Source organism: Homalodisca vitripennis, chromosome 7 (assembly GCF_021130785.1).
Source record: "Homalodisca vitripennis isolate AUS2020 chromosome 7, UT_GWSS_2.1, whole genome shotgun sequence".
In the NCBI taxonomy this organism is placed as follows: domain Eukaryota; kingdom Metazoa; phylum Arthropoda; class Insecta; order Hemiptera; family Cicadellidae; genus Homalodisca; species Homalodisca vitripennis.
In genome coordinates, this window is record NC_060213.1 from 97,511,434 (window position 1) to 97,626,909 (window position 115,476).

The 115,476-nt window shown below is 32.5% G+C and overlaps 3 protein-coding genes across 3 annotated transcripts; 1 reads left to right on the top strand and 2 right to left on the bottom strand.

The window, feature by feature from the left end:
- Positions 1-18,480: 18,480 nt before the first annotated feature.
- LOC124366083 (protein melted) lies at positions 18,481-77,404 on the bottom strand. Its single transcript, XM_046822314.1, has 18 exons — positions 77,187-77,404; positions 71,362-71,476; positions 66,787-66,947; positions 66,058-66,202; positions 62,703-62,877; positions 62,119-62,282; positions 60,648-60,857; positions 59,194-59,360; positions 57,184-57,357; positions 56,008-56,144; positions 51,814-51,985; positions 50,146-50,216; positions 48,786-48,887; positions 47,104-47,237; positions 45,362-45,497; positions 43,146-43,414; positions 30,529-30,798; positions 18,481-27,555 (listed from the first exon to the last, which is right to left on the bottom strand). Exons 2-18 carry the CDS (start codon positions 71,407-71,409, stop codon positions 27,313-27,315), a joined length of 2,778 nt encoding a protein of 925 aa, XP_046678270.1. The 5' UTR covers positions 71,410-71,476; positions 77,187-77,404; the 3' UTR covers positions 18,481-27,312.
- Positions 77,405-77,860: 456 nt separating this feature from the next.
- Positions 77,861-91,687, top strand: LOC124366084 (NECAP-like protein CG9132). Its single transcript, XM_046822315.1, has 4 exons — positions 77,861-78,272; positions 86,661-86,851; positions 87,966-88,157; positions 90,547-91,687. The coding sequence occupies exons 1-4, from the start codon at positions 77,978-77,980 to the stop codon at positions 90,616-90,618; spliced, it is 750 nt and encodes a 249-aa protein (XP_046678271.1). The 5' UTR covers positions 77,861-77,977; the 3' UTR covers positions 90,619-91,687.
- A 7,148-nt stretch (positions 91,688-98,835) lies between these two features.
- Positions 98,836-114,978, bottom strand: LOC124366085 (dolichyl-diphosphooligosaccharide--protein glycosyltransferase 48 kDa subunit). The gene is made up of 8 exons (XM_046822316.1): positions 114,673-114,978; positions 110,946-111,110; positions 110,619-110,755; positions 109,053-109,241; positions 105,225-105,359; positions 103,576-103,734; positions 101,188-101,418; positions 98,836-99,066 (listed from the first exon to the last, which is right to left on the bottom strand). Exons 1-8 carry the CDS (start codon positions 114,824-114,826, stop codon positions 98,911-98,913), a joined length of 1,326 nt encoding a protein of 441 aa, XP_046678272.1. The 5' UTR covers positions 114,827-114,978; the 3' UTR covers positions 98,836-98,910.
- Between the last annotated feature and the right edge of the window lie 498 nt (positions 114,979-115,476).

The following is a 115,476-nucleotide window of genomic DNA, read 5'->3' on the forward strand; positions in this document are numbered from 1 at the left end:
GAGATTATAATTATATAAGATATTTTCAGAACACTTAAAATGATAGTAGATAGATTTTTGTTACAACTATTGTAAGGATAAATTTTAACTTTGTAACTTTAGTTTATAATTAATAATTTCTTTAATTAAATTGTCAAAATTTAGAACAGATGTTGAACTACCATAAGTGTAATCATTAACTTATTACTATTATTACACTTTAAATAATAATGGTTAAACTTAATTTGTATTCTGATGATTATAGCTAGAAATAACAATAATCTAACTCAGTAATGATAATAAATGTAAACTTTAATGATGATAAATTAATTGAACAGTACAAGTTTGAATTTTGAAACAAGATGGAGGATAACAAATAATGGTAAATTTTTTAAATACAATTTTTTAAATTTTTAGGGCCAGGGTGGTCCTCACTTTTTTTCGATGTGGCTTCTCATTTCCGTGTTTTTCTGATGGATTTATTGTTTCGTCTCTTCGTTAGTTCACTTTGTTTTTCGTGCTGGCATTTAATGAAATAGGAAATATTGGTTTTTATTTTTTTATTATAAAAGATATTTATTGTAAGTTTTTGAAAAATAATTGTTGTTTGTTATAATTTTTAATTATTTTATAATTTTGAATTATTAAGCCAAATCGAACTGTTCCCTGGGTTGTTATGTTTTCCTTCCAATGAATACACTAGAAAGACTTTAAAAGGAATTTTCTCACCCAATGTCCTGTCTTCTGCAATCTTTGTACATTCAGTGATAATAAGAATTTAATAAAGTAACCTTATCAATTATACTGCTGAATAAATGTAACCAGTTTCTTTATAATAATAATCATTGCTTCACTTCTTATCCGAGATCCCCTCTCTCCTCTTCACCTGTTCAAATATCTGCTCTCCTCACTCTTCAACAATCATCCCTTGCACACTGTCATCACTGACATTAGTTTTGTAATCACTTTATAAACTTTTGAGTTTTATATGTAATAAGGGGGATTTTGATTAATTTTTGATTTTCGTAATTTATTATTGTATTGTAGTTAAATTTGAGACAATTTAATAAATAATTTATTCCTTAATTATTATTTACTTAATAACAATTTCTAAATTAAATTAGGCCTAAGATATTGAATATTGAATGTGAGATGGGTGGTATGAAATGAGTCCATTTACCAATATCCCCTCAGAAATCATGTGAAAATAAATGAACATGGTTTCGGATACAATGACGAAATGTAACTAGCAAATGATACATATAGATGTGTGATACTGTAAAGAGAAGGATGTTGAACCAACATTAAAATGAGTGAATTAATTGATGAATCATACATACTATTTAATAAATTTAATTAACAAATACAAACAATAGGGGAAAAAGAGTAACAAAAATTAAACATTTAGGGTTAGGTAGTATTGTAAGCTAAGCCAACGAACTCAAAGTATACAAGTTTTCTGTAGTATAACCAATAAAACAAAACAATAGAGAGAGAAACATTAGATCAATGGCAACATATTTTACTCAAATGTCAAAGGACATAGTTTTATTTTTTGGAAATACACTAATGAATTGTGTACCGAATCAGCGGTAATACTTTCCACTACACAAATGTATAAAATCCCCTCGCTGATAGGAAAAATGTTTATATTATAGTATTGATTAAAAGTGTCATATGTCCACTGGGGTGTATAGTATGCACTGTGTTATCTTGGGGAAATAGTATTAATTTCTACACAGACAGGTCCCAACGCGTCAACTTCAGTATTCTCTCTGTATCGTTTGTTGACCGAGTTTTGATAAATGGACTTCAAAGAGGGAATTAATATGATAAGGTCCATATACATGCTCTTGGAGATAAAATAAATACACGAAATCTTGGTAGGTTTTCGATTTCCCGAGGATTTCTTGAATTATGAATGGTACCCCTTCGGTACACTTTCAAATAATTTTGATGTTTTCACCAGACTATAGCTTAAGAAAGGATGATGGGAGCTTTACCAATACTTTGGTCATTAATTGGAGAGAATACTGGTTTTTCCCCCTCTTTTCTATTTTTATCTTATCAGATCTCTTCTTTCTACTTTCTTCAAGGTTTTACACGCCTTTGCAATTCCAGTAGTTTGTGTTCGATTGGTACTTCTTCAGCTAGAGTGGTTTGGATACATATTTTTCCTCAAAAATCTGATATTTCTTGTTCCAAAACTGTAGTTCCGGTTTGGTGCTGAATCCTGTTGATTCCATGGTAAATTTCATTAAGACATTCATTTATAACAGGTACATATTTCACCCATCTCTTATGATTCTGTGAACAATTATGTTTCTGAGACAGCGCTTTATTTCTCTAATTGGTCCGTTCTGCCAAATTAAAACTGGGGTGATTACCACTGGACTGCTATTATTAATTGTATGCCGTGGGAATTCAAATTTTCCTGATTATCCATTCGTTACTTCTTTTTAAATTTGGTGGTTCCGTTTATCTGATTGAATTCGTTTAGGGAAAAACCAGTAATTTATGGAAAGTGGATGGTGAAATAATTATATGTAATATACTTACTGCTGGTTTGTTTGCTCTTTATGCAGTGGATAAAGTTTAAAAACGAATTTGAGTAAATATGTCAATCAATAATTAACATGTTTATTTTGTATTTCCTACACTAGTCGGTAAGGGACCTATGATGTCAACTTGCTAACTGGTGTCATCTCCTTCTCTCTGGCATTTAACTCCTTTGGCTTGGACTGTTGAGTGGCATGGTTGTTGAATTTGCAGCGACTGACATTTATCACATGATGAATAACACGTTGCGCTGATTGTTCGATGCATATATTCTTGAAAATAAAATTTTTCACCCGAAGCAGTAACAGGAAAAACATTTCTTTTACTTTTTCTCGCCACCGACAGTGTAGATACTCTAGAGATGGCATTCTAGTATTTAGTGGTTTTTAATTACTTGATACTTCTGGGATGAACTATAAGCCCAGTTTGCCCTTAAATTTTTGTAGTAAAGTGTTTTGTGTCATCTAAACGATTAATTAGATATATAATTGCTTGAAAATTCATTTTATTTTCCATAGGTGACTGTAAGATTTCTATAAGTGGTTGTAGTATTAGGGTGCTTGTTGTTGAAGCTGAGGTAAGATTTCGGAGTTGATCTTGTTAGATTGGTTGGTGGGGAATTCTCTCGATGTAATGAATAGATAACTCCAGTGATGGTTGTTTGCAGTCGCTTGACATGTGTTGTGGGGATATACGACTGAGAGTGTCAGCAGTAATGTTAGTCCGTCACCCTTTGCAATGGATAATTTTAAAGTCGTACTCTTGTATAGCCAAAATATCCATCTTGCTAATCTATTGTTTTAGCAAACGGCAGGTTTTCAAAAAGGTTTAAGGCGTGGTTCTATCTGTAATTACTGGTTAACTTAACGCCCATAAACAATGTATCGACACTCAATCCTTGTAGGCAGTGGGATTATAGCCAATAATTCCTTTTTCCGGTTGTGGTGAAACGCTGTTCTAGCTCGGTTGTAATGTTGCGGTGTGATAAGAACATAATTTGCATGCTTTTTCGTTATTGTCTTTTTATTTTGATAATAGATGTCCGCCAATTGGCAAAATTCGGACAGCATCGGGTCCTGTAAGTAGAATTCCTTTGGATGGATCGGGGTGGTGTGTTAGAGTGTTAGTTAGTTTATATGGGAACAGCTGTTTAAATTTTGTGTTGAAATGTTTGTGATCAGCATCTCTAGTCCCAATTAAATTTAACCTTCTTTGACCGTTAGTTCGTTAATAGTGGCTTGGGAACTGGGTTCAGAGAATTTATGAATAAAATTTATTGTAATAATTGATACATCCGTAGGAATGCTTTTAATTGTGGTACGACTTCTGGGAGTTGGGGTGAAGTTTAGAATTGGATCCAATCTTACTGTTATTCCATACGAAAGGACCTTCATTGTTGTTAGAGTAAAACCTAGGAATGGTACAGAATCTTTACAGAATTGAGATTCTTTCAAAGTTTTATTGTTCATATTGGCTTCAGCTTTGCTTTTTGAATATGTATTTCTAGGTGTTGTAGATGTGTATTTGATAATCGGGGGAAATGATTACATATGTCACTCAACGTAAATCTGCTGTGAATGAAAAGCTTCTATCTCCATCATCAAAACACGTTATTCAAGAGCTCTTTACTAGTGCAGCTTGGGATGTAGAAATTTCCAAAATGGTTGTGACTTTGTACATGGTAGGTCTTGCCTCTAAATTTGGAATGCGGTGTAATTGACGCGAAGTTTTAGTAAGTGGTGGATTTGCCAATATGAAGCCGTTAAGTCGATACACTGCTTATGAATTTTTTGCGTTTCTTCATTTACTCCAGAATTTGCGCTTAACACTTGCGGGTTACATTTTTATTTTCGAAATCTTGGTTTAATTATTGCGTTTTATTTTGCGGGCCATCTAAACACAATCGAATTTCTCCAGAACTTTTTAATTACTTGGGGAGGATGATAGCAGTATTACGTAGGTTACTTTTGCTTCTCTCGGATTATGTTAAGGTTCTCCGATGCGTTTGAATCTCAGCTTGTACAAGCGTCTTTGGTACGCTTGAGGTACTGGATAGGTTAATTGGATTTAAAATTTTTAGGATTTTCTAATATTTAACTTCGTTGTTCATATTTAGTGCAACATTCCGGGTTTGTTTTGAAGGAAAACGTCCCTAATATCGGTGTATTAGTAGATTGATCAAACAGTTGTTTTTGTTTACTTCATTCTTATGTAGTTATTAGGGCTTAGAGTTTTCATTATATCTTCCACCGACATATTATCTTTGGATGATATATTGTGGTTTGTGCATCAATGTAATTCAATTATTCCCTCATTATTAATTCAGATTATTTGTTATCTCTCCCATTGTTTTATAGTGCCATTACCTCATTAAACTGTTGACATTGAGTCATTAAAATCTTCCACATAAGCATAAACGCCTTGTTTGAGTGTGTGATTTTCACGTAAGTGCTCTTCATTATATTGCCATTACAAACTTCAATTACTAACATTGTGTATTGAGTTTATTTTCATATTTATTGTATATATTATTAAAGTTTAGCTCTGACTTTCCATAATAACTAGCATATCCCATTTCCTAAAATCCACTCGGTTTGACAAGATGCGGGTTACATATAGAGGGAAATTGTTATGTGAGTATAGTCTCGGTCAGCCTACTGTCCACAGGTACATTTGTATACTTCTGTTGATTCGTTTGAAAATGTTATCCGAATAGCAGTTTTAATGGTCAGTATTGGCTAGAGGCAGTTTCTTCAAATGGCTTTAATGATTGTTGTGTTTATTCCTAATATAAACTCAAGACTCCTGGACAAACAAGTAATAGATGATCCAGGAATCACTTAAGGCATTAAGTTTATACATTATTAATATTTAGTGATGTTAATTTCTGTGGACATCTTATTTGTAATAGGATTAGTTATAACAAATATTATGGTATAGTGGGATGTTTCTAATTTTTCATCGATCAAAAAAGGAAATCTTATATCACATATTATGTTGTTAACTTGAAATTCACTTCACTCAACTAGGGTTATAGTTTGAAGAATAATTTCTGATTTAAATATCCGAGGTCTGTTATTTTTCTAGCGCTTGTAGTTTCGTTTATTTTATTTCTGGTGCCGATGTTTCACTCGATTCCGATTTTTCCCGTTCTACAGCGCGCAGCCGTTTCCCGCCGCTTGGAACGTCCTTCGCTGCGGTCGTTGCCGGCGGTACTAGAAGGTTAGATTTTCGAGCATTTTTCTCCCTGCCGCAACCCCGATTAGATGGCATACTTGTGCCTGTTACTTGTTGGTGGGGTAATGTCCTATCGGTTTCCCTGGGTGAGTAGATTGGAGTATTCTGTCGATTTTGGTAGTGGTCTTTGTATGGTTTTGTGTCCTTACTCTTGGAATTCATTATCATTACGACTGTTTTGTGTATGGGTGGGTAATAAGTTTTTGTTATGTTGGTTTCGATCATTATAATGTTGATTTTGTTCCGTGTGATTATTGATTTCCTTGGTCTGATTATGCTCTTTTGTTTTCAAATGTTTATTATGTGGTGTGACTGGGGATTGGTGAGGTTTCGTGGTGTTATTGGCTTAATAACCAGATGAATTGTTGATTTTTGGGGATGAAAATTTATTTTGTTCCGTTTTGGGCCACGTCTCGGATGTCTTCTCCGTTGTAGGTAATCGTTTCAAACTCTTTAATGGTGTTAATGTTTTTGATAAACGCCTCCGTGCCTTGTCCTGATAATAATTTGTTCAAAACACCGTTGTTCCTGATTAAAATAACGGTGAACGATATTCTTCTTACGGATTATCGGTGGAGGGTAATCGGATTGTTAGAGTGATGATAACACGGCTCGGTGAAGTATTTCAGCACGAGTCAATGTCTCCATTATTCTTGTGAATTGTTCTGCATTCTAATTTTTGCACCGTATGCCGCGTTGCACATCAACGACTCCAATATTTGTAGTTAAATTCTTGTTGCAAAATCACTCCCAGTTTTTTAATATCGTGTTTTTATTAATTGGAACCATCGTGAGCGAACGCGCGTGGACCTTCGAGACTACTTTCCTAATATGTTCATATGAGAAGATGTTCAGTGTTAGAATGTGTAGTGTGAAGTTGCCACACGACCTATATTTTTTTTTTGTTAATACCCTTCTAATTTTTTGTAAAAATTCCCAAAAAAAGACAATTGGAACTGGTAAGAACGTCCGTTTTTGAATTTTGGCACTTGTCTGTACTACCTGATAATCTCCTTCCGGTACAAATGACTTGCTAATGGTTCACATGGTTTCGTCTTCAATTTTGATGATTTAGATTTTATTATTTTTCTAATTTCACATTCATTTATTTAATTAATACACTCCGGCTTAGATTGTTATATTTCTATCATGATTGTTTTTGGATTTTGTGGTTGAATTTCAATTTATAATGGTTTTAGATTTGTAATTTTTATTTGTTTCGGCGTTTTCATTGTCGTTACTTGGTCTATAGCATTTTTTATTTCAAAAGCAATTTTATTTTCTAGTAGTTTGATTTTGTGTTATTGTACCGATTCTAATATTCTTGAACTGTTGGTTATTCATCTGTTGGTTTAACAAATGCCTTATGTTCATTCAAAACTATGATTTAAATTTCTCCCTCTAATGCTGTCAGTGGATTCCTTTTAATATTTCAGAGTCTATTTTTTCCACGGGAATTGATTCTTGGGATTGTCCCCTTATAGCGGTTCAATTCATTTCGGAATTCAGTTTGATTATCCCGCAGTTCATTAATATTGTGTCTCGAGTGTCTCCCTATCAAGATTTTGATTTCATAGCCTAAGTTTTCGATTTTTAGTTTTAGAGAATACAATCAACACTTATTTCGTTTAATTGTTTGTGTCGTTTAGGTTGATTTCGTTTAACTCAGATTTTAGTTGTATAAAGTCAAATTTTTCATTAAGTTTGTTTTTAAACCGTTCAATGATAGCATGAAGAGCTGGTCGATTGGGATTCTGTTCCAGCGGTTTGTTTATTTTGACGGACTGTCACTGCGCAAGTGCAGCCATCAAACTGAAGTTGAGTAATAATTGAGAAGTGTTCAAACTACGTGTTAATGTGTGGGAGGCGCAAGTAGCTCCATCATTCACGTACTCTGCAGGGAATATCAGGGGGAAATTTGCCGCGTAGGGTGTTGTGTAGCACTGTTTTTTCATTCATCACGAGTGATTTCGTTGTTGAACTCGCTGAGTGAGTAATGTGTGACTTTGTTTAGCGCGCGCAGGTAATTGTGGTGGGGAGTTTGGTTTCTGCTTCTTCTCTGCTGTTCGCTTTTCCGTTCCTTCGATACCGGGATTAATGGCGTCTTTGTTTACGTTTAGCACATACGAAACCTTGTGGTTGATTTTTCCATCTATTATCTGTTGGGGAAATGGGTACCGTTTTTAGGGTATCTTAAATTAAAATCAACGGGACCATTAATTGGCGATAAAAGATTTTAGAAATAATATTACAGGACTAATGTATTGTTTTAATTAAATGTTTATATAGTGAGTTATTAATATAAACCTATAGCCTATTGACAGACAATATGAAGTATATGAACAATCTAAACTACGTACAGTACTTATGTCTAGGCTATTGTTACGATCTAGAAAATTTGTCTCAAAATCAAAGATTATAAATATTTCATTAAGCCACTACGTTGGACGTCCAATTTTGTAATATACTATTACTATTATACACTTTATAATAAATGGTTTAACACTTAATTTGTATTCTGATGATTATAGCTAGACAAAACACAAATAACTCAAGTATGATATAAATGTTTAAACTTTTAATGATGATAAAATTTAATTGACATAGACAAGTTTTGAATTTTGAAAACAAGATGGAAGTGATTACAATTAATGGTGAAATTTTTTTAGAAAGTACATATTTATTTAATTTGTTAGGGCAGGGGGTTGGGTCGTTGCTGTTGCTTATATGAAATAGAAATATTGGTTTTTTTTTTTTTTATAAAAGATATTGTAATGTTTTGAAAAATAATTGTTGTTTAAATTTTAAATTATTTTAAATTTATTGAATGAATATTAGCCAAGATCGAATGTTCCTGGGGTTTTATGTTTGTCCTTCCAATGAATCACTAGTAAACTTAAAAGGAATTTTCCTCACCCAATGTGATCTGTCTTCTGCTTCTTTGTACTTCAGTGATAATAAGAAATTTATAATAAAGTAACCTTTCAAATAACTGCCTTGAAATAAATGTAACCAGGTTGTCTTTATAAATAATAATCATTGCTTCACTTCTTCCTAGATCCCTCTCTCCTCTTCACCTTTTCAAATATCTGCTCTCCTCACTCTTCAACGAATCAAGTCAGTGCCTGCACGACTGTAGTCACATGACTTTAGGATTTTCACTTTGTAATAACTTTTGAGTTTTATATGTAATTAAGGGGGAAGTTATTGATTAATTCATGATTTCGTGATTTAATTATTGTTTGTAGTTAAATTTGAGACAATTTATAAATATTTATTCCTTAATTATTAATTTCTAATAAATTTCTAAATTAAATGAGGCCTATGTATTGAATTGAATGTGAGATGGGTGTATGAAATGAGGTCATTACACTTAAAAATAGTCTGAAACTGTTGTTTATTTTCAGATTTGGGCAAGAGTTTTTCCAAATAATAAACATATTATGTATTAAAAAATTTTCCTAAATATGAGATAAACATTATTTTTTTACTGTAGGTAATAATTAATATGGACAAAATATGTTTTATAAAATAACATTTACTTATTCAAAATTTAAGTACATATAAAGTCACTCATCTTTTCTTCTTTTTGTCTGGACTGCTTTCGCTCTGTCTCTGACTTTTTGCTCCGGAAAGACTGCCATAATAAGACTAATTTCAAAGGCCCAAACAACAAAATGCGAAACTCCGTTTGAATCTTAGAAAAAGAATAGAATTAAATTAATCATAACCAATTTAACTACTTTCAAAAGTGTCATAGAAATTAAGCTGTTTATCTTTTAAGTTTGCTATCAAAGCAATTTTTAATTATAATCCCACTCTGTTCTGTCCCCGTCAAGTTAGACTAGCAAGTGTTTATTCGCCACACACTTTTGATTAGTTTTTAATTTTTTTCTGTATGGCATTGAACTTAAATCTTTAGGTTTTTAACACTAAAAAGAAGAGGATAGTTTCCCCAATCCTTGGATCATATGTGTTATTTTTTGGTTGTAACATATTAACAACGGCTAATGTCGCGAAATTTTATGTTGTCATTTTAAAGGGAATAAATTTTAGTAAAGTTTCCACACAAAAACCATACCATCCCTCCTATAGGAACTCCAAAGCTTTTACAGATTTTATTTCTAAAGCCTTACTCTATAAAAAAATGTGTATTTCATAGGTGTTTAAGCACCATTAAATAATTAACATGTCACTATGGATTAAGGAACTACATACATTTAATTTATTTTTCGATCACCTTTTGGAAAGTAACCTAAATATATAGTCCTTCCAATAATATCAATTAAGAAAAAGAATTTCTTCAATTGGAGTTCATATATCTATAATACTTTGTTGTAAGTAAATCGTTAAATTACAAAAATACTTGGTTTCCTACGCATAATATAGGGTATGGTGGTCGGGAGGGGTGGTTGATTCGATATGCATTGATTCGATTATATGTTATGTTTAGCTCGATTTCAAGCTCCAATTCCTTTGACAAGCATCAAATTTCAGATGTCTGCACTATAGCAGAAGGTGAAAAGGAGCTGAAACTCAAACATTAGTATACGTGGTCCTACACATAACGTAGCTGATGGTGGAGGAAGGTTTAGATTCAATGAATTATTGAGTTCTAATTCAGTTCATCTTCCTTTAGTGCATGCATCTGGAAATATGACGATGTCAAATCCAGAACTTGTCCACCATGGAGTCCTGGAGTCCATTTTCGTTCTGAGGAGATCCATAAAAGGGAGATTGCTACGAAGAAGCTCACAAATGGAAAGCTCCTTTTACATAATTTTGGACAGTCGGAGACACCCTAGGACTTACGAAATTGATAGTGGTAATCTATATGAATATGTTTTCATTCAGTAGAGACCAAACCCAATATTGTGAATCAAAACACCTTCCCACCATAGCTGCATAAATATAAGTAGAAAAAACTTGGATTGCTCCACCATGCTTAGAGGTTATAGGTCTAAAAACATTGTAAGGAGGGCTAGGGTGAAGATGTTTTTCATTCACTAGGAGCACAAACCCAAGTATTGTGGAATCAAACCTTACCCAGCCGATAGCTGCCATTATATAAGTAGAAAACTTGGTTGCTCCACCATGCTTATGAGATTATGTTCTAAAATACATTGTAGGGCTCTCAAAATGTTGCAATTTTTTCATGAACAACTCCAATCAAACAATCAAAACAATAATTGGTTTACTTTTCAACTACGTAATGTCCTTTTTCCAAATCTGCTTTATATTCCTCAAAAATTGATTAAAGATGAATTGTCAAATTAAAGCTCCAATTAAAATAGTGTTCTTATATGCCATTATACGACCTAAAACGTCGAAACACAAATTTTGTATTCATTGCTACTACTTATATACAGTTTAATTAGTTATCTAACCTCTAATTTAACATTAGTAAATTACTATTCAAATTTGAAATGAGAAAGTTTTACAAGAGATGGGAAAAATACAATGTTGTTTTACCCTGAAGTATTGGTTTTGTCTTATTGCCACATCCCAATTATACATGTCCAAAAATCCAGTCAACAAACATTGCAGCTCACAATAATTTTGGAAACGGCAAATTTTTATGGGTGCTCTTTGGTCTGTGATTGCCTGATTTCTTGAAAAAATTGTTTTTTTAAATATATATATATATTATAGTATTATAAATATATACACCAAATAATACATAAATATTTTTAATATACTTATATTAAAACTTTAATCAAATGTATTCAATTAAACCTTTTGGAAATAATTGAGTAGATAAATATTTAAGACACATGTTTGTTTTATTATGTGGACTTACAAATCGGGGTAGAAGTGATACAGCATCATGCCATATGGTGGAAGCGAGCTAGTGGCAATATTTGCAAATCGTGAAGATTCCACCAGAGTTCTTGTCTTCATAGAGTGCAAAATAAGCTTGTAAAATAGGAGCCCAACACTAGCGAGGGACCACCTCAAAAATACATTTCTTGGCAATGCACCCTAAAAAGAATCTAACATAAAACAATTTTCTATTGTATAAGGAAAATTTTGTATCAACAATTCTCAAAGTAATAAAAACTACTGGAAAAAATTAGTAATCACATCAGTATTTAAATATTACAATTTTAAAACTCTTAAATATCTAAATTTCTTAGTTCCAGAACATTCATTATAGTTTAAGAATGCTAAAATTGGTAAAACATTTTAAAAAATATATAAATGTTTTACTTTTATGAATTATTTGTTTAAAGTTTGTTTGTGATGATGGAAGGATTGTGAAGGAAACAGGATTTTTCCGGACATTTGCCATTGTCCAGTGATTTAAAAAAATCAGTCACACTACCTTTCGAGATCTGAAATAGACATAATTACAAACTAGGTTTAAAATAAACAAATCATACCACAGTGTTGTGACACGCTTAAGTTAGGAATCACAACTACCATATTATGTGTCAACTTCACTAACTACAGAATACAGATCACAATAGGTCCTGCATCCGTCGACCAACCACCTACTACTAACCAGAGGCTAATAGCAAGTGGCGATTGTCACGGTAGTAACAAGACAGCAGAAAAAAAGGAAAGGGACAGGAGTAGGCTCCGTTTATGAATTCACCATTGTAATGAATTTTCTTTTAGTTTTAATTTTCAGTCTTTAAATGTTTTGTAACTTTTGTGGCTTTACATTTCAATATGTTGAGATGAGTTAATAATTATTATTGCTTAGCATATGAAAATCATTAAAAGGTTTAACAAAGAAGTCCCTCGAGCCCTAATGTTCGGGCTACAAAACCATATTTTTTCTGGAAAAATGAACTTGGGTCACCAACTGATAACCTCTCAGATAAAGGGAACTAGGACTTACATTGTCTTCTGTGGCAGGGTAATTTAAAATCTTGAGTAACAGAGTTCTAATGTAGAGCTAACACATTCACAATCCAATTCAAAGGAATATGGACACATTAGATGGATTAGGAATGCAGATAAAATACTTAAGAGTGTGGAAAAGAGACAAGAAGATTAATCTGAATGCATTTGAAAATTACCTGATGATTGGAAGAATGTAGAAGGGGGGGAGGTACAGGGACAGTTGGAGGTATGGATAGATGAGATGACACAAGTTTTGTGATGAGACTTGAGTATATAGTACTATCATGAACAAATGATATAGTACATAGACGAATGATGTTTTGCAGCCAGCATAGGATCAAGAAAATCAGTGTCCGAACTGTGGAAGACGACAGACTTTGAATCAGAGAGCGCAGGATCAAAATCCGTCTTTGACAATACTTTTTATCAGTACTGCCAACCTTGTATTGTAGCGGCTCTTCCCCTTGTTCTGTTTTTGTAAGTCCTCCAAAAGGCTAGCCGCCAATGAAGATGGACAGAATAAGGCTAAAATAATGAGGGGGCAGAGATATACCCTGTGTTAGAAATTTGATGATTTGGAAAGGTAATAGAATTTCAGGCATTTTCCATTGTTACATGGTACAAAAATAGAAAATCATATTTCGAGGATTGGAATCTACCCTCTTAATCAGGTGTCCGAAACCTGAAGGCATAAGGTTAAGTATGCTCAAAAAATAAAAATGTCTTGTAAAATGGGATGAAGAACTCATCAAAGCCATGTAAAATAACCGAAAAAGTTTTATGTAAAAAACTGAAGCATACATGAGTCACTACACAGAACAAGTGCGCTGAATACCATATCCATAAATTAACACTTCCCTAAGCCATCAGTAGCATTTTCGGTGAGTTCACCACCACATATTTACTAGATTTTGCAAGTTTTTATGCTTGCTTATTCTTCTTATGCTTCAAAGATTTTGATACCTGATGAAGAAAATAGAGATACATTGTTGAGATGTAAAAATTGGTTTATAGGACAGCCTCGAATTGTCTGTATTGCTGTGTGGAAAAGAAACGGTACAAAGAGAGAGGACTAAATTATGAGATGAGGTTACTGAGGAAGAGCAGAGGAAAAAGGTTGATGAAGTCACTTGAAGATGAAACTTAGTAGAACCAACATTAGAAAATATTCAAACAGAACAGCTTGAGGTATTTTTGGGTGTGTAAACAAAAAACGCAGTGTTGCCACAACAAGAATGGAAGGAGGATAAAAATTGACAGAGCATAAAGAAATTTGGTTGAAGGGGGTATTTATAAGAAAAGAGGTGAGAGACGAAGGACCACCAGCTGTTTGCATCATGGGTGTGGGCTGGTTCAAAAAGGGGTACTAAAAGAGGAAAATATTGGAGATAAGAAAGAGTTGATAAGGACACTTTCCCTCAAAAAGACTTGGTGATTTTGGAATCTTCTTAGGATGGTGGTGGATTAGTAACTTGTGACCTTGATTAGGAACACAAAGTTTGATAGAATGTGGTTATTAATAAGAAAAGATGACAGGGAAAAACAAACCAGAAAAAAAAGAGATTCCCCTGTATTTTTGCTTCTTCATTCTGCTTAACTTGTCCATTCCTTCTTCAGCAATTAAGCCTTCTGTTTCATAGTTAACTTTTATTTGAACTACCACCATTTACAGGCAAAGCTTTTTGCCACCATACAGTGTTGCTACAAGCACACCTTGTGCAACTAACTAAACAAAATTAACATTATAATATAAGCTATTGTTTGATATGGAAAAAACTGACTTTAAATCTGTATAAACTCCTACTACATAAAAGATATTTAAATATGCAAAATTGTTTTTTTTTTGAGTATATATTTTTTACAAATACATACTTGAATAATTTGGACAGATTTGGATTCTACTCTAAGGTTTATTTTAAATATTGTTATTATAGTATCAGTTATGTAACGATAGTTGAACTTGGCTTTTTAAAGGGTAATGATCATTTGATTGAAAGAGTCTTTCAACAACACTTGGGTGGTGATGAAATAAACATTCATTATTATTCAAATCTGTTTTAAATTAAATATAAGTTTTTAATACAGGCCTGGTTCTAAGTACAACATTTAACTACTGTATTTAAAACAAATAGGATAGCTATTATACATATTTTTTAAGGCTTTCAGGGTTGTTGTATCCCTCTCAACCCCTCTTAGTTACACCACTGATTTTAAGAATTTCTCAGCTAGATTACCTTGTCCTCAGTAAACATCAGATATATCGTGATATAAGTGAGATTGAGAACAACGCCAATAGAGTGAGTGATGATCATCGGCCAAATAGTCATTATGATTCCTTGTTGTACCAACAGAACACTCCTGAAAAATATTTAGTTTATAGTTCACATTTTAAACTTCAGGTTAGTATCCACAAAAAAGCATGGAAAATATCTATAAATTATTGTTTCCTTACTTTTAGGATTACAATCCACATTTTGTGATGATCCGAAACAGAACAGAAGGATTTAATGGGCATTATGTCCAATCACCTGGTCTAAGATTCAGATTATAAGAAACTTGAGTTGAGTTGACTCTTGTTTTTAATTAATCTTCAAATTTTGGAGTTTGAACCTAAAAACAAGGAATGGGCTATAAAACAAACAGAACTTTATCATTGTTATTTATGACATTAGAAGTTTTCAATAACTTATGCTCATTGTACGATTGTGCTGAAATCTATTGCAAAGTGAAAAAAATAAAAATTGTACAAGCCAATATACAAACTATTTATACAGGATTAAAAGTGAAACTGAAAGGTACAAAATGATTTTCCTTGTGCTGTTCATGAAAATTACAATGTTTAATTCAAGTTTCTCATAATATATACGAGATATTTAATCAAAACATCTTTGAAAGCATAATACTTGAAACCACACGATTTTTAATGTTTGTATGTATGTAATTCCCGGTTGAAAAGTTTGGTTTTTTACTTGATATGTGATTTTGTGGTATATAATACTGCTTAAACCACCCAAATTATTTTCCTCAACGTAAAAAATAAATTATTTACTGTTAAAACATAATGTGAGGGAAAATAATTTAAACAAAGCACACCTCTTCATACTTCAAAAATATTTTCGTTAAAAAACTGTACTATAACCAGTGGCATAACAAGAACTTGGCTATTGGGAAGGGGAGGTATTGAGTGTCGATTGTGAATGTAATTTAAACACATGAACACCGTAGATGGAATAAAATCTTAAGTTATAAATAAATTATTTAGGCGTAAATTCAAATTAAAACATTTACCTGCTATATTTCAAACAATTTTGATTGCTGTTATATGAATATTAAAAAACAATGTTTAGAGCTCTTTAGGGGCTCTTTCTATCCCTCTCATACCCCCATAGTTATGCCACTGAGTGTAATAGTCCAAGAACTGAGAGCCAATTCCCCCCCCCCCCCACCCCCCCCCCCCCCCACCCCCCCCCCCCCCCACCCCCCCCCCCCCCCACCCCCCCCCCCCCCCACCCCCCCCCCCCCCCACCCCCATAAATTGCACTCACTTGAAAATTAGAAACCTCTAGAGTCGTATTGCCATTTTTGAATCATTGTAACCTCTTTTCTGCCACCTTAGTATGTCTGCAATTTCTCCCAACTCCAATGATCACTCATGCCTTGAACACACATGGCCAGGTGAATGGTTTTCTTCTCTCTTTTATGGAAAATGTATCCTGTTCCCTTCCACTACAATAAAGAGCGAATGGAAGGAATAACTTTATATTCCATAGCAATTACTATCCTGTTTCAATAATATTAACTAACTAAACAACACTGACCATAACGTTTACCTGCAGACATCCAACATGGTCAAACAAAATCAAGCCCTTGCTTGGGAAGGGCTGGGAAGATCCTTCCCCAGAAGATTTGAAAGGTTTGAAGTGGTTCACTGTTTCCGCGCGCACTACCTGAAGTGAAAACTTCCCTCTAACTAGTTGATCAAGGTATTGAAACTTCAAAGGTAGAGACTACCTTAGTACCCATGGAAAGGTTAGAAGCCAGAAAGAGGGTTGCTAAGAGGAGGCTGTCTATACATTCTTCCTTAAAACAAATATCAGCTTTCAAGAGATCAATAAGAACTAGTATGATCTCTGTTAAGGGCTCTCTGCAGTCTGGATTTTTTGGAGTCAATTCTATCCTACTGCAGAAGTCTTTCCATATTCTATGTTTAGACTCACAGAGTTATTTATTGTAATCAGTCAGAGCAGCTTTATATTCTGCCCACTAACACAGCCTCTTGGCTTTGTTAAGAAGCGTTCTGGCTCTCAATCTCAAAGCCTCAAAATTACCATTCCACAAAGGCACATTTTGCTTGGTCATTTGATGATCTGGAGGGTGGCTTCTATCATAAGCTTTGAGGACAGCACAGAGCTGCCAAGGCTGATGTTCCAATCTTGCATGTAGGACTTCATGGAACAGCGTAGGTGTTCACTATCACGCTTAGCCCTGTTGTTTTAATATCAAACAATATACGATTGTGATCAGAGAAAGATCACTAAGCCCCCCGTCTGTCCTTTGGTTATCCTCTCTCCCTCTTCTGGCAGGGAGCCAAAGAGATCCTGGTGGTGATGGAAGATGGGATGAACAGGAATAGAAAAAGGTCACAGGTTGTGAAGACTGTGCTGGAGCACAATCTTCACAATGTGTTGATACTGGTAGATTGGTCGGTATCAAAGTACCAACTACTATCAGATAGGACTGTGTGAAAATAGATGACACCATCCATCCTCTAGTTAGGTAGTTGAATAATGGGGGATGATATGTTCACATCACCAAATCTCTTCTTCGGGCCTTAGAGGCCTTGTATTTCAACACCGTCAGCCTGAGACAGTAAACATACATGGACATGGTTGTTGTTGACAAAGTAAAACCACCCTTCTGGTTAGTCAACAATTTTGATTATGTATCAAATCACTATTGTAACATCACTTCTAGGTCAAACCCACATTTATAATAGGCCCTGTTACTCTCCAGTCCATATTGTTGCGAACATGTTAAAACATTGTAGTCTAGACAAATATTGTTTTGGGTTAGTTTAGTTTATTTGCTATTTTAAGGATTTTTACAAAAATTCATAAACTATGAAGTTTTATTTAATCCCATCATAAGAGCAGAATAAAAAAATGAAATATAACTGTTAATGAAAATGTATTAAAAAAATTATTTGTAAAAACGTAACTTTAAAATGTCTTTCTGTACATTTGAAACTATTTACTTACATGCATTTATTTACTTGCATGTTTGTAAGATACAATGATAATAATTAAACTGTTAAAACAAAACTCCAATTCCGCAGAGACCTAAGGCACTTTTGGACGACCCGCCCTAGGCAATATCACTACCCAAACATCACTGACCCAACAATTGCCCATCCCACCTGACTATGCTTCTTATTGAACTCCTTTTTCTAAGCAAATGTTCATAATTAGTCTTCCTCAGCTGCCCTACGACACAAAAGCTCCTCTGTGAGCTAGGAACATTATCTGTCCTGCAGCCATTTGGATTATTGGTTGAATCCCTGTCAACCAGCTTGGATAAATTTAAAAAGAAATAAATAATGTTTGCTTAAAAATACGGTACAGTCAACAATCCCATCAAAACTAAAATCGTTACAAGCTCAAAACAGTTTATTTTTCAACTTCATAGCTCACAATAATTGGACATATAAATTTAAATGATAAAAGACAACAGAAGGTTCAAAAATCCCAACATAATACTGGATGCGAATTATATGGGATTAAATATGATGATCCGACCTATTCCCTTCATATTTAATGTTAAATTTCATCAGGATAAGAATAAAAAACACTCATAATTCTTAAAAAAATAATGTATTTTATAATTTTTTTAAAACAATATGATGAAAGATACAAACTATTGGTAGTAAGCAATCTAGAAAAACAAGTATGACAGGACATCGTGTTGTGATATTTTTTTAATTGAAATTTTAATATTTTTGGATCAGGCTAACTTATATTGTATCTAAACTAAAGTGAATAAGTAAAATATTAATTTTGAAATGTTTGTATACAGAACTACAGGTTATTTTATTGTAAAAGATAAATAAACTGCCCTAAAACCTTAAATGGCATACTGTACTAGTAGGTACTGTAGGTAATGAAATAGTTAAAAACAAAACAGTCAAGGACATCATCCAAAACCCCTGTTTTCTTAATATTTAAACATTTTCTATTAATATACTTGTATTGTTGAATAATTGAGGAGTGAATTAATTTTTCTTAAAACTTGAGTATATTTATTTTTCTTGAATTTTTAAAGGAGTGTATTTATGGTCAAAAATACAATTTCTTAGGCAAAAAAAAATAATACTTGAATGTGTTCAGTAATTTTATATTTCTGTACCATTACATCTATGGTTTTAATGCTACCACACAAAATCTTAGGCTATTCTAATCTTAGGTAAAGCAAATTTTGTAAATATTCACAAATTAACAAAAAACATCCGTGATGTTATTTAAACCCTTAAATTACTTGCACAAAAGGAAAATTATGTGCAGAATTGCTAGACAAATAATTGACATTTTACACTACTAAAAAAAATACAAAAGGTTAAATATTAATATTAACTTGGTGGACATTTTTAATTTCCTTGTCATGAACTAATTTTACATCGCAAACCTTCAGGGGTGTAATGGATGATTTTGGAATCTTTAATCTACTAAACATTACAACACATAATTAATACAAAAATTCTATTTATTAAAAATGTATGGATTATTTAAGTTATTCCTTAAAAACAAATATATAATGTAAATTTCTCGCATATTGTTTTTCAATCCGATAAAAGGTAAAACTGTATAAGCATTTTATAATAACTTCCACCATAAGCAACACAAAGCAACCTAATAATTCAATATGTAATACTCAATCCTAATTATTATTACATTGAAATCTGAAACACTCGATTCATTCCAAAGATATGCTGGTTGAAACAGTTGTACATTTTATTAACTTCAGACAATTCTTAGTAGCCAAGCTACTGTTGTTGTTGGCCAGTTTAAAAACAACAGCATAATGTTTAACATTCCAGAAGTGATAACCTAATAGAAATATTTATTAATAACAAACTACCTTAAAAGTGTCACCAAGTTTAGTAGGATAGACAGATAACAGTGAGAAAATTTACTAGGTTCCTTTAAACCACCAAAATAAAATACGTAGATAATGAATAAAAAAAGGTACAAAATATATAAAACTATATACATATAAAATACAGGGATTAAAATTATTGAGCTTCTATCGGTATACGATCAACAGATCAGATATGTACAAAATACATGATGATTTCTATAGCATAATTATATATATATTATTCTACAACCACGGTTAGAGACCAATGAGTTTATTGTTAATAAAACCACCAGCTTACCCAGATGTTTAATATTGTTATAAAATATGTATTTACAATAATTAATTATTTGTAGTTTTTCTTGTACTCAATTAAAATTTAATAACTGTGAACCACTTTCGTACATAAACTTCAACCATTAATTTTAAATTGTCAGGAAAAAATAATTTACCACATGACTTTTAATGACTGGACATTCCGTAAAAAAAAAAACACTTCATTCACCTCAAAAGAACAATTTTTAGGTGCAACAATTTTTGTTTTTAGACAACCATCAAACAGATTTTTAATTTTCATGGAGCTAAAGCTTTGTGAATTTACCAACTACACCACCAGAGCTGACCAAAACTCAGATTGGAAAAATAGATCAATATTAGTTTTATCAATTATTTTAGATGGGTAAGCACTGGCTTTTCTAATATATAATGTGTTTATATACTTTCTCACCAAATTATTTGAAATTTAATGATGGTTTATGTTGGTCTGAATCCTTAATTAAGTTTCAAACTTGACCAACATTCAATGCCTATATGAATCTAAATCAGAGTTCTGTTGCAATGGTGACTGTAAAATCTTCTACCACTAAATAACTAATATGTCTATAGTACAGATGTAATGTTCTATTGTATTTTTTTTTCTTTTTTTTTTGTACACTATGTCATATTATAAATTTTTCATATTCTCAAGTTTGATCAATGAAACTCTTATTGCTTTTCAAAAGTTACTTTATAATTACATCCATGTATTAAGTATTGTTTTAAAATTAAAAATAATATAACATCTTATTGAAAACAAATTTAAAATAACTAAAATATCCAAAACTTAGAAAATAATGTTTTGTAGAACTGAGAACTTTTTAAACTATTAGTGAATGATAGAAACTACACACTAATTTAAATCCATTAACCCTAGAAGTGGCAGACATAGCATATGCAGCACATTAAGCCGCTGCGGAAGTGACATCAATATGACGCATTTAAATACTTTCACATTAAATAACTTTGGAAGAAGTTAATAGTATTCAATTGCTGTAAAATTCATATTGTTGCAAAAAAGAAGAATCATATTTCCCAAATGTCGGATGTTTTTAAAGTTTTCCTGCACTCTGGTGGTGAGAATATAATGAATGCAAACTCAATACATAATCGCAAAGTTTGTTTATTTGTGTTCAGGGGAAATGATTGTATAATACTATTGAATTATTGTTTGAATTAAATCCATTTATAAGAACACAAAAAGAAACGATGGAGTTAGGAGTTTGTGTTAGACATACATAGTACAAAAGTAAAAGTTCTAAATTCGTTATTTTAATTGCAAAAAATATTACATTTTAAAATTATTGGTCTCAATAATTAAAACTGGACTCTGGACATTACGATAGGGCAATAATCTATCATTTTAACAAAAAAAAAAGAATTTTCAATTTTTTTCAAATTTGTATGAGATAACATAGTTCTAGAATTAGTATATATACAATAATAAATTCTTTCCTCTTTTATATTTCTCACAGTATATTTACACTAACAATAATGACAGCTAAATACATTACTGAATAAGCCAATAAACAATGATTAATTATTTATTTAATTCCCAGAAACTAAAGGATTCATACATACTTCAAAATATTGCTATACTCAGCCTTGTGATTTATACAAAACACTGATTCAATTATTTTATAAATTTATTTTTTTTAATTTTATGAGTAAATAATTTAAATGTTTTAAGCAGAAAACAAAATTTGTACTATATATTTATATTTAACTTTTACACTGCATTTAAGGCTGGTGTAAATTATATAGTGAAGTTTAGATTTTAATATTTTTAAACTAAATATTGCAAACACAGAATATCATAATTTGCTTATTTAAATGTTTTAACTCCTTAATTTTTATGAAAAATATAGGACCACAAATAATTGTTAATAAATTGTTTTGCAAAATGTAAATTGAGGATTAAAACTAAATATTAATTGTTCTTTATCTGTATTTTTAGACCTGCATATACCAATAATTGTAAGTAAAAGGCAAGATAATGTCATGTGCAAAAATACTTCACAGAAAATATAACAATCAGTAAAAATAGATATGTAATTAAAGTTAAGTAATAAACAATTATTCAGCAATTAACAAATTAATAAAAAATTCTGAGTACCATGATTATAAAAAATATCACGGCAAGTAAAACAAAAAACAATAAACTTTATTATTTACATACACCTATCAATATTAATGTTTTGCCTGAATATATATAAAAATATCACATTTCATTCTAGTTTATAAGAAATCTACAATCTAAACGTGGTTTCTAAAAGATGTGTACAAAATATTACAAGGTATTTATATTTTAATACCAAATTATCATAATAGTATATTCAGTCAAATTTACAAACAAATTATAAACCATTAATTTGAACTGGGTGTAAAAATACTTTGGCCTATGCTCTTTGGATACTTTTAAAAATAAACCCCAAATCTTTTGGAAACATGGTAATCGTTGTATTGTACTGGATTGCTCAGCACTGATAAACTTATCCGAATAATTTAAAATTCAATTATTGTCACACATATTATAATATTCTACATATATATTTTTAAAAAGTCCACTCGTGTATTTCTAACAGCATTTTACTTAAGTTTGTAAACCATCGGTGGTAAACACTAAATACATGTTTGTAATAGAACATTTTTTATTCTTAAACATATTTCATTGAATTATTGTATATATAAAATAGTTTCTTATTCAAAAGTATATTACAATAATTTGGTGGTACTATAAAGGAAGCGCTCATGCATTACCAGTCCATTACAATTTAGAATTCTCTTTTTTCAGAACTACTTACACGTAATCACAAAGAACCTAAATCTATTGAAGATTTTTGTTCTATGAAACAAAATTTTACATACTACAATAAACTATAACATTATTCTAATCGTGTTATAGAAAATTCAAAGTGGGCTTCTAAGTTAACATTTCAGACTTAAACTTTTTAACTTCTACATTAGCGGGCAGTTCGGAAAGTAACCCAAGGTTCTGTGAGCATTTTGAGTTAACTCAGTGGAAATATATTTTTTGTTGCTTTGTAAAAAGAGTAATTAGTTCAAAATCACTTCACTCAAAATTAATTCTGTTGGGAATATTTGTGTTGTTTTCAGTATTCAATATTTGCTAGCAAAAATTTTATGAATAATAATTTCATAAATCGTGAAACTAAATCTCATTTATCGTACATATGCAACCACTATCCTTCAATAACCATTTAAAAATCTCCTTTGGGAAGAAAGCTCCTATTTAAATAGCTGCCATCTTAAAATGTTAGCTTATACTGATAAATTAGTAATTTTTAGAGTTTTGTAAGTATATATAATCAAAGTGATACACAGACTTTATATGAACAGACAGTGGAACTTTCCTAGAGGCTTAATTGGATGTGCAATTAATACTACACCTCTTTGTACAAAAATTAGCCCTTGTTCTTTCTACAAACTGTCACAAAACTCATTTGTTACTCTCCAAATTGTCCTTGTATTTATTAATCCAATACATAAACCTTAAACTAAAAACATATCTATATACATACAATATTTCATCCTAAAACATAAAATTATCAACTTTACATAAAATTTATTTCTTACAAAAACTCTATAATGTATAACATTCAACAATCAATTCTTTTAGGGCATATTGTTTTCAATTTTATAAGATATAGTTCTAAAGAAAGGGGGAATTTTCATGTTTTATATTTTCTGAATAAAATATTACGTTCTCAGAAAGTTAAAGTTTTATAAAATACTTATATAACTTATAATAAAATATACAGTTGTATTTGTTAATGTGCCTATTTGCTTCTTAACTTTTAAAATGACACCAAACAATACAAATATTTCTACTGTATTTACTAAAATGTTTTGGAATAATAACCTGATATATTTATGAAACCTACATGTACTGTTAGATTTATACTACATAATATGCTGTACCCTGCAGTAATGATCAATGTATGAATTTGTCTCTTCAATGGTAAAAAATGTAATTTTCAATAACAATTTGTAACATTTTACAAAATTTAATATTTACTACTGGATGTTCATCAGACATTTAGACAAGTACCTCACACAAATATACAAATTTTAAAAGTTGTAGCTGTTTTACAATATGTCTAAAAATATGCTTGATGACAAAAAAGGAGAACCTAAAAAAAGTACAAACAAAATACATGTTTAAAATGTACTGAAATAACGGTTTGAATTGCTACGTTACTGTCACTTTTAAGTGACATTTTTCTACTTGTGGGCAAACCATGAATGATCACATAAAAACTGCACTAAAAAGTCTCTAAAACTATACAAAATACTTTCATATACATAACAATGAATATAAGAAAATTAAAACACTCCTTTATCACATTAAGTTGTACCAAGTTTCAAAAACCACTCGCGGTGACCTAAAAAGACGGCATTTAATTGTTCAGGTGAAGACTTAACAAACAATTATTATTCCACACAGTTAACTTGTTTTATTTACTTAACAACTTTAATTTCTTACGCTGAAAAATCTATACTAGTAAGAATAAATGGCATACACACCTGTGGTATACAGTATACAAGTATACCTAAGAAGATAGTTCACAGCTAATGGATGGGATTTGGTTCAACATGTAATGAGTGTGAAATGAAAAAGCCCTCTTTGGTTGTGTCCATGTGAAATGCAGAATATATAAAGTATACAAATCCACGTTATAGCATAACCTTGTCACAGATTCCCAACATGATTACATCAGAGGGCGGTCTACAAGCTCAGTTATCATTGATCTAATAGAGACAATTGCTGACAACCTAGAAGCTAGAGAATTAACAACTGGTGTACCCTTTGACTGTTTAGGCCATAACCTTAGAGAAGTTCGATGCATTAGATGTAACAAACTTCGCAAAAAAAATGGTTTAAGAGCTATTTGGAAGGTTCTCAGTCACTTGGTGGAACTGAAATGTGTAGAGAATCGGGTATGAAAATCAATACAATCTAATCTTTCTCAGTACTTTGTGGAGTACCCCTAAGTTCTGTCTTGGGACCCGTCCTACTCATTCTTTTCACTAATGATATGCCTCAGTATTTACAGGACACTTGCAAAACGTTGATGTTTCCTGATGATACCACTTTGCTGCTTAGTGAAGTTTGCATCACACTATAAACATGATATTCTGCTACTGTTACGGAAAGGACCTGGTGGTAAATCCTTCAAAGATCACACAAATAACATTTAGAAGGTGAGCAGAACAAATACCCTGCCTTATCGATATTGACTTTGTAAATGAAACCAATTTTTTGGGTATCACGCTTGACTCCAACCTCTCATGGCCTCCTTCAGTAAGAAGCTTAACACCAGCCTCTACGCATTAAGGTGCATAAAGACTACCTGCTACTCAAACACTACACTAGTGGGATATTGCAGTTTTTTAATTCCATGTAAGATATGGATGGCCTGGCTGTCTGGGGTGTTACATCAATGTCAAATCTACAAAGAATCCTTGTACTGCCAAAAGAAGTGGTCAGAACCATAGCAGGGCTCCAGAATACGGACAGTTGTAGAAAATCGTTTAAAACCCTCAAGATCCTAACTGTTGTTGGACTTTACATCCACGAAAAGATCATGTAGGCCTATGTCTATGGGAAGAACTTATCAAGGAGCGCATGTACATCAGCACAACACCAGGAATGCATCATGTATACCCTTCCGATTCACCACCTTACCACATTTGAAAAGAAGCTGACATACATGAAACTGATGACAGAACTTCATAAATGTCTGGTGAAACGACCATTCTATTCAGTACAAGAGTTTCTTCAGCAAATGTTTTAAGGTAACTTTGAACTTGTTTTAATTTAAAAAACTTTTTTACTACTTAAGTGAATTATCTTCTGTTGGTTTCACAAGCCCCTTTTAACAATACTTGGGTGAACATGATTTTATAGCTGTATGAACATTTTATGTAATCAAGACTCAAACTACTAACTAACAACTCACTACAACTATGCAAGTCTCAAGGCTTAGATTGTAACTATTTATGTAAAATGTCTAACAATTATTACTGTTCTTAATGAATATATAAAATAAAGAAGTTTATCTATTTGGTATACAGAAGTATATAAGTTTTGTCACTAATTTCAATCACAACTCAAGATCATCTTAAATAATTGAAAATTGAGTTTTTCATCCAAGACCTCACTAGGTAAAGTATACATTTTCCATGTAAGTCAGAAGGGAATAAAGTCTTGTTTACCAACCCCAACAATCACTCACCTATTCATTCATTAGTGATTAACAAAGTAAGCTAATCACATTTTTTTTAAATCAGTCTAGATAACTAGAAGACAATCTTAAAGAATTTTAAACAAAAAATTAGGCTAGAGACAAAGGGCTACCCTGCTTCCTGTGTGAACTTGGACTTGAGGTGTATTTTAGTTTTACCCTCTAACGGATCTGAGCTTCTTCCCAAACGTTATTCTTACGCATCTGCTTGTTAATATAGATATTTTATAAATACAATTGGTAAATTTTCATTGCAAACCAAATACAAAAACACTGAAAATTCATTTACCTTGGGGAAAATGCGATGCGAACCATGAGGACTAACAAGATTGAAGAAATATTTACTACATGATGACTGTTGTATGTTTCCATATCAAAGATGATGAGCCATTTTCCATGCATAAGAAATCTTATTTTTAATATTGAACACGTACTAAGTGTGAGAAATTGAGTTTTAATATCCAATCAGTATTTACCATATAATCACAGACCAAAAATACTGACTCAATGATACATATATTCTCTGTCAGTATTACTAAATTTATTAATTCCAGTTAGACAACACTACATATAAATGAAACCATCTCCATTAATTGAGGAAAAGTTGTCTCACTATATTTGGCCCACAATGCTTGAGATGTTATTGCCTTTTTAGTTTTTTGACTATGACAATGAATTTGTGACGTATCTGATACACTTCTGCATAATGTGGATTTTATAGTTTTTGTATAAATCGTAATTTATAATTTCACTTTCATCTTTTTTTACAAAAACAACTTGTAACAAATAGTTTCATGCCAATTATGTTACACTGTGTGGATTTGTTGTATACAAAAGAAAATTAAACGATTTACTTACATAATCAGCAATAAAATTCACTCAATAGAAATATATGAAATTTCGTTTTACTCATTTACAAAATTCGTTCAAGAAAAGACCCGTGGTATGGGAACTTCCTGTCGTAATTCGTTTGTCAGACAGACGTTCGCACTAGACTGGAGCCTCTGGTCGGGGCATCTTTAGCCTGGGAGTGGGCAACAACCACGGACAGACACTGCACCCATTCTTCTGCGTTTTTACCTCCCTTCGGCTTCAAGATCAGAGAGTGGTCACCGGTGAAGATCTCAAATGCTTTCGGGATATTTCGTGCTCCTCTACTGACCTTCACACTTCGTATCTGGTGCACGTCGATCGGAGTCACCTCTTTGTCATCCTTCTGTAAGCATTCAAGTTTTAAGTACTTTTTCTAGTCTGATAGTGTTCTGAAACTCATTTTCACATCACATACATCAAATAAATCTGCTTTCCTGTTTTGCTGATCACTTCAGCTCATGTATTTTTAACACTCATTTAAGTTACTAAAAAAAGGACTAAAATTTATCCGTTTGATATAAAAAATACTCTCTTTAAAAACGTTTAAAGTATTTAAGTTTTAACAAAACATGCAGATCTTTTAAAATAAAATCAAATGAACACACTTAAAAGCTGAAAATATGGCAGCACAAATTTTAAAGCACTAAATATGTACACTTAACTGAGACATACTACACATTTAAAATCATAGATTGCAATTTAAGAATAAGTTTTGCAGAGCATAGAGGTCCAGAAGAGGAAAAAAACTAAAACGTATACAAAACTTTCAAAGAAAATAATTGTAATATATCAAATAAAAAATAAGTACCAACACCACCCTAGTAACAAAGGCATTTTTAAATTACAAATTAGCATTCTAGTGAGTAACAGAAGGATTTGAATGAGGGTCACAATATAAGAGAAAATAAGGTGCTGACAAGCCCTCAGCTCCAGAATACTGCTGAGCAATGCGTGCATCACTGCCAGCTATAATACTAGTACGTATAGTCACATGATCTTGCAGTATACAATTAATTCAAGTGCTAGTGCTGTACAAACATTGGGTACTTTGTTTCGAGTTCAGCTGAATCTGGTATAATTATCTGTTATGCTAGACTGCAAGAAAAAAATACTTGCCAGTTCCTTACAGGACTTGTTTCATAAATCACATAAAGATGGAGCTTCTAAAGGTCTCATTAAGCACCTGGTGATTTTCACCTAATTCTAAGATGAAAATGTCTGAGATCACAACAGTTTTGAAGGAGATGATAAAAACAAGTAACATAGCTATGGTAGGAAGGGTTGATTCAATTTGAATGTAGAATTTAGCTCCAGTTCACATTTCTTTTATTGCAGCAACTGGTATCTGCTAGTCTGAGGTACAACCTAATGATACATTAAAGTATTAGATCTTTATTTGAGAATTATCCAAGACTCAAAAATAGCAGCAATGTTGCATTTTGGCAATGTAAAATGGGCATAGACCTATACATGGAACAGCTTTTAGCAAACCCCATAAATACATGATGTATTAGGTTAGTTCTTTACCTGAAGAAGAGATCAGATTGCAGATCTCGAAACGTAGTGTTACTGATTTCTTGTTTCACTGAACGATGGCAAATGTCTGGAAAAATCCTGTTTCCTTCCCATAAATACACTGTAAACTATACCCTAATCAACAAATCCAAGACCATGATTCTGGTTTTCAAAACATTTTTCATGCATGTGACACGTATAAAGTAAAAATATTGCAAAAGATAACAGAAAAGATGTTCAAAGGCCAAATCTTACAAGAAACCCGTGGAGGAGATAGAGTAAGTAATAAATCCATTGCTAAGAAAAACTCTGTCCGAGCCTTTGTAAAAAATCTGAAAGTACGTGAGTCACTATAACAGAAATAAATCAAAACATATATTTACACAATGACTGTAATATGAGCAAGTTGAGGAAACTTTAAAGTGACACAGTAGACTTTTAGTTCAGAGCGAAGAAGTCAATGTTTCAGATAATTTTTTTAAAATTTAACATAGGGTTCTGATCATCAGCATCAGACATTTGCAGTTTCTACATTTGATTAAGTATACAGACTAATAAAATAAAAGCTTCCTCGGAAAAGGATGCTAGCAAACTAATTAGCTAATTCTCAAGAAAAGAGTACACAAATTAAGGGCAACATTTTTTATGACTTCATGAGGGAAAAAAGCGATATTGAAGTTACACTTTGCTTCGATATACAACATGTGCAGCCATTGCTCATAACTCCGATCCAGGTAGCATCGACAAATTATATGCAACAATTGAGTTTCTATGCTCTACGTGTTACTGATGTGTCAACGACAAATGCTTTGTTTTATACATGGACTGAAGACATGGCTGGTCGTGGGTCTACAGAAATTTCTTCGGCCCTGTTTCACTACCTAGAATCAACAAATCTCAATTCAGTTAAGTGATTACACCTTTTTTGTGTTGGTTGCGATTCCCAGAACAAAAATAATATTGTTGTACATCCTCTTATGTGCTATCTGGGTACTGCGAATTCAGATTTGACTGAAATAATAATCACTTTTCTGTGAGAGGCCATAAGTTCTTTACCAGCCAATCAACAGAGTGGGAAGAAGACAGCAACAGAAGCTAACAATAGTAATTAAGGAAGAATATTATTGTAAATATGAAGCTTTGGGTTAATTTCGAAAATTATGAGATGACTGGACACTAAAAAAATACAAAATCACTATCACAAAACATTAAAAATGATGATTTCATTAGCAATCAAAATAGAATATTCGTTAAAAAAAGGAGAGAAATGAAAATAACAGGACAAGACCAGCTCCGCAAAGAAAAGCATATTGTCACTATTTTTTGCCCAAGAACTTAAGATATTGGATATTAGGTATTAGTCTGATGTTAGTTTTTAGTTTCATTATTAAATTACTTCATGTTTAGTTCTATCAAATAAAAACCTTTTACCGCTAAGGCTTTTTCTAACAAAATTTTTGGTTTTTTATCAAAATACCTTAAAAACATCTAAACAAATCTATCTTGTAATATTTGCAAAAAAAGATACACGTCCAAACTGTTTGAACAAAAGTAAGAACTAATAATCAAATATTGCCAGTAAAGTCCCACCCTTGGACCAACATTACAGTACTTTACCACATATAATAAACCCAGTTATATAGGCTGTCCCTAGACAGACAGATGGAAAAATAAAATAGCCCATCCACTACATTTCTGGGCAGCAGGAAAATAATTGCTCACTTTAACAACACTTGCTGACCAATAAAGATACAAACACTGACTTTAAAAATAGGTTAGGTAAAGACAAAAATCCACTCACAGATCCCTTGTAGGAAAGATGGGCCCCGCTGAGAGTGAAGTACCGAGTCCGCCACCGCCGGAAGATCTTCCAACGCCCTTTCTTCTCCTTCAGTTGACCCTCAATGACCGGCTGGCTATCCTGTAGGAAACCCACAGCTCGCTCTGGGTGGTTACACAAGAAGCATCCCCAGACGTTGGTGGATTCACCCTTGGCATTGGTCTGGACCACATGCGAAAATACATCACAGAATCCTGTATGTCGTAACTCATTCAAAACTGCCTCTTGGTCCTAAACAAACATGAATAAAATGACAATTAATTAAATTCAAGAGTAATGGAAAAATTCCACTATTTTAAGTTAATATAAATTATTAAGTCCTTAAGAACTATCTTCTTTTTAATTTAGAGTACACCAATTACTACGAATTTAAATCTCAAGGGCCTATTATGCAATCCAAAAATATGAAACAAAGCTTTAGCAGTTTACAACTGTACCAGCTCTAAAAAATACCATTTAGATACTAATGCCCGGGTATCGGACCATTTGAAAAATGCAGAGAAACACTAACGTCTTGTTAATCGAACGCCCCTGTAACTGTCGAGAAACACTGACAATTGCATAACAGTTATTTGTTTTATGCTGAAGAATATTTTTTTAAATGTTTTCCTAATACAAAATGGAAAAACATTCTTCTTTTGTGACAAGTCCATTATAAGTACATGACTTTTGTGACAAGTACATGTTACTGGGATGTCAAGTGGAGGGGGTGTTTTAATAGCAGTAAAAGCTAATTTCATTTGTAAAAGAATTTATAGCCTTGAAGTCGACTTACCAGACTGTGAAAATATATGGATAAAGTTGTCAAGTATTGCAGGAAAATCAATATATTTATGTGTTGTTTATATAAGGCCTAGAGCATCTGTACTAACATACCAAACTTTTTATGATAGATTACAGAATAACAATATCATTAATAATTCGTGTGTAAAAATATTAGGAGATTTTAATTTACCGATATTTGGAAGACATTATAACTTAACAATGGGGGATAGATTATGTAGAGAACTATTAATATTTCTAAATACTCATAATTTACAACTGAAAAATAACATTTTGAACTTTCAAAATAAAACCTTAGATTTAGTTATTTCAAACATAGAGAATACCGAGGTGAGTCGATGTTTGGACCCGCTGGTGGTGGAGGATCCTTATCATCCTGCGATAGAGGTGGAGTGTGTTATCGCGGTACAACAAACGTGTGGGTCAAGGTCGATTGACGAGCCAGGCTATTGTTATCGCCGGGCAGATTTCCTTGAGTTGTCTCGTGGTTTGGCAACAATTGACTGGTCTCAGTTGTATCTGTTATATGATGTTAATGTTGCTCTAGATTATTTTTACAAAGAAGTATATAAGGTTATTAATAACACTTGTCCTTGTAAAAAATCAAAAGTGTGTAAGTTTCCTGTTTGGTTTACTAAGGAAATTATTTTAGATCTAAAATTAAAAGAAAAGTTTCGAAAAAAGTATAAACGCTCTGGTAGGCAGGATTATTATGTTAGATTTTCAAATTTAAGGTCAAAAATTAAAAAAGATATTAAAGTTGCCTACGAAAATTTCGCTATAGAGGCTGAAAATAACATAGTTGCGGACAATAAACAATTTTGGAAGTTTGTAAACAATAAAAAATCGGCAAGAAAAAATTTGCTAGTAATGGAGTATAATGGTTTGCAACTTGATAATGGTAATTTGATATCTAATGGCTTTAAAGATTATTTTAGTTCTGTTTATAATAAATATACAGTAGAGCCTACAGTAGAGTTGGCAATGGAAGGGGCGACCATGGTGGGTGCGGGCCATTTAGCTCTGGACCGGGTTACAGAGCAAGATGTCACTTTAGCTATTGAAAAGTTGAAATCTAAGAGCACTGCGGGTCCTGATCTGTTGCCTCAGTATATATTTAAAGGGTGTGCAGATGTTTTTACTCAACCACTGATTTATTTATACAATTTAGTTTTAAAATCTAATACATTTCCTGATCAATGGAAGTTGACAAAAATAACTCCAATTTTTAAGAGCGGGAAGGAATCACAGATTGTGAACCACCGACCAGTAGCAGTGTTATCGGCACCAGCTAAGATATTTGAAAGTATAGTTCACAAATATTTGTATAACTATTTTAAATCAATATTATCACCTGGTCAACATGGGTTTTTGCCTGGCCGCTCTATTAACACTAACTTATTAAATTTTACAAACTATGTCTCTTCAAGGTTGGACTCATCGGTTCAGACTGATGCAATATATCTTGACCTGGCTAAGGCTTTTGGTAAGGTGGATCATTTGATTTTATTAAAAAAATTGCATTTTTATGGTTTATCGAATAATCTAATTAAGTTTTTTCATACCTATTTAATAAATCGAAAACAGTTTGTCTATTATAAAGGTTATTTGTCTTCCACTTTTCTAGTACAATCTGGGGTACCACAAGGGTCAAATTTAGGCCCATGTTTATTTACAATAATGATCAATGATCTGTGTGACTTTGTAAAATCTGTAAATGCTCTGTTATTTGCGGACGATTTGAAACTGTTTTATCATATATCCTCAGTAAATGATACGGAAATATTACAATCTGACCTAGATAATGTTAATAACTGGAGCGTTCTTAATAAATTGAGATTTAATGTCTCTAAATGTCATGTGATGTCATTTACCAGGTCAAAAAACTGTATAATAAAAAATTATAACTTAAATGGCGAAGTAATTGCAAGAGTTGATTCAATAAAAGATTTAGGTGTTGTAATTAGTAGTGATTTATCATTTTCCAGTCACATAGAAAATTGTGTCAATTCAGCTAGTCGTATGTTGGAGTTTATAATAAGACAGGGGGTCAATTTTAAAAACATCAGGTCTTTTATCACATTGTACACATCTTTAGTCAGGTCAAGACTTGAGAACGCCGTCATTGTATGGAATCCAATGCATTTAATTCACGAAGAACTGATTGTACAATACAATACAATACAAATGATCTTTATTGACATAAACATGGAGTACAGTCATGGCGTCAAGATTGAACAAGTTCAAAAAAGATTTTTGAGATATTTATATTATAAATGCTTTAATATATATACATATTTAGTGCCATACATTGAGTTATTAGAAATGTTTGGGCTGGAGAGTCTGAGTAGGAGGAGACGCGTCCTGGCGCAGGTGTATCTCTGGGGCCTGGTCCGGGGTCGGGTGGACGACGCGAACTGTTTGGGAGTCCTCAGTTATCGAGTGCCAAACTTCAACAGCAGGAACAAATGTTTGTTTCATTTGCCCTATTCACGCACTGCGACGCGTGCATTCTTTCCTCTGTTGAGGATGATGAGGTCTTATAATACAATACTCTTGGGTGGGTCCGACATTGACATTCACCATGACAGCTTGAATGTTTTCAAAAAAAAGATTAAGCCATTGTTGTCATGAGATCCGTAGGTCAACGTTCTCCATAGGTTTCTCCCCGGGCTGTTTTGTTCTCTATGTGGGTTGGTGTTTAGTTATTTATTTATTACTATTATATTATATTTATTGCATTGTTATTATATTATATTTATTGCATTGTTATTACATTATATTTATTACATTGTTATTATATTATATTTATTGCACTGTTATTATATTATATTTATTACATTGTTATTATAGTATATTTATGATATTACACTAGTTACTGTAAGAAATGTAAAGTAAAGCCAAACGTGAAGAATTGTGCTATGGACTGAGCTATAACTCAAACCACTGATGTCTGTTTTGTAATTTTTCTTGAACTGCTATAATGTTATTAGGGTAAATCCTGTTTTATAGCATGTAAATAAAATAAAATAAAATAAAAATTATGTATTATAACTTTTTAGTTTTATTTTTTTCATGTAATTATTATTATTTGTGGTGCTAAAGAATTTCCTCTTGAACAATTTTTTTTTAATCATGAATTTTTACCAAATAATAAGGAACTTACAGGTGCAAAATGGCCTAGAATGGCTCCAGTATTCCTCGGTAGTTCCCAAGTAGATATCACTGGTATTCCTCAGAAAATAAATTAAAATTTTCCAGGTAACCAAAGGATTAAACAACGGGTTAGGTATTCTTGAGATAACTCACCATCCTTGTCCAAAGTTTCATACATATGATAAAATAATCTTCAGCTAACACAGGACAGTAAAATAACTACATTCTGTAGATTAGTAGAAACTACCCATCCCCAAAAACATATATTTGGAAGCACTTTGAAACTTTGGACAAGGATGGTGAGTTATCTCAAGAACACCTAATCCGTTGTTTAACCCATTGCGGATCACTGACGAGCTGGGCTCGTCACGCAGCGGCCGGGCCTAACGATGATGACGAGCTCAGGTCGCAAAAGCGATCTGCTTTTAAGTTTCCCTCCAAATAGTTCTATTAGTGTCTGATAGATCGGGCGATCGTCTTCACTTGTCAACTAAGAGTCTTTAACAACGGTCTATGTTTAGAGTTTTCAAAAGTTTTATAAATATCCTACAGATCGCAGTTGTATGTCGAAGTTGAAAAATCATTCATATAAGTGTACTCTCTGCTTTTTAGCGCTTCTGATTGGGTGTTTTCCTCAGTTGTTATTATAATACTTTTGAGGTTAGTGACACAGCTAATCGATGCAGACGTACATGTTGGCGGGTTTAGTCTAGACAATGGCCCGGATGTTGTAATCGCTTCGCCCGAGCCGCTTTATTTAGACTATGATTCAGACATCATCCCTGCCACCCCGGAATCTTGCTCGCGTGTTATGGTTCCTACATCATGAATACCCCAGTAGGCCCATGTTCCACCTGAACGAATACCTTCACAGCTAAATTTTCTAGTATACAATAGCGAGCGATACAATGTGGCGCACCATTGCAGTTTCCAGCTCAGGCAGCCGCGCAGTCCAACAGCTCTGTTGCCTCGCTCGTCAATACAGTCATTTCTATATACTGCAATTGATAGTTTTGTTCACTAATATCGTTTTATTACGTGAGTTAAAGTGGATAATAACTGTAAATAAGATAAAAATGTCATCAATTCTGGTGGCGTCTGTATAGGATTCAACTATCAAAAGATGGATAGTGTGAGGTTATATGCTCCGGTGGTTGTGAGGTTAGTTTCCATATAAAGTTGCATTAAGGACTGATCTAGAGGGCAGAAAGGACAAGGTCTTACAAGGACTGGAAGTGTAAAATCTGGCAGATCATCTCAACCTGACCAACCTAAAGTGAGTATTGATCCTAAACATTGATACTGATTGCCTAATTAAGATCTTCTCTGAGGAACTTTTGCCAACCTAAGAAAGGAGATGAAGGTGAATACTCCGTGCATCAGTTGAGTTTATGTCTGATAAAACAGACTCTACAATTACCAATCATGAAAGAAATTAAAAATGAACTAGCCTTGTAAGGAAAGAAAATGAGCAATTGAAAGTAATATAAACAAAAGCCTAACCTCTGATGTAGACGAGCTTTTTTGGCACAAGACCGAGTGAGATCTCTTGAGCAGTATACTAGGAAAAATAATATAGAGATCAGCGGATTACCATCATCGCCTAATGAAAACATACTCGACATACTGAAGGATGTGAGCCAAACGATAGGCGTAGAGCTGGAAGATAGTCATATCTCGGCTTCCTCCCACCGCACCGCATACCGTCCATACCAGCAGGCAGCGAACACCATCCATAATAGTCCAGTTCCAAAGGAAGGCATTAAAGGACACTTTGGGATTACCAACAATACAGAGAAAAGAGAAATTTAAGTGCTAAACAGGTAAATCAAAACTTTTCCCGATCAAAGGGTCTTCATCAGTGATCATACTGTCCCCCGGAAAACAAAAGGTTCTTATCAAAGCTAAAGATAAAATGTAAGGACATAGGCTACAAGTTCGCCTGGATTTGTAGAGATGGAAAATTTTTTTTTTGTTAGGAATAAAATGAAGGGGAGGAAAAATGCCAGAAGATTGTTGGGGACCAATGATGACATTGAAAAAACTCAAGTAAGCTTAAATGTTATGTTGTGTGTTATCTAATAAGTAGAATTTAGACTTATAAATTACTTCTGGGGTTTTGCTCTTTATTTTTTTGTTTTAACCTGGAATATTGTTACTACTTATTAAGTTCCACTAATATTTACACTAACTGTTGATGTTTGGATACAAACAATCAGGATTATAATATGGTCTCTTAAAGACTTCTTGGTGCCAATAAAAAAAATCAGGCTTCAATATAATATACAACGCCCCAAAACATAAGAAGCCTTAGAAAAAACTTTAATACTCTACTTGCAGAAATTAGCCAAATTCAGAACAAATTAGATTTTATTATTTTGAGTGGAAGTCTGGATCCCCCGGAAGTGACGAAACTCCATCTCTATAATATTACCAGGGTTAAACCAATTTTTTGCTTCATGTAACAACACATATATGATCCTGGGTGGAGTAGTGTGCTATGTTGAAAAAAAAAAAAAAAAATGGTTTTTGGTAGTTGATAAGGTTGAAATGGATATGGTTACTGCTGACTTTTGTTGTCTCTAAATGTAAGCTGTTTAGAGTTATTTTTTTAGATTATTATGTTATAATAGATTACAGAAGTACTCAGAAAGTGAATTCATTGATGACTTAGCAAATATCTTGCCTCTTCTGAATAATGATACAATATATATAGGCGATATATATAATCTAAATATACTGGATAATAACGGGAAATACACAAGATTATTTGAGCCTAATGGACAGTTTTTGGATTTTTTTCGAATGGTTAATTCACCTACACGAATATCAAGTATTTCCAGCTCTTGTATTTGACCACAATTTTTATTTAAGAAACAGAAGTTTAGATATATTTAGTAAGTAATGTGTTTGATAATGGTATACACCGATCACTGTATGTTAGGTCTTAGTTTAGTAGAAAATTGTACTTTAAGTAATATGCATGAAAAACAAAACAAAAATAAATTTTTTTAGGAGATTAATATAGACTATAATATGGTTAAAAACATAAGTTAATGAATACAAAAATTGGGGTGATTGTTTGTCGATCCAGGGATGTAGATTCAAGCTACGATACTTTTATATAGGTATTTATTATTATATTTTTATCTGATGTTATCAGTAGCAGCAGTGCATGCAGTAATGGAAATAGTAAATTAAGTAAAGCAAAACTTACCAGTCCTTGGATCACACTTCAGTTAATTAATAAAATAGAAACAAGAAGGAAAGTTACATAGAACATTTAGAATAGGGACCTTATGACAGTGCTTTTTTAAAAAATATTAAATATACAGATTTTGCATAATAATTTTAAAAAATGAAACAGACTTTCGTAATGAAAATGCAACATTTTACACTAACAAAATTAGCGCATGTAGTGGAGATTCTGCTCAACAATGGAAAATTATAAATAGCCTTGACAGGAAGGAATATAAACAAAACTGTTGATAAGGTTATGGTTAGATAAATGGAATGGCACTGTTGTGACCTGGATGTGAGAGCTGTAGTAGCCCCGAGATTATAAATAAACACTTTATCGAATTCAGCTGATTATCGAAAGGTCAGACAAAACCAGTGTCACTTTTTACAGTATACAGCTTTTCTTGCGACAGTCCACCTACATTCGAGCTATCGTATTCATTCTTTATGACCAACCTGCAATGGAGACGGTTGTTATGTCTGTTATAAAACACTTGAAAAAACAAAACGTTCAATGGACACGACTCATTTTCTGTTTGTATCAAGTAAAAATCCTATTACTTTCAATAAATAATATAAAATAATATTGCCCCGATTTTAACCATTCATGACAATTGGACGGGCAGTTTACCGTCCTGAATCACTTCGCGCGGCACAACGGACTAAAGACGGGCAGCGCCCCGTCCGAAGGAACACGGGACACGAACGTAGTTGAATATATTGCCTAGATAGATCGCTGAGGCATTCACATTTGCTGCATATTTTGTTCTCAATATTCTCAGTCTATTGTTTATCTTTCTTCTTCGTTGACTGGAAAAAATCAGATTATTGCCTCGAAATCTTCATCTTGGCACAAAATAGCTTTCTTTTCGTTTGTAAAACAGTCAAGGATGGCGTCTCCGCGACCGGAAGGATGTGTTTCCTATAAATTCGATGATTTTTGCGGCTTACGTTGCTAATGTTTTAGAATGAAAGTGGTGTATATGAGGGAAAAGTGACAGTGAAAACAGATGACTTGATACAATGAAAAATAATGAATGTCTGATGGTACAAACGATGACAGCAGTGATAATGAAAGTGACGATATAAACGCCACCGGTTAGGCTTTGTGATTTTACGTGGATTGTTGGACGAAATAATGGTTAATACAATGCGTTTTACCAGCAAATCCATCGGATAAATCCTATAATTTTGAGGCAGTGTAGAAGAAAACTGCACTGGAATCACATTGTGTTTTCAATTCAGCCCTGAGACGAAACCTTTAGGGTTTAAGGTACCCCTTTGGTAGGCGCTCCTCCGGCTTGTGGGAGAAACACCACCTCCCCCCTTCAAGGAAAGTTTTGGGGGCACTTTTATTGATAAAGATTACCCTCCAACAACCAAGCCAGGCCCCCCCCCCCAAAGAAAATGTAAAGTTTGTGCCTTTACAGGGGAAAAGAAGTGAAACAGTTGTACCAATGTAAACATTTTCATGTTCCAACTTCATCTGGGGAAACATTCATGTTTTGATAGTATTTCAGGACCCAAACCAGCTTCTAAAGAACGTATAAATTAAACATTTGTAAATAAGTTGTAAATATGTAATGCTATATTAAAAAAAAACGTAGTAATTGTGTGTTTCATTCAATAACAATGAATATACTAAGGTACATTTATAATATTTCATAGCATGTTATTACAGTAAGTGTTATGCAAAGTGCACTGTTCTTACACGGAAGCATTGGGAAAAATATCCAGTCCTTGTGAGTTCCAAAAAATTTTAGTATAATTTATTCGAAGTCACGAAATGGTTAACAAACCTAATTTAATTTATGTTTTGTACACTGGTATATATTTACCATTCAAAATTGAGAAACAAAGTATTGTCGTTCCCTTATTCAAAAAAAGAAAAATCTATTAAATTGGATTAAATCCAGGCCTATCAGTCTGTCTTTCTGTATTTTCGCAAGGATCCATTTGAAAAAAATAGTTTATTGTTAGGGACTGTTAAAATTACCTAAATAGAAATATTGTTTTAAATACCATCATTTATTATGGATTTCATAAAGGGGTAAAATCCATTGTTAGACGCTATCATTATTAACGTTAACAAAAACAGAATTTACAGTAGCCTAAATGAAAACAAAAAAGTGACTGGTTTGTTCATTGATTTGTCGAAAAAGCGTTCGATTCTGTTAATCACAACGTGCTAAAAAAATAAACTGGGAATCAATTGGCATTAGAGGCGTTCCCCTGAACTTGGTTTTATAAGAGTTTCCTTACGAATAGATACCAACAGGTGAGAGTTACAAATAATTTAAGTCCACCTTTGCTTATTAAGGACCAGGTGTCCCTCAAGGCTATCTGTAATGTCTGCAACGTTATTCTTAGTTAGTTTTTATAAACGACCTTCTTGAATCAGCCCTTTGCTGGTGCTGGTTCGGTTAATGCCGTTTGCAGTACTGATATCGCACTTTTTCTATTCAGACGAAGGACTCACAATCCCCTTGTACCGTTTAAAAATAAATCACTGGATTTTAGATTTAGTACAGAACTGGTGTATGTTACATCCTCTAATTTTTTGATAATTAACGTAAAAAAAAAAAAAATAAAAAAAAAAAAAAAAAAAAAAAAAAAAAAAAACGAAGTACATATAAATTTTGGGCTATAGAGAATTTTATTTTGCTTTTCAAATATCCGATTACCAAACAAAATACCACTCGACTCTTAAATAGAAATAATAAAAATGGCACTAAGGTTAACTGGGGACTGTTTGAATATTGAGAGGGTAGATAATTTTATTTTTGACTTAAATTCGCTAGGATTAATTTTGGATGGACAAATTAAACTGGAGGCGGCGATACATACTCCCTTAATACTCTTACTCTTCATCGAAAAATTTCGCATACGCTAAGAACTTTCTACTTTTTGAGACGCCTATGTGATCCAAATTTATTAAGAACACTCTACTTTTCTTTAATTCAATCTAGGTTGCAATACGGGTTAATTTGTTGGGGAGGTTCGTATAAAAACATTAATGGCTAGGGTTAAGAGTTTTTTCAAAAATCATATAATACGTATAATTTTAAATAAAAAACCACGGGGAGGACAGTTCTTTTTCCATTATATTGCCAACTACAAATCTTACCTATACAACACCTTTATGTGTTTAAGGTTCTAAAATTATTCTACCATGAGAAGTGGAAATGACGGAACACATTCTTTGAGGTATGACACAAGGAAATGTAAGTCGTAAAATCTTTAGAATTCCTAAAGTCAACAAAGAATTTTTTTAGACAGTGTTTCCTCTATTCTGGACCAAAAATTTTTTAACATTTTACCTACAGAAATAAAAGATCATAAACAATTTAAAATTATTTCTTCGTAAGTTAAAACAATGGCTTTTTGGCAAACAACAATACAATTTTGTTTAATTTTGTTACCTAAAGTAAATGCTCCTGTTGTGTGTTGTACGTATTCCTCTTATCTATTTTTTTGAGAAGTTAAAAAATTTAATCTTTTTGTTTCTTTGGTTAGTTTTATTTACTATTTTTTGTTCTTATGTTGTGTATGTCGGCCTACTTGATCCTACTCGTTTTACCTTTTTTATTTTAGGTTGTTGTGATACTATTACGTTTTTATTCTGTCAGTGATATTGTGTATGATATTCTGCATCTCTGTATTGTATAGTATTATAGGTATTTATATTAGGCGCCCAGAGAGTGGCATTCTGGCTGTTTTTTATTAAAATTGTTTATTGTGGAACTGAACTCACAACAAGTTGTATTATTACTTTGAATTTAATTTACATGGCAGCTAACCCACATTACTGGCAGCGTAGTGGTACTAGCTTTATTCTTAAGAAACTTTATGTATATTTTTGTATTTGAAATTTTATGGAAGAATAAATCATTATTTCATTATTTCAGTTCGTGCGTGCCCGCTGCCGAAAATTAATTCGTGCCCGCTGGTGCCCGCGCGCCAAAACAATACGATCCGCAATGGGTTAACCCTTTGGTTACCTGGAAAATTTTTATTATTTTAATTTATTTTGTGTATGTACAAAGTAGATTACATTTTGTTACTAATAATACAACTCATACTATCAATAGTTATAAGTTATTTTCATTAAATAACTCTAGATTTCAATTTACCTTGTGAGTCGCACTCAAAATGATACAGAGTTTGTTCAATAAGCATCGGAACTGGTTCGCTGTAACCTCAACGAAGCGGTGGATGGGAGTCCGACCGGTGTCAGCCTCGGTAGAGGGGTCCCCCACCACTCAGGCCCACTCTAATTTAGTCGCATGCAGACATGCGTTGAGACAGGAGATGGGTTTTTGTAATGTGTCATTGCGCCAGCATGGAACGGACCACAAAGCAACGCTACGCTGTGAAGATATGCTTTAAACTAGGAAAATCCGCGTCCGAAACCCTTGAATTCATTAAACAGGCTTATGAAGATGATACTTTACGCCGCACAAGAGTTTTCGAGTCACTCAACGACCGCTCGAACCGATGCTTAGGTGACCAAAGTGAAAACAGTTTTGGACTCTGACTGGCGTTTAATCATCCCCCTTATTAGTGAAGAGACCGGCATTTCAGTCGGGAACCGTCCAAACCATTGTAATAGATTCTTGCGATGAGGAAAGTGTGCTCGAAGCTAGTGCCGAAAGTCTTGAGCGAGAAAAAGACTGTTGCAGTTGGAAATTTTGCAAGAAGTGTTAGAATGCATCCTGGAAGATGAAGATTTTCCCCATAACATTGTTACCCGGCGATGAATCGTGGATGTTCCAGTACGGCCGGGAAACAAAAGTTCAGGATGGAACAAGCTATGGTCCTGATGTCAAAATCAAGACCAATCTCATTTTTTTTTCAATGGCGACTTGTCATTGGGAAGAATTGGATAATTCACCATGACAATCTGCCGCGCCATGGTGCAGCAGCTGCTGGCGAAATTCGGCGTGGCAACGTTGCCTCACCCCCTGTACAGCCCAGATCTGGCTCCACCAGACTTTGTCTGGTTTCCGCGAATAAAAATAAAGCTCAAAGGATATCAGTTCGACTCCGAAGCGGTTCAAGAGGCGACGACAAAGATTCTCAACAGCACCAACTTCCAGTGGGCTTTTGATGAATAGAAGACCGTTGAACTAAGTATATCGATGCAGGAGGAATTTATTTTGAAGATATTTGTATTACATCTACAAATACTGTAATATACATAAATAAATTATCTACTACACATCTTTTGTTTTGTTACAGCCACTTTCAGAATTTTAGGATTACAGTCTACAATGTCATCGTTTAATCATACTAAATGCTTAAAATTCAAATAATTATCAAAATACAATTAGAAAGGTTTCAACACTCAAAGATTATTTAGTGTGTAAAGGACCAAAGAGCCATCGAGAGTTGCTGACCTTGGCACAGGGAAACGCAGAGGTGACGAGAGTAAGGAAAGTCTTGTTCTCACACTTGAGAATGTCCCAGCAGTTCTTGAGGCTGGACACAGACGAGTCCCGGGAGCTTAGAGCCGATTGGCTGCGAGCCTGGAGTGCCAGAAACATGAGATGTATCCAGACACGGGGGTTGCGTGTGCGCATTGTGAAAAATGTTCGACTGTATAGACAATGCTCCCCGCGTCCCTGACACGCAAAGTGCAGCTTAGCTAGCTTCTTAGCTCGTCTCTCTGAAAAACATTTTTTGGTTAAGGGTGGACACTCATTACTAACGATAATAGATTTATTATAATGTCATTTAGCTACTGAAGAATATTAGCATTTGTCTATATTACAAAAAAATTTGAAGAAGTATATAATTTGAAAAAGAAATTCTCCAAATTGAGTCTTTAGTAAAATAATGTCCTATTAACTATTTGACAAATTGTATTTTTCATTCCGTACAGTACTCATTATGCTTAACACATTTTCATTACTTCTATTGAAATGCTCTCTGAGCATTGAGGTCGGTGCATGTTACATTTTGCGTGTGTTTGTCTCCCGTCACACGGTGCAATGTGTCTTGAACTTCAAAATTAATTCGATTCTGTAATAATAATTTATAACCATTCCATCTTTCAGGATGGAGGTGTGCTTCTGTTATCTCGACTTCGTTTAGTCTCTGCATGGCACGGTCTGAAGACCATCATTAGACAACATTAAATATAAAGAAGCAAACATCTCTCACTAGGTGGTAAGAGCATTCTGAGTCGCTTTTACTTGCATCTGGAGTGCCTGTTTTCAAAATTTACTTAAGATCTAAGATTTATTTAGTTGATGTTATAACTCTGTTATACATGTGACAGACTTCAGTCCCCTAGTAAGGTGGAGGGCAAAGCACAATGACCTTGTTTCACGAACGATCTCTCCAAACAATATCAATACACTAACTTCTATTGAGTTTAGGTTTGTTCACAACTTTGAGTTAACATATGTTTATAACATTTAATTTGGGGTATAAATAAATTTTCCACATTTGAAATAACTATAATCTTAAGAATAAAGACTATATTACATAAGTGGTCCTATCGACAGTTTTATTATTATATTTTGTTTCGGCCAATTTGGAAACTGAAATGCAAATCTCATAATAATAATCTTTCCCATTATATTTCAAAAACAAATATTTCAAAATTGCGATAAAAAAAATTTAATTGAACTAGAGACGTAGCAGCTAATGATATAGAATCGGTAGATATGTTAGAAACAACATTACTACGATTCAAAACTGATACCAATTTTACTTACAATTAAAACCTAGCAAAATTTCTAATGTGGAGATGAGATTTGATAATAGTTAAGGAGGCAAGAACCACTTTGCATTGTATAAACACACAACTTACTTTATCATGAAACCATTAGAAGAATTTTTCTTAAGAAAGCCACATTTGATCTTTGGCTACACTAGTTCAGGTTATATCACCAACGATATAGAGGTTGAATGTCGCCATTTTCAATAAGTATGTCTTCATATGTGTGGTTTGCACTGATTTAACTTTGATTTATACCTCTGATGATCTTTATTTTAAATGTGTCAGTAAATATAAAAATGTGATCTGAAAAAAATTATCGATATTTTTGTCCTTTCTTACCCTCCTATTTCAATAACCACCAAAACTAACAAGACTAATGATCGATTTCTCTCTTAGGGAATATTCCTCTATCGATTTTATGGAAAACTAGATTGTGTGTTAATGCAATTTGTTTCAGTTCCTTGAGTAAGTAGTCTGGAGATTTTATTAGCTGTTTATTCGTTATATTGTTGTTAAGGTAGAATGCCATATGCGTGGGTTGATTCTTAATCACATAATTAGAGTAGACATTACATTTCAGATATACTCAATATGGATAATTTATTAACATTAAAACAAAGGGGGGTCCTTTAAATCAGTATTAAGAGTTACAAATTGTAAATTTGTGATTCCAAATGTTTTTCAGCACCAGGAAAAATATTTTGCTAAACATAATTGCTGAAAGAGATAGTTCAAATCCCGACACCTACGGATACACAACACAAAACCCAGCATCCTCGACAATTCATGACTGACAGCAACTCAACTGTCCTTGCAAGGGGCAAGGATCTCTGGAGTGTCCTGCTCAGCGTACGATAGACAGTGCACAGAATCTCTCCGACCTACCTTCTATGGTACACTTGGCAGGAGGAGGTATCCTCACTGAGACTTTCTCCATGTAGGCCTTGATCTTGTCCAGGTGTTTCTCGCAGAAGTGTTGCACAGTGTCTCTCATAGGGTATGGCTCAAAGACACTTATCCTCTGAAATGTAAGAAAGATTTGTTGAGTATCATAAAAATAAAAATCTTTCAATGTCATTCTCATGAATCTTTCAAAGATTCATTAAACTTTCAATGCAAGTTTAATTTTTGATGCATCAAAAAGTGTTGAAAAGTACAACGTCTTAATTGTAGTGAGGGTTTTTGACAATTAGCACGCATTACACTAGACTCTATTTGGCACTGACAAAATTTGTAAAAACTCATTTTTCATTTTTGTTTATTAATGACCCTTCTCTTGTACTCAAATTGAGATAAAAAAGGATTTTTCAAGTACAATACAACCCACTGTTTAAGTTTCATCCATTTCTTTTGAAGTAATAGGATATGAAACTTTGTGTTGCTTCAGAAAAATCTTAATGTAAATTTAGCTATCATGGATGAATTCCTCTTTACTATAAAGCTCTTTGAAAAACTTATACAGAAAGAAATGATAGATCTCCACAGTCTCGTAATAAAGGTGACTAATACATTGGTGTTTGTGTTTGTCAACTGTTGTTTTACCTCTAAACACAACTCCTTTGAGTGACTAATACGAATGACTAAATCATTATATCTAAAACTAGTTTTTCGAAATGCAAAACTTCCCTCAAGAGTGATTTTTGTATTATCAAACTTAATGTGTTATCAAGCGTATTTTTATATCTCTGAAAAACACATCCTAATCCTAATAATATTACAAATGCGAAAGTATTTTTGTTTGTTTCTTTTTGCTTTCACCCTTAAACTATTCCACCGGTTGTACTGAAATTTTACATGGATATTCTTGGGATTCCTGCGATGAATATATGCTTATTCTTATTCAGAAAATCCATCTGGGCTATGCTTCACTGGTCTCTAAAGTATAGAAAAATCCCATATTGGTCTCTAAAGTTGTTAAAAATATTAATTGAAAGAACCTGTTAAATGTAATCAACTGTTCTGTGTAAACATTGTTTTATGATAGTAACAACCACATGTTTATTTTACCATAATTACCATAGTGTGTAGTTTGATAGTAATCACTTTATTTCAACATTTTCTATAATCACTGTTGAGTAAAGAGTAAGAAAATAGCCAGATAAGAAAATACAAAGTTTTAGTACAAATATACTTATAACTGTACTTTTTTATCAAACATTAAGTATTAAGATATAAAAAACAAAATGACTATTTAACTTTTACTATAAATATAAAGACTGTTGTAAAACCTATCTTAGATATATTTTGACTGACAAAGGCTTCTCAGTTTTGTGTATGTGTGTATATATATATATTTTTTTTCTTTTTTGGCAAAATCAACTATGGAACAAAAATTCTAAGACCGGAGTATATTACAATGCTCATAAATATAAAATTTTTGACACATTCTCTTGATGGTAACAAGACAAACTCAGTATTGGCATCGGAAATATAAGGAAATATAATTCACTCGAACCAGCAGTGCTCGTAAATTTGCAAAGCCTACGAAATTACGTGTGAAACTACAAGTAACTGCTAGTACGTAATAAATTAAAGATTTTTTTAAATGTGTTCTTTCCTAATTTATAGAAGATAATAGATCAAACACCGAAAATGTATTAAATATTAATTTAAAGGTTTGAGATAACCTGTGTGATAGCAGAGTGCTGAGACTGGTTGATGAGCGTGACGCTGGTGTTGGTCCTGCGTGGACACACAACAGACTGACTCATCACCGTCGCAGGCAGGGTCTGGGTCACCGACACTGCTCCCGTGGTTGACGCTACAGTTACATGTTAACATTACATTGTGTATTTCATACACAATATACACGATGGAAATCATATCATAATCATATCAGCCAATGGAAATAATGAGACTAAAAATTTTTATTTTAGATCAAAGATTTTTGTTGCTTCTCAAGAAATATTTGCATGTACATTAAATTTAAGCTAAATTACATTTTATAATTTATTCTTAATCAAGCAAACAAACAAACTAACAAAATAACTTTTGAAAACTACCACCATCATGTACAATCTGTGTGATGTACTAAGCAAAACTTTTAATTAGAGTTCATTACTTTAATGTTGAATTTTTATTTCACATAATGATAGTATTTTTCATGGACTTTTATAATAAACATAAGACAACTGTTATATCAGTGTATTTATTTTCATGCCCAAGACCACAAAAATACTGATTTGAATTTGAACTTAGATCACTTAACCTGGTTTAAAATTATTTCTTGGATTTTATCTTGTCATTTTTGGATTCCTCATTATATTTTAGCCTAAACTACTGATAGTTATAGCTGAATAGCAAATAAATACATTGACTTGATCAAATAAAATGAGCTGAACAGTAAAATATTTCAGCCTTGCAACAATTCTTCATCTTAAAACATACAAATATTTTTAAATAGTTTTACACATCCAAATTTGATAAAACCGAGATAATGTAGCTAAACAAGAATTTTTTAATAAGAAATAACATACAAAATTGTCCTGTTTATTATGATAGCATATGTTAAGCATTGACAACGCTTTTGCATATTCATGATACTACATCGAAAATACATCTTGGAGCTTTTTTATTCTGCTACATTTTATCATACACTTGTTTTTTACTTGGATAAGTAAGAGGTTTTCTCTGGAATCAGTTTGGTTAAACCAAAAGTTTGGCTGATTGGGGTTTGGTCAATCAAGACTTTGTTTTAAACAACCACAATGAATTTCGAAAACATTAACATTATAGAAGTACAGGTATAGACCAAATTTGCTACCGAAGGTTAAGCATATATACTTTTCTCTACTACTTAATCATTTATGTATTTCTTGAATTTAAAATAGTATAATTAAATATTTGGTATGCTACATATAATTACAGAAATATGCTTAACATTTTCTGGCTTAAAAACTGTACTTTTTAATAAATTTGTATTATCTTAACCAAGTCACTAAAACCTTCAGCCCCTTTTTAATCCATTAAACTAAAGTTTATGACAGTGGTTTAACTAAGAGAGGGGGTTAGAACCCTTTCTCCCAAAGCTCAAAAAAATATAAAAAAAATTTCTTCAACAGACATTCAACTTGTTTAAAATACAATAATTAAACTTTTAAATTTCAATTAAGTTTATTAAATTTATACAAATTTAGATTTATTTTATACCCCCCTCCCCGGTGTGGTGTGCTCTTCAATCAGATTCATCCCCCTCCCCCTCAAAAGTCAAATCCTAGTTACGCTACTGGCATGTGATCACAATGTACAGTTGAAAATTTGTTTTCTAACAACAAAAATGGGTTATACTCTCTCTACATGTTAGACTCACCTACTGGAGAATGTAATGCTGTGCTGGAAGGGAGTGTGGAGATGACCGACTGAGACAGCGGAGAACTGCTTGAGCTGTGCGGGTGCGTGTGCGTCGTGCTCACTACAATAAACACACGATCGGTAACAGCAGTTTTTATTGAAATGGTGCAATTAATTTGTTGTAATATGTTGTTATTTTTCCTCAAATGAACAGAAATAAGATTCAGTTAATATATATTTTTGTTATGTTTATTTAAGTTTTATTGCATTTATTTCAAATTAGGTTCCATGTGTTTGTGTTTCTTGAAATTTGTTAATCATTATAAGTATTGTATGTAATCTTCAATGTTTTAGTTGATAATACTGTTTGTATAAATTAAATTGTATTTATATATAAGTACTTTCTTACTATTCATGTCTTAGATTGAAATCTGTATACTTTTTATTGCCAATTTGTTGTTTGTGTTCTCTTTTATTTTTTTTTTTACAAAGTTTTAAATACATATATTTATTTATTTTAATCCTGTAAACCTTATTCGCAAATTAATTATATTGGTTACAAAAAAAGTATTGTGCTTTCAAGGACTTTTCAAAGCAACTGCAACTTATAACATATGTAATAATTGATTTGTTTTCAAACCACATGCGCTCAAGAGCGCATAGTTTAAATCGCATTTCTTGTCATTTTGCCTGTTTTAAATAAACTTGAGTGAACTTTAAAAATTAATCTGTTCTACATATTAATACAATCAACCATATATAGTAGAATTCACATTATCTGGTTTTGGATTATTCAGTAATTGTATTGTTTGTTTTGGCAAAAGAAACCCTTAAAAAAAGGTATAAAATTGAAAACCTAGAATTGTATCGTTTAAGCAATTATTTTGCCTTGGTGCATTTTAGTACAAATGCTTTTATGGAAAAAAACTATGAAATAGTTCCAATGATAATGTAAACTAGACAACAATTTATTTTAGAAAAAATACAGCAGTTTTGAGAAGTACTTTACAATGAGCATTGCATGCCATGACTGCCATTAGTATGCTGTTGTTTTATGTAAAATTTGGTAAATCAGAGACATATTGAGTTATTAAGTACAACAGCTCAATGATTAAACTGACTGAACAATGATTTCCTTTCTCACTTCAAGGTAGACCATATCCATTCGTTCCTACAATGTTACGTCCTTAGTTTTCACTAAAATAGGTAACAGCTATTTATTAATTTTAACACATTTTACCTTCATGAATTTCATTACAATCAAGTTTAACAGATATAATACTTATATGCTACTCCTAAATATCGTCTTCTACCACCTTATTTCGACCGATCATAATATTTCAACCTAAAATGCAACATAAAATCAACTGAACTCTAACCTGAAGTGGTATGGTTGAGGGAGAGGGGCTGGGCCGTGCTGACAGTCACTGTCGAGTCTGACATGTTGTTGCTGCAAACAAGTTATGCTGTTAGCCAAGCATCTTCAACATTTATCTCAAGCATTAACTTTATGGGTCAACCAGAAAACCTGTCACGATGGATACTGATGGATCTTCCTGACAATACAATAGACCTCGGCTACAATACGAGCAATAAGTGACTAGCAACAAGAGCAGTACCGTTCATATTTCTAGCTGCGTGATATCATGTAAATTGAAAACGGTGCAGCTACAATATGAGCTATAAGCAATGAACAATGAGCGACTTTTATAACTATTGCTCTACATTGCTCCTAGAACTACACTGATACATTTTTCACTGTCACTCACAACCATCACACCTTCCAGTGACAATTACATTTATATCACAAGTGTTTGGTACTTCATAGAAAAGGATATGCCTATGATATCCAAAATATCCAAGTAGGGAGGAAATTGTGTGCAAAGCCGTGATTATATAATAAAATTTCAAGATAGACATCTCTGCATATTAAAAGATCTTTCTTCATTCTTCAATAAGAGACAACAAAATTTATGGTATTCATCACATGTTTCCCTTCTTTGTTAATAGAAAGATCCCATATTATTTTGAACTTTTTGGTCCATCCTCAAAATGTAATATTCATTAACAACAGTTTCACAACCTCTTCGTCTGACTACATATTTGAAACTGCATTCCACATGCGTGATGCTTATTTTTTTCACCAATATCACAGCCCACCAAATCGCTCAATCTATTTCGCTCATATCGCTTGTCTCTTATCGCTCATATCATATTGTAAAGCATAAAATAAGAGCAGTTGTAGGAAAAAACGTACTCCTTTATTTGTATAACAAAACCGACAATTTGAATGTTTTGCTGAACAATCATCACATATTATTTTTAAATAAATTTTATTTTTAGATGTGGTTAATAATTGCTTTCAATAGAAAGAATTATTTAACGTATGTCCGCGTTATTCGTAATAAGGTTAGCTAATATTGATTAAAAAACAAAGTAATAATAATTATTTTTTTATTCTCAATTTACTTGTTGCAGTATAGTTGTCAAAATGGCAGCTTAGCCGTCAATAACAATGACACTATTGTAAATATATTTAATACATTATGTGATTAATGTTAAAATTATAAAAAGAAGAATGCTATGTACAAGTTTAAAATACAAATAAAATTGTATAAAAAATTATAAACATGTATGATCATAAAAGTTACAACAGCAATAAAGCATAAATAAACTATCGCAGTAACAGTTAAGATTGTGTAAAAATGTGATTTAAAAATGTGATAATAAGGGAAGATTGTAAAATTTTGAACAAAACATGGTTGGTCTACAATTAATTTTTGTTAAAAACTGGATTAAAATTTTTTTAATTAAATACTTAATTTTAATAGTGAGTAGAAATTCAATTGAAATGCTAAAGGAAAAAACACAATTAAATAGACACAAATCTAATCCTAACTAAATTTTTAAATGACAAAATATAAGTTTCATCGTGTTAAAAGTTAAATTTTATACTTTGTTTTCACACTATTTATTTGTTTAGGAGTTATGACACATGTGACCACCATCAAGCGTTACATTGTCAGGTAACAAATGGTATACTCCACCTGGCAGCCTTGGTGGTGACCGTGACCCCGCCGCTAGTCACCCGACCTGGAGCCAAGGTGTAGTGGCGGGCTCCATTGATCGTTGTCACTGTCGTCACCTGCGACTGATTGATCTGCTGGCTGGAGCTCAGTCTGGTCATGCTCTTGTGTAGACCCATACGACTGTTGTTCACTGTAAAATATTTCACTGCAATGCACCCCATATAGAGTATTACATCGTACACTCAGAATTACAGATCCTAGGAATTGGTCAAGATGTCAAAAACCCAATAGGTAAAACATTTACCCCTCTTTGAAGATTTATACATCCATTACTTATTGGCAGCTCTGATTCAATTCAAGCTACTGTTTAAAATCTTAGTTCCTAGACTTATGCAGGCAGTCTATAATTAACATCAAAGTCTTCCAGTTCAGACTGAGTCAAAAATTACTTACAAAATTACACCTTGAAATATTTCAGCCTTGCTGTAGAGAGGCCAAAATATTTTGAGGTAAATTTTTTAATTTTTAATTAATTAATTGTGTACGTGATTTTTCAAGGTGGTTGTGAACCAGTATCCTTTGATGTTACTCTTTAAAATGTTATGTTTAGACACATTTCACAAATTAATTATGTTTGAAATACCTTTTAATGTTTCCAATAAGTAGTGTTTATAAAGTAGGACTCTCTAGTATTAATAGCTTATACTCAAGATTTTAAATTAATAAGTGATGAATAAGTATAACTAGTGCCTTTTGTTAAGAAGAAATTATGTATTATTTCAATAAATCAACAACTTATTTGAAAAAAATATTGTATATTACTCATTTTCGTTTTTTTACACCTGAAGAAAACTGATTCCATTCCTCAAAACGTAGTGTTTCATATTTATAATAATACCAATGGCAAATATTGTTAATCTTTAAAATCAAGACAATTAAACATACTTTTAAAATTATTTCTATTATTAAATGAATACAACGTTACTTTAACAGGGTTTTACGTTCGTTTGTTGATGGAACATAGTGTTACTGACTTTATGTATCACTAAACGATAGCAAATGTATGGCAAAATCCTGTTTCCTTCACAAAAACTGATCTTGAAACATTCAACTTTTGTAATGTGTAATTAATACTGTGTTCAGCGTAAATTATACTAAGCAAATAGGATATTCAGTAGACAAGTACCCTGTCCGCATTTCAGTATCTATCCAGTTAATAATTTTAAATAATAGAGTCTTTATGACAACCTACAGTAAATAAAAAGTTCTGAAGTCGAAGTTGATGTAACAATAAGATAGCAAATTTAATTAGAACTATATTGGTTTGTTTCTTGCTAGACAGTATTATATTATCAGGTACATCAGATACTATATGATAATCATGGATGAATCAAGTGAATTTTAACAGTTATCATTACAGAATAAGAAATTTTGTATTGAGCATACTGGGTTCTTAAATACATGTAAAAACAATAAGTAACAGATACATCATAATGTACAATAAAAAGCCTGGTCAAAAGTAAAATAAAATATTTTTGCTGTTACTGAACCTGCAGATTTTATCTTCCATCACAGTTACTTTTTCTCAAATTTTAGTTTTTTGTTCTTTTTTTTAAATCCATCCTTTGATTGCAAAAATGACAATGTAATAGATGACTACACTAAAATGACATAACATATACTATTTAGATTGGTTTCTGCATGTTCTTACTGAGTGTAAGATTGGGCGAGTATGTTTTCTAATTACAGAGGATAGTAGTCTGTGACATTCCAAAGGTTATGTCACATTTAAGCCATCTGGAATGTCATCAATAGTGAGAGAATTTCAAGAAAAGACAGTGCAGGGGCAAGATGGCAGATTGATGTTGGAGGAAGGGTAGAAGAAGACCCAGACAAATTGTGTGAACACTTTAATATCTTTTTTTCCAATATAGCCGAGCAAACTCTACTGCAAAACAATCAATCAAGACCCATTGTTATGAGTGATACTTCTTTTCTTGGAACTTCACTTATGGAATGGAGACTCACTTCCTTCAGTGAAGTTTTTAACACTATAATGTCACTGAAGTCAACATCTTCTTCAGGTATCGATGCTCTAAGCTCTAAGCTGCTAAAGTTTTGCATTGGTGAAGTATTTCTACCCATTACAGATATAATCAACAAGTCTTTGTCTCAGGGGATTTTTCCTAGCAAACTCAAAATATCTAAAGTTTATCCCCTTCATAAGCAGGGAAGCAAAAAGGAGCTACAAAATTTCAGGCCGATATCCCTAATCCCAACTATTTCAAAAATCATAGAAAAAATAATTTTAACCAGAATTCAAAACCACCTTAAACTCAACAATCTCCTGCCTGATAGACAACATGGGTTTATCCCTGGAAGATCAACCACAAGTGCTTTTACCGATTTAATAGAACACATCATTGACAACTTGGAGGAAGGGAACACAGTTACAAGTGTTTTCCTTGATTTAAGTAAGGCGTTTGACTGTTTGGGCCATAGTTTAATTATCAACAAAATTAAATCTCTTGGTTTTGGAGGGACTACAGTCAAGTGGTTTGAGAGTTACTTAACGGGAAGAGAACAGGTCGTTGAAATAAAACAAAACCTGGATGGAACAGAGAGGACTGCAAGATCTGGACCCTTGGCTGTTACAAGAGGTGTTCCCCAGGGTTCAGTGTTGGGCCCGGTTCTGTTTGTTCTTTTTACTGCAGACCTACCTAAGTATTTGGATAATATAAGCTACCCAGTCATGTTTGCTGATGACACCGTTCTTGTAACGAGTGGCAATGCCATTGAAGACCTGGACATTCGTACCTTCATATCAGTCAGTATGGCACAACAATATTGCTCAAATAACGACCTAGTTTTTAACGCTGCAAAGACAAAATATCTCGCTTCTGGACGATTAAAAGAATGATTGACTGAGCCCCCAGATCTTCAGAGAGTTGACAACACAAAACACTTAGGCCTAACTCTGGATCAAGGCCTCTCCTGGAGCAATCACACCGACCAACTGTGTTCAAGGCTTAGCTCTGCAATCTTTGCAATGAAGAGGATTAAATCCATTGGTACCTCTATCGCTTTGAAAGCCGCATATCACGCTCTGTTCGAATCACATGTTCGATATGGAATAACTCTGTGGGGAAGTTCATCTGCCGGCAACCTTCATCGTGTCCTGGTATTACAGAAGCGGGTTATGCGGATCATGGCAGGACTACAGCCACAAGAATCTCGTAGAGAGGCTTTTAAATCTTTTGAGATACTCACAGTAGTGTCCATATACATCATCGAGGTAATCACCCACGCCTCAAGAGAAAGATTACCAAGGGTTGGTGACGTCAACAGCTACACAACAAGACGGACAAATGATATATCCCTTCCAGCGCATAGAACAACCCTTTACACCAAGAAGCCTTCCTATAGCGGTGCAAGACTCTTTAACATGCTTCCAGAAAACTTCAAAACATGTGACTCTAAAACTCTGAAGAAAAGACTGCACAGCCTGTTGATAAACTCTACAATTTATAGTTTGAATGAGTTTTTTAATTCTGTTAATGCTATTATTTAAAACATGTATGTGTATGTATATGCATTCATATATTTTCTCCTCATATATATTTTATTTTACAGAAATGTTAGTTAATATCAAATTTTAAAGATATTTTCTCTTTGCATTTATAATAGTTTTAAACTAGTTTACCTACTTCTTGATGACATCAATTTTTACTGCATGTGTTGACTCTGTAACCATTCTTGATGAATGTGTGAATAAAGATATTATTGAATTGAATTGAATTGAATGGTTATGTTTTGAGACATCACTGTCCTTTAAAATAACTTACAATTAATTTGAATATAATATATCATGAAATAAGAGATACATATTCGCAATAACCTTACAGAACTCACGTAAAGACCAATATAAAAAGAAAAATAGCTGCAAAAAACTATAGTTTCAAAAATAATTTACAAACACTTTTCTCACACTGCTAATCAATTACAGGCTAAGAGATTCCATGTAGTCCTTGCCCTATGATGCACAGTTGTCAACTGGTCATGTGGAGTGGAGTGGGAATATCCCCTCCCTCACACCTCCCCCTTCTTGCAAGCTGTGGTTCCCTTCTCGCGCATCTAGATCACATGGAATCTCTCGGTCTTTACGCTTATAAGAGATCCAAGAGAATTAATTTAGCTTGTGATGACCCGTACCTATATTGAGCCGGGTCATGCTGCGATGAGCTGCGGAATGAAGTCTGCTTGTACTACGGGAGTCTCCTCCTAACCTCGGTCGAGGTGTTATCACCACCCTGTTAGCTTCTTGTCTGCTCACCAACCCACCTTCTAACCTGCAAATCATCCTCAGTGAGTTGGAGATAAACAACAAGCATTACAAATTCCTTTGACTTAACTGTGGCATTCCAGCTTTGAAGAAAAATGCCTAGTAAACAGAACTGTGGCCTATGATGAGGCATTCAAAAGAGCAATCAATGATTTATTGGTCATTCTGCCTCATCAAACCAAACTTAAGAAAGCCCATCAATACCTAAAACAGAGTTAGCTGTTTTTTGTGATGCTAATATTGAATCAAATACTTTCAATTATTTTGAAAACAGAAATTTAATAATTAGAATTTAAAAAAAATAATCCAAACTGACATGATGGAATGTGATATTATCTAAATTTATTTAAATACTGATGACTTAACCCTTCCCATACGTATTACGGAAAATCTTGCTCGGTTAAATTTAAAAAAAACACATATGACAGAAACTCTCTTAATTTCAGTTTTTATTTATTGTCGTGAATTGTAGTTTGTAAAACCAGTGATAGAATTCACTAGAATGTTGACTGAACATCAGAAAACAGCTGTGCTCCAGTCATTGTTCTTCATTTCCTGTTATCAATCTGAAACTGATTTTTGGAACTACAGAACACCATTTTGAACTGTACATTGGCTCATTTGACATGTTTGATCTGTTTGGGAAGAGTGCCAGTACAACTCTTGAGAACGACATGTAAACTTTGTTCCTGTGTTATTGTGCGACTAATAGGAGTTTTATTTCTTTGTTTACCTGTGTTTGCAGTGAATTCTTTTTAGTTTTATATTAAATTATTACAAAAATGGCTATCCAAGATGATGAAAACTTTGGTAAATGCGTCAGTGACATTATAAAACATATACAAATCTTTGAAAATATTCAGATTTTGTATTTTTTTCCAACAATAACTTCAGAAACTTAAATTCAAATAGAAACTTAAAGTAAAATATGTTTTTATTGAATCAGCACACTAGAGGGAAGTACAGAAATTTATATTTAGCGTTTTAAGGGTTAAAACCAACATCACTTAACAAATACAACAGCATCAACTGTATGTATGGATTACCTAGCAATGTTGAGGTGATGGAGATTGACCGGACCCAGGTTCTGTTTCACTGCCGTTCCATTGCTCATTAACATGTGGTTATTGTTGTTGTTATTTATGTTGTTATTGTTATTGTTCGTCTGGCCACCCACCTTCACAATCGTCACACCGGTTGAGGTCTGGTTCACTTGTGAGCTATACAGTAAAATAAAATATTATAAATACAGCTTCGTTTAAAAAACTGTACATTACATAATCATACTCAAAAGTAAAACTAGTAAAGTTTATTTAATGCTACAACTACTAACAATCAACAATCGAATTTGTAATTATTATAAAACTTAATGTACCTATGTCAACAAAGACAAAATATCAATTTCTTTAATATTTGAACATTCATATCACTAGTATCACATAAAAGATATTAATCAATACCGTGAAAGCCTTTATTTTAAACCTACTCATAGTAATCTTAACCCTTTCCGCTCGTATGTCGGACGTCGTCCGACATTGCTATTTTGCCGTTCCGCTCGTATGTCGGATGCCATCCGACATTGCAGTGACGTCAGCTTTACTTTATTTTTAGCCGGCCTACGATGTTTCCGATTGGTGCTGCGATCGCACGGCATTCTCAGGAACTAATAAATTACAGCTGAACTACGATTGGTCGGCTGCTGATTTATTTTGCTTTGTCATTGTAGTCACGTTTCCTAACCAATTTTCAGACGCGTTCGCATTAGTGACTCGATATGTCGTTACCAAGTACCTCTTTTCTTTCTGATTCAGAAGTTATTGCTGAATTACTTAATTAAGGCAAGGATAATCAAATAAACATACAAAATCCAACAGTTATCTGTCAGTATAACAAATATATGGGTGGCTTGGACCAAGCAGACCACTATATTGCTTCCTACAAATTTCCCCGTAAATCTCTGAAGTAGTGGAGAAAGCTATTTTTCTGGATGTTGGAAGTGGGAATAGTAAATAGCTTTCTCTTGTTCAACACGAATAAACAAAACCATGGAGAAAAAACAATTCAACACAGGAATTTCAGAGAAATCCTTATCACTGAACTTGTAGGCCATGTCCGTAACCCTATGAGTTTGAAGCGGGGTCGTCCTTCATCAGTAGAAAAAGAAGAAAGGCTAAACAAACAACCTCACTTTCTTGCAGCTCATCCAACAAAAAAAACTAAAGACTGTGCTGTTTGTAGCAATAGAAAGGTGCCAGGAGGAAGAAAGGAAACACTTTACTATTGTAAAACCTGTTCAAAAAATCCTGGTCTTCATCCTGCAGAGTGTTTTGAACGATACCATACCATGCTAAAATATAAAACTTATTAGTGTAATTATCAAATTTTATATCTCTAAAATATAAATTAGAAATAAAATAAAATTATTATACAATATAATAATGTATATACTTTATTGACTTCCAATTTGCTAAAAATGGGTTTTTACTGAAAATATGCTAAAATAAATACGAGCTGAGGGGGCAGACTAGTGAAAAAAATCCGAGTGGAAAGGGTTAAACTTGTCCAAATCCAAAGACCAATTAGGCAGTGGTAATTTGTTAAAAATTGTATTTAAAAAAATGTGATTTATTCAATTTTTGTTGTTTTACACAAATCTATTACAAGCCTTTGTATTATGCCATAACTACTGAGTCTTGTCTTTTAGGAAAGGATTCTAAATGTCCGTATACAAAAGTTACAGAAATATGTGTATGAAACAGGAAGGGTACTATTGAGAGCACATGACGCTCTTCATATTAACCTCTTAAAATTTTTGAAAATAATTATAGTAAGATATTACTGACATTAACCAATATATTACTAAAACTGCCTAATAATTTAATGTCTTAATTTTCTAAATTCAGATTGATTTTTTTACTTCGCTCATTTATCCACCAAACCAAACATAATGAATATTTTCAAACATATAATCTATGACCATCATAATTTTATTGATCTTTGTTTCCACGAATAATGTGATACCTACAAAGACAGTTCAGAAAGGCCTGGTGGCTCACCTGGAGGTATTCTTGTTCTTGTAGACTTGAGCCAGCATCTTCTCTGTGAAGAGGACAGGATAACTGGAACACAGGAGGGTGGCCTCCTTGAGCAAGGTGCTCTGGTGACTTCGGTCGGCTGTGGACAGTCGGTCCAACACGAAGTTTAGGGCATCTTCCGCTCTCTCCTACAGATCAAGGATAACATATTACAGTATAACAACGCAAGTTATTTATAAAAGAATCACATACAACAGTCAAAACACGAGATTTAGCAAGCAAGACAAAGGCAAATCAAATCTTTACAATAACATATCCATTTGTTTTTCGGACCCAATTTTGATTCAAGCAAAATCAGATACAGGGATGTGTGAGGATTACCCATGAGATCTCATAACCACAAAAGGGGATCATGAGAATGGAGATAACAGAAAAGTGTGGAAGATTCTTCTTCTTCTAAGGGGCGTCCCATTACCATGCACTAAAGCCTCAAGGACCTTAAACAAAACCCGGAAGTATACCATAAGACTAACCAGTTTCAGTAGTTCTACAGACCACTGAAAACAACCAATCAGGTTCTCTTGGGGAAATTTGCCATCCTTGTCCGAACTACCAAAGATGATGTAGCACTCCCTTGCTATTGCAAGTCAAACAAAGAGCAGGTATTCAACTTCTTACTCCCGGTCACACAAACTACAGAGTAGATTCTTCCAGAAAATGTCAAATCTAAGATGTTTCCTCAGGTATCCATTACCTGTAATTAGTCCCCCAACTTGAGAAGACACCAATCTACCCAAGGAGAGAAGATCAGACGCCAACCTAGGAAATGTTGACTACAGGATTAAACCTACTCTTCCTCTGACCCGGATCCAGTCCCTACTGCATGTTTAGTGTCTCACGCATGTTCAGTGTGAACCAACTTCAATACAGCCCTTGGGATTATATCATATTATTATTTATATTATTATATTTATTATCAAAGATGGATTCTCATGAGCACATTCCATAATACCTGTGATAGCTGCCTCAACAACTGTTGGATAAAGACCTACAGTGACCACCAGCTCCCTGTATGGTCTCACTCCCACAATCCCATCACGTGTGCCAATCTTTTGTGGACTCATTAAATTAACCAAATAATTTTGTATAATATTCAATATATTTTTTTAATACAATTTTTTTAATTAATTAAAAACCTATTTCTTTACTTTTACCACAAAAGGCTGTCATATATATTAAAGAACTTTAAGGAAATAGTATCTGCTAATTCAGAAATGGGTTGCAGTTTCCAAGGCATAGAGACCAAAATTCCACAGCACAAAACTGATTGACATTACTACTTCCATTAAAAACTCAAATGTATGAATATTTTCAGATACAATCACAATGCTGGATTTAAATTTCTAGTAATTGTATAATATATTACTTATCAGATTTTAAGGAGAAATATTGGATTTTTAAGTCCAGAGACTGACCTTGCTGAGTTTGCCCACTGCAGAGATGACTTGTGCTGCCAGGCAAAGAGTGTTAGGGTGACAATCCGCTGCCTGTTTGATCTTGGGCACATAATCGACCAGCGGCTGTGCTCGTTTGTTGGCCAGGTGCAGCAGCACGGTCAGTGTGGCTGAGGCTGTGGCGGCGGGCCCCAGGTACTCACACAGCTGTGGCAGCGATGCTTCCAACAGCTGGACACACAGTCAAATCTCAGAACTACTCAACAAACACAATACTCTGTACAAAAAATTCATCCCTGTCAAAAAAATTTGACTTTGATAGAAGTTCCAAACAGAAATACGCAAAATTGAAACTTTGAATGGAACGCTTATCATTCATTACGATCTGACATATATTTCAGTGGCTCATTGGGTCCGCCTACCACACATTTCAATCTGGGTGACAGAGCATTGTAAAAAAACATAACCAAGTTCAACATGAAACAAAATGATTGAGGAATTCCATAACTAAGAAAGAAATCAATCATTGACCACAGTAGGTCTGGTGGAGATCGAAAAGTGACAGTCGCAAAAGGGTTAAATCTACCAAATTATATGGTATTTTACAAGTTGATATATTTTTACTACAAATACAAATAATAGTTATATCAGTATCAGTTAATAGCATAAGGAGACTGAAAGTATGCCAATTTTCCATTCCAGCCGAAACCAGAGTGATTAACAATCAATTCCTTTCCGAAAGGAAATTCTATTCTTTGATTTCAGAAAAACTCGATTGTGTTCTTACTTAATACTGAAAACTCCCACACTATTTCTCTATACTGTACTTTATTTTCTATTTGTTCCTTAAATATCAGTCTTGAGCCTGTTTCCTCCTCCTCACAACATATTCCCTTAACCCATCTGTCCGATACAGTTTACTCTTGGCTTTCTTCCCTGTATCCTTCCTTTCATGTTTCTCAACATATACCCTCTTTATGGTTTTTGTTAAATATAAAACAAAATTTAAAACACATCAGAGCTAAGACTAGGAAATTAAAACCTAAAAATATAACATACGATGCTCAAAAACAAGACTTACAATAGAAACAACTCAGAAATGTTCAATTTATTCCTTGATTTCAGTCTCAAGTCCACCTAAATAACTTGTTTTTTTTAACGATATATTATTTATACTATTAAGCGAGTAAGTATCATTTTCTATATTATGAAGCTCCAAGATATGACTAAACCATAATATATAAATACAAATTGTTAAAAATTTTTAACTGCGGGTTTGGATTTGCCTCACAAACTACATCTATCAAAAGGAAACCAATGACATGAGAATTGAACAATATCCAAGAAATGACGAAAACAAGTACTGAAAATTTAACTAATTTAGATCTTCAATAGCAATTTATCAGTTTAAAATCATAATGACTGCAACAGAACAGAACTGTTTCACAACAGTTTGCCAGAGATTTGTTAAAGGTAAACAATACCAACTCACAGAAGGTTTGTTATCAGCAATATGTGCGAAGAGCTGCAGTAGTGCCAACTTGTCGGACAGATCACACTGAGGTAACAGTGACACCAACGCCATTGCATGGTCATGTATTGGCTCTTTGGCTACTGCATAGATCTGCGGCAAAACTCTACACAGCGGGTAATTACCTGGAACATCCAGTTCATTGATTATTCTTGCAATGTAATTTATATTCAATTAATTAATTTTTCTGAAACACAGGCAAATTGTTCTTGCAAGCATTCCCAATCTATAATTATGGAGTGATGGTGAATAAACAACAGGAAAATATATAGCATTGTTTTTTTGTAATTCCTCTACATCTTTTATGTAGATCTCATAAAAATCTTTGTTCTGAAAAAAAATATATATATGAGTCATTATTGTTTATACCCTACCCGGATAGTTAATAAAATAGAATGTAATATTCCCTGTCTTTATTCAGGATAGCCAAATATCATAGGATCATGCCTACTAATACATTGGATTAACCTGTATAGTTTAAAAGGATCTACTTACAAATACTTAACTATATATGAAACAAAAATTGGATAAGTAAACAAACATACCAGATATGATGGAATCGATGATGAGCTGAATGTGCTTGGACAGCAGATCTGCGTTGTCTATCGCCGCCAAGGACAAGTAGGGAGCCATGTTGCGAGACAACTCCCGGTTGCCCTTGTGTAAAAACTTAACCGCAACCGGTAGAGCTCTCTTCATCACTTCTTTCTTGTTGTAATTCTGAACATGATTACATGATTTGGTTAGCTACATTTTTTCACCCAATAAAGCAAAATAATGAAGAAGTATCCATTGCATCCTTCTTTTAAAGTTTACTTTTGACGATGGAAGGGTTGTGAATGTAAGGATTTTTTCTGTCATTGTTTGTTGATACAAAATTGCCTAGGGTGGCGTCTGACCTTCTCTCACTAAGTAGATCGGTGTCTTCTCGGGTTATGGGTTTGATTAGGGGACATAGTCACCTGAGGAAGCATCTTCACAGAGTCGGTACCCTTCAGGAGAACCCGCACTGTAGAATGTGTGACAAGCAGGAAGAAACTGCTGAACACCTGCTAATCAACTGTCCTGCAATAGCAAGGAAGCGGTACGCCATCTTTGGTAGTTTGGTGGCGAATTTCTCCAAGAGGACCTGATCGGTTGTTTTAGATGGTTTGTTGAAATGAAACCATAGACTGGTCGGCCTCATGGTGTGCTTCCGGGGTGTGCAAAAGGCCCTTGAGGCATGTGAATGGCAATAGGACGCCCCATTGAAGAAGAAGGGCCCCTACCACTGCGATGCTCATCGTGAAAACTGGTTCATCAATTTTTAAAATCAAGGCACCACTGCATCACTCGGCTTTCACTCATTATTCCTTAACCGTACACATCACAAATCTGGCAATAAATTTCAATTGGTTTGTGATTTTTCACCAACAAAAACCTTATCACAGATCACACTTCACAACTGGCGGGATTTTCAATTGCAGCGCCAATGCCAATTTCAACACTCCACTATCAGCGATTGCATAACCATATGCATCACTCTTGACTTGCTTTTAAATGGGAGCATTTACAATGTGAAAAAGACGTAGATGTTTTATACTACAACATGATAAGGAAACGTTATCATATAAAATAATGATTTTATGATGTTTCATGACTTACAAAGATTAAAACAAAAGGCCGGCTACGGATATCCAAAATCTAAACATTACTAAAGAGTAACTGGTCCAGAGTGAGTGTTTCAGTTTTATGCATTAATTTTGATAGCGTAATTTCAACATCTATATCTTGATATTGATTGGTTTATTACAAAATACAATTCAGAGTTAACTACGGTGCATTAAGCTCAGTCTACTTTTTGAACATGGTAAACAATAGTAATATAATGAATCATATGTTTGCTTGGAAATCAAACAAGATAAGAAAATAATACTTCATGATATATTAAAATGGTTATCTAACCAAGTAAATTATTAGTAAGAATAATTTTAACATGGATGACATTAATCAGTCTGCATTAATGAAAAGTATTAATCACAACAATTACTGACAATTATAATGATATTTTTCTTTTAACTGATTGATAAATTTAAATAAATTAAATAGACAAAGAACAATTGCTCAAAGAACATTTGCAAAATCGGTCATATGACATAACATTCAAAAGTTTAACTTACACGTTCTCCAATACAAAAAAATTTAAACTCACATATTTAAATATAAAAGTACCATAGTAAAAAAGGAAAAACTCAAAAAGATTCCCAAAAATCCCTGCCATTTGGACAAGACAAGATATTTTCAAAATGTTTGTACCAAATTGTTCAGCATTCAACAACCTTTAAAAGTATATGCCAACAAACATACCTTAATATTTGAAATTTTTGAAATTCATAACTGTGACCCTCATTTTCGGGTACATCCTGTATTTTAAATGTAACAAAAACACAACAATGCACAATGTTTTAGTTATTACAATTTAATTACCAACTGGTACACAGTCAATGATTAAAAGTAATTAAAATAACATTTATTGAGCCCCTAAATTTTTAACTGAACATTAAATTTTAAATTATTATCAAAAGTTTTATCAATAATAATAATTTTATAATGCTTTATATTTATTAAATACTATTTTCAAAAAATTCCTTTGTATTATAGTTCATTTTGACAAATGAATTCTTTAAATTTCTTAGTAAATTTAGAAAATGGATGTTCCTTATATGGGCAGTAGACAATAGACAATATGCTTTATTAACAATATCATCAAGACATGTTGCAGAGTCATTTTTTTTACATGGCTGATGAATATTATTGTAGTATTATTGTAGGTATTAATCAAAGATATCAATCTATGATTAATACCTTATATTTTTCAGGATTTTCATGTACAAAATTTAACATTTCCAAAATATACATAAAAGACAAAGTAAGAATGGTAATTTTTTAAATATAGGTTTATATGGAGTTCTTCCAATTCTATAATTCTAATAATTGAAATTTGGATTTATAAGGAGCTTTAGTACACCTGAGCCATTATCCTACAAAGTAATTATTAATTTCATAACTAACTCAGCAATGAGTATACATGGGCATAATACAAGGCAGTACAAACTTCCAATGATGTAACTAACTAATACACGCAAGGCATATATAGTTGAATAGACTTTTTTTAATACACTGATAGGGTTAGAAAAACTCCAATTAACTGTTGAGATGTATACCTAAAAATTTAACCACTTGTATGTTACTACATTCTTTGTCAAAGTTGTTATTTTTTTATTTAAAGCACAATATTGTTGTTTTCTCTAGATTTTAACATCACACCATGACTAAGTACAATTTTGTCAAGTCTATTAATGACATCTCTGGCATCACGTTTAAGGTCACTTACAATTTTTTTGTTTAATTAGAGCAGTTGTATCATCTGCATACAAAAAGAGGCTACAAACTCCTTTCTTACAAACACTATTAATTCTCAAGACTGTTTTTTATAATATGGCATTAAAATTATTATGGTATATTATTGTAAAATTATAGTATATATTAAAAACCAAAATGGTGTATTCTAAAAAAAAAACTATGTGAACGCTTGGTTAAAATAAAACTGCTTGTGCTTGGTCAATCTAAGCTCAGAACGTGGTTGGATAATGAAATCTGAGTTGTCTAATAACTGAAAATAGGAAGCAAATGATTTATCTAATGAGATCTCAAGGGGAACAATACATGGAACATTGGAATATTTAAGGTTATGACTCTCCAAACCGAAAGATATTTGTCTGATAGCAGCAATAAGTCAACCAACTGACCATTTATGAGTTTTTTGTATTATACCTAACTAATATGATTACAAAGCTCTTTGGCAGACAGTGTCCGAGACCAAATGATTATAGATTAGTAAATTAAATTTATCTGACCTACCAGAAATATGCAAGAGATTATATCTGAGGATATCTTGGCGTGTGGAGGATCCTCATCCTTGGCAGAGGGTTTGAGGTTGTAGTTCAGGCAGGACTCCAGGAGAGCTACCAAAGCATCGGCATGCTGCTCAATCGATCCTGTTTCTCTAAAAAAGTAACAGAAGGTTAGTTTTTAGATTTTCAAACAAAACATTATACAGTTTTGACACATTTTACAATGAACTCATTATTATTAATGCCTTGTTATAAAAACATTCCCTAAAATCAGTTTTATCCCAATCCATTTTGAAAGTGCCTGGTTAATCCCAACCGTGACATCTAGCTATTGCAAAGCAGAATCTTCTGTTTCATAAACATCACACCTAAAGAAAGAGAATTTCATATTCTTAAATGATAATCTATGCCAATATCTCCTATTTTACTGAATAAATCAAACATAGGCTACTGCCAAGACATTGTAACTCTTCAACATTGCATATTGATCACTCTAATATTACTTTTAATTTTACAATAAATTTACTGCACTAGTTAGACAGGAACTAATTATACATGGCTGTGTACATATGGAACATTTGTTATGGCATTTCTACTTGTCAGAAATAAGATAGTTCAGGTAATAATCTTTAAGTCATATCAACACTCAAATTTTTTTTGGACAAAAGTTACATAAAAATTATACGCTATACTTAAAAAATATTGTATTAAAGAAAGAACAACAAATTTAACTTACCTGATCGCGGATGTAACTTTTGTTATGCATATTTCCACAACGCTTTGGTCATTGTTATTGTTTACGTAATCTGGAAGACTTGTAATCTCTGCAATGGCGTTGATGACTTCTGTCAGGTCATTTACAATGGCTTGGTCAGAGAGGGAAAACAGATCTCCAGCCTTAAACATTGACATGTACGTTTAAACAAATTAAAGTAACCGGTAGAACTTTATGAGTTTGTTGAAGTGAAGGTACCAGTCAAAGTCAACCAAGAAACAATATTTTGTAAAGTACATAAGTATTGTGTTAATGTTTAAAAAGTGTTGAATTAAGCAGTTACTTAAATTTAGTAGTGCAATCAATTTTGGGTAAGGAAAATATTTTATCATGTTCAAATCACATTACTAAGGTAACTTTCCTTAATACAAAAAAGTAGGAAGCCTATTTTGTGAAATTACAGGCATTAAAGTTTGAAATTTATGCAATTTTTAACTAGACACAATTGAAAACAGCTGAAAATTAAAAAATAAAATTTCTAAAGAATGTACATGAGCCATAGCTTCAGGGAGTGTCTCTATTTATTAATATTTAAAAAATTAGTTTAATAAGGTAAGAATTAAAACACACCATTTTCTTAAATTATACCTAAAAATCCCTTAAGGCATAAGTCAATCATGTTACTCCCTGAAGTTACAACTTCTGATTTTACTATAAAAAATTCACATTTTAGGTAGATTTCATGTATATTTTTAAAGTTTGTTGCCTTAACTTAATGAAAAGGCAACTAGTATATAAAGCATAGTTTGGATGAGTTCTTTAGACAGTCTTAACCAATAAAACATTTCAATATGGAAGCCACTCACTGAGCAAACATTTACATCTCAGGCTTTTCATAACATAAATCAAAATCAGAAATTTTTTAAATTATCAAACAATTTCAAGAAACATTTATTCTTACTTATTTTTTAATAACATTTACAGTTTTAAAATGGTGGCCGTTTAAAGTTATAAAAGTATACAATTCAACCATTATAAGAGAATGTGTTTACACACATTATTTTGGATTAATTGCAACTAATTCAGATTAATTTTTACATAGAAATTTATAACAAATTTTATTTATAAGGTTTCATGATTGTGGAGTTTCTAAATGTTTGACCCTAGAACTGGCGGCCATTTCATCCTGTAGTGTCGGGCTGTTTTGGAGCTTCGCACAAGGTTTTTTTAAAAAAATTATTAAAAATATAGAATAGAAACAATAAATAAAAGTATATATTTTTGTGTTCAGGATTACACGTAAAATTACACTATATTGTAAAATTAACCATATAAAATTTTTTAATAAACACTTTTTTTAATCAAATATAAAATTTACGAAAAATATTTCTTAAATTTGGGGGGGACCATACCTAGCAAATGAAGTTATAGTGAGATATATTTAAAAGTGAGATAGCCATTCTGTGTCAAATTTTATCTAGTTTCAGAAAAACATAAACATTATACACATTTATGAAAGCATCATAAAGCTATATATAGAACAAAAAGCAGCGATGTGCATAAATTCTGAAAATCGGGTGTACACGTAAGACTTTGGTACGTAAAACAAGTTTTGCTAATAAATTTATCTATGAATACATGTTATATTGCATATTTTCTTACTTAGAATAAAATAGAACGTACAGTACTAATGAAATAATTTCCATACATTATTTTTTGAAACGTAAAAAAGGTACATTTTGCCATTATTCAAAACTTTTGCGAAAAAATTTTCATTCAGCAAAATATAAAATGGTTTCTAAAGCTTGTACTATATCAAAATTTATAAATTTATGGTTTATAAGTAATAGGAAATATTATGTAGTTTTATAAAACTATAAATATAAGTAAATATATAGAAAAATTATAGAATAACCCAAACAGTTTTTATATATAACCAAAGAAATTACAGGAAATATATATTTTATTGTGAAAAATATCTATTTACCAAAACCAAATAGTTACTTCAGAGATAAAAGAGTGCTATAAATAACGTTTAGTAAGTGAAAACAATAACAAACTATGTGAAATGAATTTTAGCCAAGTCAGTTTGCCATAGCCTACACAGAGCCGATAATTTCTCAAATATATATTTTACACTACTACGACATCCAACAACACACTACACATTAAATACGACACTAAAACTATTAAAACTTATAAATATCCACAGCTCGGCACGAAAGTGATACTGAATGGAAGCGGCAACATGGCGGTCCCAACAAACCGCGTCGTGTTTTCTTTTACATTCAAAATAACAAGCTTGGTATGTCATAACCATAATACAAAGAGGAATAAAACTTATCTGTCCCCTAGCATTTTTCTTCCCGAATCCAATGGTGCATGAATTAAATCGATGCGTTGCCGGAGTATATTGTAAAAAGTAATTATACGAGGGAATGTTTGACTGACAAAATTTTGTCGGTTAACACTACAGAAGCGGCAATGACCGACAAAATTTTGTCGATTAACAGTTGGAGGGTTAAAAGTGTTACGATTATATTAACATGGCAACATGGAGAGTCCCATCAGTATTAGTATTGTCCAAATTAAATATCCAAAAAATAATGCATTCTCAGTTTGACATATTGACTTTGCCAACGATTGAGCCGGAAGAGATTTATTTTCAGCCAATTTTATTTAGGCAAAATTATTAGAAAAAAGCCTAAATTTCCCACTTTAAATGCCTATAATAATTTCTTGAGGAGTAAAAAGATTTTTTCTACCTTTTCAGTATCTAGAGAAGTTTTCCAAGGGCAACAAGTTTAACATTAAAAAATATTTTCCAAACTCAAAATTGATTACTCCACTCTTAAATCTTTTTGGATTGTCAAATGTACAATTTATCTCCAACACAGAATTTTCCTGACAAGTCACCATTGCGAAATGAGATTTGAGCTCTTGCTTTGGATCTTCAAACCAAAGTTGGTACTCTTGATATCAAAATCTCAAATGTTTCAAAGCAAACATTAACGAAACTAATAGTTTTACATTCCACAATCCACAATAATGTTAAATGTTGAGTACCGTCCCAGAACAACTACACAATCTTAGAAAGATTACTTGATGTTTATTAAAATATGGTACTATGCCTTGTCAAAACAGTTCCAAATGCATTCTGACAAGATATAGTACCACATTTAAGTTAATTACACAGTTCTTAGAATAACAAAACAATACAATAAATATTACAGTGTTAGAATATCTAGCATAATTTTTATTACAACATGACATTAATTTGTGTCATCATTATAATGGAATGAACACCTTCCACGCAATTTTGTGAAATAGCGTAGGGAATATATTCAGCCAAAGCTTATTTTGTCCTATAGTTTATGAAGGCATTTAATACGCAGTGTAGAGGCTTTATCAAGGGATAATAACTGACATCCATAAATAATTTGTTGGAAATCATTTCCCCTAATTGAATCATACAGGCATTTCATTTAATCAGCTAAGTTATTGGGTAATAATTTCAACATTAGTAAGATCTCCCTGATAGATTAATAGAAAAACAGACTCATAACAAAATAATTTTATACTGTTGGAACAAAATGTAATGTAAGGTAAACATCTATATATGTTTCTTACTTTTATCACCATGCATACAAAAACTATACCTCTGATGTTCTTTTTTTGGAGGGTAAAGATACTTATCATACACAGAGAACCTCTTCTATTGCTGGGAAAGAACCATAACAATATAAATATGTACTTTTTATAAAAATGGGAGGAGGAGAATAATGAAATAATTTTAGAAAATCAGTTTTAGACCCTAATGAAAGACAGATATTAAGGTAGCACAATTGGGGTCGGCTAGGTTAATTTAGTTTGAGATTTTTAGTCACAACCATTTAAGGTATCTTTCCAGAAAAATACACAGAGATTTTGTTGTTCCACAAGGAATTGTTGCCATTTTAAGGCCATCCTAAAATCACGCCCAAAGAAAATGGTTTAACATAAGGATAGGGATTTTATACAGTATGTATAAATATACAAAATATTACAGGAGAGAAAACTCCAGAACATATTAACAGAGAACAGCCACCCTTGTGATCTGAATTATATAGTATTTCTTTTTAATTTCCAAATGTAGTATTTTATTAAAAAACCAAATAATTTTCTCAAATTACACTTCATAAAAAATGCCTTTTTCTTATTCATAAGTCTTGAAAAACCTTGTCTTTCTCACCAGTCATCTTCTTTATACTGTGCAAAAATCAGATTCTTATCTTCAGTTGTTTTTATATGGGTTTGGTAACAAGATTGTCCAAGTTTCTTACTTTGGATATCTATAATTTTTCGTGGAGTGATCGAAAATGTTTTCTGTATTCAGAAAGGTTATATTAAGAACTGTAACTCTTTAGTTTAAAAACTTACTCAAACCGATTACACTACCTTAACACTAACTTTACATCCACTTATACCAACATTATTATTCATCCAGAGTAGGAATGACATACATTTTCTTTTCTTACACCAAAATCTTTTACTAATTTGTAGTAAATATGTATACGGAACACATTTAAATTAATTTATGTGTCTATTATAGCGAACCTTGGACAGATCCTTCTTGCTGAGCACTTGAGTGAACAGTTCATGCATGTCTGGTCGTTTTATTTACTTCTTGGACGGTGTAACATTAGTTGTTAGCCCTTGACTCTACCTGCTCCTGTAAACAAACAAAACCAGAATTTAATTTTTAAACAGAAATTGAAAAATATGTTTTGACAATAATCAGAACATCCAGTAAATTTGAATTCTATTGAAACTATAAACATATTTTGTAATAAAAATCTAAGAGGATGCTAAACTTTTTTTGATAAGAATGAGAATACTCTGTGTTATGACAAATGGAAATATTACAGTACATTATTAAGTTGGATGCCACACATAGCATCTGCTCTTTCACATGGCTGTTTTACATATTCTTTTTCCTTGTTTTACATCACGATTTGAGAAAACCATTCACGGCCGTAACAGGAGGTAATCAACACAAAATATAAGCTACCTGTAATCATACCTCTTCTAAGTTAGATTTATACTCAGTAAATTAAAGACAATATTTACTAACAGAATGCAATCCAATAGTCTTATTATGCAGAAATAAAAACTAGACTTAAATATGTGTAACGTATGTAACATTTTAACTATCACACATAAAATACTTTCAATATTATAGAAAGAACTCTGGATATTTGCTATAACATGTACGTTTAAAATTTATTTATAGAGAATCATGTCACCATTTCAACGTAACCAAGCAGAAGTGACCCAGGAATTTATTTCAGGGGATGGAAAATTTTGGGGTTAAGATTGTATAAATAATATTTATAAGTAAAAGAAAATACAAATATATACATGTGTGTGGTAGGCTAGCATATTTTTAGATTTTTAATGGTTTAATTCATATTTAAGTGGAAATATTCATATGGTAAAATATAATTTTGTGGTGGGATTAATCCTCAAAACCTCCCTACAGATTGAAATAGTTTTCCCAACATAAAAAATTGTAAATTAATATAAACACTTTTCGGTTCACAATGAATCAAAATATTGGTTACACAATCAATTCTTGAAATATTTCAGCCTCGTGGAGAACCATGTACACTTGACGGGTGTTTTGGTTTACCATCTGTGGACTGAAGATGGTTCTCCAAAGTGAGGATGAAATGTTTCAAGTATTTAAAATTGCGTAAGCAATGTTTCAACAAGGTGTAAACCAGAAGACTTTAATGTTTATATGTGAAACTGGTCTTGTAAGCCTATGACCTAAGTTGTAGTATTGTCACATTTAGTAAATTTTCTTAAAAAAACTGTCTCATGGTTCTTCATGAAACATTTTTACATTGTTGTTCACAGCTATCCAAAGATCTTAAGCAGACTCCAATCATTGTGTAGGTTGAGTTAAATTCTCTGGTTATTTATTATTTGTTTTTAAACTAACCAAATAATATGTAATTTAAGTTATAGGTTGATCTGTTTTTAAAATATTTGAATTTGCAGGTTAAAAATACAATATCACAAGTAGGTCTTTATTATCAACAGAATATAAACGTTTTTTCCATATTTTGAGCTTCATGTCCACCAAATTCACTAGTATATTTTAATAAATTGATAGGATATACTGTAGCAGCTACAGTGACACTGCAACTCGGATAAAAAGCAATTCTGAAAGATGTTTTCTATGGTATACGCTGCAAATAGAGAAATATTAATTTAGTAACTTATTTGGCTGGGAGATTGCAGAACTTTCCAGTCACAACTGGATAAGGATTGAATCTTACAACTGTGCAATACAGTGAGCCACACATAATAGCCTATGAATTGAACGGCAAAACAGCGAGGGCCACTAGATGTGGTCTGCCAAATTGAGGGACAGGATATGGTCATAAATCACTGACCTGATATAGAGAACAGCCAGCCTTGTGATCTGGCGATCTGAGAAGGCAATCATTTAAGTTCAATGCCAACTACACAGGGTTAATATTGATAAATGTCGATAAAATTCCTATCATCCTTTCATAGCATTCATCATCAATAATTAGTTAACTTTAGACAAAGTATTGTGCATTGTTACTTACATCATCTCCCGGTACATACATACAGCGGCAAATTAAAAATATTGTACTTAATATGAAATATAAGCATAAAACTTAACTAATTCAGAAATAGAACACATACTTCAGGTCTTCAAGAAATATAATTGCTGAACAAGTCCGATCTCGACAAAATGAATTAGAATTCTGGTAAGAATACTTTGCTTAAGGTACTTTTGAATAGAAAAGTATCTATTCAAAATGCAATGACAAGATTGATCCAGGTGTTACACATATTGTTCCTTCATTTCTATAGACAATAAAACTGATTGCTCATTGTTGGAAAATATGTGAATGAACTGAAATTAAGCAACAAACATTACATAAGTCAATAACGTATCCATACTATTAAAAGGCTGATACTGGAACACATATCTATTCAATAACTGAAACTATTAATATTATGAATTTTACCATGATGCATAACGCTTTGTTTATTTGCAAAATCAAGATGATCATATTAGTCATTACTTGTTTTATTAAATTTATTCAATAAATGTGAATGAAGTAATATTTTTAGTTACCAATATAGGAGTGATGACTTGTAATATTCTTTTTTCACATTTTATGGTACCTCAAAATTAACAAAAAGAAAACATCTGACAACTTCTACTTCAAATTCAACAAAATCAATCAGGTCAGGTTCCATTAGAATTTCATGAATTCAATCTACAAGTATCACCAATTCTGAAGTATTATAGTAAATAACAAAACTTTGCACAATTACAATAATACTTCTGAACAAAGAAAAAATTATTGTTTTATAAACAAGAATCTCGGAAAAACTACACATATTGGCAACTAAAAACAGAAGTAAAAGATCACTTAACATTAAAACAACTATTAGGGTTTTGATTTATGTATAATTTTAAGATCTTCGACTGGTAACAGTGCTTTCACCAGTAAAAGTTTTGGTGTCAATCACACTTTGGATTTTGCGTGATCGACACTAAATGGGATTACATTTCTAGGGTTAAACGTGTTAGTGTTAAGAATACTGAAATGTACCAACACCTCTAGGGAAGCCAATGGGCCTGTCAACAAATTCTTATTAACTTGGTAGATTCACAGAATTTCAGTGAAATTCGGTATTAGAGAAATAACGATAATTTCATTTACAGAATACTTATATGATTACTAATTAAAATTATAGATTATACTTATTCGAAACTCACAGTACATGAACATGTTTATCAAATCTTACTATATGACTAGTTTTTGGAGAAATTCGATTGTTTTCATTTGTTCAAACGAAACTTTGTGTAAAATCATTTTAGTAGTAAACAAAAACAATGATGATGAACATGCGCTTTTTGTGTCAAACTGTATTTTTAAACATATTAAAGAATGTTTCAAATGGCTACAAAGATATCATTGATCTTCCTCTTCAAAATCCAAAGAGTCTAGTTTGTAGTAGGAGATGAAAACTAGGGTACTTTGGGATTATACCGACCACACCAGTATGAAGAACACAAAAATAGAAATTTATAGAAACAAACATGATAGAACGAAAAAACAACTCTTCAATTACAAAATTACAAACTTACAAGCATTTCCAGGTATTGTGATCGGTATTGTTGTCGCTGTTATCTTATCTTTCTCGAGAATCCTGATTACGGCAGGCCGCGCGGCATCACGTGATTTGCACGGTACATAATTGCCTTTCCATTTCAATTCAATTTATATTTCTGATTAGCCCCTCTAGAATTTGATATTTTACTGATAGGTACTATCTCGAGGGATGTTTTTCTTTCGTCGACATCAGCGCGGGGCAGCACCGAAGGTGCTGTCGAAGCCCGCGCTGATGGCCGGAGGCACTCGCATTTTGGGTGGCGGAATGTGATCAAGAATAAAAACAAGTTTTGAGTGTTTTTTTAATAAAGAGTTTAGTTTGGTAAATGTTTGTTTTTGTTAAATTTTTGTGTTTGGAGAAATGTAGAGGTAAAACACGAAAGTACAACAAAGCGATGCACCAGCTGAACGGGCGGCGAGGCTCTGCAATCACGTTATCTACTAGACGCTCGACTTTGACCTCTGTCTGAGGATGGGGAGGGGTTTGCGATAAGACAATTCCTGTTTTATACTGACGAAATAGTCTTCTACGCTAATCTAGTAATCAGTAGAAGCAAAATGTTAAATAACGATTCATGTCTGGGTGTGGTCGGTATAATCCCAAAGTACCAAAACTAGAATTAAAGGTGGAAATCAAATAGTGTTTTGTTGCAAAATAGGCTACATCAAAATAAACACAACGTTACAAAAAACGCACTTTAGAAGACTTTTTTAACTCTCTAACATTTGGCTTAATGAATGTAATTTATAAATAATAATGTACTACTTTAGTTGGATCTAAATCAACTATGACTTTCTAATAAATGAAAGTAGTTTTGACGGCATTAGTACGTGCAGAAATACCATTGTAGATTGGGTATCATTTTGTAGAGGTTTGTTGTTTTGTATGGTTGTAAAAGTATGACTAGTATTATTATTTTCTCTAATCTTAAATACCTATATTTTTTACATCTAAAAATATACCTTTACTAAAATACAATTTTAAAAGCCTATAACATAATTCGGTTCAAAATTGTTGTTGCAAATTAATTCAATCAAAGTAAAATTAAGGGTATGATAAGAGTAATGGCCGCAAATACAATGGCAACACACATATTATGTTATTTGTGAAACAAGGTGTAAAGATACGTCTGTCCTTCAATATAATAAAAACTAACTAAATGTTACACTGTTCTGGTAAGTTAATTTTATAAATATACATAGCCTAGATAGTTATTTAATCATCAATTAATTATTACTTTTTAATATATAAAAACAGGCAAACTATACCTATAATGAAATTTGGATAGAAATTTTGGATTCAGAAGTTTTAGATAATCATAACATTATCTAAAACACACACGAGTTGGTTTCATTTCGAATTTGATATTTATGAATATTGATAATCATAAATATAGATGACTCGATTGTTGTGGTGAACCCTTATTATACTGCAGGCCTACCGAATTCCGCACTGATGACCAAAGACATTTCTGATCACTAATTTTGTATGCTCAGATTATGTTGCACGATTTGACATAGAAAAGTGCTAATCAAAAATGCCCACGGCCATCAGTGTGGGCTTTAGTGGCACCCAGCACATCTGGTGGAAAAGAAATTACCTAAATTCATACTAATGTTAACGCTGAACTATTGCATATGAGGTAAGAATAAATTTACTCTTATCTATGTATAATATATACCTACCTACCAACATATCTCAGATAAACAAATAGTAGGCTAAATCAGAGGCAGATGATTAATTACTTCAATGGTTTGCTTCATATTTTGATTTGTTTAATCTTCTAGCCTATTTTTAGCTTATTTTGTTTTTGTAGCAGTCAAATATTATTTAAAACTTTACTTTGTAATACATTAAAATGATCAAAGAATTTTAATTGATATATTACCTAATTATCATTATTTGCAGAAAGTTGTCCATTCAATATTATAACACAAGACTATTTTCAGCCAGGTTAATAACAATCTAGGGCCCTAACTTCTAATAACACATCTATGCCAAGCAGGCTACATTATTTTAAATAATTAAATTAACACTGTTGAATCAGTACCTTTTCATTGACAATAAATTATTTAGTTTTTTAACTGAAAATTGATACTATTAATGGTAAAGAAACAATAAATCTTACGGCAAAAATAATGTTCCTTAAGGTAACTCTATAGCAAAGAAACTTTGATTTAATATTTACAATGTCGAGGTAGTTTACTTACATTAAAGCTTACAGTATGTTACGATAAACATCCTATAATAACAACTCATTTTCCATCATATGTCCACATTCCAAACTGCCACATAAAGCACTATGGATGGAATCTCTCCCAACTTGGTAGATTTCTTTTGGACTGTCAACTTGAACTTTCTCTTTCTGTTTCTCCTCTCCTCACCTGCTGGCGCCTGGCAAAGAGTTAAAACAATTTTCTCTTGCGGATTGGATCACTGAGCATTGAATTCACAGTCAAAGGCATAGGCATCCGAATAATCTACAAACTATAGTGGGTAGGTTATCTAAATCTAGAATCATTGATTTTACCATTTATCGCTTAAAATTGTGTAAGTATTTAAGATGTGGGTTCTAAAAACGTCTAAGCAAATAATAACCGTTAGTAAATAATATCAAGAATATTTATAATCAACGCATAAGCATATATAACTTAAAACTGTGCTAGCATTGGTATGTAAGTAATGTTGTTTTTCTTTACTATTTTAACCAGACAAACTATAATGGTTTTATTTAACGGAATTTTTCAATAAATCGTAACCTTTTTTATCAATTATAGTAGGGAAAAAATTTTATATAGCATATGCTGGATACAAAGAACAATGTTTTTTAATCACACAGTCAACAAAACAGCTGTTTATCAGCATTTCCTATGCTTCCGATCCAAGTGGCATTTCGTTCGTTAGCTGGCAGCTGGCTGTGTAGTGTAACTCTGTCAAAAGCAAATGTCATAACTTTTGTCTGTGTAATTTTAGTTTGTGTTGTTATCAAAGTTTCTTCATCATGGAAAGTTATGAGAGTGTTCTTCTAGTTAAATCAGAGGTATTTGTTTTCAAGCTCCCTCCCAGAGCTACAAATCGAGCTTACAGAGCTGCTGATTGGAATCTAACTGAGCCACAATGGACAGGTAGAATGCGTTTGGTAACATCAGGAAAAGATTGCATTTTGAAACTAGAGGATAAGAACACTGGTGAATTATTTGCTAAATGTCCCATTGATAAATACCCTGGAGTTGCCGTGGAATCAGTTTCAGATTCATCAAGATACTTTGTTCTGAGAATTCAGGACGACAACAATGGTAAGTCAAATGTAAAATGTATGTGTCATGCTTACAAGACAATTTTTTACAACTTATGGGCTTCACCTTTCACCTCAAGCAACAATTTCATCTTACAGTAAATTAGGTTCCCCTATTTCACTAGGTAGTCTTCTAGGATTCACATTCAATATTTGAACCAGTCCGATATTGTCATAAAACACTGGATATCATTCTATCAGCTGTCAATGGCATTGAGTGTCAGTAAAATTACCCCCTAGAGTTGCAGTTCATTATTATAATATTTTAGCTGATTATACTCATTCTTCACAAACCAGCCTATAGCCTATGGTTTTTATAAGTGAATTAACTTATCAAAAATATAGATTTTTTTAATATTGAAAATTTTGGAAATATTGTATTGCTGCTGTGTATTTTGTTATCTATGTTTGTCAGTGTTATCTACCTCAATAGGTAGTTCATCTTAGCAGTTCCATGATCTTTGTTACAATACTTTCAATGCAGCACTAGGGTAGACTTTAATAAGCGGCCTACACTCATTTGGTTGTTTTTATCGAAAGGTTCAATGTTTTTATTGGAAAGAATAATTCAAGGGTAGGGTATTGGAAGGGTAATAAGCGGACCTGGTTTTTTATATCGAAATTGGCAAACGATATTACTTAATCGTAACCATCGATATAATCAATCGATACTGATTAATTATTTTGAATTATTAACTTAACCCTTTGCACTCCGACGTCCGAGATATCGGACATCGTTGTTTTGGCCAAAACCTCGGACGTCCGACATTTCGGACGTTTGCTGTTTAGGCCAAAACCTCGGACGTTTGCTGTTTGTGCCAAAACCTCGGACGTCCAAAATGTCGGACGTTTGGTAAATCCTTTATATACTGGCTTTATAAATTATCCAAATGCGGTAAATTTGCGATATACGCAAGCTGGATAGTTGTTGGATGTAAAAACGTAGTAAACCTTTATACTCTATAGCGGTGATTTTGCAGTTTTACATTGTGTTGTAGAGGTTTGTCAACTTCACCATTTTCGTCAGCTGATTTGATCCCAACTTCAACAGCTGATCTCTTCATTGTTATGTTTAGTCTGATAAGTTATTTTAGTCAATAAGGTTATGTTGACGATCTGAGTGATATTTTTGTCAGTAACATATCAGATTCAAAATCATCTGACGATACCAAAAGTGAAAGTGAGGGAGGTATACAGTACTTTGGGATTATACCGACCACACCCAGATATGAATCGTTATTTGACATTTTGCTTCTACTGATTACTAGATTAGCGTAGAACAATATTTCGTCAATATAAAACAGGAATTGTCTTATCGCAAACCCCTCCCCATCCTCAGACAGAGGTCAAAGTCGAGTGGTCAGTAGATAACGTGATTGCAGAATCTCGCCGCCCGTTCAGCTGGTGCGTCGCTTTGTTGTACTTCCCCGTGTTTTACCCCTACATTTCTCCAAACACAAAAATTCAACAAAAACAAACATCACCAAACAAAAACTAAACTCTTTATTGAAAAAACACACAAAACTTGTTTTTATTCTTGATCACACTCCACCACCCAAAATGCGAGTGCCTCCGGCTATCAGCACGCTGATGTCAACGAAAGAAAAACATCCCTCGAGATAGTACCGATCAGTAAAATATCAAATTCTAGAGGGGCTGATCATAAATTGAATTGTAATGGAAAGGCATTTATGTACCGTGCAAAAAACTTAAATAATCATGTGATACCGCGCGGCCTGCCGTAATCGGGATTCTCGAGAAAGATAAGATAACAGCGACAACAATACCGATCACAATATGCTGGGAAATGCTTGTTGATTGATGGAATGTTAGTTCTGTTACTCAACTACATCGTTTTATAACGTTCTAAGTTCATTGAAAAAGGTTTAAGCGTTGGTGGCATATAACGGAATCTGACCCCATTGATAATCGTTGTAAGTTTGTAATTTTGTAATAAAAGAGTTATTTTTTCATGTTTGTTTCTATAAATTTATATTTTTGTGTTCTTCATACTGGTGCGGTCGGTATAATCCCAAAGTACCGGTATTAAGGGCATAAAAAGGTATAAATAAGTAAATATTCGGTACTTTGGGATTATACCGACCACACCCAGACATGAATCGTTATTTGACATTTTGCTTCTACTGATTACTAAATTAGCGTAAAACAATATTTCGTCAATATAAAACAGGAATTGTCCTATTGCAAACCCCTCCTAACGTGATTGCAGAGTCGCGTCGCTTTGTTGTACTTCCGTGTTTTACCTCTACTGTACATTTCACCAAACACAAAAATTCAACAAAAACAAACATTACCAAACTAAAACTAAACTCATTATTGAAAAAACACTCAAAACTTGTTTTTATTCTTGATCACATTCCGCCACCCAAAATGCGAGTGCCTCCTGTCGAAGCCCGCGCTGATGTCAACGAAAGAAAAACATCCCTCAAGATAGTACCTATCAGTAAAATATCAAATTCTAGAGGGGCTGATCAGAAATATAAATTGAATTGTAATGGAAAGGCAATTATGTACCGTGCAAATCATGTGATGCCGCGCGGCCTGCCGTAATCGGGATTCTCAAGAAAGATAAGATAACAGCGACAACAATACCTGGAAATGCTTGTAATTTTCTAATTACAGAGTTGTTTTTTCGTTCTATCATGTTTGTTTCTATAAATTTATATTTTTGTGTTCTTCATACTGGTGTGGTCGGTATAATCCCAAAGTACCAAATATTCAAACATTTGACAAATAACTCACTATTTGGGGAAATTGTCGGAAATTACAAAACTGCCTACAACATTTTTGTTTATAGAGGTAAGTTTATGAAATTTTATGTGCATGTTTACAATTATGTAAGGAACCTAGAAATAATAATAGTTTATATAATGTCAATGCAATTTTTTTCAGTTACAACAGCTAAATGTTAATTTTTGTAAAAGTTTTTACAAAAAAAATTTTTTTTTATAAGTGAAAAGAGGTATTAAAAATAAGGTAATTACAAATATATATTTTTTTACAATATAGAATTTTATGACAAATCAAACAAAACCAAAATTATAACTCTGTCTGCAAAAATAAAAAAGTTACAACTTTTTAATAAAACCTTTACAAAATTGATAAAAAGGGCTCCGAGGTTTTCGCCAGTACTTGTTGAATAGAGGCCCAAGTTTTTGGTAGTGACCAAAAATTTTACTCTCGAGTGCAAAGGGTTAAATAGTCTATATCAACAGCTGTAAACATTTTAAAGTAATACACGTAGGGTAATATTTCAATTTTACATAAATAACATTTGATTATTAAAAATGGTAGTCAATTTTAGAAAACTACACAACATTGCTTTGAAAGATGATGACATGTTTTTCCTGGCTTCAACATGTTGGACTCATATTGAAAACCCATTATGTGAAATTTGTAGGAAAGAAACAAGTGTAACTGTGAGGGGAGCAAATATGATCATCCTAGGTTTTCCTAATTTTGGTTATAATTTGTTTGATCACTGTAAATAAAATTCATATTTTAATTTAAAACATATGATTGTTATTGAGGACTATAGATACTTTTATATGGATTGATAGTCTAGGATTTGAGATGCGAATATTAGGTATCAATGATTACATACTTCGATATAAAAAACCGGGTCCGCATATCGTACCCTATCCTTGATATGTACGAGATTCTTCTTGTTACTGTAATTTATTAAAACTCTTTATTGTGTACAATTTTTACATATCGAACTTTAATAACATATCGAACTTTAATAACATATCGAATTGTTCAATACAAATAACTGAATAACGAGTGTAGGCCGCTTATTAAAGTCTTCTCCAGCACTATACTTGGTTGTTATGATTCCAAGGGGGAACAATTCGATATATTATCCAACTTTGATGCATGTAAAAATCGTATACAGAGTTACAATAAATTCTGCTATTAGCTTGCAAACTCTGTATGTGTATATTGTCACAACACAAAAATACATTGTTTAAATTACATTTTTCATTGTTAACCACTTTTCATTACACGGTCAAGCTGAAATTTTGCAAATAAACTCAAATGCTGTCACATGTTATTTTGTTTTAATACTTAGAATGATTAAAATAACCTAACCTAGCTCGATCCCACTAGCCTCTAAAGTTGAAGAAATCTCAATAAGTTGAAGAAATGCAGTGGGGTGAATAGTCTGAATTTTAGTCACATGTTCAAAGTAAATGTTGCATCAACATAGCAGTTGTACTATTAATCTGTTTTAAATATACCACGTTGGGTGAATTAGATTTGATGTAAACATTGCGTTGCCTATATTATTGTTTATTGATTTTACTGTTCTGTTTGAAATGTACGTAACATGAATTCTTGTAAGGTATTTTATTACACATGTTTGTTTTTTACGGTTTTTAAGAGAGATGTTAAATTAAATCAATATACTTGGGAAACAATACTACTGTTATATGGTATGGTTTCTTTCTCTTGTCATATTGGTTGATCCAAATTAAGTTAACATAGTTTTATATTGTTTTCAGTCTTTTATACCATAATGTGTACGATTACAAACAACCTCAGCTATTCAAATGGACGGTATGAGAAAAGAAAGTGACTACAAGAAAAGAAACTACAACACAAGACAAGCGATAGTTAGAGAAAGAGAACCAAATGCTTTAAGTGAAGCATGCAAATGAAACAGACGAAAAGAAGCTATTACATTTCGATAAAAGTAAAATATGCTTACAAAGCAAATCAAAAGAGGAACACGAAGCTCGATTAAATGCTTATCTTAAGCTATAAATAACAGCACAACCACAAGAAACTCTACTTTAACAAATTAGGAATTGAATTTTTTACTAGCCTACTTCTTTACGGTTAGTGTGCAATGAAACATTTATCACTTCTGACACTGTACTTTCTCCAAACTTCGCTTACGTTGTGTTGTAGCAGAAGTACTTACGATAAAATCAGTTATATATTTCACGTCTGACTGTCATCTTGTAATATCAAACTGAAGATGCATTAGTTTAGCAGGTTAATGTGTACAACACTGATGGTATGGTATGGTATGAAATATGAAGACTCTAATGATTATCATGAGTCATTTTAATTGAATTGTAATACCCTGTAAGAGTATCTGCCTTTTACGGCTAGCCTAGAAGCTATATTTGATTCTGAGTTTAAAAGATTGGAACTCTAGGGTAATCAATAATCTCTCTCTTTGCTGGGTACCTGGACATGTAGATATTAGAGATAATGAGACAGCTAATGTTTCCACATTTTAGTTTCATGTTATAATACTCACTTTATATAATTAGTTGCTTAATAATTACAATACTGAAATATAACATACTTAATATATCATAATCAATATATTGAATTATAAAGTAGGCAGTGCCAGTATAATGATCAGAGAATCATTTGTGAAACTACCCCCTCCATACATTCACCCACTGGGATGAGTGAGCACATTTTGTTTGCTATCCAGCACAGACACTTACACAATAGAAAAAGTGGTCAGATTATCTTTTAATTATCATATACTTTTATATGAAAATTAAACAAAGGAAGCCACAAAGACCTCCCTTGTAAACAAATACCAGATTTAGTTATAAACTCTGTTTTTTATTTATGTTTTTCATGTCTTTCAGTTGATGGTTAAACATAAAATTGGCCTAAATATCAGCACTTATAAATTTAGAATTATTGAGTTTTAATCACAATCGAGTTTAAATTATACATACTTACTCTGTGTTTTTTAGGGCTAATAGCTTATATAGCACTGTAACAAAGGGGCTTTGGTAGTTCTCATCTAAATCATGATTAAACGTTTTAAGAAGAGAACAGATACATGTTCTCGGAATGTATATAGTTAAATATCCTCTTATAAGTAATAAATTAATTATCATCCAATATGAGTAATACACCTTAAGCTTCCTATTCTTTTGGATGCAAACCTGTTTTGTGGAGTTTTGCAGGCTCTCCTTGTAAAATGAATAATAACAAAATTTTAATCATGTTTTATATACTATAGAAAGTATTGTATACCATTTGTTTTGTAAGCAAAATGTTCAATCAGACTGTGCTAGTGTGAAACAAAAAAATAAAGTTTATTAAATCAGCTGCTACAAAAAAGAATAAAAGCACCGGCTAAGTGAATTTTAGCAGCAAAGGTTTATCGACGTGATTTGCACCTATTGCACTTAATAAACGTCCGAGTAGACATGTTGATGACTAGGGTTAAACAAAGAAGTTATGTAAAGTTTATGGAACAGATGATTGTTTTCCTCTCTTTATTTATTTTTACACTCAACACAATTTCACAAAGAAGTCTAAATTTAACAACAAACTGTAAATTATTAACAGCAAAAACAACAACAATGTTATGTACAATGTAAGTGTTAGCATAATATATAAATATTAACCATATGTTAACTATTACACTCTAATGGGTTTTTCAAATTTTATGTGTACAAAAAGACATTGAGACAAATTCACAGTTAGATGAGCAATTACTATATTAAGTAGCATATCTTTTAAGTGTGTATTTCTGAGATAATTAAAAGTTGTACTGCTAGGTAGACACATGCTAGACATTGTATAAGCTTAGAAGGCTTTATGTTACCCCACAGTTTATTTTCATTTCACAAACAAACGCCCATCTCATTCATGATGCATGTTTGAAACACATGAAAACAATTTAAACTGGCATTATGCCAAGACGAAAAATTTTTGTTTGGTTGATATTTGTTGGTTAAAGAAATTATTTCTAATCATTTCAGTTAGTATGCTAAAGTTAATTTACATGTTTGTTCATTTGTAAACATTACCGCATTTTACTTACAGACTTTAAAACTTGATCTATATATTCATAGGCTAGTACATTTTGTAATATTTGTTAGTTGTGATTTTTATGTTTTCTTAGTAGATTAATTTTTATATATGTTGTTTTATTATTAAGTTTATAAAATGATGTTTATTAAACTATTTTTCTATTCGATTTGATAAATTCATTTATGGCATAATATAAATAAATGATGTAACTGTATCCAGTTGATTGTGTTTTAAAGTAGTATATTATTATTATTTAATGACTATTTTTATTTTATTCGTTATGTTGTAATTTTGTCTTTCAAATACATGATAATAAGTATACTGCTTTATATTAATTATAAAATGTCGAAGTTTCGTACAGGTGTTTCCTCTTAGATATTTGAGGTTTTTCACCAGCAAATTTCTCACTTATTGGTCGTTATAGAATATGAAGGCTTATTCACAAAAGAGTCTAGGGTGATGATGAAGCATTGTCAACCTGAATTCAAGCTGGGTGTGATGGTTGAATTTCATTTAACCATTTCATACATTTAAAGGTAACAATGTTGTTGCCTTTGAATGTAGTGCAAAATAAATTATTGCGACTGTTTAACAAATCTAATTTTGGTTTTCAGTAGAACTTTTCATTTTGGGAAAAGTGAGTCAAAGACATTCATAAAATTCTTAATTAATGTAATTGTAATACAATTGTAATGCAGATGTAGATAGTAGTAAATCCCCAAATGTCTTTTTTTTTTATTTTAATACTTATGGATTTTTGTGTGTTTACTTAGTAAAAGCCTTTCTAACGATATATTTTTCCAATTTTAAACCTCTAACTTAGGTTTAAGATATGTACTTGACATCTCTCTCAAAATTTAATTCAAAAGATTTTTTAATATTTAATTTTGGTTTAAATGCAAATTGTTATTATGGATATATGTGTAGTGTAATTTTGATTAAATTCAGCAAACAGGTTAATTAATTAAATTATTTAGTTCAAAAATATGTGGTTAGAAAAAAGTTCATTTTGAAACATTTTTAACTATGAGACTTGTCTTTTTACAGTGTCTTTTAATTGTGATCTTTTTACTTCAAAATCAAATGAATTTATTCTTTAAAACAATGTTTTCAACGCTTTATAAATGTTTATTAAAAATCTCCATCCCATCAAATTATTAAAATTTGTATAACCCACATTTGCATGAAAATTATCTTTTGTAAAATATTTTACTTTGAGGAAAATTTCAACTGAAACCACAGGAGTCCAAATCTAGTCTTACCAGAGTTATCGGTGTTAATTAAGTATGAAAGTAGTGAAATACAATGCCTCACAAAGAAGGGAAAGGGACAGAGTATGTGTCATATTATGGAAGTAATTATTCAATTTCCAATATAAAAATTGTTGAAGACTCTTGAAGTGGAAATAATTTAAAACTAGTAGTCAGAAAACAACTCTTTTCCAATATTATTTGCTTTTTTGGATGAGGCCTTTCGAAACCAAAGAGTTTTTATTATTGACTACTAGTTTATTAAAACTAATATTTAATTTCCAAATTTGTGTTTCTGAAAGTGGATTTCTTTTCAGGGCGAACTGCTTTCATTGGTGTTGGTTTTTCGGACAGATCAGACAGCTTTGATCTGAATGTTGCCCTGCAAGACCACTTCAAGTGGGTCAAAAAGTCTGAAGAAATTGAGAAGGAAAAGGAGGATCCAAAACCAGAGCTGGATTTGCGTTTCAAGGAAGGAGAGACAATAAAGATCAACATGAAAATCACTGTAAGAATTCAGAACATCTAATTAATGCGTATCAGATCCAACATTCATTTATGTCATAACAATGTACTTTCACGAATGTAATTTTCATGAGTTCAGTTAGGTTTTTGAGTACTTAAAAGTAAAACTACCTGTTATTCGTAGTTCACAGATATTAAAATCTGTCACAAAAATTGCCTTAAAAATAACTCGGATTTCGGTTCAGTGAGTATTATCATTTGTCTGATGGTTTGATAAGAGATGGCTGGAAAAATTTAATGTTTGGAATAGGCGGTGGATCAGCGGCATTGTGTATTACCGCCATGCTGCTCTTACCTGTCAAGTGTTCTCCGTGTGTGAAATACAAACATTAACTTTAAGCTGCCGCTCTAACACTCACCGCCAAATGCTTGCCACACGTATCGTGGCCGAGGTCTCAGTGGGTGTATGAACAATTGCTCCTCACACATGTTCTGATAGGACGTCAGATTACATACAAAAACAAAGAAAGTGATGTTATGTTTTGATATCGGAGTCACATCCAACCTTCGACTGGACTAGCTGTGTTTATACTAAGTTTTATGTCCATTGCTTATCTCAACGGGCACAAGAGCATTTGTTTGCGAGAACTGGAGAGCAGTGTCGGTCATTAGCTGCCCTTGTAGCCCGCCATTATCATGTAGGAAACAATGCAAAATTCTTCCAATGTCTCCAAAATCAGACATTACTTCTCGCACTATCATTCTAAATTTATTTTTATTTAGAGCTCAAGCCCATAAACACATTGAAGCATTTTATCAATATGAATATAACCAAAGCTCTGCCAATTCTGACACTGTATGCACGATAAAAATGGTACTTATGCATCATATCAATCACACAGTAGTTTTAGTAGAAAATTCATTGAGATGAGAATCTAATGTCAATTTGAGACATGAATAGCACCAGTTTTTAAATACAAGAATAGTTTGGTCCATGGAAATTAATAAATGTTTAGTTTTATATTCCATATTCCTAGTATGATGTTTTATTGCAATGTGCCAAAATTTAAAACTACAATAACAAAAATGTAACGCGTTTTAAAAATCTGAATTGTTTTATTTGTGTGCCTTAATAATTTGTTCTATTATGCTTGCAGAAGAAAGATGGCAGTGAAGTGTCGAGTAAACCGAAAACCAGACCGACATCGGGAGGTATTCTACCACCTCCCCCAGGAGGAGTGAAGATTGCTCCTCCTCCAGCACCCTCGGTCAACTCGTCCCCCTCCCACCAGCCGGCAACTGCTAAGCCCGAATCCTGGGGGGAATTTGCGGAGCGCAGGCAGTTCTGCGTAAGTTGTTTTAAAATCCTTAAAGTTTATTGCATGATGATTGAAGCTTGATTAATTAATTAATCCCTTCTTCAGTGACTTTTCAAGGTATATTATAAACAATGTCAACACTTTTTATTTTTACGAATCAACTTATGTTAATAAAATATATCATCTGATCAGCTTAGCAAAAATATTTTTATGGCCCTAAACATTTCAAACCAGTATGGCCATATAAACGACCTTATATTAATGTGAACACAATAAAATCTAAACAGATGGCCATTGTAAAAATGGTCAAATCTTAAAAAAAAATAAAACAGTTTCATAGGTTTAAACTTGATAATCGACTTTGAACTATATTAATTTGGAATGCCCTTGTAGAAAAGGTTACTGCTTGACTAACCTCATGTCCACTAACAATCATTTGTCTAAATTATCACCTTACTCTTTGAGTAAAATGTCTTGTATTCGATTAGAAAGTAAGCGGTTTTGTAAATACATGCTTTGTAAGAAAAAACTGTTTTAAACTAACTATAAGTAAATTAGCACAAGCGATCACTCATATAATTCTGACTTGAGATAGTTCACGTATTGGTGTAGCAACTGTACTGTAGCAAAGTAACTGTTTACTGTTACTGTGAAATTAAAACATATCCCTACTAAAAAAAATTAACACCACCACCGTAGCATTTCATTAATGTCTGTTTCTGCATATTCAATTCTACAAAATTGTATAAGTACAATAGCACTTTTCAATCAGTGATTGAATAAGATTAATTCATTCTCTTCAACTTCAATTTATAGTGTCATTGAAACAAGATCTGAGTTGAACCAGGAACTTATGATCCATTCATAATTAATTCATAATGGTTATGATTATAAAATTTATGATCTCTTGAATTGTTCTTTGTTGTTTTTGAAGTCAACAATTTTAAATTTTAATTAATCCTCAAAATGTCTTTGTCTTGTGTTGGTTTTGATAGCATTTTTATGTTTTCTTTCAACCTTAACCCATTGGATTATACATATTTTTACTATCAGCTCAACTGGAGTTATCGTATTAAAAATGCTAAAAACGTAAGAGTTTTGTTATATGTTTATAAAAAATTTATTTTTCAAGTTATTTGGTTATATTTTATATCTTTTTCGATTAACATGAAATGGGCTTTAATAATAAATAGATAGTGATATATTTGATCATAATTTAAAAATAATAATGCTGTACAAACTAAAAAAGTTTTGACATTTAAAAAAAAAAAAAAAATGTTTTTACTCAAATAATATAAAATAAAATACCCCGTTGTTGCTTTTATTTTATTTGAAATGTATTTCTCTACCTAGCAATACTAGAATATGTGTATATATATATATATATATATATATATATATATATATATATATATATATATATATATATATATATATATATATATGCATAGTTTGTCAGAATAAATGTTTTTTCTAAATACTGAAAATTCCAAGAATATTGATTTTTTTCTCTTGTAGTACACTAATATTCTTATAGTAACTTATTATTCATTTAAATTTCAATTAATGGTAGTATTGCAGTTTTACTTATGTGTTACAACAATATTAGTCTAATTTATACAAAAATTTGGTTGAAAAAGGAGTTAAAAAAAAAATTGTTTAGATGGCGCTGTACTTGTCACGGAACGGTTCCGTGATATAAATTTTGAGCCCAGACTAGCTGTTACGGAACCGTTTTGTGATACAAGGCCAATGGGTTAAAGACAATTATGTGAAGAAATATGAATTTCCCTATTACCATTGACTTTATTATTATCACTTCATTATTTTATCACTTCATAGATAGGGTTTTATTAGGAAATTCATTATTTAGTAAAAAATACATCTGTGAAAGCATTTAATTTTTTTGGATACCTATGTAATATAGGCTACTTTAGTTTATGTTAGGTAATAAGTGTTTTTGTTTTATAGTGCACATATACTTTAAATATTGCTATAACAAATTCATTTGATGTTAAAATATTTTATTTCATACGTTTTTAAAAATAATTGTACCGATGGTAACAAATTTAACATTCTTAGTAATATTAGTGGATTTGAAGTAAATCAAATCTTACTTACATATAACATGTAAAACATGATACATTTTCTAAAATTACATAGTTTTTTACACTTAGATCTTATAGTTTATAATTGTCAGCATTTTTGTTGAGTGCACTCCCATTACTTTAAAACTATTCTCAAAACATACGTAACTAAGTAAATCGTTGCTTTACAATAATTAATTACATATTCTAAACATATGTAGGTTTATATAAATATTTATTTGAACATTTTCTTTTAGTACAAAACACAAAAATGGTCTGCTACTTAAATTGTCTGTTCGTGGGTTGAATTTAATTTGTAATTTTGTTTCTAGTGCTGCAGCCCCGGTAACACCAAGCAATCCCAGTTGGGTACAGTTCTGAGATCGTTAATTACCAACCTGTAGATATCATGATGGCTTCTCATGTACTATTGTACCATATATTGAGATTTCAGAGTTTATCGCCAACACATAGTGGACATTTCCTTTACTACGGTAGCCTATATAAATGTTTATTTGTGTATATTTATAGCCAAGTTGTAGTTGCAAACTAGTATTCAAACGCTGTTTTGATTAGTTTATTATTTAGCTTTCATTTAATCATGTTTAAGTAATGGAGTTTCAAGGTGTTGATTTTGATTATTTAATTCAGGAGAGGATTTAAAATCTGTTGTTTATTTAATTGAAGTGTTTAAATATATTCGTTTTACTTTGTTGTTACAAGTGTTTCTTTATTTTATTGTTGTAATTAGAATGAACATTTTGGTTCTACATCATTTTGTTACTTATTGGAAGATAAGCAATTCATTTGAAACATTCGTGATAAGCTTTGTACGGTATAATCAAAGTCAGCATTTTCATAATAGATTTGTATTGAGTTGCTGGCTAATTTCATCCTTGAAACTTCACAGTTAAATATTCCATTAATTTTAAATTTGTCATTTTGGACCATATCAGGGGTTGAAGTTAAATACATATCATATAGCAAACAAAAGTTTGTGTTTTTTTTTTTATTACTGAGGTCCATTCATAGAGAATAAAAATTCTACACAGATTGAAACAAATGTCACACAATTCATAATGAAAGCTATTTGAACTGTCAGATTTATCTAAGTTAGGCCCAGGCTGATAGTGTTATCATGTTTCCTTATCATGTTACTCTGAATCAGTGGTCCAATATGACTCCTCCACATTTACTGAATGTGTTTATTTGTTCTTTTTTTACATTTATAGTTATGTCTATAAATTTAATGAATTTTTAGCTTGATTATTTTTAATTTATAGTTTAGTCGATATTATAATTTAAATAATCAGTGTAGATTTTTAATATGCTTTTGTAACCAATTAGATTGTGATTAGACTGATGAAAATACATGAAATCAGCCGTTCAGTTTGTTAATTTTAAGAATAAAAAACCAATTTGTTTCTGTTCCATTATATTAATGTGAAGGCAAAGAGGTGCTTTCATCCTCATTACTACCATTATCGGTGTGAGCTAGTTATGAAATATTACTGAACCTCAATAACAACATAGGCACGTCGTAAGTCACGTTGAGTTGAAATAAAGAAATACAGTACAGACGCATTTGTCCAACCTTTGTTTATCCGGTACAGTAGAACCCCTCATATCCGGCCTCGGTTTTACCGCACCTCGGTTTATCCGGCCACTTCCTGGAAGCCAATATCGAAATTTATTTACCACGGCTTGCGGACGCGCAGTTGCACGCACTAGTCTCCCACGACTCCTGCGTTATTTTGGTGTATCTATTTGTTTACATTTTCCTGTGTTGTCCTCAGTTGAGCTAGTAGGTTTAACCTGTAAACAGTTCGTTGATTATTTCCAGTGCGGTTAGTACAGTACAATTGTTTTGTTTCGTCAAGTGTTGTGTACTGTAGGTTGGTTTATCCGGCCGAATCGTTATCCGGTCAGGGGCTCGGTCCCGTGGTGGCCGGATATGAGGGGTCCTACTGTATTCCAACTTATTGAACACGTTGAGAAAAGCATTAAGTTTCTTTCATTGATTAGTATAGGCAATACTATACTGCCGTAGGCAAATGTCAATGTGGTGTTCTTGGTACTTCCAAGGTCAATTGTAAAACCCAACAAATATAAAATGGGTCAGTATATGCAGTTCTGTCCCATTTGGCCTTTGAGTTTTATTGGTTTTACCAAACAATGAGATAAGTTTAGCAGTTTTTTAGAATACCTTATATTTCATTCTGTAATCATACAAACAATTGAATCAACATGTTTTCTCAGTGATATCCCACTTAAAACTAAAAAAGACATACCACTTAAAAGCAAACCATGGTTTTTATCATGAAATATAATTTTTATTATGCCTTAAGTATAATTATAATCCTATTTCCCTATCATCCAGCGTATTCATAAGACAACATGGCTGCTTGTTTAGGTTGGACATATGAACCTGTACTGTACACTTAATTAATTGGAAACAAAAGCCTTTCAACTTCAACTCGGTAACTATTTAATAGAGGTTCTATCTCAGTGCAAGAAGTCTGGAGGATTTTATTTAGTTAACGAATTTTGGAAGAGTTTATTTCAATACTATTAGTTTATAGTTTTGGTTATAGTTGTACTATGTAAAGAGTGTTTTTATATAGATCTGTTCTTATTGTTACTAATTTACCGATAATAAACTGTTGAGAATTGTGTAAATAGATTAGTATGTATTTGAACAGTGATGCACACGTGTTTGGATTAGCATACAACTATTATTATATATGCTTACTGTTATATCATTATGTATATCTGTACAGTCTTGTAAAGACTTTAATTATTAACTTACTACTTAAAATCATTCATCCCTCTATGGTTTTTTAAGTCAAAACATTGCTTTATTAATTCACATAAAGCAAATAAAATATTAAAATAATATTATTGTTATTAATAGACTTACTCACAGGAGCTATATTTTTGTACCAAGATTGTCTCGACATAATGTTTTGTTATATCATGAATTTAGATAAATAAAGAAATTGAACATGCATATAAATACTTGTAAGTGATTGAACATTCTTTAATAATATTCAATAAATGGTTTAGCAATCAATTACTATTTCTATTTTTAACAAGTTAATTGTTAACTAGTGCCTAATTTCTAGTCCTAGTATTAACATAAACTCTGGAAAATTTGTATTTTATATGCAGTGTTTACATTCCCACATATACAAATAAAATTGATTACTCAACTGACAGGCCTTTGACCAAATTGATTGAAAATCATTTTCTAGATGACTGATTGTATTCAGTATTAATCATTTCAACTAAAAACAAGTCTGCTTTTTCTGCTACCAGGGTCCACCACCTTTTGAGTGCAAGGAAAAGTTTGAAAAATAGATTTTTTTAACACATAAAAGGACATGCAGTCTTATCCTTTCTCTCTCCCATGGAACACAGCTGTCAGATGCGCTTGTATTTAATTATATTTTGGATGATTAAAACATGTTTAATATTTTGGATGACTGTGAATGTTTCCAGTGTATTGTCTTCACTACCACAACTTTTCCTGTTCATTTTTTAGCATCTGTTGTGTTTCATGCTGCTTGCCATTCTGCTTTGTACTCCTTACTGCCACACATTAGAAAACTATGGACCGCAATAGGCCTTAAAGAGTGCAAGTTAAATTTTGTATGTTAAACTAAATTTTAATTAAATTATTATTGGTTTATTATTTTGAACATTTAGAATCTGAACTATTTAAGTATCGAAAAATTAATAACAGATTAAAAAAGTACAAAAAATTTATACCAATTTGAAAATTTAATGATTGCTTAATTTACTAAACAACAAGAGAAAATGTAAAGAAAACACTTGAAAATGAAAAAATGAAATAAAAAATGCCTTTATTAAAGAGAAGGAGTTAGGGCTATCAAGCCCAAAACATCTGTTTTTTTATGCATTTGCATAAAAAGTAAACATAGTTTACATTTGTATTTTCAGACCTATAATTACAAGCAGCAGGAGGCACAATTGTGCTGCAAATGAGAATGGAAAAAGTTAAATAAAACAATATGAAGATGGTGGACACGAAAGCAAATACGTTTGTCAAAAGCTGATCCAATATGCAATAAATATAAAAATGAAAGTATGAGCTAGCTACTACATACTTGTAAGTGATTCGAATTCAGTGAACAACTGAAGTACGGAAGTTTTTACAACAAAATATGAATTTTTCAACATTGTCTTCCCTTAGTACAATACACTATTGGTGCATCCACTTTTCTATACCTTAAAAAAAAATTTCTGTAATTTAATCCTTGTTTAAACACAATTTTGTACCATGCAAACACTTTTTCATTTGAGGAATAGTTAGTTGTTAATTTGAGAGCCAGATTGAAAGTGTAGAAAGATGAAGATCACATCTTCTCCTTCAATTTTCCAGCCACAATTCCAGGAGAATTAAATTATTTTTGTGATGAAAAAAGTTTATGAGAGCCAGCTTTGGAAGCTTTTCCTACAACTCTTCTTTTGTCAATTGATTGTATGTAGATAATTCTTATATTGTTATCAAAACCGTTTCCATCTCTTTCTTAGCCAAAAAATAGTCTGCTTTTCATAATGCACTCTTTCCTCTGGCAACATATTTTATCAATCATTTCAAAAACAGGGTTGAACACTCCAAACCAATGTTGAAAAACAAAAATGAGTACGTGAAAAACATAATACCTGATTCTATCAAAACAGCAGACACTAGCAGAAGGCACAAATTTGATTATAATTCATATTATTAAACTACTAAAACTCTATAAATCATACCATTGTGATTTGGTTGTAAGTACAAGTGGCAATATTATCAAGATACTCAATTCATATATGACACAATACTTATACGTTTGTCAGCAACATTTGTATTTTACCTTTAATTCAGAAGAATTTTTATCAATACTAGCTATATATCTCTATAATGATGATTCCCCCTCATTGTTTTTGTTAAGACAAGTTGGATAATCCATAAAGATTGATAGAATATATGTTAAACAGAGTGGTCTCTCCTTTTATTAAATGTACAATAATGTACTGTTTCTTCCCTGATTCTGTTTACAAAAAATAAGCTTTTTGTTTATGTTTAATTCACAATGATTGTTATGCTTAATGTGGTAAAACAGCTTAACAGTCATTTGTATTTTATTTAATACATAATATAGTAATTTGATCATATAATAATGTTACAAACACAATTTTAATAAAAAAGGACATTTTTGCCAAAATTATAAATAATGTAAATGTGAATACCTGATGAAACCATTTGTGATACAGATAAAAGAATTTTTTTTTATTACTTAATTGAAGAAGTTATTTTGTACAGTTACAGATTTTATATCATAAAAGACATTATTGTAAATTGATTCAAGCAAATATATACTACAGTATTTGATGGGGTTTCAATTTAATGAGACAAATTATTTGATAATTTCTTGTTAATACATAAATGTATGTATTTAGAAGCAAATCATTAATTGTTCCTGAAATTTTCAATCAGAATTTTAAAATGTTATCTTTAATTTTTGCAAGAAAAGGTTAGTGAAAATATAAAATTATAAGGTTAGTAACCTCTTTTTAACACGCTTTTTTTAACAGAGACTTGTAATTGTTGGATTTTCATTGAAGAATACTAAGATCATTTTTTATTTGTACTTATTGATGCTTACTAGTTTCTAAAACCGTAATAGTGTTTATTGGTGGTACTTATGATATAGATAATCCTGCTGGCAGGTATATATACCAGGTAACAATACAATAATTCCTTATAATGTCTTGTATCAATAGAAGCAGTGCATTTGTAGCAAGTTATGTAGGCCTAAATATACAATATTGCTCCTATAACTGTTTTATTATTCTACCATCCTTCCTATTATCCTGCTTGAGGATAATGTTAACTCATGTACAGCAAAATACTTTAACAATATCATCTGGCCACTAAGGATGATAGATCCATTTTGCCAACTTCTTACCAGATCTGCTGCACAGTCTGAACTGGTTTTGTGGCATGTAAGAAATGTAATTTTATTTTTCGGACTGGCAAAACTAGTAAAATGAACAGCTATTGAATTATTAGCGGCTGATTTTAGGTAAACCAAAAACACATATGTGGCCTTTTCAATGTTCAAACCATAAATCATGTCTTTGATATCATTTATAATAAACTACCTATATGTACGAAATAAACATGTACATTTCCATTCATGTAATTGAACTAACTGTAAATGGAAGGAGGGCTCCCAAGTTTATAGCTTAATAAACATTAACAAACTTTATTTTGGCACTCCATTCACTCAATTTTATAGTACATCATTACCATCCAATTTAAGGAAGGAGAAGTTCCATGAGTCAGTTCCATTAACCCTACATTGGGCGCTAAACGGAGTTTTCCTCCGTGTATTTTTTATTATTAAAAATAGTACTACTTTTCTGATGTTTGCAGTCGTTTCCCGCAGTGTAATTCACGAGCATCTTTCGGGGAAGCGAAACAATAGCCTCCCGCTTATCTTTGTCAAAATCTGTCAGTATGAGGTCTACTTCCCTGCGTGACTGGACGATTCTTCCGTGAGCGCCCGATGTTGTGTTTGTAGTGCTTGGACAAAATCTCCGTGAGCGCCTTATTGTTTAGTTTTGATGGAGTAATAATCCGTGTGCGCCTAAATGTGTGACCTGTGATGGTTTCTTTTTAAGTTTTACAATATATTTTATTTCAATTTTGTGAAATGGAGAATGAAGACGAGAGACTTGTCCATACAGTACCCATGTGCTAGGGAACATTTCAGTACTGTTTATGGAGTGAACATTGTCGTTATAAGAACCAGAAGGAAAATGTTTTGAAACTTTGTGTAGTGTTAAAAAAATTTTTAGTAAAGAATAAATTTTGATTTTAGAGTAATAATTGACATTACAATTGTATAATATCTCAAGAACTGAAGTAATTTGTTTTTGTAAGAAGTTAAAAACTAAGTTAATTTCCATATATTATTACAGTAGGTTAAAAGCTTTTACAATTAATTGCATTATTCCTTAAAATAAATCATGTTGTTATTATACAATAACATTTTTTTTAGATTTTGAATTTCTTATTTGGAAAGTTCATCACATAAGAGAATAATTGTTATTTAATTTCTAAAAATGAATATATTACATTGTAATTAAAAAAGTATGAATATTTAAACAAATAAAAACAGTTTAAACGACAATAATATTCCCTAACCAGGAGGAAACCTCCGTGAGCGCCTGATGGTGTTTCTAATTTTAAGCGCCTGATGGAGGGTTAAGTATTAGTAATTGCATTTTAATAATTTTTCCTATTCTCAGGATGTGACAGTAAAAACTGTATTATATTGAAAGTAGCATATTTTAAAATCTGTTACACATGTCATCTGTTTTGCAGAAAACATGCAAATCAAGCAGACAGTATTTGAACATGACCGTCATAGTGGGAACAACTAATGGACAGCAGCGATATGGCAATACCTGTACAGTAGTGTGGACATTTGAAATTATTTTATAGTCAATGTAGTTGATATAAATAATGGGTAGCATCACATGTACAAATGAAGATGAGCGAACAACCTACGAAAGGTTGGCTGTTATTGTGGGCTGAGGTTGGGGTACCCAGAAACTCGCAGTAATACGTACAGTACTTTCTTTTACCTTCTTTTTGTAAGAATATTCACACTCTGCAGTTTGGTTCTACACCCATATGTGATGCTTATCAGATTTCTCTAATATCAATCTTGTTGAAAACCACTATTTCTTTTCATTTAAATCCCCAATGATTAAAAAAGAGTCCTTTATCGGTCTTGGTTGATCAGTGATTTAATACTGAATAAACTTTGATCAATAATTTTGACTAATAATTGTACTCATTTTTGAATTTTTCATAAACCCTTATACTATAAAGACAAATTTTCAAAGGTACACAAGTCCCCAATATTAAAAATATGTTGTAATTACAAGTGTTCCACGTCTAGTTGTGAAAACCCTGTGGAAATACACTTGGCCAAAAAACCTAACTGCAGACTCACCTTAAGGGTGCTTATGTTGAGAACATTTTTTTGATCTTGTATCAATCAAATTAGCGAAGGGAAAATTTGAAATATTAAATATAGCAACCTCATTTTGTTTTGAATGTTTTGGATCCTTTATAAATTAATAGCCATTTGTTTGATTAAAGAAGGGCTCCTTTTATTTTGGAGAACTAACAAAAATTGAATTCTGTATAAAAAAATGCAGTTTTCCAAATTTTCCATTTGATAAATAAATAAAATTAAGTAATTTCATATTGACAAATATAGAATTTGCTCACTCTTAATAGGTCCTTACTATCAGTAATACCAGACTACAAGTAATATTGTTTTGTACAGATAAAGTCAACAAGGAAAAATGGTTATTAGATACACAAACATTGTAACATCGGCAAGTTTATGTATTTCCATTGGATTATAAGATCAAAAGATTCTTCGACATAGAGAAAGTTACAGCAAAAACTGTCTGTCACATGTTTGCAACAAAAATGTTGCATGAATAATTTTGGCTGAAAAAGTCTATGCCATTTATTCTGTAGTGTCTATTGAAGAATCAGTGATTTAATAGGTAATATAAGAATTGAATCAATAAGAAAAGTCTTTATTCAAAATTAATAATTCTAGTGCTACAATAAAATTAAGAATGAAATTATACAGTCTTTAATCGCTCTTTGTCTTGACATCATCCCTGTAGTGGAGAAAGACAATGCTGAAGAGAAACACCCCACCCATCATAGAGAAGGCGCTGGCATAGTACGGGTAAGCACTGGCTATAAACCTCTCGTACTGGGTGTGTTCTAGAGGCCTCACCGATACCTAGTCAAAGGAAAAGTTAACAATAACATGAGAATTACTACAAAAGTAAACTCTTAATATTTAATCAAAATTCATGGAAATGTATGATAATTAAAATATGGTGTTATACAACAGTTAAAAATTATGTAGTTATGTAGATTTCCAGTACATTTTCCAGAACAATCGTTCCATCATCAGGTGGTTAAAAAAGAGTTAAAAGTCCTCCACACAGGGTTGTCAAATTTTTAAATTTAAAAAATAACAAACGTACAACAACAAAATAAATAAGGACATACGACAAACAAATTACGTTGGTAGACCTACTGCGCACATACGATCATGAACGGAGTCTTCATGTTTAAAATGTTTAATTGTTTTATATACTTCAAGAGTATTGAGTTTTACAACCTTTCTTGCATTTATGTAAAATTTCAAAAGTGTCATTAATTTTACCCATGTTGTAACTGTTGTCAATAAAATGCTAGTCAAAAGACGATTTATTTATTTCATTGTGAAACATGTAGTGGAAATCTACATCATTTGAAAATGTTAGACAAGGAATAGTATCATAGTTTACTTAATATTTAACATATATTTATGGCTATTACATTTGTTTTACAAACATAAAACTATTCAAATTGAGAATATGAATGAAAGGAAAACAGATGTTCACCATTCTTGATGTATAGTGGACAACCCAACAAGTAATTTTAACCCAGACGTTACATACTCGAAATTTTGACAAATTTTAATTTAAGTCCCGGATAGAAAGTATTTCTAAAAGTAATACAAATTATTTTGTACTATATCTCCTTAAAAGTAGTTCCTCTTGAACAACTAAATGCATTAATAGAGGCATTATTTCCAGTCTAGTACCATCACAGGAAGGTTTAAATAATTTAAACTTCCAATTATTGCTTCATTTTAATCTTTATTCTACTCATGTCTATTTTGAATAAGGTTCCGTCTGATCTTGAAGGATAATAAATATTACAAGCATTGACATCAAATAAATGAGGAGGAGAGGATAGATTTTCAAAAACTAATTGATAAAGATAACCATGTCATTGAAGTGAACACAAAGAATACTTTTTGGAAGCCATTTAAATAGTTGTTTATAAATAAACTTGGTATGTCCTGGAGAAGTGAAATGTCTGTAAACAAAACTAGCCTACTCTTAATGAGAGGATGACATCGTTAATGTTCAAATCATTCAAACAAAGTTCAAAATACGTTTTAAAGTGATACAATCTTATGCCCATAGTTTTTGCAGGTTAATAAAGCATTTATATTTTGGAAGACCATGTTATAATCTATCAAATTACCATATATAATCTATGAAATTAAAGTAGAAAGTAGGGAATATGACTTTGTTCTTAAAATATATCTATTTCTCTGAACCTCTGAAAATCCCTTCACAGTAGAGTGGTATTCTTGAATTACTCTTTATATCATCAGACAGTTTCCAAAGGTTTACAAATGGCAGAAATTGGACTGGCGGTGATTTTGTTTAAATCATACTTAGGTTAAAACAAATTTATTAAGATTTGAGAATTGGGAATTAATTTTTTAAGATTCAGAATTGGATTTTAGATTTGAAAATTCTGGATTTTCCCATCACTACATGGAAGCGTTGCAATGAGTTTGTGACAGCTATGGAATGGTTCCAGCTAAAAGTTCATATTCATTTTGTTACAGATTTAAAAAATGATAAATAAAAGTAAATTCACAATCAATAACAAATAGTATTGGAAAGAGGAAAGGTGAGGATAAAAAATATACCCATTTTGGACTCGTTTCATCTAAAAGAGTGTCGTGGTTATCTCAAGTTCCAGTACCAGTACCAAACCAGAATCTACTGCAGCAGTAGACTGTGCATTGTCGCGACAGCTCTAGTGGAGCCTTCTACTCTTTGTTGGGGTTCCATAACCGTTCCAGTTACAGAGCATCGCGACGAGGTAGTTTCAGATGCAGCAACAACCCAATTCTACTTTGCTAGTATTTGTAACACAACTTTTGTAGATACATGGTAAAGAAAACAGTTGCAGTATTTCTTTGTAAATAAAACTTATTCTCTTTAAATTTGGGCTTAAAACTGTAATAAATCATCCCATTAATATAAGGATAAAAAATAAAGCTCACCTGAGTCGAGTTATACAGCGCTGTGTAGCCCATGCGGTGGTAGTTGACCTTGAACTGGTACACCCCGTAAACATCAGGTATCTTGAACACTGCCTCATACCTGCCAGGGGCCTTACGCACCATTCGTGTGCGTACAAATGGATCAATACGCACGAATTCTAGCTGAACATCGTCCACATCATGAGGTACCCACTGGCTGCCCTGCTTTCTTTCCAGCTCCAGGGAGAATACCTACACAGACATTTTAATATTTAAGTTATATCTTTTTAATATCCGGATGAACTTTAGGAAATAATTTAAAGTTGCCATTTTGATTAATTTACGAGGGGTATCCAAAAAGTAAGTTTCCATTAATTATGAAAAAGTTAAAAAGACTCAAAAAAATAACTGAAACACATTTATTCAACTTTTTACATCATACCTTATTTTTCTACATAGTTACCATCCCTTTCTAAGCACTCTTGGTATCTAGGAAGTAGTTTTTTTTATTCCAGCATTACAAAATTCACCCGCCAAATTTTTAAGCCAATTATCCACCTCATTTTGAAGGTCATCGCTGTTGGCAAATCGCCGACCGCCAAGGTGTCTTTTCAGCTCCGGAAACAGATAAAAATCGCTAGGCGCAAGATCTGGTGAGTATGGAGGATGACCAAAAACATCCCACTTAAATTTCCTCAAAAGTTCCATTGTTGCACGAGCAGCGTGTGGTCAGGCGTTATCTTGAATAAGCAGAACCGTGCGCGACAAAAGTCCGCGCCGTTTATTCTGTATTGCCCGCCGAAGTCTGGTGAGAACTTCACAATACCTTTCTGCATTTATGGTTTCGCCACGAGGAAGATAGTCAATCAATAACACTCCACGGCAGTCCCAAAAAAACTGTAGCCATTACCTTTCCTGCCGACTCAAAAACTTTGGCTTTTTGAGGAGCTGCCTCTCCTTTTTTTTGCCACACCATACTCTGGCATTTGGTCTCTGGAGTTGAGTGGTGAATCCATGTTTCATCACCAGTGACTATTCTACTGAAAAGGTTTTCATCTTCATCGTCAAACAATCGCAAGAAAGACTGGGCAGCAGCCATTCGTTGTTGTTTATGGGCATTGCTCAATAAGCGAGACACCCATCTTGCACACACTTTTGCAAGCTGAAGATCTTCTGTCATGATATTGTGCACAGATGACCGGCTAACTTCAACACTTGACGGCAGTTTATCCATAATTTCATCGAGAGTCACTCGCTTATCATTGTCAATAACTGCTCGTACAGCATTAATGACGTCAGGCTGCCGAGAATTGGCCGGTCGGCCACTACGCTCATCGTCATGAACATTTTCTCTTCCTTCCAAAAACACTGCACGCCAACGACGGACCATCTGAACGGACATAACATGTTCACCATACACTTGACACAACTGACGATGAATTTCAACGGCAGTTTCGTTTTTGGCGGTCAAGAAACGAATAACACTACGGACTTCGCAACTGGCGGCAGAACGCAGTGGAGTCTCCATGATGTTTGGGCAGCAACTGACTGAGAAGCGTGACAATGGGCCAGTGACCGGCGCACCTGTTGCCAACCGAAGCGCGCTACATATCCCCGCCCACAGCTGCACGCTGTGTTACGTACGCGTCTTTTTACAGAACAGGGAAACTTACTTTTTGGATACCCCTCGTAATATGACTCCAGTTCAACAGCTAATCTTCTTTTAAACCAGTGACACTGTCCCTTTACTGTTTTGAGATCACAATAATTTATAATTGCATTGTTTAATTCTACTGATAATTTTTGATAAATTTAACATTAAATAACTGTATCTCAATTCAAGAAGGTCTGTTTCTTCAAAATTCTGTTTCATTAATGTCATAAATGTATAGTCTCTTAATATTTGTCTCCCCATCCCCATCAGTATTTAGTAATTTTATTTAACTTAACATTGTATTTAAATAACCAAACTGTTTTATTTTTGTAACATATAAAACGTTTTGTTTGTATTAATTCATCAACACTAACATAATCACTGTAATAAAAATAAAGCCCAGCACTAGCATTGTCCAGCTCACAGAGGACAAAAGTTGACCTTTTTTGTAGATTGTCAAAATTACAAACTCACATATAACCAATGTAAAAGTTTATCGAAAAGATAAAATGATCTGCTTAAGTAACAATTAAAATGTTCCTCATTTTGAGCTAAATGTAAAACAAAATAAACAATCCAAAACAGCAAGTGTATAATATTCTAAATGCCCAAAAGTTGTAGCATTCTTACATATATTAGAACTAAAAATTCAAACATTGAATTCATTACTGAGATTTAAAACTATTCAAAGCATTTCTACAATTTAACGTGTTTATAATTTAATGTAAATGGTATGTACTCAAAGATTAACTCACAACGTCATCCATAATGGTGTAAGAGGAGGGGGGAGCTTTCTCGCCAACTCGGTGGTGGGCCACAGACTTGACCCTCAGTACTCCCGCCTCCTTCAGTAACCACTTGCTCAATAAGTCCGCCACTTGCCGGTTGCCCGACACCTCCCACCGTTTGCCACCCTGCTCACACAAAATTCTACTTACTTAGATTGAGATTTTTATCTATAGTTATAGACATGGGTACATTTATACTAATCTATAAACAAATTATCCATCACAGGTCACTAATATGTAAATCCTAATCAATGTTTAAATTTAATAGGAATTCACAATTTTAGTACACGGTACCTGTCATTATATGTAAAGTGTTTTGAAAGCAAGTGGTACACTCTTTTGAATTCCTTAAAGCAAATGTAGGAGAACACAATTGCATACTAAATGTAAGAACATCAAACTTTGTGAAAATTAGTATTTTTTACACCTTTTGTAAACCATCCAAGATAAAGCCAAATTTTAAATAAAAAATTGTTTCGTTTTTAAGAGAGCTTTTGATAGGTGTAATGAGTCATAGCTTGCAATTTAAATTTTTTAGGTTTTACAAGTTTAAATATTTTAAATTCGAGCTATTTAAAAAAATTGGAAATGTGTGTTCTTAGCTTAACATTTTACATAAATTGATACAAAAAGGCCTAATTTTAGCTCAATAAAAAAAATATATTTCATAATACCTTTGATAGCTGACATCTGCACTATACAAACACTGCAAGAATTACAATTTCCACTGACGTTGCTCATGCACATGTTTATTATATTTACCAACCATGTGTTTACACCAAACACCTATTATTTTGAGATTAAGTTGGTTAACAATATCAAAATCCAATTACATGTTGTTTTTATGGCGTTGCATTCATATTTTGTTGGTCTATGACATTAAAACAGACAAACAGGCATAGTCTGAATGCCTACTCGGGCAGACAGTTTGCATTTTTATATAATTTACTTGCTTGATATTGGGTTAAGTTTATGTTATTATTTGGTGTTTATACCCTTTTTATTTCACAGGAAAAAGAAAAAAAGGATAAGTAACCTGTCAAAAAAAATTATAGTCAGTCCTCTCTAACTTGCTTTGATAAACACAATTGTTATGCCTAATGAGTTTCTGTATCTAAATAATACACGTAATTATGAACTGTAAGTGTGTGTCTACATGAACTAGGCTTAGAATGTTTATTTTACTATGGAATATAAATATTTGAGATAGTTTCTTTTATGAAAAAAACCCAAATGTAAAACCCATATCACTGAGACTTGTCCAAAGTGAGTATGTCTGGATTACAAAATATAGCATGTGCTGTACTACTGCAAGTAATAAAGGTACGCTTAGAATTTTTTTCTGTACTAAGAAATAATATAGATAGATTTAGTTAGTCACCATATTTTTCTAAAACCCTATCTACAAAAAAAAGTACAACAGTGATCTTAAAAAATACCTTGGTACCTTGCACAATAAAAAAGTTTTAATATTTTAAGTAAGGTTGCACTTTATAATAAAGCATCTTGGGGGTTTTCACATATACAAAACATGCACCAAAGTAGCAGTCTCCTTTACGAAAGTGTATCATGTTGTTACCTCTAGCAACTTATCCTAAGAAAAATGTATAAAGTACCTGTGCCTTTTGAACTGGAGAAGTGAAAGCTTCATCTGAGAAAAAGTAAAGAGATCCAGAGAAGACAATACGAGCGTTGTTTCGTGCCTGAAGTGCTGCGATGAGCAATGTGTTCTTTCCCACAGCATGAGGATACTGGAAAAATCTCAAAATTATAATTTGCTCACATTTCAAGAACCAAGTTCAGTTATTGAAACTTAAAACTACCAAATCACCCATATGTTTAACAAGGGAAATAGGTAGGGCTCATATATGGAACAACGTATATATTAGAAATCTCCTAATAATATTATAAACGTGAAAGTACCTTTGTTTGTTTATTTTGCTTTCACACAAATTATTTAACTGTTTGTACTGAAAATTTACCTGGACATTATTAGGATCCCTGGTATGAATAGAGGCCTATTCTTACTTCAAAAATCCTTCCGGGCAACCACTACTGGTTTCTAAAGTAGTGAAAAATTCATTCAAAGAGCCTGTTAAATATAATCAACTGTTCTGTGTGAAAGGTTTTTAGGACAAAACAACCATATGATTAATTAATTTAACCACTGTTTTTAACTTTGTTTACATTAAATATATAGTGTGAAAGCATACAGTGAGTTTGATAAAAATAACACTTCTTATTCCAACCGGTTCTATGACCGCTGTGAAGCACATAGTGAAAAAATATACAGGTAAGAAAATTAGAAGTTTTAGTAAAAATATAGTTTTAACTGTATATATCTTAAATATTAAGTATTAGATATAACAGATAAAGGAATCATTCATATATTTTTTGTGTGACAGAGTGACTAATAAATTTCCACCACTTTGCATTAGTCACACACTCCTTGTAATAAAAAATCTTTAATTTTTGCATACTATATTTTTAGGTTTACATCTGTTTTTTTTCTTTGTTGTACCACATTTTAGAACTCCCTACACTATATCTACGAGTGATAAAAATACAAGGTATATTTAAAAGTAGAGATATAATCGTTTTGAATGTGCGGTGGATGTGAATAAAGAAATACATTTTTCACTGACAATCTGTTTCATAAAATTTCCTCAACATTGTGTTGGCTACACTGTTGTTGGTTACAAGAGCTTGGTATTTTAAAACCCATTACCATTACCCTTGCACAACGAGTTTAGGAACAATATAGGTTCTCACAGTCTTCATCTTACAGTTACTCATTGTTACTTGTTCACTAGATTGATCTTTCAGCACTGAATAAGGATTTGTTTTGTATCACATACATACATATTTAAATTTTGTTTTTAAACCTTAAATTTCATTATACAGGGTGGAGCGCGTTAATTTGCTGATTTGGAAATGAAATAAAAAAATTATGAACCTTAGAAAAAATTATTTTTTATTTTAATTATATTGAACAGTAAGGGAATTTTTAAATTACATGGTTTTAAATAATGTATCTGGTAAATGTCGACCTTCGGCATCCACACACTGCTGCATACGTTTTATGAAGTTTTCATTAACTCTAACAAGCATGTCGACTGGTATTCTGCCAATTTCAGCCTCAATATTGTTCCTTAGGTCTTCCAAGGTGTTGGGACGGTTGATATACACCTTCGACTTCAGGTAACCCCAAAGGAAAAAATCGCATGGGGCTAAGTCTGGTGAGCGTGCCGGCCAGTTCATATCCACCCCTCAAAGAGATAAGCCGTCCAGGAAACATTTGCCTCAAACAATTCATGGTAACCCTCGCTGTGTGTGCAGTGGCACCATCCTGTTGGAACCATGTATCCTCTAATTGCATTGCCTCAAGAGCCGGCTAAAAAAAATCCTGTATCATAGTCAAGTACAGTTTGGAGTTCACAGTTATGGCACGACGGTTATCCTGAAAAAAGTAAGGGCCAATGATGCCTACTCGTGATATGGGGCACCACACAGTGACGGTCCGAATGCAGAGGTCTCTGGTGGACTTTTCTGGGGTTTTTTTCACTCCAGTAGCGCATGTTTTGCTTGTTGACACACCCACTGAGGTGAAAATGTGCCTCATCAGAAAAGAACACAATTCCGTCACGCGGTATAGTTGCAAGCATGTCTTCACAAGAAGTACGCCATGTCAAATAGTCCCGTGCTGAAATTGATGGACCACGCACATTTTATACGGGTGAAATCTCAGTTCATCATGAAGAATCCGGTGGAGAGAACGTCTTGAAATGCCAAGAGCAAGTGATTGCTTCCGAGCAGAGCGTTTTGGAGATTGCAGTACTGCTGCTCTAACTCTATCGATGTTTTCTGGTGTTGTAATCCTTCTCTGAGGTCCCCTTTGTACACATGACACATTCCCTGCTATTCTGAATGCAGTTACCCAATTTACAATTGATTGCCGACCAGGAACACGTCCGCGTGGGGGAACAGTGAATCGTAAACAAAAAGCACGCTGCACTGCAATGATCGAGTGGGCATTTGAAAAATATGCTTCAACACAAAACCACCTCTCCTCTCGTGTCCACTGCATGATGGCAACTGGAACGTGGAGGAATACAAATCTCCCGTCAGCCACTATAAGCCACGCCCACTCTCCCCTCTCTTCGACCAACAGTGCCGCCACAGCCTGCAGTGCAAAAAAGCAAATTACCGGGCTCCACCCTGTACAACAAAATTATTGTATTACATTGAAAATAACTTAAATTAAATTTTCACCCCTAATGATGTGCAATTTAGTTTTTTCAATGTCTTCTATACATAAATTACTTAAGCTCGATTTCCTACACTGAGCAAAACAGATCACTCAAGTAAGTTATAAATATACACAGGGAAATTAAGATAATGAAATGAGAATTAAACATTTTTGAAAAACTTTCTATTTTAAATCAAGTTATGCAACTATTAAACAAGTGTAACTTGTGAAAAAATAAACTACATATAATTTCAGCTAACTGAGACTGACAGCAAGTGAGACTATAACAATCATGGCCTTTTAACAGATAAACAGATAACGTAGCCTTACTTTATGTAACACAAGTAGCAAGCAATCATAAGGAAAGAAAGTGTCAGAAAAAACCGTATTGCTACCTGTACGCAGCCCGACCATTGTTTTGTATAACTATTTGAGTATTTGAGTAAATGTTTTTTAACAACCACTAATACAGTAAACTTGAAATACTAAGATTACCTTACTGGGCACAATTACATTGAATCTCTTTGAAAGGAAATATTTACTTGAGATCCGGCTGGGAGTAGACCAACCTGAGTTTTACCCGACATAAGATTTACGTTACACTACAAATACTTTTAAAACCATATTTCTGGTCAAAGTATCATGGCTGTTGCCTCCATTTAAAGTTATGATTAATATGGTGCAGCCGGTGGGATTTGGTGCTGGGCTGTTCCCGGTTCGCTCGCAGCTACTGAGGGAATCCTTGTTAGTTTCTTTTCCACCGCTTAATAATATGCTTAAATTCAGCGGGAGACCCACCTGATCAGAGGTCACAATCAGAGAAAAATTTATACACTTGCGTGTTTACACGCCACGGACACGCTCCCGAAAGAGCGAGCCTCGCGGCCCCGAAAGGGACACGCAACTCTGGTTGCGTGAACGCCGGCAACGATCCGCCGAGGTGCCAGAACACGTGTGAAAACTTTTTCGTTCTTGTAAAATGTATACTTTTTGAATATTAAAAAGTTAAAGTACAAAAGTTTTAGTTTTTTTCAGAAAAGGCAATAAATATATTTTAAAATGTAAAGTGCTTGGATTCACATTAATCATATCTTTAAAATACGATATCTCTTGTAATTCTACGGCCAAAATTAGGATCATAGAATGATAATTAGGATCATTTGCCATTCTTATGGGGCCACAAGGAGATACTGACCACTTTGATGGGTTTGTCGACGGGGTACGAGTAGGCCGAGCTGTCTGCTGTCAGCAGTCGGAGTACCAGAGGGTTGCGCTGGTCAGCAATGAGTCCTGTTCCCTTGTACAGCAGTGGGGGGATCTCCTTTGAGCCGACTATGACAGGCGCGTCTATCAGATGGGCAGGGTCAGCCACGATCAGGGTGTGCTGTAACATACTACAGTGTCATCATCTGTTGTAACATACATCAACTGTATCATGATGGATAAAGTTCTTACATTGTTAACTAATACAATAAACTGTTCCAAATATATGACACTAACTTCCTCTCATTTTATTTTGCCATCACCATTACATCATGTTGTGTTGTGATTTTTTGTCCTGCTGGATACAGATGTGTTTGATTTTTGACGTACAACGTGTTTGTTGTGGACACTTTCATTGCCATGTGTTGTTTATTTGTTTCATGCTTAAGCTTACATCATAGTATTTGACACATGAACAAGGGAACAGATAACAGTTCTTGAAACAATATTCATAATATTTAACAATCGCAAAAGTCTGTAATCTTGCTATCCCTTCAAAAATCAATACTTGCAGTTTTTGTAACATAAATGTCTCTAACTTTGAAAGTCTCATTCGTTAGACTTGCACTAATATAGGAACTATGTCGATCAACGGATAGTGGCTCTGTCTAGTAGTCAGGTCACTGTTATAGTTCTTAAATCAACAGAATTTACTGTGAGGTTCGTATGAGTATACCTTATCTATTCTACTTAGTCATAATTCAGCACATCTCAGTTGGGTTCCTAGAAATGTCCGTTTAAAAAGCTATGAACTTGCGAACGAACAGACAATACATGGCTCAAAGAAGCACTTCCAGGGATCTGAACCAGTTTGTGGAACAAGCAAAGGAAATGGTTCAAAATATGGAATATAATCGGTGGCAGGGTGTTTCTAGGCGATTATTTGGCAAGAAACTCATTAAAGGCACTACAATCCAGATCACAAACTCGCTGATGAAGCTAAACAAAGGTCTTTTGATAGATGTCATTTCGCTGGTCCTCTTATTATTGGACACGGTCAATTCAGAGAACACTTCCACACCTTAGTATTCACTACTGAAGATCCTAGGTGATTATGTAACCAGCTGGTGGAGACTGCTAAACACTTTATTTTGTATTGTGAGAGACCTGATGTTAGGACCTATTTGGTACCTTATAGACGAGTGATGAATTCAACATCAGTGCTAGGCAGAAATCCTTAGATCTTATTGAAGGTACAGGTGCAGACAGGTCCTACTAGAATTCCTTTACCCTCTTTTTAAACTTAATCAAAGTCTCATTGATACTTTGTAACACTAATAAATTCAAAATGTGAAATTTGCAAATAAAGTTTCGATTCAGCAGAATTCATTGTTACTGGATTAAAAATACTTTTAACAATAGAAACTATCCACTAAATACTCTAATACAAAATTCAAATTCATTAATTTTATAAATTAACTTTTCACAAAACACTACTGTACTTTTTATAAGAAAATAATTAAATGTTATTGTTATACAGTACTTAAAATACACAAACCTTTCCGTCATCATTAGCATCGTAGTTTAGGTGGTCAATCACAGAAGATCCTTCTTCATCAATTTCAAACCCACACTCTGATGCCAATTCTCGCAGAATGTCACCAGATAAGGAATTTCCAGCAACCAATACATTACCTGTTAACACAATTGAAAAGGTTTTAATTGCTAGTTAAAAAATATTATGTTTTATATGAAAAACATGATGGAACTTTTGTTGTGTAAATTAAGTGGTCTAATAAAAAATGTCTTTGCATTTGTTAGGAAGGAAAAATTACTTTTCTCAATTGAATATCTCCTATCTTGAATAACAATTACAAACAATTACCTCCACCGTCAATAAATTCAGCAATCGCTTCGACACTGACTGCTCCCCCAAATTCTTCTACTGATGGAGCAAAAATTATAAGATTTTCATACAAGTACTCTCCATATTTAGATAATAATAGGTTGGCATCATCTGCTGATTTGAAGGTCAAAGTGTATCCACGATCTGTAAAAGACAATAGCATTTAGAACTGGAACGGGTTTAGCTGACCTTACACACAAGTGAGATGCAATATAAATTTTCTCAGAAATACTTCTACTACAAAAAAAGGTAGTATATGCCAGCATTGGATTCTTTGAAGATCTACTAGTAGAGAATGTTAATAGAATATTATAAAATATATTTTTTTTAAACTGGTATCTTAAGATGGCTCTGCCAGCTAGCTGCTGGACATTCATCTTTGAATCAATTTTTAACATGGGGCTAAAGTTTACAACTGAGTTATAAATAGGAACTCTTATAACTCCATAAATATTTCATTTTATAAACTTAGTTTGTAGTGTCTCAGTGCTAATTAATTCAAATATATGATTACTTGTTAGCACTATTTGTTTATCGTTTATATTCGTATATAGGATATCTATGAATCATTCAGTATTAGACGTTCCCATAAGAAACGCAGTTACCTACATAGGTACAATGTGGAAACTAAGACAAAATTAATACCTAAATCGGCCTTTTACATGAATCACGATACTTTAAAAATACACCTATTTGATTTTTTTCTCATAATATAAATATTTTGATTACGTACATACAAATTTTTATACTACGGGATTTTTATTAAACATCTACAAGGCTAAAATAACCTTTACCTTTTTAGTAAATTCTATTTAAATTTGACAAGTATATTTTTAGTTTATAAACTACCAAGACTGAATCGTTTTTAAACAAAATTATTATTTGCTATATTAATGAGATATCCATAATTGTATAATTATGAATTAAAAAATGTACAGTACTTCATAAAGTGTATTAAAATATGATTTATGCTATAACGTATCTCCATTTTCCTTTTTGTATTAGTTCAGAATTACGTCATATGTATTTCAAATTACAGTTTAATGATGAATATAAAACTACATGGGCTATGTAATAGTTATAAAATGTAACAAACAAAACAGTGTAACATTTAATTATCTTTTTTACTATTTTGAAGGATAAACGTATCCGACACCTTGTGATACAAATAAAAAATACATTTAAATCACCATTGTACTCACAGCCATTACTCAAATACCATACACATAATTTTTCTTTGTTTGAATCAATTTTGAACTATAATGTCAAAATGAATTAGGTTATAGACTTTTAAAATTGTACTATAGTGAAGCCAAATTTTTATATATAAAAGAAATATAGCTATTTAACATTATAGAAAATAATAATTTTACTTTAGTTATATTTTTATAATTAAAAAAAAAATACGTCTCTACATAATGATAGCCAATCTGAAATTGTAATTCTGCACATATTGATGAATATTTATTCGAAAGTTATAGTTAGTTTGGTTTCATTATTAACAATATATTCATATTAACAAATAATATGATTGTTAATATACTCATCACACAATACACTCATCCTTTTTACGATGGGTTTTGACCTTTCTTGCAATGAAAAACTATTTGTTTTCCATTTTTAATTCTAGTTTCCATCTCACTACAAACTGGGCACTTTGGATTTAAAGGAGCAAAATCATTATCTTGTAGCTAGCCGATTTGAAACTTTGTTCAATGTTTAGAAATAAATTTACGCACAAAACGTGCATGTCCATCATTGCTTTTGTTCTTGCTGATGTTATATCTCAGCTAACTTCATTTTAAACAATATTGTTATTCTGTAAAATAAAAACAGCTGGCAATTATTATGAATTTATAGAGGTCAAATGTTTTTATATTTGATAGTTTGGTACTTTGTGATTATACCAACCACACCCAGACATGAATCGTTATTTGACATTTTGCTTCTACTGATTACTAGATTAGCGTAAAACAATATTTCGTCAATATAAAACAGGAATTGTCTTATCGCAAACCCCTCCCCATCCTCTGACAGAGATCAAACTCGAGCGGTCTAGTAGATAACGTGATTGCAGAGTCTCGCCGCCCGTTCAGCTGGTGCGTCGCATTGTTGTACTTCCGTGTTTTAACTTACCCCTACATTTCTCCAAACACAAAAATTCAACAAAAACAAACATTTCCAAACAACAACTAAACTCTTTATTGAAAAAAACATACAAAACTTGTTTTTATTCTTGATCACACTCCGCCACCCAAAATGCGAGTGCCTCCGGCCATCAGCGCGGGCTTCGGCAGCACCTTTGGTGCGAAAGTCAATGAAAGAAAAACATCCCTCAAGATAGTACCTATCAGTAAAATATCAAATTCTAGAGGGGCTGATCAGAAATATAAATTGAATTGTAATGGAAAGGCAATTATGTACCGTGCAAAAAACTTAAATAATCATGTGATGCCGCCGCGGCCTCCCGTAATCGGGATTCTCGAGAAAGATAAGATAACAGCGACAACAATACCGATCACAATACCTGGAAATGCTTGTTGATTGATGTAATGTTAGATGTAATTTTGTAATTAAAGAGTTGTTTTTTCGTTCTATCATGTTTCTATAAATTTATATTTTTGTGTTCTTCATACTGGTGTGGTTGGTATAATCCCAAAGTACCGATAGTTTAGATATTTCTAATCAATAGTTAATTGATAGTTGTGGTGGCCACTTGTTATACTGCAACCATTCTTTACCCCCAACATAATAATAATAGACACAATATATCTTAAAACTAGAGTTAACCAAATCGTAATTGCTAGATAGATTAAACACACTATCAACTTCTACATTATGTTTTATAATTCTCTTGGTTAACCTGTTTCACCTCCCAACCAAAAAATAATCAAGATTCTACCAGTCTCCTGAACTTGTATGTATTAAGTTAAATTTGGATTGTCATTATTAGGTACTTTTTAAACTTTTCATACTAGAATTCGGGGTAGGGTACGATAAGCCAACCCGGTTTCTTATATCGAAATTGGCAAACAATATTACTTAATCATAACCATCGATTTAATCAATCGATACTGATTAACTATTTTGAACTTAAACTTAAATTAACTAATTACCTATTAATTAACTTAAGTAATCTAGGGTAGAGTACGATAAGCGGACCCGGTTTTTTATATCAAAATTGGCAAACGATAGGCCTACTACTTAATCATAACCATCGATATAATCAATCGATACTGATTAATTATTTTGAACCATTAACTTAAATAATCTACATCAACAGCTGTAAACACTTTCAAATAATACTCGTAATGTAATGTTTCAATTATTTGTAAGTAACATTTTCTTATTAAAAATGGCAGTCAATTTTAGAAAATTGCACGACATTGCTTTGAAAGATGATAAGACAGGTTTTTCGTGGCTTCAAAATGTTGGACTAGTAGGTACCGAAAAACCCAGGATTTGGGATGTGAATATTAGGTATCGATGATTACATTCTTCGATATAAAAAACCGGTTCCGCTTATCGTACCCTACGCAGAATTCGTAATAATACCAACATTTTATATGGTCAAGAATATTTTAAAGGTGGTTTTAAATCGTTTTAGTAGATGTACAAATGCCCAATATTTAGACTACCCACTATTATAGCTAAATACTGCTCTAACTAAAATTCTTAACATCAGAAGTATAATTTATTCTTATACCTTTCAAGGATTTAAAAAACATAGAATGTGTTTCCTTAATTGCTAAATTGTCTAGAAGAACTAATGTTTCTCCTTCCGATTGAACACAAGTACAAAAATTAATTACTAAAATACTTAACAATGTTAACACTTTAACTTTAGAAGCCATTTTCATTCAAATATCTAAAACTTTCAGTGAAAAATTAATTGAACCAAACTTTATACACAAGTCAACGTAATAAGCACATAACAAAAATCCTTATGCCACAAAAGCTGATTAGTAGAAGACGCCGACACACGACGATACGAAAAATTGAAAACTGTAGTATCGGCATACATTTTTTTGACAACAGACCATAGCAACAACACACATCAGCCAATCAAAGGGCCACACCGTGTGTATTGCTGGTTAGTCACCTTGTTGGCCAATGTATGACTAGTGCAGCCAGCAAAAACATCCTATGTTCATACGAATGTACATAAGATATAACAAAAGTACATATTATGGTCGGGATTTCTCCTAATGTACTCACTAAAGCTTCAATTGACAAAAAGGGAACATTTTACGGTGTGATTAACTACCAACCTGTTATAGTTACCCTAGCAGCCTTAATGAATGTGTTCGAAAAAGGTTATAATTAGCAGAACGAATCTTAATGCCTCCCAGTTAGTAGATCTCTTCAAGTCAGTATGATTCATGTATGGATGTTCATTAATCAAAAACTTGGTTCTTCAATCACATATTTATCGACAATTCTTTTGATGAGTAAATCGAAGTCAGTTGAACTTGACTTTTCCAAGAACTTCGGTCGAGTAAGCCACAAG

Coding starts and splice junctions, on each gene's coding strand:
- LOC124366085 (XM_046822316.1), bottom strand. CDS start 114,826: ATGAAAATGGCTTCTAAAGTTAAAGTGTTAACATTGTTAAGTATTTTA. Junction 110,756..110,945: donor TGAATTTATTGACGGTGGAG/GTAATTGTTTGT, acceptor TTGTGTTAACAG/GTAATGTATTGGTTGCTGGA. Junction 99,067..101,187: donor CGCTGTATAACTCGACTCAG/GTGAGCTTTATT, acceptor TCCTTTGACTAG/GTATCGGTGAGGCCTCTAGA.
- LOC124366084 (XM_046822315.1), top strand. CDS start 77,978: ATGGAAAGTTATGAGAGTGTTCTTCTAGTTAAATCAGAGGTATTTGTT. Junction 78,273..86,660: donor AATTCAGGACGACAACAATG/GTAAGTCAAATG, acceptor ATTTCTTTTCAG/GGCGAACTGCTTTCATTGGT. Junction 88,158..90,546: donor CGGAGCGCAGGCAGTTCTGC/GTAAGTTGTTTT, acceptor TTTTGTTTCTAG/TGCTGCAGCCCCGGTAACAC.
- LOC124366083 (XM_046822314.1), bottom strand. CDS start 71,409: ATGCATGAACTGTTCACTCAAGTGCTCAGCAAGAAGGATCTGTCCAAG. Junction 66,203..66,786: donor AAAGTTACATCCGCGATCAG/GTAAGTTAAATT, acceptor TTACTTTTTTAG/AGAAACAGGATCGATTGAGC. Junction 30,799..43,145: donor CTGCGTTTCCCTGTGCCAAG/GTCAGCAACTCT, acceptor ATGTTTGTTTAG/GACCAAGAGGCAGTTTTGAA.